This window comes from Oncorhynchus kisutch, linkage group LG9 (assembly GCF_002021735.2).
Source record: "Oncorhynchus kisutch isolate 150728-3 linkage group LG9, Okis_V2, whole genome shotgun sequence".
Taxonomy (NCBI): Eukaryota; Metazoa; Chordata; class Actinopteri; order Salmoniformes; family Salmonidae; genus Oncorhynchus; species Oncorhynchus kisutch.
Window position 1 is genome coordinate 10,022,956 of NC_034182.2, and position 142,590 is coordinate 10,165,545.

General features: G+C 45.1%; 2 protein-coding genes and 1 long non-coding RNA gene across 15 annotated transcripts; all 3 read right to left on the bottom strand.

The window, feature by feature from the left end:
* Positions 1–614: 614 nt before the first annotated feature.
* LOC109896301 (DENN domain-containing protein 5B-like) lies at positions 615–70,773 on the bottom strand. Of its 10 annotated transcripts, none has more exons than XM_031831838.1 (23): positions 70,393–70,773; positions 38,519–38,578; positions 33,975–34,084; positions 28,938–29,616; positions 23,635–23,822; positions 20,956–21,534; positions 18,105–18,336; positions 16,434–16,584; positions 16,075–16,168; positions 15,696–15,806; positions 13,302–13,433; positions 12,945–13,097; positions 11,434–11,515; positions 11,087–11,168; positions 10,794–10,922; positions 8,977–9,098; positions 8,041–8,186; positions 7,204–7,245; positions 6,151–6,457; positions 5,963–6,045; positions 4,372–4,498; positions 3,581–3,755; positions 615–3,376 (listed from the first exon to the last, which is right to left on the bottom strand). In XM_031831838.1, exons 1-23 carry the CDS (start codon positions 70,499–70,501, stop codon positions 3,193–3,195), a joined length of 4,077 nt encoding a protein of 1,358 aa, XP_031687698.1. In that variant the 5' UTR covers positions 70,502–70,773; the 3' UTR covers positions 615–3,192. The 10 variants fall into 10 exon arrangements, with proteins under 10 accessions (XP_031687698.1, XP_031687699.1, XP_031687701.1 ...); XM_031831839.1 differs by having other exon boundaries at positions 16,075–16,165; positions 70,393–70,772; XM_031831841.1 differs by lacking the exon at positions 38,519–38,578 and having other exon boundaries at positions 70,393–70,772.
* Positions 70,774–72,291: 1,518 nt separating this feature from the next.
* Positions 72,292–92,982, bottom strand: LOC109896727 (uncharacterized). 3 transcript variants are annotated; one of them, XR_002256139.2, is made up of 5 exons: positions 91,969–92,779; positions 74,889–80,115; positions 74,611–74,706; positions 74,084–74,229; positions 72,292–73,335 (listed from the first exon to the last, which is right to left on the bottom strand). XR_002256139.2 is itself a non-coding variant. In XM_020491047.2 (4 exons), the coding sequence occupies exons 2-4, from the start codon at positions 80,017–80,019 to the stop codon at positions 73,160–73,162; spliced, it is 5,403 nt and encodes a 1,800-aa protein (XP_020346636.1). In that variant the 5' UTR covers positions 80,020–80,115; positions 92,854–92,982; the 3' UTR covers positions 72,292–73,159. The 3 variants fall into 3 exon arrangements, 2 of the variants coding, with proteins under 2 accessions (XP_020346636.1, XP_020346635.1); XM_020491047.2 differs by lacking the exons at positions 74,084–74,229; positions 91,969–92,779 and adding an exon at positions 92,854–92,982; XM_020491046.2 differs by lacking the exon at positions 74,084–74,229.
* Positions 92,983–110,140: 17,158 nt separating this feature from the next.
* On the bottom strand, positions 110,141–115,726 carry LOC109896302 (uncharacterized). Of its 2 annotated transcripts, XR_004210993.1 has the most exons (3): positions 112,979–115,726; positions 112,075–112,203; positions 110,141–110,504 (listed from the first exon to the last, which is right to left on the bottom strand). It is a non-coding gene; the product is annotated as an uncharacterized LOC109896302 (long non-coding RNA). The 2 variants fall into 2 exon arrangements; XR_004210994.1 differs by having other exon boundaries at positions 110,973–115,726.
* Between the last annotated feature and the right edge of the window lie 26,864 nt (positions 115,727–142,590).

The window sequence follows — 142,590 nt, forward strand, 5'->3', positions numbered from 1 at the left end:
TGGCAGCATGTCTGTAGGTAGGCTACGTGTGGTACGTGGAGCACAGTAGATCGTTAGACTATTATTTTGAAGGAAAAAAACTGTAAATAATGCGTATTTTGAAATAAATAGTAAAAATGCAATAAACAAAAAATGAAGATGTTATTCAACTAGAAAATATTCGTAAAATAACAGTATGTACCATGTATTTAAAAATAATTGTTTTAGTAGTGAAACAGGAATCAGAAGTTGCTCAATGAGTAAAACGTTATATTGTTTACCATTGAATTCTCATGAGGATCAGATGTCATCTCCAACCATAGAGGTGATTCAGTATCACAATGGACATGTAGTTTTACCTGAGGGCTGGGCGCGCGCATGCGCGCACACACACACACACACACACACACAGTAAACAGTTTAACATATTGAGCAAATGTTTAATGAAGCGCATCATAAATATCAGAACAGAACAGAACAGTGATCATTGACTCTTATATGGACATAGGACTCCATTCACGACATGACCTCCTCCCACCGGACATACAGTTTACGTCTGCACTTGTGGGAAAGGAAAGGTTCAGTAGTAGCATTGCCTACCTGGTAACATTAGGACGGATATTCCACCGGGGGGGGGGGGGGGGGGGGGGGGGGGGGGGCACACAGGTTTATGTAACAAAGACAGAAATAAAGTACAGGACTGTTAAGAGAAAGTATACAGCCGAGTAGCAGAGCACACCGCATGAAGTAGCACTTTAGGAGGTGCAAAGAGGGACCCTATTCTCTCTCCACTAGACAGACACTTTTCTCACAGCAATGCACTAAAAACACCTATACACATGGTCGATCATCCTCCTACGTTTGTGGCTTCTTATACATACAACAGGTAGATAGGTTTGTTATTGTTGGAATCCGTGACACATAAGCCAGTAGGAACCTAGTCGCGGGACCAAACTGTGAATGTTACAGAAGGAAAGTCACAAGGATCAACATACAGAATGAAATGTCCAAATATTTCACAGGCGGCTCTTTGCCCCGGTCGCAAACAGTGTCTCAAAGTTTCTTGATCACTACCACAGTTTATAAGAATAAATACATCAAATCAGAACATTAAAAACAAATGCTCTGTCCTTTTCTGGGTTAATACTGGGGGAAAAACTAACCATAAGTACTGTGGTTGAAACACTGAGTTAAAATTGTGATTAGGAATCTGTCAGTTGTTTTCCCTTTTGGTTGGGTTCAAATCCATTGTCTGGTATTTTGATCACCCTTTTTTTAGTACACATGCATAAACGTCATATTTACACTCGTTGTTACAGAAATATAGGAACATGTTCATCAAGGTTGATTGAAAAAGTGGCAAGAGATCTATTTTAGATTGAAAAATACAACCAGCTAGAAATAGTCCCAGAAGGAGTTAACACTCACCAGAAAATAACCACTTATCATAGGAAGGTTTGAGGCATTTATGATAAATACATCATTAGGGGTCGTATGGTTAGGTTCTTATTGCAATTGTTTAATATTCCAGTGTATTTCACATGTATCACATTAAATAAGGGGCTGGAACATTTCAATACCACACAGAGTGATGCTTGTCAAGATTAGGAAACTGTCCTAAAATGTCAATTTGAGATCAAAAATCACACAGATCTGACAGACCACACACACACACAAACTGTGCATGACAGAAACCAGGATGAAATTGAATTCATTGACCATTACCATTCATTATATAAAAATAACAGGAGAACACATACACTGAGTGTACAAAACATTATCAACACCTGCTCTTTCCATGACATAGACTGACCAAGTGAATCCAGATGAAAGCTATGATCCCTTATTGATGTCACTTGTTAAATCCACTTCCATCAGTGTAGATAAAGGGGAGGAAACAGGTTAAACAATGATTTTTAAGCCTTGAGACATTTGAGATATGGATTATGTACGTGTGCCATTCAGAGGGTGAATGCGCGAGACAAAATATTTACAGTTCTTTGAAGGTATGGTAGCAGGTGCCAGGCGCTCTGGTTCGTGTCAAGAACTGCAATAACTGCTGGGTTTTTCCACGCTCAACAGTTTCCCATGTGTATCAAGAATGGTCCACCACCCAAAGGACATCCAGCCAACTTGACAACTGTGGGAAGCATTGGAGTCAACATGGGCCAGCATCCCTGTGGAACATTTCACGCCTTGTATAGTCCATGCACCGATGAATTCAGGCTGTTCTGAGGGCAAAAGGGGGAGGTGCCCTAAATCTCAATATTAGGAAGGTGTTCTTAATGGTTTTGGACACTCTGTACATACACAAGCACACACACAGTTTGAAATAGGGTCAGGTCAATGCCGGTAATTTGGTTGGAATGTCCACGCAACCCTAGAAAAGCCGCTGTCCTCCTAGGAAAGACCTATCCAATCCAGTGCAGTGGTTGTGTCCACCAAGATCTGCTAGCCAATCTCAAAGCAGAGCAAATGTTCAGTCCAACACAGTAGGTGAATCCAGTCCAACAGAGAAATGAGCCAACATCCAATCAAAAATCTGCGTTACACACAACTCAGTGTAGTGCTGAAAGCAGATGAATCCAGTTCTCCTTTCCTTTGTCATCTTCATCCAAATGATGAGGTTTCACCCACAGATATTCCCAGTGCAGAGACTATGGAGAGGCAGCAGGGGCAAACAGTCACCTTCTGTTTTGGTTTCCTTTTTCCTGGCTGACTATGACCCACAGGCATGCTTGCTAACGCTAGTTGAAGTTGGAGCAGGATCCAGCAGACAGAGAGATAGGATCTCCATCACACAGGCTAAGTGTCCATTGAAGAGCTACCTACAGTGGGCTACACACATCTAGCACATAGTGAAACATCCATGGGTTTTCTTTAAAAACGGTCCCTTCTTATTAAATATCAAAAAGGATATTTTTCAAAACCGCAAGCTATGTAATAATAATACTGCATCATCACTCAATGATCCAAAGCACAAGCTTCTGCTCTGCAGCAGTGGAATCGATTGCTTTGGTAGCGAACCATCTCGTCTCTTTACATAGTCCTCACTTCCTACTTCCTCCCTAGGAGGTGACTTTTCCCAGAGTGAATCAGCTGAAGCATGCCTCAACAACAACAACAGTGAAAGGGCAAAAGGGAACAGCGCAAGGGTTTGTGGGTAATGTAGTCACGGGCTGGGTGGTTTCCCAGCAGGCTGTGCGGTAGGGGTTAAAGGTCGATGCCCTTGACAAGCGAGGCCTCCAGGGTGATGGGGAAGTCGTGGAGGGTCTGCAGGACAGCGATGAGAGCGTTGACTGTGGTCCGGTCCCGCAGCAGAGCAGACTCCTCGTACATCCGCTGGATCACTGGACACTCCACCAACAGAGGGAGCCACTGAATCAGCAGACGATCTCTAGATAGATAGATAGGAGCGAGAGAGAGAGAAGATCAGTAGGAGTATGTTTGCTAAACAGCTGGTTCCATGTCACCAATGAGACTTTTCAGAAGTGTGATGTTGATTCCCAATACAGCCCTCTGGATGCTTTGTGCCAATAACAACTACAGCACAGTTCAGTAGCCCCACCTCTGTTTCACTGTGTGTGAGTGGCGCCCTCACCTGGCCCCCAGGCAGACAAGCAGCTGGAACTTGCCGTCCTTGCCAATGTTCCTGGGCGAGGAGTTGATGGCACTGACATAGTGACAGAGAGAGACACAGGTCAGGCCCAGGGGCTCAGCAGTCTCCTGCATGTCCCCCATCTGGTCTGCTGACTCCATGTAAGCCACCGCCTTCTCTGTATAGGAGGAGATATGTTAGGGAGGTGGGAGCAGAGGAGGAGAACAGGAGACATGGAGGTAAGGTCTACTGTAGAAGAACTTTGTAACAACTGCTAAAAAGAGCTTTATATATATATATATATACACACACACACATTTTTTGGATTGATTGATTTAGAGCTAAAAGAGTATGTCTAGTCTACAGGGGTTCACTCTTTCTCCCTCCGTTGTATTTGAACCTTTGATCTGTACAAGTAAAGTGCTCTATGGAAACCATCCTCTCCTCATATCCTTCATCATATCAGTCAAAAGCTGTGTTATGAATATTAATAAGAGGATGAAGCAGCTACCTGCAGGGTTACTTTGAGTATCAAAGGGACTTTTTAATGGACTACTTTATTTCCATTGGGGAAGTTCAGTATGCGATATCCCAGTTGTCACCACTAGAGGGAAGCCTATCACAAAGATCTATAATCCTACCATAAAGATGGACAGCGGGTGCACGTTCAGCACCTTCATAGAAGAAGAATAACCCCTCAATCCATCTCAATGCATCATACGGAGGGAGAAATGTGTGGTATTTCTAGGTCATTCCACTAGATGGAGGCAGCGGTGTGTAGGTAGGCCACTCACCCACAAAGTCCCAGACAAAGACGGTCTTCTGGAAGAGGCGGGCGGACTTGAAGCCATTGTGGAAGAACAGCTCCAGAGCCCCGACCAGACCGACCTCACCACACAGCAGGATGGTCAGACTGCCCCTCTGGAGAGAAGGAGGGAGGGAGCGTTTCAGATAGAGACCTATAGTATCATTTCATTAACCTTTGAGACTAAAAAAAGGTACCGTTTGTTGATGCGCAACAACAAACATGATGCAACACTACCTGTTTGAAGCACCAACTAGAGACAGTGAAACGTTCACTTAAAATCAACTCAACATTCCCTTTATTCTCCTCAACAGGTTAAGAAACACTGTTGTCATAATCCCCCCACAGAGTTAACCAGCCTGTGACAGTGTAGAGCATTTATACAGCACTATAAAGGCCTTTTCCCTCTGAAGGCCCTTTATTAGCTGCGGCTAATGCTATGCTATTCCTCCAGTTAAACTAATGTAGATGCTGAGTTAACGGCTCTCTCCAGGGGTTTAGACTGGTTTCAAGTTTTATTAGTCGGATATACGGGATACGCATGGTGTACATTGTCCAATGAAATGCTTACTTGCAGGGTCCTTCGACAACGCAACAACAATAAGAAATAGTACAAGATAAGAATACGAACATAAAGTAAATAGCAGTAAAATAGAATAAACATTTTAGCATAAGAATGATACAGGAAGGCACCATTTTTAGTATAATATTTCCATGTGTATTGGAGAAGGGGCAGATGGGGGGCCACTGTATAAATGTAGCAGTATAATAAGAGTCTGGTAGCAGCAGTTGTGATGATTGATTAAGTGCAGAGAAACAGAGCAGGTGGTCAGTCCACTTCAAGTGTTCAGCGGTCTGCTGTCTCATAGAGAGAAACTGTCTCTGAGCCTGTTGGTATCAGACCTCATGCTCTGATACCGTCTGCCTGACGGTAAGGGAGATAACAGCTCGTGGCTGGGGTGTGTGTGGTCTCTTTCTATCCTATTGCTGCTTCAATAGGGGTCTATTAGTGGCCTGGGCTCCACGCCAGCCATTTACCCATTTCCTATTACTGCATGAACTTCCTCAATAGAAACACCATTATACCAGAGCCATAAAACAGACTCACATAATGAACGCTGCCACCTCAGAGAGAGTGAGAGTGAGAGTGAGAGAGAGAGAGAGAGAGAGAGAGAGAGAGAGAGAGAGAGAGAGAGAGAGAGAGAGAGGGAGGGAGGGAGAAAAGCCGGAGGGGAGCACAGAGAGAGTAATTCTACAGAGAGAATAAGAGTATATTTAAAGAGAGAGTGTGCAGACAGGGGGTTGAGGGGATTGTTAAGCACTAGAATGAGTTCATCGTGTTTATAATGAAAGAGAAACAGCATCTGCTCTCTGTCCTGACATCCTTCCCAGACAGAGTACCTCAGAGAGACTATTAACCTGCCAGATGAGGAGAGTGCTGCAGCAGTCACAAACCTATTATACAGATCCTTCACTGTCTGAACTCAAATTAACAGATTTAATGGAGAACATGGAGCAGGTGCTTGTTTTTTTATTTTTATCTCAGTCGGTCTCGCACTTTCTCTCTCTACCACACATACCTCTTTCTCAGGCTTGTGGAAGTGCTTGCAGATGCTGTTCACTGCCTCGCCGATGGCCTCCTGGATTTGAGCTGAGGTGGGCTCTGTAACGGAAGAGCGAGAGGAGACAAAAAGTGAATATCTATAATTGTCAACAGTAAATCAGGTATTGGTTATGTTATCTCATGTCATGAAGGGGTGTTACTCACTGTATCCGCGTCCTCCCATCGAGGTGATGCTGACGCGTCTGGTCTGACCCGGCGAATGCTGCATGTCAGGCGTGCGACACCCTCTCCCAAAATCCTCATCGGCGTTGGGCAACGCCAGCTCACCAATCAGAACGCGCTCCAGACTGCCGTCGTCCACGCCTTTGCCAAGCCACCGCCCACACGGGAACTTGTAGGTGTGTCCTGTGATCTCGTTGCGGACCATGACACAGTCCACCAACCATTTAGCCAGCAGCCCAGAGTTATCATGACCCAACTGGACTGTAGTCAGCTTACCCAGATTTTGACACTATAGAGAGAGACAAGGGAGAGAAGAATCAGCATCAAGATGTCATTACATGTTTTTTTAATGTTAATTCACAATGATAATTCAGAAATAATTTGTTAACAACAGTATGACTGCTAATTCTATAACTATGCAGTGTCGTCCTCGATCAAATCTAGTCCTACTCATCTATCCAATTGATCAACTAAAAAAGTTGACATTAGACCAATGCACAGCCAATGACAGGTGAATAATCCTACAATATGCCCTTGAATGCCACTTAGGGGAAAGTTGCGTCCCCTTTCCAGACCTTTTAGTTGAAGGTGAGCTTGGTGCATTGAGTGATATGCATAACATCAGCACCATGTCAAGGAAATGTTCATGTAATGCTAAACTACACAAAGTGGCATTCAAGAACAAACACATACCCCTTCATAAATGTAGAACACCATGAATACCATATGACCAACAGATGGTACACAGACCAACCCATCGTTGACGAAGCCCTCAACCCAGAGAGAGAGAGAGCTGGGTCGTATTCATTAGGGCACACCGTAGCAAAATGTTTTGCAACGGATAACAGAAATAGGAGTGTTTGTTATTGGACAACTTCAGGTAGCCCCTCCCCCGTTTCAGTCAGTTTTCTTCCGTTTGGTTCCCAATGAATACGACCCTGGAGTCTATGGTACACAGTGAACATTGAGCCTGGGATGATACAAATGGGTCCGGTGGAGAGAAGGAGGGAAGGAGAGGGAGATGACGTTTCTAACCTTGAACATGGCGTCGATGTGAGTGTGTGGCCTGAAAGCAGACTGGGGAGATGAAGACATGTGTTAGGACATGATGGACAGCACGAGTGGGAATGGATGGACTTGGGATGCTGGTTTCTGGTAGACTACCCTTCACCAGGCTACAAACCAGGCACGTACCCAAACCACCACCATAGTAGCAAAGCTTCTCTAGAGAGATGATCCACAGAGCTATACTGAACAGTTAGCCATCCCCCAAACCACTCACAAAGAGCTACCACCCACCACTAGTGAACACGGCACCACTCAGAACGGTAGAGACTATGAAAAGGCTCAGTAGGTAGAATCATGCACTTCCTGAGAGGAAGCAGGTAGGAAAGAGGACAAACGGGAAGTCTGGGTCCATTCGCTCATTGTGCCTGGCAGCATCTCACAGTGTTAACTACTATTCAAGCATACTTCCAATATCTAGTGGAATATCAAGTGGAATCAGCTACAGGAACCCAACTTCTAACTCATCAACCCCGGCTTTGAGTGGAAGGTATCAGAGCAAATAGTCACACAAAGATGAATGAATGGATAAATGAACGAGTGAATGAGGAGATAGGGGATTAGTAGTAAGTATGGAATGGTAGAGAGCGAGTTAGACAGAGTCTTCTGCCTTATGAGACCATGCGTGAGTTCATGCCACAAAAAGGGAACAGCCACCCACTTCACCCCAGTGGGCAGCGAACAATGACTCATTGATGGTCTCAGCAAAACCATCAATCGATGCTGATATAACCTTGCTGCAGAACATCACAGAGACATGAGAGGAGGAGTAGGGGCCCTGGCTGTTGGATCATAGTTCAGACTCACATCGAAGGTCATCTCCAGGATGTTCTTGGTGATCTGCCTGACGCCCGAGTCACCCAGCTCACCCGACACACACACCCACGGGTTGGAGGTCGTCATGGCGTTGCTCAGCTTCTTGATGGGGATGATGACGGCGCGGTACGGGATCACTACAGGGACAAAAAAAAGTTGTACAGTCCCTCTCAGTGCAACACAGAAAGAATACATGTATTCATAGTTTTATCGTTAAATATAACGAGGGCAAACTAAATCAGGGAGATTTCAGTGGATTGCACTGCTTTAGAGTAATAATAAATGTATGAATTTTACTATAAAAAAATGATCACAGTTTTGCCTAACGGCAGGCAAGGGTTCCAGAGAAAGCTAACCCAGGGCTATTGGTGATGTGTGTGTGTGTGTGTGTGTGTGTGTGTGTGTGTGTGTGTGTGTGTGTGTGTGTGTGTGTGTGTGTGAGAGAGAGTGTGTGTAAAAGAGAGAAACTACTCTGGTGCTGGTTCAGTGCAAACTGCTATGTGAATAATGTAACCCTGCTTTCAATCTTTGATTACAAGCTCATAGCCTCATGCTTTATTCAGGTTAACACCATCTCTGCCATTGATCCAAGTTATATTCTTATCCATCTACATGAACCTCCATGGAAAACAGTGATAGGCCAAGGCAAGCACACCAGTTAAGACTCTCCAAAGCCTACCATCCATCCTCTCCGCAGTAGCGGAGTGGAAAGATTTGCTGTGGGTGACTTGTGGTAAGTTAAAGTGGTTGACTTCTAGTTAAGTTGTTTTAGCTAGTGTGCAGACTGATCGAGGTAATGGCACCGGTGAAATAGAATTAGTCAACCATCTTATGATGTGACTGTTTTCTGTATAGGATGAGGTAAATTAGTGGTTATATTATGGTCATATTGATGTTGAATTGTGGTTATGTTGAAGTCCTACTCACTGATGGTGGTGAAGACACTGGTGAAACAAAAGTAGTCGACAGTGTTGAGGGAGAGCAGGTGAAACAGGAACTGCTCCTTCTCCTCCTCACAGCGCAGGAAGGCATAGCGCTTATACAACTTCCTGGAAACACCACAACACACACTTAATACACATTAACCATGGCTTCGACACTGTCAATGTGAATAATATTGTGTGTGTGTGTGTGTGTGTGTGTGTGTGTGTGTGTGTGTGTGTGTGTGTACAGTTGAAGTCGGAAGTTTACATACACATTATCCAAATACATTAACTCAGTTTTTTTTTTACAATTCCTGACATTTAATCAGAGTAAAAAGTCCCTGTTTTAGGTCAGTTAGGATCACCACTTTATTTTAAGAATGTGAAATGTCAGAATAATAGTAGAGAGAATCATTTATTTCAGCTTTTATTTACATTCCCAGTGGGTCAGAAGTTTACATACACTCAATTAGTATTTGGTAGCATTGCTGTTAAATTGTTTAACTTGGGTCAAATGTTCCGGGTAGCCTTCCACAAGCTTCCCACAATAAGTTGGGTGAATTCCGGCCCATTCCTCCTGACAGAGCTGGTGTAACTGAGTCAGTTGTGTCGCACCTTGCGCGCACACGCTTTTTCAGTTCTGCCTACAAATGTTCTATGGGATTGAGGCCATTTTGCCACAACTTTGGAAGTATGTTTGGGGTCATTGCCCATTTGGAAGACCCATTTGTGACCAAGCTTTAACTTCCTGACTGATGTCTTGAGATGTGGCTTCATTATATCCACATAACTTTTCTTCCTCATGATGCCATCTATTTTGTGAAGTGCAACCGGTCCCTCCTGCAGCAAAGCACCCCCACAACATGATGCTGCCACCCCCGTGCTTCACGGCTGGGATGGTGTTCTTCAGCTTGCAAGCCACCCCTTTTCCTCCAAACATAACGATGGTCATTATGGCCAAACATTTCTATTTTTGTTTCATCAGACCAGAGGACATTTCTGCATACGATCTTTGTCCCCATGTGCAGTTGCAAACCGTAGTCTGGCTTTTTAAAGGCGGTTTTGGAGCAGTGGCTTCTTCCTTGCTGAGCGGCCTTTCAGGTTATGTCGATTTAGGACTCGTTTTACTGTGGATATAGATATTTGTACCTGTTTCCTCCAGCATCTTCACATGGTATGATTTGCACTTTTCGCACCAAAGTAAGTTCATCTCTAGGAGACAGAACACGTCTCCTTCCTGAGCAGTATGACGGCTGTGTGGTCCCATGGTGTTTATAGTTGCGTACTATTGTTTGTACAGATGAATGTGGTACCTTCAGGCGTTTGGAAATTGCTCCCAAGGATGAACCAGACTTGTGGAGGTCGACAATTTATTTTCTGAAGTCTTGGCTGATTTCTTTTGATTTTCCCATGATGTCAAGCAAAGAGGCACTGGGTTTGAAGGTAGGCCTTGAAATACATCCACAGGTACACCTCCAATTGACTCAAATGATGTCAATTAGCCTATCAGAAGGTTCTAAAGCCATGACATCATTTTCTGGAATTTTCCAAGCTGTTTAAATGCACAGTCAACTTAATGTATGTAAACTTCTGACCCACTGGAATTGTGATACAGTGAATTATAAGTGAAATAATCTGTCTGTAAACAATTGTTGGATAAATTACTTGTGCCATGCACAAAGTAGGAGTCCTTACCGAGTGGCCAAAACGAGAGTTTGTTAACAAGAAATTTGTGGGGTGGTTGAAAAACTAGTTTTAATGACTCCAACCTAAGTGTATGTACACTTCCGACTTCAACTGTATGTGTGTGAGCGTGCGTACTTGGTTAAGGCTTGGCGGGACAGCAGCTGTTTGAGGTGTTGGGAGAGTAGCTTCTTCTCCAGAGAAAGACGGATCCAGGCCCTCGCTCTGCCCACATCAGTCTTTATCTCCCCCATACTCTGGATGTGCCTGAGAAAGGGAGGTGTGGAGATGTGATAGAGAAGGTGAGGAGGTTAGAAATATAACAGCAAATAACAAAACAAATTGTTGACTCACATGGATTAATTTGTGAGATATTACCAACAACCTATGACACATCGTAATGTACAGGTACAGTGGTAGGTAATTCATACCTCATATCCTGTATGACGGACGCTCGCAGTGATGGCATCCCTATTGACGACTCAGACTTTCGTCTCTCTGGACCATTTGACACTGTGGGAGGGAGAAAGAAGCACACACACACACACACACACACACACATCTCAGCTTTGGCAGCGCTCCAATTTAAATTAAATATATCAAATGCCACTGGAGTGTGAAAGGTCTGTAGATTCATTTGAAAATGTAGTATTTCATTATTGGGTATGGATAGTGTGTGACTGAATGGATTGAGGGTAGGAGTGACATGTGTTTTATGTCAATGTTGTATATTAAGGTGTGTGTGTGTGTTTATATATGTGTATGTGGGTGTTCTTACCTGGTGACTCTGCCTGCTGCTGCTCCAGTTTCTCCTCTCTGGCCTGGTAGTGCAGAAGGTGGGACCACAGAGCTGACTTCCCCTACAGGGGTCACAGTCCAGAGGTTAGAGGTCAACCCACACACTTAACTTCTTTGGGCTAGGGGGCAGTATTCGGAAGTTTGGATGAATGAGGTGCCCAAAGTAAACTGCCTGTTACTCAGGCCCAGAAGCTAGGACATTTATATAATTGGGAGTATTAGATGGAAACTTTAGAGTATTTTCTAAAGCTGTTAAAATAATGTCTGTCAGTATAACAGAACTGATATGGCAGGCAAAAACCAGGGGACAATCCATCCAGATTTTTTTTCCCAGCTCACCCTTGTTTACTATGGCTGTCAATGGGAATATAAAAGGAAGTCCTCCCAGATTGCAGTTCCTAGGGCTTCCACTAGATGTCAACAGTCTTTAGAAAGAGTTTCAGGCTTGTTTTTTGAAAAACAAGTTAGAATTTATAGTTTTAGTAAGTGGCTCCCATTTTGGCTGTAGTGTTTGTTTCATATTCCAGTAAGTGCGCGTACTTCATTATTTATCTCCGGTAATGGTCTCTGGTATTCTCAGTCTTAAATTTGATTGTTTATTTACATATTAGGGTACCTGGGGATTGATTATTATCGTTGTTTGATATGTTTGGAAGAAGTTTATTGGTAATTTACAGGATTCATTTGTATGCATTTTTAACGAGGGAAACCAGTGGATTACTGAGTCTAGCGCGCCAATGAAATACTTTTCTGCGATATAAAGAAGGACTTCATCGAACAAAATGACCATTTGTTATGTAGCTGTGACCCTTGTGATTGCAACCAGGTGAAGATCTTCAAAGGTAAGTGATTTATTTTATCGCTATTTCTGACTTTCTCTGCTTGGTTGGAAAATATATGTAATGCTTTTGTGTGCGGGGCGCTGTCCTCAGATAATTGCATGGTGTGCTTTCGCCGTAAAGCCTTTTTGAAATCTGACAACGTGGCTGGATTAACAAGAAGCTTTTAAATGATGTATGACAATTGTATTTTCATGAATGTTTAATATTACGATTTCTATCATTTGAATTTCGCGCTCGACAATTTCACCGGATGTTGGCCAGGTGGGCCGATAGCGTCCCAATGATCCGTAAGAAGTTAATAGCCAATACACTCCCTATTACAGGAAACAATGCACTTCCAATAGCTAATACATTCACTAATAATACTAGACTATAGATAGAGGATTACCAGTCAATAAGCCTAATGAAATAGGGTCATATGGTTATTACTATAAGACCGGATTAACCAAAGTGCTGGTAAACTGACCTCTGACCTATAGCCAATAGCAGGTTCTTCCAAGTAGAGCACTGAGCACGAGGGTTTACATTGTAAAACGTAATGTCATCATTACGATAAAACCTGATTAGAGAGAGTGTGTGTGCATGTATGTGTGTGTTTCTGTTCAGTGCATGTGTATGCACATGTGTGTGTTTGTGTGTCTCTACAGACCTGTTTGACTTGTAGGCCGTGGCTCCATATCCTTTCCAGCAGGTCACAGAGGGAGGCGATGAGAGTGTTCTCCTCCAGACCTGTGATGTTGGCCTCCCCATGACCCAGCTCCACTGCCTCCCTGCCCATCTTCTCCACCAACATACGCTTAGTCTGGAGACAGGAGACACAGAAACTTGACTAACACAACATGACCCCTACACATAGGATACAAACAACCAGTTTGTAGACAGGAAACCAATCCCCTCATAACTACACCAAGCAACAGAAAATTGGACCAATATACATTCGAGACACATAGCAACTGCAACCACAACTTGACCAATACCACAATATATTTCACATGTACAGACTCACCTTCATGCGACACTCCTTGAGTAGTCCCTCTACAAACTTCCAGTTGGTCTGAGCGATGACGGCAGGTGAGAGGTCAGACAGCTTGGGCTGACGGAGGTTCTTCCCCAGGCTCCGAGCCTCCTGCATGTACTTCTGATGGAATCAGAGATGGAGCAACAGTCAGCTCTGTCTGTAAAACTCTACAGTCATGGCCAAAGGTTTTCAGAATGACACAAATATTATTTTCCACGAAGTTAGCTGCCTCAGTGTCTTTAGATATTTTTGTCAGATGTTACTATAGATTACTGAAGTATAATTACAATAATTTCATAAGTGTCAACGGTTTTATTGACAATTGCATGAAGTTGATGCAAAGAGTCAATATTTGCAGTGCTGACCCTTCTTTTTCAAGACCTCTGCAATCCGCCCTGGCATGCTGTCAACTAACTTCTGGGCCACATCCTGACTGATGGCAGCCAATTCTTGCATAATCAATGCTTGAAGTTTGTCAGAATTTGTGGGTTTTTGTTTGTCCACCCGCCTCTTGAGGAGTGACCACAAGTTCCCAATGGGATTAAGGTCTGGGGAGTTTCCTGGCCACGGACCCAAAATATCAATGTTTTGTTCCCCGAGCCACTTAGTTATCACTTTTGCCTTATGGCAAGGTGCTCCATCATGCTGGAAAAGGCATTGTTCGTCACCAAACTGTTCCTGGATGGTTGGGAGAAGTTGCTCTCGGAGGATGTGTTGGTACCATTCTTCATTTATGGCTGTGTTCTTAGGCAAATTGTGAGTGAGCCCACTCCCTTGGCTGAGAAGCAACCCCACACATGAATGGTCTCAGGATGCTTTACTGTTGGCATGACACAGGACTGATGGTAGCGCTCACCTTGTTTTTTTCCAGACAAGCCATCTTCCGGATGCCCCAAACAATCGGAAAGGAGATTCATCAGAGAAAATGACTTTACCCCAGTCCTCAGCAGTCCAATCCCTGTACCTTTTGCAGAATATCAGTCTGTCCCTGACGTTTTTCCTAGAGTGAAGTGGCTTCTTTGCTGCCCTTCTTGACACCAAGCCATCCTCCAAAAGTCTTCGCCTCACTGTGCGTGCCGATACACTCACACCTGCCTGCTGCCATTCCTGAGCAAGCTCTGTACTGGTGGTGGCCCGATCCCGCAGCTGAGTCAACTTTAGGAGACGGTCCTGGCGCTTGCTGGACTTTCCTGTGCGCCGCGAAGCCTTCTTCACAACAATGGAACTGCTCTCCGAGAAGTTCTTGATGATCTGATAAATGGTTGATTTAGGTGCAATCTTACTGGCAGCAATATCCTTGCATGTGAAGCCCTTTTTGTGTAAAGCAATGATGACGGCACGTGTATCCTTCCAGGTAACCATGGATGACAGAGGAAGAACAATGATTCCAAGCACCACCCTCCTTTTGAAGCTTCCAGTCTGTTATTCGATCTCAATCAGCATGACAGAGTGATCTCCAGCCTTGTCCTCGTCAACACTCACACCTGTGTTAAAGGGGGAATTACTGACATGATGTCAGCTGGTCCTTTTGTGGCAAGGCTGAAATGCAGTGGAAATGTTTTTGGGGGATTCAGTCCATTTGCATGGCAAAGAGGGACTTTGCAATTCATCTGATCACTCTTCATAACATTCCGGAGTATAGGCAAATTGCCATCATACAAACTGAGGCAGCAGACTTTGTGAAAATGCATATTTGTGTCATTCTCAAAACTTTTGGCCACGACTAATATTAACCATTACAGGTGGATGGAGGGACATTTCTCAGTTGGGTCCAACTGTAAGAGGTTGTGTAAAGGTAGAATTGAGGGCAGACATTGTGGTTTTTGTACAGTCTTGAATACCTTTTTGCAAACGTTGGGATGTGGCGGGGGGTTATGTGCTCATAGAGAAAACATGGCAAAGTAAAAAATTACATTTTCTGTTTACTTCTCCACAGAGAGTTGAGGCGCTGAGCCCATTTCAGTGACACACTCTGGTGAGTTCACTCTCGTTGACTTAAATTGGCCTGAATCTGAAATGATTCTGCCATCTTATCTGATTTTGTATAGTTACGATTCAGTAATTCCCTTCTCATCTCTCTCCTCCCCACAGAGATACAGAACTATAAAAGGGTAGGAAGAGGAGAGAGATGAGGGAAAACAAGATCCTCTGCAGAGCCATGACTTACTCTTTCAGTGCTGTCGACTTTAACCAATGTGACAGGTGCATGGGGGATCTATCAAACAGAGCCACTGTGTGTGAGTAAGCAGGGATTGTGTGTATGTGTGAAGCAGGACTGGAGTGGAGAAGTGGAGTGGGGGTCCTCTTGGGGGTAGGGGTAGATTTTGGGGGTAGAGGTAGTTTTTGGGGGTTAGTGGGAGGGTCCGTCACTCCTCCACATACCAGGCAGCACTCAGAGGCAGACTTTTTTGGTGGTTTGAGGGGCGGGGGAGACGCCTTGTCCCACTCCCAAAACGCCATGGAGTTCTGCAGGACTAGACACCCCTCTACCTGCTGAGAAGTGGTACGGCCCAACCCCAACGCACAGGACCCACAGAAAAGACAGGAACGAGAAAAGAAAGGAAAAGAAGCACCATGCACATGAACGCACAGGACATTCAAATAATAGAAACTAAAAAAACTAAGAGAAGTTAAAGAGAAAACAAGCTACAGAAACAAACATGACATCAGTTAAGACAAGGACGGACAGGCTTTGAAAACGGAAGAAGAACCAGAGGAAGAGGAGAGGATGAAGAGGGAGGACGGTGTGTCGTGTCCGTACCTCTTTGAGGTCGTTATCTAGAGTCAGGTGTTCTGTTTGTTGTCTGTGACGGTCTTTCCTACGCTGAGCCGTAGCAGTACGATTGGACCACCTGCTGACAGACATAACACTGTTAACCACATAAACATTTATATAGACTCTACTCAACTACATAATAAAAAATAAAAACATTCAGCAAAAACAACTAAAACAAAAAAAACTACATAATACAGATGGAAAATTGGTAATAAACACTTGTTAACTTGGACTACATCACCATAACACAACTGTAACGTGCTCAAACCATTTCCATTACCATTTTTTCCAAGAAACAATGGCCGTCATTGGTTGGCTCTTCGGTAATGCCATCATATACTCACTTGTTATTGGTGGGTCCGACTGAGAGCACGTCAGACTGCAGCTTGGGGAAGAAGCCCTGTTCATATTTGCCCTGTCCAATCTTCATATCCAACAGGTGGGGGTGGATGGCTGTGTGGTCGATCTTCATCAGCCGCTGTTCGATGGCCTGGGCTGGGCAGGGAGATCAAATCAACAGGGGGGATTTTGAGTAAGGCCTTCTTTTGGTATAACCACTACTTGAGAATACATTTAGTACAATGCTAGGACTAAACCTTTTGAGTTGACTTTGAATGAAAAGAGACACCCACACAAGCTCCCACTCTTGTGCTCCTCTAAACAAAGCTTGGCAGGTCATCAAAGCATAGTGTTTGTTCAATTCACTACAGGAAATGCTGTACTGCGGCCCTTTCCTCCTCCCCTCTCCCTCATTATCTATAAACACCCCGCTCTCTTCATCTCACAGCTTGCTCTTTCTTTCTCGGTCTTTCTGTTTGCTCTCCAAACCTACCTCCTTCTCTAACTGTTTCCTTTAATGGACACAAGGTAGAGAAAACAGACGCAGTACGACTCAACCCAAACCAACAAGGCATCCGTCAATTAACCTCTGCTCACGGGGATAAACAGCGCATCTGTTTGGCGAGGTAATTCTTTACATGGCTCGTATCAGATATTTTGGTTGTTGTCTAACAAAACCCTCCGAATGTATCTTCCAATCTCAGTCCTCATTGTTTGTCAGACAGGAGAGAGAGGAGCACCGGAGTGACTGAGGGAAATTAAGTAGAATAGAAGAGTTTCTTTTGTGTGTATAATTGGGGAACTGCACGCGCCACCACCTCTGAAAGAGCTCCCCCTGAACAATTAGGCTTTTACAGAACCCCTTCCATTAAAGTCTGCCAGGTCAGACCCTGCCAATTGACTCCACCTATACCTGTACCACGGACGTGAGCATGCACGCATGCACACACACACACGCACACACCCCCTATTCATTGTCTGTGAGAGTGTCTGGTCAGGTCTTTTTTTAATCTTAATTAGTACCCATTTGGCTTGCCCTCGTTAAGTCTCTGCTGCGTAGGCAAAAGGAAGTGAGGAAGCCAGACTCAGGACTGACTCAGTGGGGTAGGGGCGGCGGGAGTGTTTTGGGGAAGTACTTGTGTGTGTGCGTGTATGTGTGTGTGTGTGTGTGTGTGTGTGTGTGTGTGTGTGTGTGTGTGTGTGCGCGCGTGAGAGAGAATGAAAGAAAGAGAAATAGAGCATAGAAGAATGAGCTTTGTGGGGTGAGGCTTTCTTTGAGACAAAGACAAAAAGGCAGAATAGGCCAAGGGGAGCACCTGCTGACTGGAGAGAAGTCTGCTGTTTCCAATGAACACATGAAAGAGGTCAAGAAGGAGAAGAGGATGATGAGATGGAAAGTAATAGGATGGATGTGTAAAGCATCGTTGGTATGCCAGCCAGGCAGACAGACTGATAGAGACAGCAGTCATCCACAGCATGCTGATCAGACAGACGGCGCAGGAGAGGACATTCTAATTCAAGTCCAAACTTTCAATTAGTCCTTCTCCTTATTTCTCTGTTACCTACCAAAGACTCATCTTAAACGACTCTAGATTTGTCCTTCAATTCCACCTATCCGTCTCTGTCGATCCCCCCCCCCCCCCTCCCCACTCACTCCCTGCTCTCTTCTGACTCACCCGACTCCTTGAGGACGGTGCACCTCTGGTAGTTGGAGGATCGCAGACTTGGGGCTCTAACATTGTAAAGACGAGCTTTATCGATGCGTCCGTCGAACACGCGGAGCAGCGGCTCCTTCTCCTCCCATTGGGACATGATCTTGTTGTCGATGAAGGTGGCGAACATCTGGGTCTCGATGAAGTGGGACAGGAAGGGCAGGTAGGGCTCCGGCTGGTCAGACAGGAAGGATGCCTGGAGAGAGGGGAGATCTGTTAGTACAGACACAGATACATTGACATGCATGCACTTGCAGGGAAAGATATGAAGACAAATACTAGTAGGTAGGGAAAGCAACAAATGTAATTACAAAATGATATAGGTGCACACAGGGATGGACAGAAACTACAAAATACATTTACAAAATACCATAAAGATCAATGTATCAAAATAAACTACAAAATACTTGTCTTTTGAAAAGTATTTGATTAAAAATACATGTATTTTGAAATACATTTACTTACTATAACTGTGTTATGTTGTTGTTTATCTACCTTAGTTGAATGCACTGACTATAAGTCACTCCGGATAAGAGTGTCTGCTAAATGACCAAAATGTAAAAATGAACCAAAATGAACTGCAAAGCACACTGGGTATATTTATTGGCCTTGCTTCGGGGTGGAGATCCTTAAAATACTACTCAGCATGCTTTTTAATAGTTCATTAGTTCATAAACATGTATATTTAGTTCATTTAGAACGCGAGCTTATCACACCATAGTGACATCAAAGGTGGCCACAAAATCGTGAACAGCTATAAATAAAAAGGTATAGAAAAGTATTTTGTACTTTGAAAATACAAATTACAGCTCTGGAAGTATCTTGTTACAAAATACATTGCCTTCAGAAAGTATTCAGACTGTTAGGTTACAGCCTTATTCTCAAATGGATTAAATCATTTCCCCCCCATCAGTCTACACACAATACCCCATAATGACAAAGTCAAAACAGGTTTTTAGACATTTTTGCTAATATATATATTTTAACTGAAATATGACATTTACATAAATATTCAGACACTTTACTCAGTATTTTGTTGAAGCACTTTTGGCAGTGATTACAGCCTTGAGTCTTCTTGGGTATGACGCTACAACCTTGGCACACCTGTATTTGGTGAGTTTCTCCCATTCTTCTCTGCAGATCCTTTCAAGCTCTGTCAGGTTGGATGGGGAGCGTCACTGCACAGCTATTTTCAGGTCTCTCCAGAGATGTTAGATCGTGTTCAAGTCCGGGCTCTGGCTGGGCCACTCAAGGACATTCAGAGACTTGTCCTGAAGCCACTCCTGCGTTGTGTTGGCTGTGTGCTTAGGGTCATTGTCCTGTTGGAAGGTGAACCTTCTCCCCAGTCTGAGGTCCTGAGTGCTCTAGAGCAGGTTTTCATCAAGGATCTCTCTGTACTTTGCTGTGTTCATCTTTTCCTCAATCCTGACTAGTCTCCCAGTCCCTGCCACTGAAAAAGAAATCCCCACAGCATGATGCTGCCACCACCATGCTTCACCGTAGGTATGGTGCCAGGTAATCCCCACAGCATGATGCTGCCACCACCATGCTTCACCGTAGGTATGGTGCCAGGTTTCCTCCAGACGTAAGGCTTGGCTTTCAGGCCAAAGAGTTCAAAAACTCGAAGCGGGATGACGTGCCTTTTACTGAGGAGTGGCTTCCGTCTGGCCACTCTACCATAAAGGCCTGATTGGTAGAGTGCTGCAAAGATGGTTGTCCTTCTGGAAGGTTCTCCCATCTCCACAGAGGAACTCTAGAGCTCTGTCAGAGTGAGCATCGGGTTTTTGGTCACCTCCCTGACCAAGGCCCTTCTCCCCCGATTGCTCAGTTTGGCTGGACGGCCAGCTTTTGGAAAAGTCTTGGTGGTTCCAAACTTCTTCCATTTAAGAATGATGAGGCCACTTTGTTTTTGGGGACTTTCAATGCTACAGAATTGTTGTAGTACCCTTCCCCAGATCTGTGCTTCGACACGATCCTGTCTTGGAGCTCTACGGACATTTCTTCGACCTCATGGCTTGGTTTTTGCTCTGACATGCATTGTCAACTGTCAGACCTTATATAGAAAGGTGGGTGATTTTGAAAATCATTTCCAATCAATTTAATTTACCACATGTGAACTCCAATCAAGTTGTAGAAACATCTCAAGGATGATACATTGAGTCTCTAAGCAAAGGTCTGAATACTTATGTAAATAAGGTATCCGTTTTTCATGTTTAATGCATTTGCTAAAATTTCCCAAAACTTTTTTTGCATTATAATTATGGGGTATTGTGTGTAGATTGCTGAGGATGTGTATTTATTGAATCCATTTTAGAATAAGGCTGTAACGTAACATGGAAAAAGTCAAGGGGTCTGAATACTTTCCGGAGGCACTGAGTGTAGTTCAGCCCAGTGCAATACAATTAACTAAATACTCAGAAGTAATTGAACTACATATTTCAAATACAAATAACAGAAATACTGCCCAACTCTGGGTGCACAGCACGTAGCATAAACACACAGCAACCAACTCTGTTTTCTGTCTGCTTGCTGATATGAATGTATTTCCCCAGTGATTTTTTTGAAATGCAAACATTGTTATTGCCAATACCAAGTCTTAACAGCTCCAGCTGTGTTTGTCTTACTTATTTATCAAATGGAATATTTTCATAGTGGACGGGTTTCAGGAAAGAATTTAATCCAGCATCTCACAAACATGGTAATGCCCCAGTGGACTTCCACTATCACACAACACAGGCCTCAAACAGCCCGTTACATCAAGATAAACCGTGTGTGTGTGTGTGTGTGTACATGTCTCTGTGTGTCAACCCATCACCTTATCAAAGTTGTGCATCTGCTCTCGGTTGGTGAGCCAGGACTCCAGGTCCGGAGCGCTTTGGATGACGAAGGCCTCATAGTCCGCGAACATTGTGGTAAACCTGCTAGCGAACACCTCCCTCAGCTGTACATTCAGCTTAGCGTTCCTCAGCTCCTCCTCTTCGACTGTCGTCCTCCCCCCCTGGCCCTCTCCCTCACCCCCTACCCCCCTCAGGGCTTCCACACGGACCCCCGTTCTCTTAGCCAGAGCCTGGAGTCTTTCCAGAGTAGCGTTCCCTTGGAGAAGCTCCAACACAGCTAACTGCTCCCCGCCTAGGTTCCCATTCCTCCCATCGTCCTCTAGCTCCCTCAGGGCCTGTTGGCTCTTCAGACCAGGGTGACGGGTAGAGACGGACCCAGGGGTGGTGGTGGTGGTGGTGGGGACAGAGGTTGGAGGAGCGCCCCCCACTGGGGATATTCCATAGCGGAGGAGGACTTCACTGAGCTCCTGGATGAACTCTGGTTTGTTAGGGAACTGGGGGAAGTCCTCAGGCAGCTCGATGCAGTGGTTGTCAATGTCCACGAAGCACAGGTTAGCCTGTTAGGAGAGAGGGAGGTTTGGAATAAGATGAAAGATTATACAACAATTATAACAAAGCTATTGCTCAATGAATAGAAACTCAGAGAGAGGGGTGTGTTGGGGTTGAGGAATGGACATGCACAGATTGAGTATTGGGTAACTGGGTCAGTATGTGATTGACATGAAAAAGAGATTGTCAGTAATAAACCCAAATCTGACATAATTGAGTTACTGTGACAAACCACCAGCATTACGACATAAACCCTGTGCTCAAGGGTAGTGTGCCAGACAGAAACAAATACACATGCTTGCACACCAATCACAACCACAATTCACATAAAATCACACATACAAATTCAAACACACCTACCATCCCTGGTGTCTTACTCTAACAGACAAAGCAACACACTCAAAAACCAACCACAATGACAGCTTACAGTGGTAGAAACGGGGCTTACAGCCTTCTCTCCCCAAGCCCCAGTCTAATGTATTACACTGCCACTCCAGCTCTATAGCACTCCTCCATCTGAGACACACAGGGGAACAATGATACTGTACACACACACACACACACACAGTGTATACTTCCAGGCTCTACTGTCCCTGTGGGAGGATGACTAGGAGTTACTGTACACCTGAATACATGACATTAGCATTTACTGTCTGGCATCTGAAACGCTGGGTTTACTACCAATTGACTATAGTTTAATAACAGCATTTGCTAGGCTCCAGATGTGAATTTCAAAACTCAACATTTTCTTCTCCATGTATTTCTGGGTCCAGGTTTGACTCATGTGCATGGCTCTGTGAGGGCTGCATCAGCTGTCTGTGCACAGATCTGACCTGATGTGGATTGGCCTAACGGAGGTTTATTTAGGTAGCGGAGAAGACTGCAGGCCATCCGCCTGATTTAGGAGCTGCGGAAAAAGGAGCACGCACCCCGCTGGGTGATTGTACAGGCACACAATGTTTGGCCTAGTTTCGGTTAAAAGCCATGGGTTCCTCTCGCATTCAATAGAAAGGATGGAGGATCAAGAGGGACAAAATTACATGAAACTGTTGGCATTCATGAGTGTGTGCATGTGCATGTACTTGTTTGGTATTTTCTATGCAAACATGACTAATATGATTAGGAGACAAATTATTGTTCTGCCATTTGAAATGGAAATGAGATGAATTCTTTCTACAGAGCCAGGGTTAAAAAAGGCAAGTCATTCATTCATTCACATCCTCTCTCTTTGATCCTTCCCTTCTTTCCGTTTGCTTTCAGCTCCTCTTTCATCCCTCCATTTCATCCTCCTCACTTCAAAAGAATCAATCAGAAAATAGAGATTTTAAAATTAAAACCTTTGGCACCGTGTGATCTTTAGGGGAGGATCCGGAGGAACACAGGGGGGCAGAAAATTGGATTGTGAGGAGGCAGGAGCACCAGGGAACGTCGTCGGATGCCGCACTGACTCGGATAATTACCATGCATACGGAATGGGACAGATTAATGAGCGGTGGGGGTGGGAGGGAGGGAGAGCCCTGAAGCTGGGGATCTCTTTGGGACGTTCCAGACCATTAGGAGTCTTATCTCGTCCCCACACACACATGCTGTGCACCGAGGGTTCCATCGCTTTCACTGTCGGAGGAGGAGGCCGCTCAAGCTGGGAGGAGGGACGAGGGAGAGGGTATAGACACACACGATCCCAAAATCCACTAAGCCGTTCTAGAGAAATGTCCGTTTGAGTTCCTTCCACACAGGAGTAATCGGGGTCTACGCAAACACATTGGGCTGTGAGTGACAAAACCAATAGAAGTATCTCAGAGAGGTTTAGTGCTTTCCAACAAACTAAAATTAACTTCTAATAAACATTCCTCCACAATAATAGTCTGAAAGCGGCATTTTTCCACTTCCCGCTCAGTCTGAATAGAAGCCAGGTTGTCTGCCTGTGTGGGTGGGAGGCTCATTGTGCAGAGTCAGGGTTGGATGGCCTTGGACAGTGTGCATTCAGCAACAATGAGCCCTTACTGTAACTGCCTATTGTGTGGAGACACACACTTACAAATAAAAACAGACCCATTCGCAGTTGCATACACACACACACACACACTGACACACACAGTAGCCCATACCTCCTGTGGCAGCTCTAGTTTGGAGCGGTCGGTGCCCTCCTTGGACTGCAGGCCCATGAGGTAGGGCACGGGGGCATCCAGGAAATGCAGCAGTGAGGCGGGTAGGATGGGCACGTAGACATGCTGCCACTGGAACGGGAAGAGCAGGGTGGTGATGCCCTCCGCAACTGTCATCAACCGCTGGTAGTCTGGAGAGAGGTAGGGTGAGGGAAGGAAGGGGGGTAAGTTGGGAGGGGGAGAGGTGGTTGAAAATGAGGGGTGGAGTGAGTGATTGGGGGGGGGTAATAAAAAGGGAGATGTTAGAAAGAAGAAGAAGCAGAGAATCACTTTAAATCAACCAATCAAAATTTAATCTGGGGGCAATACGGGTGGAATTCTGTTTTGATGGATTCAATTTAAAATCACCATTCTCTGTGTGTGTGTGTGGGGGGGGGGGGGGGGGTTCGTGTGTGTTTGCCTGCAGTGTCTCCTGTTTCTGATTAAAGATTAGGACCAGTGATCTCAGCCTGGCTTTGCTATTGAGTTTAAGAGTTATAACATCAGATACGAATAAAATGATCAGACCATAAGCCTGACTGACCTCCATCATAAAACAGCAGCACGCTGCACCAATTTATCCACTCAACCCCTCTCCCTCCACCCTTTCCTCCATCCTTCACTCGCTTTCATGCTCACCGCTGCTCAGGCACAGCGGTTCTGTGTACTTTCATTCAAAATGCGTTACACTTTTCAAGGTCGACAAAGCATTAAACAAAGACCTAGCCAATTTACATTCTACAAGAGAACTAGGGGACCTGGCATGTTTATATTGCGTGTGTCTGAGAGTCTGTGTGTGTGTGTGTGTGTGTGTGCATCTACCTTTCCTCAAAGTCCGTCTGCAAGTGACCACTTTGTCACTCAGATATAAATACACACAGACCATCGCATGCGAATCACACACAGATGGACGCTCTCCTACAGACACATGGACAGACACTAATTTGCCCTCTCTCTATTCCCAAATCAACCCCCCCCCCGGAACACACATATAAGGACTCAGGTAATATATTCCAATACAGAGCATGGATCCAGACTGGCTACATCTTCTCTCTGTCCCTGAGACCATTGGTCGGTTACTGTGTATTAGACAGAGCAGCTGTAAGGCTCCAGATGCTCTTTCAGAGAGGTGACAACAGCTCGACTTTAGCATCTCCTCCTCTCGGTCTCATGTGTGACTAATCATACTAATAACACGCTAACACTAACGCTGTGGAGAGAGCACACCAGACCTGGCCATTAATCAGTGTGTGTGTGTGTGTGTGCACGCGCACACTGCAGGAGCACCTGTGTCCATTAGCCACTGTCGGCGACTCGAATTCTCAATTTTGAGGCCTGGCTTCAAACAAGTCATTAGGAACAGGACAGGGGTGCTGGCAGGCGCAACTGTAATGGACGTTATACATTTCAGACTGAAGAAGGGCATAACTCACCCCACCTGCCACCCTGCCTCCCGTGGAGATGACTCGTAGTGATGGAGCGAAGGAAGGGGGTCCGGTGTGAAAAGGTGTGTGTGTGGGGGGAGGGGCATCTGTAGGGGCTCCAACTTATAGGATATTTATGAGAAAACTAGAAGACGCACATGATAGATAGGCGTAACAATACCCCGATAAAAGACTTGCGCCACAGGACACGCAGAAAATGGAACGAGAGTCCTCCCGAAACCCTGTGAAGGTGTGGTTTGAGAATCACAGTCACGCATTGTATAAGATTGGATCTCGGATAAGAAAAGGGAGACAGAGAAATGAGATGAAGAACAACACACAGAGAAAGTATGGTAGCGAAAGAGCGAGACGGAGTGAGAAAGAGTGGGAGAAACCGAGAGAAAGACAGAACTAAAAAGAGAGTGTGAGAGTTGGTGAGTAAACTTGCGAGCTCAGCTGTGGTGCACTGCACACCCACACACTCGTACAATAACACACTGACCGTACACAAGCCAAACCCCTCACACTGCAATACTCAATTCTGTATGAGGGGAAACCTAGAAGAGCTGCAGATAACTTGGAACTTTTACATGGCTTTACTAAAGGAATGCATACAAAAGGAAACTACACAGCACACTAACACCCATGTATTTGTATAGCATTTGCCCTTCGGCTTCTAGTCTACCAAAGAAATGCTGGCAATAATTTTACCGGTAACTACTTCAAAGTGCTGCCAACAACCAAGGGGTCAATTGCTTGAACATGCCTTTTTGGCATTCCCTGTGGGAAACCAGTCTCTCTCTGAAATAAACCAAGCAATTAGAGCCACAACAAGGGAGATAAGAGCCCCCCCAAAAATGAGGATAACCCAGTTTATTACCAAATATACTCTCACAAGCCTCTGCGTGTCGAGGGTTTTTAACTTGACACCGCCTGCTCTGTGATGCAGCGACCGAAAGAGTGATTCTTATTAAAAGGATGGTTCATGGTACTTCACTCACGTCTCAGCAACTCTATCCCCACTTTCCTTCCCCTCTCATCCACGGTTATGATCGTATTATGTGAAGTTTATCCCTTTATTCAAAACGATTACGCTGCGTCTCGACAGACTTCATTAATACATAAGCCGTGATGATTTGACACCAGCTCTTCCTAATTTAATATTCAACCCGTCAGAAGTCAGACTCCAGTTTTCCCCAACACGAAAAACATCAAAGCACCCTGCAAAAGCTCATAGGGGGTGAGGGGGGGATAAGAGTGGGAAAAAAACAGAATAATATTATTCTCTCGCCCGATGTTGACCTCAGCTGAACTACGGTGGGGGGTGATTTCAGGCAGAGATGAGAGCGTTCAACTCTATTTTGCAGGGCCGTTAAACTTTCACAAGACCTTCCAATACTGCTTTCCAATGGAGGTTTACGTGTAAAATATTGTATATTATTGCTTGATAAATAGGGGAATGCATTGCATTGTCAACATCTGTCGGTCATTCTGCACCTGAACAACCCACTGTTCCTAGGCCGTCATTGAAAATAAGAATTTGTTCTTTAACTGACTTGCCTAGTTAAATAAATAAATACAAATGTTGATCACAATGCTTGCTGAGGCCAAGTGGAAAATGCGAACGGAAGAGACAAAGATCGGCATCTGTGTTTCAAAGCTGAACATATGACACGAGGCAACTCATAGTGAAACTGTCAGTCATTGGGACTGGTCCCTATCAGACACAGTCTCAGAAGGGAAGAGACAAGCCAATAATGGTAAACAGAAACCAGGTGCACTCCCAGCACAGAGAGAGGGGAGAAGGAGACATGGTGTAAAGTCCCCTCATTTTCATACGAACAGTATGCGTTTGAGCAACCACCAATGCAGCGATTTTTCTGCTATTGAAATCCTTGGGCGGGCCGCCTAAGTGTTTTTTCTGGTCGCCTAATTTTCAGGATGGAAAAGCGCTTTCAGTGTCGACTAAAACTAAAAGACTAAAACCAGATATAATGTATAGAAGAAGATAATGGGACCTGTTTATTTTGTATTCGTTATATAATCTTACAATCTTACAACTAACAATCACCAAAATAAAAGTCTGGGAGAATTGAAAGATCCCTAAAGAATTGATTTTAGCAGTATACATTTTAATATTATGTTTGAGCAAAAGAAAACAGCATTAACCATCACTAAATGCATAGAAATGCAGGAAATTTGCTTTAAAACCAAAAAAAAGTTCTCAGCTCTATGGTAGAATATGTTGAATCACAGGAAATGTGCTTTAAAACCGCAACCATTTCTCTCAACTGCATGTCAACTTGTGTAGAATTGCAGGAATTTTGTTTTTTTTATTACAAAAAATGCTTAGCTCCATGGAGAAATGTGTAGACTTGGAAGAAATTTGCTTAAAAATGCCAAAGTCTCTACACTGCCAAGACAGGGCCTCAAAAATTCGCTTTAAAACTGCGCCCCTGCCACACCCACCACCTAAACCCATTTTTGATCAAGAAAAAGACCCTGGAATGACTAAAATAGTGATTAATCATATTATTAATTACATCTCAGACCCATGCCCTCCACTGAGCTGCGGGATTGGACTAAACGCCTGCCTGCCACTTCCTTCCCAATGTGCCCTGGTCAAAGATAGTCCACAATATAGGGAATAGGGTGCATTGGGACCCATCCACAGAACATGTTACAGATGCAGTTTCCGTGCATCAACCCTTCCATGAAAGCGCCTCCAGGCAAATCAAGCACATCGTTTTTATTATAGAGGAATTAGAATGCCGTTTAGCAGCCGTGTCGCAGGGTAGGAGCTAAATGGGATGCCGCCAACGCTTCCCGGTGAAAAATGAGGAACATTAAAACGTTACAGGAATGTTTTTTTCATTCGGAATGAGAGGTTATTCACTCTGTTTCCGTCTGACAGTTGGTTTAATAAATTAAACATGGGAGATCATTTCTCATCAAAGGATAGACGACAGATGAGTGGAGATGGATGGGAGCGGAGGGGTGGATGAGGATGAGAGGAGTGGTAGGAGGCGGGAGAGGCCCGTCTCTGTCGTTTTCTCTCAAGCAGACAGAAATGGCATGGTGCTAGTAACAGTGGAGTCCCTTTGTTTGACTGCCATCAACTCAACTAATGAACTCCCATGCATTACAGATAATTACATTAGCGACATTAAACTCCATCAATTCTAAAACAAATCAAGAGCCACTTAGTGGAAACTCGCAACCCATTAATTCATTAGGCAAGACTACTTTCCATTACAAAGGACGCCAATGGACCAGAACCACGCAATCAAACATTCAACACACAAGAAGCTCTCTCAATGTCTCTTTCTCTGCAACAGTCTTCAGCCAATCAGATAATGGCATCCTGAAGTTTAGTCTACTGTATTCTACAGGGAAGTCTATGGCAAATACAGTCAGTCTTGGCCTGACGTCTACAGACTACTGTCTGGCTGTTGGTCCGTTGACTGACCATGCTTCCTAATCCTGCTGCTGTCCAGTCAGTCAACCTACATAGCTCCAGTCGCAGGGAGAGGAACGGCACTCTACCAGACCCAGATTACATTAGTCTAATCCTAAACTCATTTGGGCCAGGGAGTCAGGGGCAGGACCACAGATGACACCCCAGTAATGACACAGCCAGTCATGTTCCATTGGCTCCAGCTGAGGGGATGTGTTGAGGAATAGGGAGGAATGACTTATCCGAACCATCCCCCAACCTGGTATCAGTCATCACCATACCACCTGGCTGGAGAAGCAACCCCCACTCAACAACCTGCTGCCAAGGAATGTAGAGGCAGAGGAGTGTGTGTGTGTGTGTGTGTATGTATAATAAGCATCTCTTACCCTGTGAGTAGAGCAGAATCTGCATCTCAAGCAGGGTACAGTTGAACAGCTGCACCAGGTTCTCTACCCCCAGCAGAGTGAAGGTCTGGCCCAGAGGGAAGTCAGCCAGAGGCAGCTCCCCGGGCCCAGGACGCTGACACACGATGGGCTCGTACACCCCGTGGAACTTCAGCGAGCGCCCCGGGGGGGGCAGGGGCACCTCGTACAGGATGTTGTGCACGTAGCTTTCCAGGGGGAGGGGCGGGGGCGAGGCGGCTGTGACGGCCCGGTGCATCTGGGACAGGAAACGGCGGCAGGCGTGCATGAAGGGCATGGGCGTGATCAGACACAACGCCTTGGAGACGTAGAGGGTGTCCCGCGATGCGTCGTAGCCGCCGCACGCCGCCGACCGGCACGAGGAGGAAGATGGAGAATCTGCTTCGTCGAGGCTGCTAGCCAGAGAGTCCATGCTGGAGGAGGAAGAGGAGGAGGGGGTGGCGGAGGAAGGGTTCTCAGCCTGGTGCATCTGGTAGAGGGTCTGCATGGCCGAGCAGATCTGAGGCGACGTCACCTCCTCGTAGAAGGTGTGGACGAAGCCGTAGGTGCGAGAGCCGTCCTCCCGCGTGATCAGGAATGAGTGGAACTGGGGCTCGCGGCTGTCTGCCTGTGTCCTGAACGACAGGCCTTTGGGCATACAGAGCTACAGAGAGAAAGACAATAATGATGATTATTAATGTGGTATTAATAACTGAGATAGTTGACAGAACCAATATAGAGGCCTTACATATGAAACTACTGAGACTGCACGTACCAGACTATGTGTGTACCAGACTGTGTTGGTGTGTGTAAATCTACATTCATGTGTATGTGTGTCGCATCTCTAATCAAGTCAGCATAATCTGCTTTGATAGCAGCCCAGTCAGCAACACAGCAGCCAGCATGAAATAAAATATGGTTGATTATCATTATGTTGATTTGCAGAGCTGAGCTGAATACAAAAATGCATCATAACACACACACACACTAACCCATGTCGCTAACACAGATAAACAAGGAAACAGGCACAGCCCTGTAGTTGGCCAATGTTCTGTTCGGAATGGATTATAAGAGTGGTGAGTGAATCATGGTTTCAACTGATCACTACTGACAAGAGAATCACTCCCACACTACCTCAATCTGTCTGTTCTGTGTGGAAACCGAGAGGCAAATGAAAAACATCCGAAATGCTGCATTTTCTCCCCAGAAATGAGATTCTATACGCTCCCAAATCAAATCCTTCTCGCCCATTAAATATCATGAAAGCATATGGATCAAGGAGAAAATATTCCTCCATGGAAGGGAGGGGGTTGAAACCTGTTAAAGATGACAAAGGGATTCTAATATCCTTTTGCAACAATTGGGCCCCATCTGTGCTAATGAGCGACGGAGTTGGTCCCATTAACCTGCACATTTTCGATCTACTGAAGGTTGAAACCGTGGAAACATCAATATCAACAGGCAGTCATCAGTACAACTCTGCATGTTGGAGAACATTTCCCTAAACCAACACTGCTCTGAAACACATTATACAGTATCAACAACTCAACACTCTCTGACATGTTGCATACAAGTGACTCCGTAGCACAGCGGCTTCATCTAATCCCATTGACACACTTCCATTGAAGTCTCCCTCAAAACTCTCTTCCTGTTCTAACAAAGGGAGCAGAAACTGTTGACTGTTTACAGTAAAGGCTCCAGGCTTAAATGTCATCCCACCCTCCTGTCTACCGTAACTGTGTCTGGGGCCATCAACCTGGTCCTCAGCTCTGTTAGGCTCAAAATGACTTCCGATAGACATTTTGGAATTCCTAGCAGAACATTTCACAGTATTCTTGGATAATCCCAGGTAATGTTCCCATGGTGTTAAACTATCCCCTTATTCCGGCACGGACACAGGAATTGTGGGGGTTCTGGGTGAATGACGCACTGTTGATTATGAAGCAATAAGCTCAACAAACTGAAACACATACACATTCATACTCTCTCTCTCACACACACACACACACACACACACACACACACACACTCATGCATATCCTTGGCCATTCTCTCACACACACACAGCTCTCCTTATTCTCACACACACACTCATGCATATCCTTGGGCACTCTCTCACACACACAGCTCTCCTTATTCTCACACACATACTCATGCATATCCTTGGGCACTCTCTCACACACACAGCTCTCCTTATTCACACACACCTGACTCAGGGCCCGATTAACAAGAAAATCAAATTAGTGCCAACATCAGACAGACAGAGCGATGGACAGAGCGACGGACGGACCGACAGACGGAGAGATAAATAAATAGAGGGAGAGATCAAGGGAGAGATAAATAAATAAATAATAATCGAGGGGGGATTTATGAGAAAAGGATTGGGATGAGAGAAGCAATCATCAGAAGGGCTTTGTTGCTAGGCCCAAAGGGGCAGGAAGCATGATTACACTAAGGTCACCCTATGGGTAGAGAGAGTAGAGATGAGAGAGGAGGGGAATGAAGGGAGAGTGGGAAAGGGGATATGGATGGTGAGCGGGATGGAGATACTATAGATATGAATAAAGGGGGTTAGGTTGAGGCAAGCAGGGAGAGGGCTGAGATTCATAATGGTTCTGCTATCGAAGCCTTCATAGGTGCACTTCAGACCTGGACATGCTTGTTCCATTTCAGTCCTGGAACACACCGCACAATGGGCCATCGTTTCCATGCCGACGTAAGCGGAGAACCCGGTGTTAATAATTCATAGGTTCTGACGCCAGTGTGTGACGTAATGGCCAGCACCAACGGAAGAATAGTGACCTTGCATCACGAGAGGCAACGGTCAGCCGACACCCAGCGCTTCCTGAACCTCCTCTATAGGGACTTGAGGGACAGGTAACGAGGTCAGCTACCTCTACTGGGGCTCAATATGCTGGGCTAGGCAAACACACACACACACACCACAAACATATGATCCCTCAACCACATACACGTCAGTGGACCCAGATCATTGAGCGACAAGTCAGCGGGACCTTTGGCATTCCCTTCCATGACAGGCCTTGAGTGATTCAATACATGACTAACGTCGTCTTCTGGTTTGTCATTTCCTGCAGTGTGTGGGCTATTTAAGCAATCAGGCCCGAGGTGGTGTGGTATATGGCCAATATACCACGGCTGTAGGCTGTTCTTAGGCACGACGTTCTTAGGCACGATATATTGGCCATATATTACAAACCCCCGAGGAGACTTATTGTTATTATAAACTGGTTACCAATGTAAATAGAGCAGTAGAAATACATGTTTTGTCATGCCCGTGGTATACGGTCTGATATATCATGGCTTTTAGCCAAATCATAATTCAGGGCTCAAACCCAGTTTATAAAATCCAATAAAGCACAATTTCATCATCACCATCTTAACTTTTCCCTTTTTTCTCATGAATGCAGATATTTGACAATATAAAGCTTTGTCTTATCAGATATTCCCTCCACAAAAGTTACTTTCCACCCTGGCACGCTTCCCCTCCCCTCATCCCGTCAACACGAAACAACTCAATTTAAACTGCGCCTCCCGGGTGCAGTGGTTAAGGGCGCTGTACTGCAGCACCAGCTGTGCCACCAGAGACTCTGGGTTCGCGCCCAGGCTCTGTCGTAACCGGCCGCGACCGGGAGGTCCGTTGGGCGATGCACAATTGGCCTAGCGTCGTCCGGGTTAGGGAGGGTTTAGCGGGTAGGGATATCCTTGTCTCATCGCGCACCAGCGACTCCTGTGGCGGGCTGGGCGCAGTGCACGCTAACCAAGGTTGCCAGGTGCACGGTGTTTCCTACGACACATTGGTGCGGCTGGCTTTCGGGTTGGATGCGCGCTGTGTTAAGAAGCAGTGCGGCTTGGTTGGGTTGTGTATCGGAGGACGCATGAGCCCATGAGCCCGTACGGGAGTTGTAGCGATGAGACAAGATAGTAGCTACTAACAATTGGATATCACGAAATTGGGGAGAAAAAAGGGGTAAATTCCCCAAATATATATATATATTTTTTTTTAACCCAAACTGCAGCAAAGCAGCCAAAGTCCATGTAGCGCCTGCAACCCCCCCTGGGTAAATCCATAGAGACAGAAGGGATTTGGTGCCTTCGCCCCATTATCCAGGATACCCTCGAGAGAAGGCACCGCATTGTGTCTTAATCATGGGCCTCTCTACTCCAATGGTGTGTGTGTGTGCGTTGTTATTTCCTAAAGCATTGGTTGGAATAATCCTAGCATGCCCTTCCTTTCCCCTGTAAACAATCTAAAAGGCCTTTCAATGCCTAGTTGGGGTATTGTTAGTCAATAGCTCCCGTTTATCCTCTACCTGTTCCCCAATAAGGTCCCTCCATCCATTCCTTCCTCCAACCCAGTTTGGTTCACTGCTGCCCACTCATTAGATAGAATAGAGCCTGTTTATTGTCCTTCTACTCCCCTCATTCAGGGTTAAGTAGGTTACTTTCTAAATGTAATCCGTTATGGTTACTAGTTACCTGTCCAAAATTGTAATAAGTAAAGTAACTTTTGGATTACCCAAACTCAGTAATGTAATCTGATTACTTTCACTTTTGGATTACTTTCCCCTTAAGAGGCATTAGATGAAGACAAAAAGGATCCATCAAACACATGTAGTGTGTCATCATAGTGGTCTCTGACTGTGGTCAGACTTGCTCATGTGGAACAAACTAAAACACGTCCTGTTTTTCAATGCTGAATTGAACGTCACTGAGAAAACAGAAAAGTATCGATGTATTTTTTCACAAGCATCCTTTCTGAATTAAAAAGTAATCCAATAAGTAATCTAGTTTTTCAAAAGTATCTAATCTGATTACATTTTTTTTGCCAGTTACATAACTGATAGTTACAGTATAGTTACAGTTTTTCCGTAATCAGATTACATGTAACTGATTATAAGTTATCAGCTACCCCCCAAACCTGCCCTCATTTCTCCAATATGGTCCCTCCATCCATCCATTCACCACTCAGTTTGGCTCAGAGCTCAGCAATGGTTCACCCACCATGTTGACAGCATCCTGGTCGAAAGGGTTCCACTCAACATTCTCAGGGTAGTGGGCCAGGACTTTAGACTTAAACGTCCTCTTCAGGGGGCTCTGCTCAAAGTTCTCCCCTAGAGAGGGAGAGAGAAAGAGAGGTCAAGTCTCTGGACAACCAAGTTGACTAACTAAAGATATTGGTGTGTGTCAAAGTGTGTGTGTGTGTGTGTGTGTGTGTGCATAAGAGGGGGATCAAAGATCATCATAAGGGAATACAAGGAGGAAGAAAACAAGAATGAGCACAGCTGTATATTGCACAGCATTCTGGGATATCTCAGAATGCTGTCAACAGATGTGCTACGAAGCTTTCCACTTCCCCTTCCCACACACACACAACAATAAATATTTCCCTTTGCCGGCCTTTCTTGTTCTGGTTCCCCTCACTTTGCCAGCCTCATGTGTAAAACAGCAAGGTGTAGTGAACAACACATCTACATCATTAATCCCCAGCCTTTATGCTAGGCTGCTAAAAGCTTCAGTGCTTCAATGCTTTAATGGGGCAGCAGTGTGTCTAATGGAGTATAAGCAGGACCATGTTGGCTCATGTGTCAGACAGCTGCACTGACTACAACATCAGGTCCACTGAGCAAGGAGCAGCTGGGACCGTGTCATTAGCTTAGTTTAGCTAAGCAGTAATAAGATGTGTGCAATCGAGTCATATCCATTTCCTTCACTACTGTGTGCCTTCTCTGAAGCTTCCTAGCATGGAATCAGATGACCTAGTTACTACAGACATTGTCTCTCTGTTGGGGTTCAATACCAAAACTAACAAGCCATAATCATGATTGTCCAACTGTTGACTGTTGCTTCCAATCAACTCTGTTTACAAAGAAGTCTCAGTCGGCCATTAAATCTTAGTGCTAATCCAGGCACATTATTTATTTAACTGTGGGTGACTAGGTCTCCAATACTACAGCAACAAAAGGGAGACCAACCCCCACTGATTTCAGACAAGTGAAAAGAACCGTTAGATGGGCCGGGTCGTATCGATCATGATGACCGTTTCCGCGCCTTTTGATGATACGAGCGAGGTCAGAGGGTCGTGGAAGGATGAGGAGGACGGAGGGAGGAGCAGAGTGATTGTTTTAAATGTAACACAATGAGTGGTCTCCATGGCGAATGCAACTATCTCAGATCAATGTAATGTGTTTTGCAGAGATCGTAAGATGAATAGTCTATCACCATCAGTAAGAACGATTGGAAGGTTACAGTGTTTACAACACAAGATGTACATGTTGTTGATTTAGTTTGCTGTCGTAGTGGGACAATCTCGTGGACAGTTACCATTGCAATCTTCTTCTCCTATACTAGTAAACAAGGAAATGACATACACACACAAATGGTTCGTCTCCAGAGTGTGAGAGCTGTGTGGGGGAGGAATGATGCGAGATGGGGACACACTGCTGAGTTAATGTAAGGAGATGGAAGAGTAGAGATGTCAGACAAGCCTTAACCTGCACTGCTTTGGCGGATACTGATGGCTGACGTGAGCTAAGGCTTTGGTTAACGCTTTAGGCATTAGTGTTATTGTATCAGTGTGTGTGGGTGTGCGATAAGAGATGAATAATGCCTTGGGAAGTTGACATTTTGGCAGCGTTGGTGAACACTCTCCCACTCTGTCATGTAGAGACTAGAGAAAAAACAAAGGTTACAGCTGGATAACCTCAGTCCTCCCGCGGGATGTCTCTCTGTGTGTGTGTGTGTGTGTGTGTGTGTGTGTGTGTGTGTGTGTGTGTGTGTGTGTGTGTGTGTGTGTGTGTGTGTGTGTTAATCATTGAATTTCCAACACTAGACTTTCCAGATATCCTATGCTAAATGGATGGCATGTCTTTAGCATGTAAACACAACGCCAAGACGTTCATCTGCTGTTAAGCACTCTGCATCTGCTTTTCTCTCGAAATACACACACTATCCTGCCATCTCTTGCCTAGGTGACTTGTGTGTTGCAGTGCCAGTTGGCTAGCTCCTGGTTTCTGTGTCTGTGTGGAGGTGCAGTAATCTGAACTGGCAAATTAAGGATGACTAAACTCTCTTGAGGCCCTTAGCTGAGACAAACAGGAGTGGACAGGACAGAGAGGAGAGGGCCTAAGCCTCTTTCCTCTCTAATGACACTCTCTCTCTTACTCATTCTCTCCATCTTGCTTACTCACTCTGTCTCTCAAAGTTAAACTAGGACACACGTGAAATAAGGGAGAGAGAGAGAGAGAGAGAGAGAGAGAGAGGAGAAAGCCAAACATCCACTCTCAAAAACAACAGTGAGAGAAGAGAGAAATAGCCTGGTAAAACTCTTTCATAAGAGAAAGAGGATGAAGGTAAAAATAGCCCACTTCAGAGGAGAGTGACTGATTCAAATAACAAGCTCTGAGAATCTGACCCACATACAAATGACCGGGGAAGGGTCGACCGGAAGAGAGAGCGAGATATATATGGAAAGATAGATATGGAGAGAAGGAGGGTCTGAAAAAGGAGGGCGAGATGAAGGAAGAGGAGACACTATGCAAGTTAGTATGTGAAGGGAGATAGGGGACACTATGCAAGTTAGTATCTGAGGGGAGAGAGGAGACACTATGCAAGTTAGTATCTGAGGGGAGAGAGGAGACACTATGCAAGTTAGTATCTGAGGGGAGAGAGGGGACACTATGCAAGTTAGTATCTGAGGGGAGAGAGGGGACACTATGCAAGTTAGTATCTGAGGGGAGAGAGGGGACACTATGCAAGTTAGTATGTGAAGGGAGAGAGGGGACACTATGCAAGTTAGTATGTGAAGGGAGAGAGGGGACACTATGCAAGTTAGTATGTGAAGGGAGAGAGGGGACACTATGCAAGTTAGTATGTGAAGGGAGAGAGGGGACACTATGCAAGTTAGTATGTGAAGGGAGAGAGGGGACACTATGCAAGTTAGTATGTGAAGGGAGAGAGGGGACACTATGCAAGTTAGTATGTGAAGGGAGAGAGGGGACACTATGCAAGTTAGTATCTGAAAGGAGAGAGGGGACACTATGCAAGTTAGTATCTGAAGGGAGAGAGGGGACACTATGCAAGTTAGTATGTGAAGGGAGAGAGGGGACACTATGCAAGTTAGTATGTGAAGGGAGAGAGGGGACACTATGCAAGTTAGTATGTGAAGGGAGAGAGGGGACACTATGCAAGTTAGTATGTGAAGGGAGAGAGGGGACACTATGCAAGTTAGTATGTGAAGGGAGAGAGGGGACACTATGCAAGTTAGTATGTGAAGGGAGAGAGGGGACACTATGCAAGTTAGTATGTGAAGGGAGAGAGGGGACACTATGCAAGTTAGTATGTGAAGGGAGAGAGGGGACACTATGCAAGTTAGTATGTGAAGGGAGAGAGGGGACACTATGCAAGTTAGTATCTGAGGGGAGAGAGGGGACACTATGCAAGTTAGTATGTGAAGGGAGAGAGGGGACACTATGCAAGTTAGTATGTGAAGGGAGAGAGGGGACACTATGCAAGTTAGTATGTGAAGGGAGAGAGGGGACACTATGCAAGTTAGTATGTGAAGGGAGAGAGGGGACACTATGCAAGTTAGTATGTGAAGGGAGAGAGGGGACACTATGCAAGTTAGTATGTGAAGGGAGAGAGGGGACACTATGCAAGTTAGTATGTGAAGGGAGAGAGGGGACACTATGCAAGTTAGTATGTGAAGGGAGAGAGGGGACACTATGCAAGTTAGTATCTGAAAGGAGAGAGGGGACACTATGCAAGTTAGTATCTGAAGGGAGAGAGGGGACACTATGCAAGTTAGTATGTGAAGGGAGAGAGGGGACACTATGCAAGTTAGTATCTGAAGGGAGAGAGGGGACACTATGCAAGTTAGTATGTGAAGGGAGAGAGGGGACACTATGCAAGTTAGTATGTGAAGGGAGAGAGGGGACACTATGCAAGTTAGTATGTGAAGGGAGAGAGGGGACACTATGCAAGTTAGTATGTGAAGGGAGAGAGGGGACACTATGCAAGTTAGTATGTGAAGGGAGAGAGGGGACACTATGCAAGTTAGTATGTGAAGGGAGAGAGGGGACACTATGCAAGTTAGTATGTGAAGGGAGAGAGGGGACACTATGCAAGTTAGTATGTGAAGGGAGAGAGGGGACACTATGCAAGTTAGTATGTGAAGGGAGAGAGGGGACACTATGCAAGTTAGTATCTGAAGGGAGAGAGGGGACACTATGCAAGTTAGTATCTGAAGGGAGAGAGGGGACACTATGCAAGTTAGTATCTGAAGGGAGAGAGGGGACACTATGCAAGTTAGTATCTGAAAGGAGAGAGGGGACACTATGCAAGTTAGTATCTGAAGGGAGAGAGGGGACACTATGCAAGTTAGTATCTGAAGGGAGAGAGGGGACACTATGCAAGTTAGTATCTGAAGGGAGAGAGGGGACACTATGCAAGTTAGTATCTGAAGGGAGAGAGTGGACACTATGCAAGTTAGTATCTGAAAGGAGAGAGAGTTGTACACCCCTACATGGGATTCAGTTGGTGGAGTTTACCTGCGGCTGCTGTATCGGGGTCCCTGCCTTGGCGGTCAGCCTCTAGCCATTGGTACAAAGCTATGGTGGAGGCACATGCAGAAAAGGGACAGAGGAAACAAACAAAAAAACAGCCCATGTCAAAACAAACGCAAACAAAGCACACAAAAGCAAAATGAATCGATGATTAAAGCACGATGAATGAGACAAGCAGGAACATGAAACGTAAGTCTGACACATCAAACCAGAACATAGCAACATGGGAAATAAACATGGCAAGTCCCAATAGTCTCAAACAGCTTCCTTTCCTTCACGACCACTGATCCAACAACATTTGATAGGTATAAGCAATACATTATCAATCTATCCAGATCGTATATGTATCAGTGGTAGTGAAGGAGAAGAGACACACTGGAGAGGCAGGCGTGTGAGAGTACTGGGGACAGACAGAGTAAATGTATTAGCATGTTGCAGTGACAGTGTGACATGATGGCGCAGAGGGTGCAGTGGCTTATGGCTTATCGTTAGTTAGTGAGCAGCAGGCTGTCTGGCTGCAGGCTGCAGACTGGACCATGTCATTAGGATGACATTCCCTGGCAAAGTCAAAGCAGAAGCAGCCTGCCCAAACCCCGGACCTGTGGTGTAGCAGAACTCACAGCTTCAGCCAAGCACCACGATACATTTAGTTTCCTGTAGATTTCCTGACAGACTGACCAGGTGAATCCAGGCGAAAGATATGATCCTTTATTGATGTCACTTGTTAAATCCACTTCCATCCGTGTAGATGTAGTGAATTTAATGGCTTAAAAATCCTTCTTTAACCTTTGAGACAACTGAAACATGGATTGTGTATGTGTGCCATTCAGAGGGTGAGTGGGCAAGACAAAATATTTAAGTGACTTTGAACAGGGTATGGTAGTAGGTGCCAGGCGCACCGGTTTGTGTCAAGAACTGCAATGCTGCTGGATATTTCATGCTCAACAGTTTTCCCGTGTGTATCAAGAATGGTCCACCACCCAAAAAACATCCAGCCAACTTGACACAACTGTGGGAAGCATTAGAGTCAACATGGGCCAGCATCCCTGTGGAATGCCTTTGACCAGAGTGGAGCCACCGGTGTGTGTTTGTGCGTGTGTGTGTTGTCTCTCACTGAAGGGATCGGCCCTGAAAACCCGAGCTCTACAAACACACAAGCCCAGGAGACTGAAGGGTCAATATGGGGTCATTATGACACAGCGTCTCTCTCTCTCTCTGCCAGACTTTGATTATAGCACAGCAATACAGCAGCACATTGTGTCCGCTGGCCAGGTGTGTGTGTGCGGGGGCTGTGTAATGACAGACCCTGAGGTTAGCACTTTCTGAACCATACTCCTCCCTATTGTACAGCTTTATGACAGCAGCACAGGGCTCTGTCAAGTCATTACAGCGGTCACTATCATTACTCCAACCCTGACATGGAGATCACACACACACTACAGCATGTACGCATACAGGCAGGCACACGCCAACCGAATACCTCTAAATCTAGGTAATATAATGCCATAGCATTTATCACATTTGTAGGCTGCAATCTATGCACTTTCTATCTCTCCCTCCCTCTCCCCCTCTATGTCCTTGTCCTTCTCTGCTGCAGACACATTCTTTATCCCAGTCTCTATTTACAGAATAGTCTGCTTTGTATACAGCTTCAAATCTGTTGTTTTGATATGTCTGTTGTAACTGAACTGGAAGATGGTTTATATAGAATGATGCTGATGAACTGGGATAAGAGAAGATAAGAGTCCTCATGGGCACGCGCACACACACACTGTGAGAAACACACACACACACAGTGAGAAACACACACACAGTGAGAAACACACACACACACAGTGAGAAACACACACACACACTGTGAGAAACACACACACACACTGTGAGAAACACACACACACACTGTGAGAAACACACACACACACTGTGAGAAACACACACACAGTGAGAAACACACACACACACACACACACAGTGAGAAACACACACACACCAAAACACAAAGGGGAGGGCTGTCTGTAACTGATGGTGACCTTCAGGTGTGTATGTCTGCCAGGCCACTGTGTGTGTCAGTCAGCACCACACTGTGTGGTGTTACATGGGGCAGGGCTCATGGATACACACTCACAGAAACCTACACACATATACGCAGACAGAGATGCTCGCTCACGTGGATACGCTCACAGAAACCTACACACATATACGCAGACAGAGATGCACACTCACGTGGATACACACTCACAGAAACGTACACACATATACGCAGACAGAGATGCTCGCTCACGTGGATACACTCACAGAAACGTACACACATATACGCAGACAGAGATGCACGCTCACGTGGATACACACTCACAGAAACGTACACACATATACGCAGACAGAGATGCTCGCTCACGTGGATACACACTCACAGAAACACACACACATATGCAGACAGAGATGCACGCTCACGTGGATACACACTCAATGAAACGTACACACATATACGCAGACAGAGCGGCACGCTCACGTGGATACGCTCACAGAAACGTACACACATATACGCAGACAGAGATGCACGCTCACGTGGATACACACTCACAGAAACGTACACACATATACGCAGACAGAGATGCTCGCTCACGTGGATACGCTCACAGAAACGTACACACATATACGCAGACAGAGATGCTCGCTCACGTGGATACACACTCACAGAAACACACACACATATACGCAGACAGAGATGCTCGCTCACGTGGATACACACTCACAGAAACACACACACATATACGCAGACAGAGATGCACGCTCACGTGGATACGCTCACAGAAACGTGCGCAAACAAAATTGATCTGTTGTCCCCAATAAAAAGCTAGTTGTGAGTGATTGTAATGATTAGAAATGATATGAGGATCAATGTGCAGCGGTATTAAGCGGATTACCCATCGGGCTGGAATGGGTTACGGGGTCCTATTGGGATTCTACTGGGAGACCAGGCTCAATGAAAACCAATCCCAATTAGTTGACTGTTTTGTCGTTAGGCTGTTGTTCGACAGAGATTAAGCCGAGCAGTAACAAATATATGCTCCCATCTCAGTGAACTAATCCATTGCGGAGGCCTAGAAAAAGCCAATATGTTTGATCCAAAAATGTGGTAGGAGGCGCCACATGGAGGGTGTGACGTAAATGCGAAGCCTACAGAGGCATGCAGAGGGCAAATCAAGCTCATCGCCATGCGCCTCCAAAATGTTGTAACAATGTGGAGGGCTCTGTATAGCTCCACATGGACATGATTTGTTGACGGTAGGTGGGGGGCGGTACATCCTGTATAAACACAAACTCACGTCCTTGACAACAGCTCTGCAAAGCGCAAGAAGTATGAACGCCCTGACTTCTGCTGAGACCATAATCACCCTAAATTCTGCATGGCCAATGCAGACGTCAGATTGACCATGCGCCCAGATGCACAATGCACTTCTCTCTCCAGAATGCGCTCTCTCCTGCCAATGTGTGCATATCCACCGTTCCACAACTTCCTTGTGTGAATTGTTCGCATTTGATTGTCAGTGTATGTCAATTCCCCCATTACATATATCAACAGTCGTACATTTATTACATTTACATGTCATTTCTAATCTACAACGTTTGTTACTTTGGTTACAGTTTATTTCATTCCATTTACGAGTTTTGGTTATTTAGTCATTGTCTTGTTTGGAGCGCTCCTATCAATGTTGAGTAAGGATGTGCACACATAGAAGTAGGCCTATAGGCTACCTGGCCTGATTGTACATAGAAGTAGGCCTATAGGCTACCTGGCCTGATTGTACATAGAAGTAGGCCTATAGGCTACCTGGCCTGATTGTACATAGAAGTAGGCCTATAGGCTACCTGGCCTGATTGTACATAGAAGTAGGCCTATAGGCTACCTGGCCTGATTGTACATAGAAGTAGGCCTATAGGCTACCTGGCCTGATTGTACATAGAAGTAGGCCTATAGGCTACCTGGCCTGATTGTACATAGAAGTAGGCCTATAGGCTACCTGGCCTGCGCAGAAAAGAGATGTGCTCATTTTGGGATCTGATTGGATCTGATTGGCTTAACGCACCACCACTAACGACCTGTGGAGCTTCTCAGAGTAGTGTTTTCTTCACCTCAAACGGCAAGCAAACTAAGTCTGTTTTTTACATCCATTGAGATTTACAATAGTTCCTCAATGTATTTGAAACATCTTCCCAGCTCTCTCCCTTTCGATAACCACTCAGCGTGCGATTTATAGCATATTCATTTTTAATCCGGATATTTTCTACCTGCAGGCTGCAATGTTTTTATCTGTTGGCTTTAGGTAGGCTATTTTCACATAGTTGGCGAATGCAATAGAAGTTACTTTTTAGGTTTGTATCATTTTCATTTAGATTTAGATTTATTTTATTTTTATAAAACCACATGACAATGATTTTGAGATATCAAGACGTTATAAATTAAACTGTTTCATAAAAATGTGCATATGAAAACCATAACTGGCATGCAGATAGGAAGAAATGGTAAGATAAATTAGCATTCCACATGAGAAATGTTGCCAACTCCTTGTGTAGCCTATTACCAGCCATTAGGAGCCGGAGGAGAATAGTTGGGTCAGGTTAAGGTTTGCATATAGTTGATTTTAATAAAAAACACATAGGGTGTGTATATATGAAAAAATACACGTTTAAACATGTCAATCAATCGATTGGTCAAAAGAACAGACGGCTTTTGGTCGACCAATTTTTTTTTTTGTCTGGACAGCCCTAGCACACACATATATACAAACACGCTAGCAGATCAATATTGTGTGTGTGTGTGTCCTGTTGCTTCACGTGAGAAGTGGAACCGTGACCACAGTTAACAGGATTAAACACCACATGCAGATTCATTTAGACTCACACACCAGATAACAGCTCAGTCGTCCACTACACTGACAATAGTCACACACGCAGACAAACACAAATGAATTAACTGAGGAGAAAGCCTTAGAAACCTGTCCGTCTGTGACTGAAGCAAAAACACAAACAATCCCATAATCACACTCGACCTGCCATCACTCGCACGTACACTTACTCCTGGGAACGAAGAGCTTATTTTATTTCAAAATAGCAGCAACACTTATTCAACTTCACATCAACTACATGTTTTCACAGTTTAATTCCCCTCTTCATTTTCTTCTTCAAAGTCAGTGGGAGGAGAGCAGGGGCATCCCCTCTCATTCTCCCATAGTCCAGACAGTGTCTGGTTGCCATGTCAACCCCTAGAACAGGGAAAGCAAATAGCCCCAACAGAGCAGTCCCATTAAAAGTGAAGAGCAGCCGTCTAGATACATAGTACAACGCCAAGGCTACATTACCTCTGTGAGGAAAACCCTCCCAGCACACTGCCATACGGTCTGCTCATTCCAAAAAAAAAAAAATATTATACTTTTTTTTTTTAAATCAGGAGGCCACAGCTTGTGTGTGATGTCTTCATTTCTTGTTCTTTTTATACTTTTGGATTTTGTGTGTATAGTTATTGTATTGCTAGATATTGCTGCACTGTTGGAGCTAGAGGAATAAAATTTGCACCTGCGATAACATCTGCAAAATGGTGTACGCGACCAATAAACTTTGATTTTGATTTGGGCTTCTATATTGCACTCTATATCTCCCCTTCTTTCATTCTCTCTCTCTGTCATTCCCACCCTCTCTCTGTCTCTTGTTCTTTCTCTCTCGCGCTCTCCTTTGTTCTTCCACTCTCTCAGACACAAAGGACACAGTGCAGATTGAATCACACACCTGTTCACCAGTGTTTTCCCCTGTTGTTGTTTACGTTGAGCCACCTGGTTTTCCACTATACCTTCATGCCACGTGAAGTCACTGAAAGTTACATTTCTCTCTCTTTCTGTGCTCCTATTGCTCATAGAGAAATTGACACTTGGGACATGAAGTGAAGCTAGTTCAGCAAGCTAACCTCGCACAATGAGTAACCTTGCATTAGCATCAATACAATCCAATCACAATTCACATCTGCTTTATATAGACCGTAAGATAACCCCCCCCCCATTTCCCTCCATCCCCCAGTCTCTTACTGGTTATTATACTGTAGTGGTTGGCAGTCTATAGCTGTCTATAGCCATCTCTTTAATGTCAGGCAGCTCATCAACTGCTCTGATCCAGGGCTGGGCAGTGTTCATCAGATCTCACTATGGTCCATAAACCTGGGACATTTTGGATGGGAGACCATTACATCACAGCACAAGGCCTGTAAAACAATAACCGTAAAAGTGTATGCGTGTGTGTCTGTTGGGAATCTGCTACCTCAAAGAGCAACCAGCTGAGGAGGAAGATTGCTACTGTTAAATGAAGCGCACACACACAAACACACACGGAAAAGTGGAGGACAATAAGTGACAGTATGACCTTTGACACAGAGTAATAAGGAAAAAACCTGAGATTCATCATTGTGTTCCCCCTGCTGTCAGTGTGACAGGTCGACTGAAGTTCAGAGGTGGGAGGTCAAAGGGGCAGATAAAGACAGTGGATGTTCCACAACATTCCCGAGGACAGCCTGTGCTTTGTCTCTGCATAGCACACAACAGGGGGAGCTGTGCATGTATTATAAAATACAATCATGATAATCTACTACACTTTGATGTGTAGATGTGTAATTCAGGAGAACAAAAGAAAAGACATGGGATATAATACATTGAAATCCTACATCCATTTGAGCTCTGATCAGTCAACGCGAGGCACAATAAAACCTATAGGCCTATAAACCTGGGAATGTCTTAGAAATCACTTAGAAAAACATAAGTACTGCATGATGTGACTAATAAGTCACTAATAAAGGCATGCACTCTGGTGGTAAGGCTCTGGTGGTAAGGCTCTGGTGGTAAGGCTCTGGTGGTAAGGCTCTGGTGGTAAGGCTCTGATGGTAAGGCTCTGATGGTAAGGCTCTGATGGTAAGGCTCTGATGGTAAGGCTCTGATGGTAAGGCTCTGATGGTTGCACTACCAGCGGAGAGAGAGAGACAATTCCATTGCTGCTCTGCTTGTGTAGCAAGAAGGTTAGGAGATAGTTTATCAATGGAAATTGGAATTAAAATGTCAGAATTAAACATGAAATGAGAAAGAAAGGCTACAACGACCAAAAGCCAACAGGTAGGCTGCTATTTACACTATAATCTGAATGGAGTTGTTGTTATGTGTAGGATAACTGTAGAATGGTGAGAAGTCATTATGGCTAGCCTCAATTAGCCTAGTTAGATAGCTTCTCTCGATTTGATTCAGTCAAGACAGGTAGTACTCTGTAATCAGATGGGATGATAAATAACTAGCAAGAAGTTAGTCTAGCGTGAGTCAACAGAAGTTGCAGTCTCTCCCTCCATCCTGTGTGTTTCTCACACACGCACACACACACACACACACACACACACACACACACACACACACACACACGGGCCTCTACACCCTAACAGCTGCTCGCTCTTTGCCTTTTGAAACAGGACCTCTAACTCCCCTCACCATTTGTCCTCATTCAGAATATTCAAATTCCAGCATGAAGTGTTTAGAGAGTGATTATAGGGACACTAGAGCGCTTGGTACCGGGTCATTAACGTGGGCCGTTAGCCAGATTGGTAGGCTACCCATCAGCGCCATTCATTTGCGCAGTTTTGGATTGGGATTACCGTGACCAACGGTCACAGGGAATTTGTCTGTGGTCATGACTGCTGGTGCGGCGGTAATACGGTCACCGCAACAGCCCTAGTCAGAGCCAGACCCGAACATCTGACAGACAGAACGTGAGCCGACCACAGATCAAGGATTTGGATGGAGTAGTGCAGAGGAGCGCACACAGGTTACCATCTCAAACACTCTCACAACACTCATAAGTGACAACACCTTTAAAACAAGACAAGTAGCCTCCCTTATTCAGGCACTTCTGAAAGTGTCATTTTCACATCTATCTACCGGTAATTGTGATGAGATGAAATCCATTGACAGGTATGAAGTCATGGAACTCTATCCAATGTGCTCATGCATTTCATGGCCTATCAAAGGCGGCAAAAGCCATTCTCTCTCCAACACCCTCTCATTCCTTCTCTTCTCTTCCCTACCTACCTCTCTCTCTCTCCAACACCCTCTCATTCCTTCTCTTCCCTACCTACCTCTCTCTCTCCAAAACCCTCTCATTCCTTCTCTTTCCTACCTACCTCTCTCTCCAACACCCTCTCATTCCTTCTCTTTCCTACCTACCTCTCTGTCTCTCTCCCACTCTATTCCTTCCCTCCTCTTTCTCCCAACCTCTACCTCTCACATTGTCCCTCCATGACACACATCATAATTTGCGGTATTTATTTCCATCCATAAACAACTAAAGCCACACACACACGCACACACACACATATTCTCCCTCATTACGAGGGAGACCCCATCTCCCCCTTCAGCATCAGCACCCAAAACACTAGCCAATTACAGCAGCAATCAGCTCATCTATACAATCAGAAAGTCTCATTCACACCCATCACTATACACACACACACACAATGTAGCTCCAGACGGTGATGTATAATGCATGCGTTGTATTCAGCAGGCTGGGCTGCAGGGTGTTCATACGTGCTATACTGAGGGAGACTATAGTAGACAATACATGCAGCTGGGGATGGCAGCCACAGAGAATGACTGAGAGGCTTTGTTGCCATGACAGAGTTGGCGTCTGTTAGATGTGGCTGTAGCCAGTGTGTGTGTGTGTGTGTGTGTGTGTGTGTGTCTCTGTGTGGCTGTAGCCAGTGTGTGTGTGTGTCTGTCTCTGTGTGTACGGCAATGTCTGTATATGCATGCATGCATGCATGCATGCATGCATGCGTGTGTCATTGGGTTGAATCAGCTCTGTGGGATCGTAGCAGACAGGGTTGCTTTGTGGGTGGTTGACAACACAGTCTGTCCCGATCGTCACCCAGCCCTGACAGAGACGGGAGCCAGCACTATGAATGGATAGATGTGACATTCTGCAGTAGGGTCCATCATGACAGACAATCCCATTGGCTTCTAGACTTTAACTTTAAAAAGCATCTCCATATCGGAGTGTCTCCTGAATACATTATGCCACTATCCTCAGTGAATGAAGCCGGTGAAATGACAGAGTAGGAACAAAGAATTCAGAGGAAAATGAGACATGTACATGTTGTAAAATAAATAAAGAAAGCTTTAAGTCATGATTTACGACTAATACAATTGCAAGACTAATAAAATGGTATTATTACAGCTAGTAACATTTCATGATTTGGCAAACATTTTCCTTCCCAAGCTAGGAACAGTAGCTCAGTGTTAAAAGTTAGCTGTGCTACCTCCTGCAGTGCTGGCCCTGTTCCCATTGGCCCATTGGGTTTCTGAACACATTCCAGTATGCACCAGACCAGCACCTGTTCAGACTGGGCACTGGGCCTAGTCAGGATATACACACACACAAATACACACAGAGATACAAAGACAGGCGAATGAAGCCACACTTTCTCATACATGATCATGTACAATGCACATACAACTCTCCCCCCATAACCTCCAACCACAGTGCTGGACCCACCCAACCAAGACTGTCAGTGCTACAGTGCTGAACCCACCCAACCAAAACTGTCAGTGCTACAATGCTGAACCCACTCAACCAAGACTGTCAGTGCTACAGTGCTGAACCCACCCAACCAAGATAGTCAGTGCTACAGTGCTGAACCCACCCAACCAAGATAGTCAGTGCTACAGTGCTGAACCCACCCAACCAAGATAGTCAGTGCTACAGTACTGAACCCACCCAACCAAGATAGTCAGTGCTACAGTGCTGAACCCACTCAACCAAGATAGTCAGTGCTACAGTGCTGAACCCACCCAACCAAGATAGTCAGTGCTACAGTGCTGAACCCACTCAACCAAGATAGTCAGTGCTACAGTGCTGAACCCACCCAACCAAGATAGTCAGTGCTACAGTGAAACCAGCAATAGAGCAGCACCACATCTGTTTCCTGGCAACAAGATAAACGGGTAGAGGGCAGAGTCGCCACCTTGTAGTCTCTTAATTATCATGAATGATCTAAACATGAGGGGTCTTGATGTGTTTGGCCGGATGTGTGTGTGGGAGAGTGTGAGACGGAAGATCAGTGTGTGCATGAATACGTTGGTGTGAGTGTACATCTGCTTTCCGCTTGCTTGTTTGTCAGTGGCAGCGTGTGTGTGTTGTCACAATGGTCATGTGTCACAGCCCAGATTAGCCTGGCTCTGATGGCCCTATTCAGCCCTCTATTGATCTGAGTACGGTGCTGTCACCACTCTGTCATTCTCTCAGCCACTGCTTTGTCCCCTCTCTCCATGGGGGGGGGGGGGGGGGGGGGGGAGAAGAGAGGCAGGGAGGGAGGACAGGGGTAAAACAGAGGGAAAGAGAAATGCGAGCCCGGGTTAGTGGGAGGAGGGTGAGGAGAACGCGAGAGAAAAGAAAGGAAGGGGGGAAGGAGCTGGTGTGTGGATGACTCCTTTTTATTCAGGCACATGCACCACTCTCCCAGGGGTCCTTTATGAGCCAGGTTGAGTTATCCCAGCTTAGTGACTCACTGTAACATGATCCTATGACAGGTCAATTAGAAGGTGTTGCTGATCCCTATGCTTAATGTGGAGGTGTAGCTGAGGAAGTGAGTGAGTACAGGTGCAGCTTAATAAAACACTGTTTAGACTATAGGTATAACAATCATCACAAAACAAAGGAAAGAACAACCCATTAATCAACACAAGACGCATTTCTACACCCTGTAATAACTGACGGCTCTGAACAAAACAGAGGGGAAAATATGGCACACGTGTTTGTGATGTGGGATTTAGGAGGGGGAAAAGGAATCCGCAACAGATCTTTTATCCCTGCTAAGCTGGGTTCACCACAGTGGAACCTGTCCGACATTCTTTTTGCGTGACACAACGGCTTCATCAGCCCCGTTTGTTTAGGAGAGAGAGGGGAGGGGAGGGAGAGAAAGATGGAGCTTTAAAGTGTTGGAGAAAAGAAAAGAAAATGACGGTACAGGCTGTTTCAGGAGTGATAAACGGATATAAACAAAAGTAAAAGCCACTCCAGGAGGGGTTTAGTACTTCAGGGCAACATCACTGGAGTCTGAGACACACACAGGCAGTCCTGTGTTTGTCAGTGGTGCACTGGGGAGTGAACATGAAGCAGGAGATGGACAGAAAACGTCTACCCATCCTGGAAGTGGGACCTGATGAAAGGGGGAAACAGACTGACCTGTGGAGAAAGGGGCGGCTATTAGCTACCTGTCCTAATTATGATATGAGGGCAGGAGCAACATATAATTAAGCAATTGAATGAGGGCAGTAGTGACGGCTGTTTTCATGGTAGCAGTGCAATAACAAGGTGATGAAAACGATGACGATGATGACTGGCCTGAACTGACTCAAGTGTCCACCAAGCTGAGTGTATTCAGGTGGCCAGGTGTTCCTCTAGAAGAGTCATCTAGGTTCAGTAGGTTCATGTCGGGTTTATATAAAAAGCTCATGTAGGTTCATCCAAATGTTTATTTCCACAGGGGTAGAAGCCAGCTGCAGTAGAGTACAGCCTGACTGACCCAGCCTCCTGTCGAAAGACAGAGCGAGGTGAAAGGAGAGAGCCTGCCAGGAGGAGAGAACACTGAAGAGGGAGGGCGGAATTGTTGGACTGAGAAATACAGAGACCAAGCAAGTGAAATGGCAGTTGGAATGTGAAGGGGGGGAAAAAAAGAAAGAGGGAGCGAGAGAGCCTTAGAGGACGAGCACAGAGCAAAAGGAGACCCGAGTGAGGGAGTGTGTGGATGAAAATGTCAAAGAGAGGGATAGACGTAGGGAGAACAAAGGAGAGTGAGTGAAAGAGAGAGAGATAAAGAAGGAAGTGAGAAAACAGCTGTAGAGTTCAGTGTAGTGTACACTAGGGAGAAGTGCCAGCTCTCAAACCTCCAGGGGCAAACTCTGCCAGCCTGCCTGACGTTTCCACCATCCCAAAATAACCAGCCACAAACAGCCAGCCACATTCCATATAAACATTTCCCTTCCCTTCAGTTTATCTTTGTCATTATCTTGCCCACAAAAAGCCTAGCAATGCCATTCCTGCAAAATAAACAGTCTTTCTGTCAAAAAAATAGGATATACAGTATAATGGCAGACGGGAGGTTTTGATTCAAGTGTAAAGGATTGTTATATTTCTACACCAGTAATCACATGCTAGATTGTTCATGATCACTTTATTTAAATCAAATCAAATATATAACAGTGGTAAAACTGACGCTGGCAGCACATTTCAATTCCTCAGAGGCAGATTGGCCCTCGGCACTTGAGGAGAGGGAACTGTCATCAGTTAGAGGTGGGGGAGAAAAAGAGAGGGGGAGGAAGACCGAGAGAGTGCGGGGGGAGAGTGTAGAAGAGCGAGAGGAACTAAACATCCTTGGTTGGCCCTCAGACTAATTACGGTAGTATTACGGAGCCTTCTGTAGACTAGTTCCTCCCCACAGTGCTGTACACACTTCCATGCAGCATGACCATTTAAGAGCCTTCTGTAGCTTTTTAAGTGCCCCTATCAGCCCAACAAGAGCTGAGATCACACAAACAGGCACATTGAATGCCGGTGTTTGATCCATTCGTCTCTAAGAGCTGTCCGTAGTGTCAGTGAGGGCTCTGAAGAAAGGAAACTATTTCTTAAAATTACTATACTTGTGCATTGAGAAAATATGTGTTTTCTTTGAGTGGCTGTGTGCGCGTGAATGTGTGTGAATGTGTGTGAATGTGCGTGAATGTGCGTGAATGTGCGTGAATGTGTGTGAATGTGTGTGAATGTGCGTGAATGTGCGTGAATGTGTGTGTGCATAAAGGGTCAAACATGTTGCTGCCTCGATGCTTCCAAAAGGCAATCAACTGACAGCCAACATAAATGACCTAAATATAATTAGGCCTAGGCAGAGTGAGAATGGGACTGTAGTGGTGGAGGGGGTGGGGTCTCTCTCTACCGAACAACCCATCCACCCCTACGGCATAATATGTTTTGCTTAAAGGCCGTTGGTTACCATGGCAATCTGTTACGCATCCCGACGCTCTGTGAAGAGACTAATGGCCCTGGATGAAGTGAGGTTACATCATCTCGTTTCAACCCTATAAACGCATTTTAATTGCATCACCCCAATAGAAGCCCCATGGCCACCTCAGAGAGGGGTACCTGTATGTTGAGAGGAGTGGACACATGAGTTGATTGACAACCAAAAGACAATACTAAGGTAATTTCATGACAAAGGAGAGAGAGAGAGGGGTCACTTTTATTACAGAGAGTGAAAAAGGTATGAGTGAGAAAGGAGAGAGAGAGAGAGTGTGATTGAAATGCCCTTGATGAAGGAGGGAGGGTGAATATGGACAGTTGCATAAGGCCCTCCAGCCCTAGGCCTCATACTGTGGCCTTCAAATGGAAGAATGAAAAGTGAAGGGGAAAAGTGTAGAGATAGAGAGAGAGCGACAGAGAGAGAGAGAGAGAGGGAGAGAGAGAGAGAGAGAGAGAGAGAGAGAAGTGTGTGGGTGGTGGGTAGGGTCAAATCAAATCAAATTATATTTGTCACATGCGCCGAATACAACAGGTGTAGTAGACCTTACCGGGAAATGCTTACTTAATACAGAGAGAACAGTCTGACTAGGGTGGCTGGAGTCTTTGGCAATTTTTAGGGCGTTCCCTGGTATAGAGTTCCTGTATGGCAGGAAGCTTGGCCCCAGTGATGTACTGGGTCGTTCGCACTACCCTCTGTAGTGCCTTGCGGTCAGACGCCGAGCAGTTGCCATACCAGGCAGTGATGCAACCTGTCGGGATGCTCTCGATGGTGCAGCTATAGAACTTTCTGAGGACACATGCCAAATCTTTTCAGTCTCCTGAGGGGGAATAGGTTTTGTCGTGCCCTCTTCACAACTATCTTGGTGTGCTTGGACCATGTTAGTTTGTTGGTGATGTGGACACCAAGGAACTTGAACTCTCAACCTGCTCCACTGTTATTTGCCTCGAAGCGAGCATAGAAGTAGTTTAGCTTGTCTGGTAGGTTTGTGTCACTGGGCAGCTCTCGGCTGTGCTTCCCTTTGTAGTCTGTAAAGGTTTGCAAGCCCTGCCACATCCGACGAGCATCAGAGCTGGTGTAGTGGGATTTCTTACAAGCTTCCGGGTTAGAGTCCCGCTCCTTGAAAGCGGCAGCTCTAGCCTTTAGCTCAGAGCGGATGCTGCCTGTAATCCATGGCTTTTGGCTGGGGAATGTACGTATGGTCACAGTGAGGAATTCCGGAACATATTCCAGTCTGTGCTAACAAAGCAGTCCTGTAGCTTAGTATCTGCTTCATCTGACCACTTTTTTATTGATCTAGTGCTTCTTGATTTGATTTTTGCTTGTAATCGGGAAACAGGAAGATAGAAATATGGTCAGATTTGCCAAATGGAGGGCGAGGGAGAGCTTTGTATGCGTCTCTGTGTGTGGAGTATAGGTGGTCCAGAGTTCTTTTTCCTCTGGTTGCACATTTAACATGCTGATAGAAATTTGGTAAAACTGATTTAAGTTTCCCTGCATTAAAGGCCCTGAAGTACTAGGAGCGCCGCCTCTGGGTGAGCGTTTTCTTCTTTGCTAATGGTGGAATACAGCTCATTCAATGCTGTCTTAGTGCCAGCCTCTGACTGTGGTGGTATGTAAAACAGCTACAAAGAATAGAGATGAAAACTCTCTCAGTAGGTAGTGTGGTCTATAGCTTATCATGAGATACTCTACCTCAGGTGAGTAATAGCTTGAGACTTCCTTAGATATCGTGCACAAGCTGTTATTTACAAAAATACATAGATCGCCACACCTGGTCTTACCAGACGTTCTATCCTGCCGGTACATCCTATAACCATCCAGCTGTATGTTGATGTTGTCATCGTTCAGCCACGACTCCTTGAAGCATAAGATGTTACAGTTTTTTATGTCCCGTTGGTAGATTCATCTTCCGCATAACTCGGCAATTTTATTCTCCAAAGATTGTACGTTTGCTAGCAGAATGAGGGAAGAACGAGGAATGGGGGTTCATTCAATCATCAAACAAATTCTCAGAAGGCAAATCATGGGGATCGGGGCCTGATCACACAGATCACGGGGATCGGGGCCTGATCACACAGATCACGGGGATCGGGCCTGTTCCAGAGGAAGAAGTGCCTCCTTTCGCGTTGGGCTCGTCAGAAAAAAAGGATTCTGCTAGTCCGTGGTGAGGAATCGCAGTCCTGATGTCTTGAAGTTATTTTCGGTCATAAGAGACGGTAGCGGCAACATTATGTACAAAGTAAAATAATAAAATAAGTTACAAACAACGCAAATCAACGAACAAAAAAACACAATTGGCTGAATTCTTCTCCAGTGACATTTTAGGGTAAATAATTTGTTCACCCCTAAATGTTTATACAAACAGACAAAGAATCCCCTTGTTTAATGTCAACAGTCCACAACTATCTTGTGATGCTTACTGCTACAGATGGCCAGAGAGGAAACAGATCACTGAGCCCTAACGACACCTGAGCAACTGTGTGTGTGTGTGTCTCTCTCTAAGGCAACATGCAAATTAACAATCTGTGTGTTCATCTGTTGGCACAGATTGCAGCATCCTGCAACAAGCTGAAATAGCATGCCACTTTACATAGAGCAGCTCTCATAGACTGAGGCCTCAACAGTGGAATATAAAGACAACATCCACCATACAACTTGACTACAGATGGATAAGATGTGAAGGAAAGCTGAGAGAAGAAAAAGAGAAAATATATGAGAAAAGAGATTAAATAATGGTGGATGGATTAAGGCTTTCAGAAATCAGAACCGGAACCAGTTGTAATTCAGCACATCATCCTCCACGAGCCAGCACTACAAGCCACCATCACCATCCTTCACATCAGATAGAGCTGTAAGATAATACAGCTGGACTTCCCCCATCATAATGCCACTGACACCTTTCATCAATCACCATGGCGTGGAGCTCTGTGTTCACCAAGGCCCCATCAGATCTCATACAACAGTCCATCTGTCTCCATTACAAGCAGGTTGTGAAAACGCACATTGGTGACAAAAATGTACTTTATGTTATAAAATAAATTTGATTATTCCGTAACCTAATACATCCGATAATAAGCACCGAGCTCTGTTGATATAGCAGTGCCGGTTTCTCGTAAACAACTTTTGAGGATTTTACATTTAGTGGTCGACGCCTTCGAAGTTGTTTCCAAGGGTCGCAAAATGCTAAGCTGAATTAAATGTAAAAGGCTTTGAAAATAAAATGATTGGTATATTCTCAGTGCTCCGTTGACATTTCAAATAAAAAAAATAACAATTTCACAGAGTTAAGGTAACTTTCGTGAAAAATCTTTAGAATTAATATGAAACTTGTATATGAAAATACTACGTCTCCATCTTCCCTCTATATTGTTTTATGTCCTGTGGATTCAGAATTTTCTACCACTTTTTTCATCTAGCCTCCATTGATTAGTGCTTTTTAAAGTCAATTCGTTTTTGGTTCGCAAATTTTTTTTTCTTCTTCTGTTTCGATAATAAATTTAAAAAAAACATTAAATGCATTATTAAATAATGACAAAAATTAATGGAAATTCCAATGCTAAAAATTGTTCAATTGCAATACATTACAATCAACTGCCAAAACATTGGAAATATTCCATTGTCTCTGTCAGGTCCACATCGGGTAGACAGCAATCGAAAAATAGGATATTACTAAGAATGAATTAAATATTTTGTTTTTATTTAATAACTTGATTCTTTTTTATTCCATCATCATCTCATCTCTGCTCAGGCAGCAGCCAGCCAGCCAGCCAGCCAACATTCTCCCTGCTCCCCATACTTCACTGTCTAGTCATCCTATTTAGCTGGGCTAGCCTGCCTAAGCATGCTGCAGAGCTGCCCAACCATCATTTTTCTAGTTTTTCAAAGTAGCTAAGGCATATTTTCACGAACTGTCTCTATCCCTCTCTCTCGTCGTTGTGTTGTGTACTTTTCCTCTCTCATGCGGTCTGTGTGAATTTAACCTAATGTAGCAGGCGTACAAGTGTATCCATCTCTGTCATAGTAGTTAATACCACATTTCTGCGCTGAACTTGACTGAGTATATTTGCTTAAATGAAAACTACAATTCCCTTCAGCTCAGCATCCCACTCTCTCATGAATGATTTGATTTCTCCCTAGAGAAATGACGCGGTGTGCCCAGAAAAACCTGAATTCAAGTAATTGAACAGACGTCGGTCAAATGGTTGTTTAATCCCCCCCCCCGATCCATTGAGGGTCAAGGGTTGACTTGATCCATGTTACACAAGCACTACAATGAATACTATCAAAGGATAACAGACAGCACCACCCCTAACCCTAACGTATGGGAATAATCTATGTTCACTCTGAATAGTTCAGTACAGCCCTTTGTTATGGTCTACTGTAACATTCATCTTCATGTAACCTACAGCATATAACACATAAAAACAAGGCCATCACAAAGATTAACTGAAACACACATAAAATATACTTATTGACGTCACTGATGGAGTGCTAAGGTTTTGAAGGTCTACACCAGAAGGTATTGGTGGTAAGGAGGAAGGTATATAGCGGGTGAAACTAAGCTGTTCATGTTGAGTGCAGGGAACACGGTCGCATGTAGCAGTACTGATAAGGGGAGAAACCGTTGAAGGATCATATCACTTATCTCCCTGCCTAGCAAGAATGATGCCATGTTTAGAGATAAGGAGGAGACTCCATCCGAAGTGGGGTACGAATACCACCACGGGGGAAGCCAGGTCTGTGTCTGACTTACAGCTGTGTCGACCCTTTGGGAAGAATGCAACTTGGTTATTTACTTGGATAATTAAGAACCTAACACTACAGAGAACATGGACAGACTGCCGCTAGGTAGTCAGTCTGACGTTTACGGTCTTGATCAGCACAGATGCAACCAGGGTACCTAACGCATAGTGCCTTTTGTAACAAGCTCGGTCAGTGCGGCCAACAGATGGACACAAATTAGGCAAAGAGGAGCAGAGTTAGGTACAACAAAAGAGCTTATTTCCCTGGGTGGGGAAATTAGGCTTTCAGAGAACTTTACACTTTGTGTTTCATCCAGGACAACACACAATGACATTAGTGTTTGCCCTGATAAATGTTTAACAGCTGGAGGGAGATTACGCCCATCCACATATAAAGTAGCTACTACTGTTCATTCACAATCTCGACACTCCAATCCATTTTCATTTTAACAGCGGAGTATTACAGACTCCAGCCAATTCCCTCTCAATGGAGAGCAGGTGGTTCGGAGAGAGCCAAGAGCAGCGAGATATTTCAACTGAACTGAACGCAGAATGTCTCTGTCAGATTTTGTCCAGTACATTTGTCAGATAGGAAAATAACGAATCTTTCTAAAGTCTCGCAATTCATGGATTTAGGTCTATTACAAGATTAAACACATTTCTAAGAAGCAGGAGAAAAGAAACTGACCACATCCAACCCCTCCCTCCTACTTTCCTCTTCTCAATGGAAGCGCTCTCTCCAGTCCAACTCCTCAACACCAAACTAATCTATACTGTCACGGTATAGGAGCTTTTTTTATTTTGCTGAGGGTGTGTTACAGAAAAGAGCATTAGCAGCATAGAATCACAGTCCTCCAGCAGTGTGAATGTCTACATACCAAATGGCACTATTTCCAATAAAGTGCACTACTGTTGACCAAAGTCATATGGGCCCTGGTCAGAAGTGGTACAATATTTAGGGAATAGGGTGCCATTTGAGACAAGACCAATGTGAGTAAAAATAGAACCCAGTGACTGAGGTTAATCTGTGCTGCCAGACACTGCTACTGACTGACGGTTCACTACAGGATATATCAAACCAAGACTGGGACTTGCACGAAGACAAAAATCAAAAAGCTATTCCTCAATGTTATTTTTCATCACAAGCCTAGATGCTCTTTTAATCTCATGCTCTGCCCTTGCCCTCTTGTGCACTCTACCCGCCTCATTCTCTCACTTTCCATCTCCCCATCTTTCCCTCCCTCCCACCTCTCTTTTCCTCCCTCCCCATCTCTCTCTCCCCGTCGCTCCCCCCCATCTCTCCCTCCCCCCCATCTCTCTTTTCCTCCCTCCCTCCCTCCCTCCCTCCCTCCCATCTCCCACATATCTCTTTCTCTCTCACTCTCCCTCCCTCCCCCAAATCTCCCTCCCCATCTCTCCCCCCCCCCATCTCTCTCTCCCCCTCCCTCCCCATCTCTCTCCCTCCCTCCCCATCTCTCTCCCTCCCTCCCCATCTCTCTCTCTCCCTCCCCATCTCTCTCTCTCCCTCCCCATCTCTCTCTCTCCCTCCCCATCTCTCTCTCTCCCTCCCCATCTCTCTCTCTCCCTCCCCATCTCTCTCTCCCTCCCCATCTCTCTCTCCCTCCCCATCTCTCTCTCTCCCTCCCCATCTCTCTCTCTCCCTCCCCATCTCTCTCTCCCTCCCCATCTCTCTCTCTCCCTCCCCATCTCTCTCTCTCCCTCCCCATCTCTCTCTCTCCCTCCCCATCTCTCTCTCTCTCCCTCCCCATCTCTCTCTCTCTCCCTCCCCATCTCTCTCTCTCTCCCTCCCCATCTCTCTCTCTCTCCCTCCTCATCTCCCTCTCTCTCCCTCCCCATCTCTCTCTCTCTCCCTCCCCATCTCTCTCTCTCTCCCTCCCCATCTCTCTCTCTCTCCCTCCCCATCTCTCCCCATCTCTCTCTCCCTCCCCATCTCTCTCCATCTCTCTCTCCCTCCCCATCTCTCTCCCTCCCCATCTCTCTCTCCCTCCCCATCTCTCTCTCCCTCCCATCTCTCTCTCCCTCCCCATCTCTCTCTCCCTCCCATCTCTCTCTCCCTCCCCATCTCTCTCTCCCTCCCCATCTCTCTCTCCCTCCCCATCTCTCTCTCCCTCCCCATCTCTCTCTCCCTCCCCATCTCTCTCTCCCTCCCCATCTCTCTCTCCCTCCCCATCTCTCTCTCCCTCCCCATCTCTCTCTCCCTCCCCATCTCTCTCTCCCTCCCCATCTCTCCCACCAAGATTCCTACTATTTATCCTCATCATCAGACAATACAAACACCAATAAAATAGACCATCTGATTGAATTTCATTCAATGTAGACACTCACAAATTTGGAATGCTCAGTGCTTGCCACTTCATTGTACAGGTAGCCTACACAAGGACAATCCACCACATCACTACTGTCAGCAGATCATTAATTATATTTCCATGGAGCAGACAGCAGAGGTCTAATGTATGTTTTACATAGAAACAGAATGGCTAGAACAGACAGGGTTCTTTGTTAGCGCTAGTCCTGCATTGCCAGCCCATTGTCCCTCTCTGTGCCATCCTTTTCCATAATCGCCGCTCTGTATGAATCACCAGCATATGACGGGGAAGAGACAGTCCTAGCCAATGATTACCCACAGTCTTTATGACTGCCGTGACACCGCCCCCCGGAGATACTTATTACATGTCTTCATCATGGGGGTGTATCTGTAGGCCACTGAGGAGCCCTTAGAGAGAGCAGCAGAGGCTGTCAACATGAGACTTGTAGGGACAGCCTGGGGACTGTGTGTGTGCACGCGTGTGTCAATGTCCTGTGCAAGACACAGAGAGAGAGCGAGACAGAGAGAGGGAAAGAGAAACCGAGAGATCAATGTGTCCTATCTGATTGCGATCACATATTGTTTACCCAGCGTGTTCGTCACAGGGCACAGGTCGCTGGATGAGTTGGAGCTCGGTCAAAGAACAAAGTCAACATGACCGGCCAGCTAAGCATCACCAGACAGACATAAACACACCCACACTCTGTCGAAGGCACACATCATGTTGAAAGATCGAATCCCAGCAGCCACAACAGAGAAAGCCTTCCAAGTAATCCCTAGCAGACCATACTGTGAACCAATTAGATTTATATTCTGGGGGATGTCATGGCGAATAGATGTTCTGGAATGTTCTGAGGGCCTGCTTGTTTGTTGGAGGTTGTCGTTTTCCTACTGGACTTCTGGACTGGACAGCCAATGTGACTCGGCTTTAGTCTCCATCAAGACGTTGAATCAACTTTACTGTCAGCTACACTGGAGCCCTTCAAATATATTCACAAATTATCTCAAATGTATCTAAGTACATTTAAAACCGATATTAAAATAGAGATTCATACATGTTGACATTTCACGGATTCTAATAAAATGTAACGTTTTTCGAGTTAAACTGTAGTTGAGTGAATGATTACTGTGAGTATGAATGGAGTTCAGGCCATGAAACTGTGTGTATACTAATTTACAAAGGCTGACCTAATCAGATAAGAGGAAATTGTCTAGGATCAAATAGCAGGGTCAGGCCCAGAACAGAAGATGGACGAGGTGTGATTCTGACATCTGGCTAAACAAAGAGAGAAGCATGGACATTCCACAGGCTAAAGGAGGGAAACTCATTGGGGTTATAAAATGTGTAGTTGGGGAGGTGACACCTACAAGAGGGTGGTGACCAAAAGGAGGGAAGAGTATAAGATGCTTTGTGAACTTTCTAAATGTATGCACTCAGCTGACTGTCTCCTTGGTATTAAACACTTGAAACGTCTCTTGAGCTTTTGGTCTCAATTCCTTATTGCAAAGAGGTTGCAATAGCATTTTCCCTTTTAACACATGACATAAAAATGCTTGTTGGACAGATTCACAGATGAGAAAAGGGCTCGAAAACCACATCTGCCACACTAAGCCCACAGATATTGCATGTCTGTGAACATAACACACTCTAGCAATCTCTATAAAAACATGCTTCTCTTCTCATTCATCAACTTGTCTGGCTGGCACACAGAAATTATGTAAGAAATAATCCCTGACTGTCCAGTAGCATGGCCTTACACTTGCGATGGCCCTGTCGCAAGGCACCACCAGCACCCCTGTAGCCTACCACTCCCCTGGGCTGTAATCTATCATGGGAGACGGCCCTGGATGGCTGCCGTGGTGATGGCTATCGGGTGTTAGTTACGTAAGGAGATTTACAGCCGGCGCCCCTGATATAACAGTTATTATGAGGAGGAGGCTGGGTGCTGTTCTGCTGACGGTGTGACCCGTGTTGCTAGGGACGCTGGGCGGTGTAGTATTATTATCATCCTGTGATTGATGGAAATGAACCAGCGTGCATTAATTAGCTCTTCATCTGACAGGGACTTTCCCCCTCGCTTTCATCCAGAAGCATCTTTCTTCTTCTGCATTTCTATCTCTCTCTTGCCCTTCATAAATTCTCTCCACCTCTTCTCTGTTCTTCCTCATTTGATTCTCCCAAGAGATGACTTTCTCTTGCCTGTCTCCCTAAGTCCCCACCTCCCTTCACCGTCTGTAACCCTCTCATTCTTTCTCCCTATGGCATATCTATTCATCTCTCCCTATGGCATATCTATTTACCCTATGGTACTCCCGATCACGGACAGTTGTGATACAGCCCGGGATTGAACCAAGGTCTGTAGTGACGCCTCTGGCACTACGCTGCGCCATTCGGGAGCCTACATGTAGCGGGTAGGCTTTGCCTGGCTACCCAGACTCCTTTCTCCGTTCAAATGCTATGCCACGCTCACTGACGTTTGTTTTTGGTTATTACCATAGTCTGGATATTACCATACTCCCCAACCCTTCACCGAATATGAACACATTCGGGCCATCCGATTGGTCCCAGAAACCAATGGGTTGGGCCAGAGCCGGAACACACGGGGTGAAGCGGCGTTTTCGAAGTACAAAATTGGATTTGATACTTTGATTGGTTATAGACGATCCAATCGTTGACCAATTTGTTTTCACCACAAACCACGTCACCCAAACAACTTTAAATATGCCAGATTCAGACTAAAGTCTGTCGCGAGCGACAGAACAGATGAAGGATTTAGCATGAGGAGTCAGGCTAGGATAGGCTACCACTGATTGTCATATATTGTGGCTTAACTGACGTGGACTTGTATGTAACATACAACCAGGATTCTCATAGTTGAGCAGAGTGTACAGACTGACTCATTGTAGAAAACCACAGGAAGTCTCCAAGTGCTCTTGAGATTGACAATATAACAATGGCACTCTACAGTGTCTGTTCAAGTCCAGCTTCAATCCCTTCCAAAGGGGACATATTCCTAGAACAATCACAGCCATAGTGGCTTTTAAGAGCATACATGTCTTGTCCAACAAGAGAAGAGTGTCACACAACACTCCAGTCATTTGACTGTCAGATGAGGATTATTGAGGCATAGTTATTCCACTAGCCTCTTCTCCTCAAAGTGTAAAGCTACAATATTTGGTTACAGTGATTGACAGCATATTCCTGTGGCTCTCACTTCTATTATGGCAGTTCATTTGTTCCTAGTCAATAGGCTTCTCTGCCAGTACTGTTTGGACACAGATAGCGGCATAATAATAACTGATGGAAACAGAGAGAGTGAAATGTCAGATAGTGACATTTCCATATGCGGACCGCCTCACAAACATACAGTACCAGTCATTCAAGGATTTTTCTTTATTTTTTTTACTATTTTCTACATTGTAGAACCAAAAGCAGTGTTAAACAAAACAGAATATATTTTATATTTCTTCAAATAGCCACCATTTGCCTTGATGACAGCTTTGCACACACACTCTTGGCACTCTCAACCAGCTTAAAAAAATATTTAACCTTTATTTAACTAGGCAAGTCAGTTAAGAACAAATTCTTATTTTTAATGACAGCCTTGGAACAGTGGGTTAACTGCCTTGTTAAGGGGCAGAACAACAGATTTTTACCTTGTCGGCTCAGGGATTTGATCTAGCAACCTTTCAGTTACTGGTCCAGCGCTCTAACCAGTAGGCTACCTGCTGCCCCAGGTAGCCGAGGAATGATTTTCCAACAGTCTTGAAGGAGTTCCCACATATACTGAGCACTCAACCCAAACCATTGTCGTGGAAATCCTAACACAGGAACACTCAAAGTCAATCTTAAATGAATCATTGTCTATTTGTCAGCGCGCTGGAGAGGTTCCAACCAACACAATGCACCATAGTACACGCTGCACAATGCACCATAGTACACACGTCTGTCAGAAAACTCTTCGGGGCAGTTCCAACAGTTGTCTTTGCATTATTTAGCATAATTGATTCATCATTACCGTTCTGTTTCATTCATGTGACCGACCAATACTGTTTCATAACAGACAAACATAACATAACAGACCAACAGATGTGACAGACCAACTCCTCACGAGGCTTCTTTCTCTCTAAGCTGAGACCTCGAAACGGAGATATCTTTCATTCGTTCTCAAAACACGGTTGTTCGCTCTCAAAACAATGTCTGGGCGTACTGCCAAATTGCAGCTGCTGATAGGTGTGATTTGAACAGTCAACCACTTGCATGAACACAGACATCGGTTTACAGAACAGCACATGAAGAGAACACAAAAATGATTTACGAATATTATTAGTTATAAGAATAGGACAAACATTAAAATGTCCCTTAAACCATCTCAATTGGGTTGAGGTCGGGGGAATGTGGAGGCCAGGTCATCTGATGCACCTCTCCATCACTCTCCTTGGTCAAATAGCCCTTACACAGCCTGGAGGTGTGTTTTGGGTCATTGTCCTGTTGAAAAACAGATGATTGTCCCACTAAGCGCAAACCAGATGGGATGGTGTATCGCTGCAAAATGCTGTGGTGGCCATTCTGGTTAAGTGTGCCTTGAATTCTAAATAAATCACAGACAGTGTCACCAGCAAAGCACCATCACATCTACTCCTCCATGCTTCACGGTGGGAACCACACACGCAGAGATCCTCACAAAGATGTGGCGGTTGGAACCAAAAACCCTCAAATTTGGACTCCAGACCAAAAGACAGATTTCCAAAGGTTTAATGTCCATTGCTCGAGTTTCTTGGCCCAATCAAGTCTCTTATTATTATTTGTGTCCTTTAGTAGTGGTTTCTTTTCAGCAATTTGATCATGAAGGCCTGATTCATGCAGTCTCCTCTGAACAGTTGATATTGAGATGTGTCTGTTACTTGAACTCTGTGAAGCATTTATTTGGGCTGCAATTTCTGAGGCTGGTAACTCGAATGAACTTATCCTCTGCAGCAGAGGTAACTCTGGGTTTTCCTTTCCTGTGACGGTCTTCAAGAGAACCAGTTTCATCATAGCGCTTGATGGTTTGTGCGACCGCACTTGAATAAACTTTCAAAGTTCTTGAAATTTTCCAGATTGACTGACCTTCATGTCTTAAAGTAATGATGGCTGTCCTTTCTCTTGGCTTATTTAAGCTGTTCTTGCCATAATAAGGACTTGGTCTTTTACCAAATAGGGCTATCTTCTGTATACCACCCCTACCTTGGCAAAACACAACTGATCGGCTCCAACGCAATAAAGAAAGATATTCCTCAAAGTAACTTTTAACAAGGCACACCTGTTTGAAATGCGTTCCAGGTGACTACCTCATGAATCTGGTTGAGATAACGCCAAGAGTGTGCAAAGCTATCATCAAGGCGAAGGGTATGTTGATTTGTTTAACACGTTTTTTTGGTTACTACATGATTCCATATCTGTAATTTAATAGTTTTGATGACTTTACTATTATTCTACAATGTAGAAAATATTAAAAAAAGAAAGAAAAATGAGTAAGTGTGTCCAAACTTTTGACTGACCCTGTATGTTGTTTAACTTCCAGAGATGTAGAAACATAGTTTTTACCACAGGATGAAGACAGGTCCGCTCATACAAATAGCTGCGTTATATGGAACACCACAAACCTCAGAGGTATTAAACAGTAAACATGATCCGTAACAGACAAAAGGTGGCACTTCAAAAATAACCGAGGACAAAACACACATTACCTTCCGATCAACCTTCATGTCTTCACCTAGTACCCATTGTGGACTGAGTCATTTTAGTGTAGAAGAAAAAGACAAATTGGAAGAAAACGCGACAGAAAAGCAGCAACACAGTCAGTGTCACTCCAGAACAATCAATCTACAAAAGCTGTAAGAGAATCTGCTAGAAGCTTATAGCCACAGAAATGTGATTTCATCAATAGCCTACTAACACTGAACACCACTATCTAAACAAGGCTCCTAGGCCACCAGTATAAATAACGTTAAGCCTCTGGCTGGCCTTACCAAAACCAACAACTCCCTGTCCCATTTAGGCTGGGTTTCTGTACAGCACTCTGTGACATCGGCTGATGTAAAAAGGGCTTTATAAATACATTTTATTGATTGATTGATTGAAGACATTTTGGTTGAATGCATTCAGTTGTGCAACTGACTCGGTATCCCTTTCATTTCTTCGTCCCTCACCCACTACACCCCATTCTCCCACGTCTGCTGTTGCTGAGCCCAGGGAGAGAGGGAGCATATGGGAGACCGGGTCAAGGGTCAAATGGGGAGTGGTGTGAAATGGGGCGCACAGTCCTCAGTGATCAACTGCTCGTTTTGTGACTGGTCGTGGGGTATTTGTGTGATTGGAGGGGGGTTTGGTGCTACGGTGGCAACAGGCTCCCAGCAACAGCAGCCCCACCTATCGCCCACTCCTCCCTGAGGTTGGGTATCCATCAAGATCAGGTGGGTCGGTTACACCTTTTAACCTCTGACCTTTAAAACACTTGACAGGTCGACAGTGATCGATGTCGGTAACGATGGTGACAGTGTCCCTGACATGGATCTAATGAGCTTCTTGCCAGACTATGCTGTAAGGACAGAGTAGCCCGCGTTATACCAAACAAACAAATAGTTTTTTTCCAGTCTGCGTCTGGACTTTAGCGTCTGGACATTGTCACTGCTTTTTGGCATAAATGTTTTTAGTGTTGAAGCGTGGAGCACTGCTCAGTGTAGCCTGGAGGAGCTGTCTGAATGGATTAAACTAACAGGCTTAACACAGCCTACCGATAGACAGCTCTACCTCCTGCCTAGCTCACCGGCCTGGCTACAGATCACACTACTACACACAGGAGACGATGGCATAGAGAGATGGAGGAAATCGCTACACAGTGGAGAGAGAGAGACAGAGAGACAGAGAGAGGGGGGGAGTAGCAGGGGAGCGAGAGAGAGAGAGCGAGATAGATATATAGAGAAAGAAAGAGAGAAAGAAAAACTCATACGAGAGAGAGAGAGTGGGAAGAAGAAATAATTAAATGTGTGACCATTAAAAGCTATGGAGGACATTTAGCTTCCCCTCCTCTTTGTCTAGAGAAACCCCCTTGGTCACATGACCAGAGAACAGAAGGTGTTAGCCACAATGTTGACCTATTAATATGAATTAGCATAAGCGTTAGCCTATGGGTTTATGTTATCAGATTCCTACATGGCCATTAGCATATGTCAACAAGGGCATGCGTCAGCGCTGGCCTGTGTCATCATTAGCATATGCCAGTGTTGTATTAGCATTATCCAAGGGCTGCATTGTGCTGACTTCCAGACTGGCCCCTGGAGGACAGATGGCCAAGGCCAGCAGTAAAGCCCATCAAATCCCTTTGTGAGGCTCCTTCACTGGGCTTTCTGACACTCCCTGTCCCACCTCAGCCCAGTTTAGCTAGTCCCTACAGGCCTACATTCCGTTATCAATGTGTATGTCATTACACAAGAAACACGAGTACACTTGTACACCCCTGCTCTCCAGGGACACGTATAGAGTTCTAGAGACAGACACTAGTAAATATGTATTAGGCAACACAGTTTATGAATGGGGTTTAATTACTTAAGATTTCACTTAGACAACCTTTTTTCCTTCTTTTCTTAAACCTTTATTTAACTTGACAAGTCAGTTAAGAACAATGACGGCCTTCCGGGGAACAATGGGTTAACTGCCTTGTTCATGGGCAGAACAACAGATTTGTACCTTGTTAGCTCAGAGATTCGATCCAGCAACCTTTCGGTTACTGGCCCAACGCTCTAACCACTAGGCTACCTACCATCATCTTATAGGTAATAACAGGATAATACGCAGTGAATAGAAGTGGGAAGACACTTGCCCATGTGCAATTGAGTGTGACTGGGAGAAAGATTAGTGTAGGAGAGTTAGGATGACAGACAGGTGTGAGGAGTCTGAGGTATGAAAGAGCGAGACGGGGAGGAAGGATGAATGGACAGGGATAAAAGATAGGGGAGAAAGAGGAGGTCTGGGACCCTGGAGCAGATGGAGAGACTCTCCCCTTTCCTCACCCCTTCCAGAGACCGGATCGACTACAAATGAACATTCTCACCTGACGGAGTACATAGCATCATTGCAGGATTGCTTAAAGTAAGCCGAACCTAAACGTCTGTTGTTAATCTGTTGTTTACTGGTACAGGCTGTAAGTGTGTTTGTGATGTTTGTCGTTAAGACTACTTCATTTTATATTTATGGATGCTTTCCTGGATGCCTTTCCCATCAGTGGGGGGTTAGAGTGAGGGGTGCGAGGTGAGGAAGGGGTGAGGAGAGGGGAGGCTCACAAGGAAGGAGCACGGACCTAATAGCTCCCCCTCTACAGCTGGTGCCAACCCTGCCTCCCAGAATAGCACACACCCCTTCTCACTTTTCAGCACCCCCCCCCCCCGGACCACAATGCACCTGGTCCTAGAATACAGGGAATGAACAACACATTGGTGGCGGGCCTCTGTTAGAGTGGAACTATTTCTGTCGCTTTAGTCACCAGCCAGGATATATATAAACCACTTCAAGACTCTGACAAGTCAGTGAGTGAGACTTCTATTATAGTGCCTCCATTAAAGCGATACTTTGGGATTTTGGCAATGGAGCCTTTTATCTACCTCCCAAGAATCAGATGCACTTGTAACATGCTAGCTGTTCCCATAGACTTCCAGTCATTGTGCTAACGCTAGTTATCATTGGATCGCAAAAGTACCTCTTAACTTCCTTCATACTGGACACAGAGACACAACAATGGTATCCATGAGTTCATCTGACTATGGGATAGTAGATAAAGGGCTTCATAGCCAAAATCGCAAACTATCTCTTTAATTGGAGTGACACCCACTTCAACTCTCCTCCACTTTGGAAATGTTTCATCTCTGAAGGACAAGCATGGAGGTCAAAGCCAACGAAAAGTGTGGTACTACCATGCTCACTGAATGTAAACATACTACACACACCTAGGGAAATAGATGGCATCCACTGGGCAAGTTACCCCCCCCCACCCACACACACACACACACACACAGCAGCCACGCATGCATTCAAATCCAGAGGAAGTCTGGCCCGGGTGCCTAGAACAATGGGCCTGGGGAAACTGGCCTACTGCCGCACAAAGGGACTGGGAGGGGGATGGAAGGAGGGGAATCATAGCCACATTCATAGCCCAATATAAGAAAGGCCGAGCCTGAGCCTAATGTGGATCAGACCGAAACCAGCCCAGACCTAACCAGCCACTGTAAAACAGGATACAAGTCAGGCGTGGGCTGCTATAGCGACAGATAAGAAAGAAGAAGCCCATTGCGAGTGGCGACATGTTGATGTCAATGATATCCATCACGGCCATCTGAGGAGTGTCGTGGGGGAGGAGAGTGATGGGCGACCGAGCAGCCTGATCTGAATTGCATATTAATGTCAGTGTGGGATGTTCAGTTGTTCACTGGGGCAGATGACAAAGCCCTGGGGAGAGATTGGGATGCTGAGGAGGGGGAAAGAGGCGAGGGAGAGGGGGGAGAAGATAACAGTCTACAAATGGCTCCTGTAATGGATTCTACTAGACCTTTTCCCGCCGTGTCTGTGGATAAACAGAGCTACGTTAACGGACCACCACAACAGCACACGATCAACTACTAGAAGATCAACGGAGAAAATGTTGTAGCAGACTACCATACTCCTCAAACACACAACCTAATCACAGAGACGCGTAGACACACTGTACCATAATGCCCAAGTACAGGTATAGTACTTCCTGAGAGACTTCGCTGAGTAGTTGTAGTATGTAGGAATAAGAACAGTAAAGTTGACAGATGGTGGCGTCTCAACTAATGTCTGGAGACAGATTTGGCAAATCCCCTAAAGAAACTAAAACTCGGTCCCACAATGCTTTGTTAATCACCACACCAGACATACAGCCTCTGAATGATCTAAATCCACAGCAACACTGGCATCATCACTCTGTCCACTCTTCTACCGTATCACTCACCCAGTCTTTTCCTCTCCTTTCCTAACAGCTGATGGCTCAACTCCTCCGACTGTTAACTTGTGCCCCAGTTTCACACAGACACACAGGCAGATGCTCAGAGGGTTGGGGTGATCAGTGTGAGGGCAGCAGACAGGGAGGCATATGGGCTCAGTGTGGTGGATGCTCAGCAGTGTCACATCTGAGGATCAACGACGCGCCACAGCCTGAGAGCAACACACACACTGGCAACAAATGGTTCTGATGCAGACCTAACCACAAGCAGATAAAGAGAAACATGAACTTAATCACAGAGACAACACACACACACATTTATAGAGACGAGACAGGAACATCCCACAGTGTCATAAACTAATCCTCACAGAATCAAACGATTAGCCACAAAATAACACCCTGACAGCACTCTTTGACTGTCCTAACATCCTGCCCCCATAGAGAGGCTAAATGTGTCTGATTAAACACGCAACTAAAGGAATCCTGAATCCTCCCATTCTAGAGTCTTGTGCTTGGAAAGTACTAGAAGAGCTGTTTCCCGAAGGACAAAGGATTCAAATCAGAAGCAATCACAGCTCACTCACTTCAGGTAAGGCTGTTCCATGAACACACACACAGACCGTCAAGTATGCATATGCAACAACAGTATGACGCGACCACACGGGAACACGGTCTACTCATCCAACAGAACCACATGTGCAAAGCTCTCAATGTCAAAGAAAGCTCCCTTTCCTATAGAAGTATTATGTCACAGAGGAAAGGTTTATATTCACCAGGAGAATAAGAGTCTGAATCTGCCGGGTAATTCAATATGAACAGGCTGCAAACAAATTAAAAACATGCTGCAACACCAGAGCACTGCAATTTGGCAGTGTTCCAGTTGGCACCTGAACGCAGCCCAGTTGGCCCCTGAACGCAGCCCAGTGGGGGCTGGCTGAGGATCGATGGAGGGTCTCTACTTTGTGCTTAGGGGGCTGTGCACTTTGTTCAGTCACTGAAGCAAAACTGAAGGGGGTGACCCTGAAATCAATACTGGACCTGCATGGTTAACAGGGAGTACTGAGAGCTTGCAATCGCACTGAAAAAACACACAGCCTCACTAAACAGAGAAAGGAGTCCAAAGCTGATTGAACCTTGAACATGTGCAGATGTAGAATTTCAGCTCTTCTTGACTGAGGACGGGTTAATGGGGGTGTTTACTATTTTATTATTCAAATAACAATGATTATCCTTAGTAGCAGCCTTTGTAAACAAAAACATCATAAAAGCCTCCGATGTTCTGCACTGAAACACCAGCCTCATAAGAAGTGTTGGCATTTTATCGTTGAAATAATGACATTATAGCCATTGCTTTCTCACTCTCTCTTTAGTCCACACAATCAGCAAGGACAGGTCTGACAAACAAGTGAAGAAATGTCCCCAATACCTTTAACCCAGCTTACCAGAGACTACAATAATGTAAACAAGGTGAAGTCAGGCTGCAACTGTAGCCGTTGTCCTAATGTTGTTGTTTTTAAACACAGCACATCATTTATGATCTTCAGAGACTGTAAACTTTGTTCCAAATAAATGATATGCACTGATAATGTCACTAAGATTCATGTGTATTAGTTTAAATTGAAATAGTCCGTTTAAAGAAAAAACAGTTGTTTTGGTATAGTTACCTCATAGGGAAAAGGTTCATTTAAATAAGTAAGTAATCTTACCGGCTAATTCGTCCGGTTCCAGCCCAGTTTCGGTGTCTATACCGCATATCACAAAGTAGTGAGCGAAGCGGCAGGGCGCCGCTCCAGACGCCGCGTTGGTCCCACTCATCTTGGAACACAGATCAGCGTCCTCCCGTTCCTAGTACTCCAACCGAGACATTTACATAGCGATAATTAATCTGGTTTTAAAACTATCCTTTAGTCTTTGTAAATGGCAGAATAATAGTGCTCCGACGCAAGATTAAATGATTTTACTCTTCGTCAAATATATATTTAAATATCGAAGAGAACACTTGCTGGTTCTCGGTCGCACAGACAATACTGATCGAACCGAATGGGATGAGCTCGGAGTGTGTGAGTGCTTGCTTCCATGCCTCGCGAGGGTGGAGGCTCGACGCGTGGCAGGGCGGGACATTCAAATCAAATCTGATGCAAACATTAGGTGGATAATGTGCACTGTATGTTGTCTACATGTTAATCAATATTCTGCAAGCTATGTTTAATTTTCTCAGAATTGATTAAGGTTAATTCAATTATTTATAATGGACATTATCTCATGAGATGGGCCTAACATACAGTATTAAGCCTGTTATTTCCCCAATATTCCTATCCCATGCATCAAACACAATGGACTTCCTCAGGTTAATGACTGGCGAGGTGAGGTTAATGACCATGAGAGTTTTAGCACTGTGCTGGGAAGGGCCTTTTCCTCCACAGCCCAGTGCCTCCTCTGACACCTGTGCAGCTGAGATCAAAACACACACAGCTCATTTACAGCCAGTCAGAGGACAGTGTGATATTTTGACCCCTTGCTGAGAACCTGTCTTCCTGTCACAGAGTCTGAGAAATGAAAGGGGAGAACAGGGAGGAGAATAGAAGAGAAAGGCTACCATTACATTGGCTGAATACTGGCTGGATTTGAACCCTACGATCCCCCAGGCAAGGTGCACCATGTACAGAATCCTGTAGCCTATTAAGTAAAAAAAACTGGGGTTGAGGAAAATAGAAACAAAAGCTAGCTGACATCAAGTATGTAAGTTTAGGACTTTAACTCGTGAAGAGATATTTTATTATAAACTGGGTGGATTGAGCCCTGAATGTTGATGGGCTGACAGCCGTGTTATATCAGACCGTATATCACGGGTATGACAAAACAGTTATTTGTACTGCTCTAATTACTTTGGTAACGAGTTTATAATTGCAATAAGGCACCTCGGGTAGATGGCCAATTTCGTGGCTCCTGAATGGCGCAGCGGTCTAAGGCACTGCATCTCAGTGCTAGAGGCGTCACTACAGACACCCTGGTTCGAATCCATGCTCTATCACAACTGGCCGTGATTGGGAGTCCCATAGGGCGGTGCACAATTGGCCCAGGTTTGGTCAGTGTAGGCTGTCATTGTCAATAAGAATTTGTTATTACATGACTTGCCTAGTTAAATAAAGAATTTTTATTTTATATACCACAGCTAAGAGCTGTTCTTAGGCATGACACAACACGGGCCATATACCACACACCCTCATGCCTTATATATTCTATACATTCTCAACAGGCCTCCACCACCCTTGGTCCTTGTAGGCAGCAGTTTCCGCTTGGCTTTCTTCAATAAATGCACAATAAGTGTTGTGTAGAAACAGAAAACATGACTGAAGATTCTGTTATCTGTTCTGATCCACTCACCTATGTGAGTCTCTCAAGTCTCAACACATAGGAGAAGGGAGAAGCCTTGCACAAGCCAGTGACTGAAATGACAGGACCATTAACATTGTACTTTGCTTCCCTCTGGTGGCGTAACTGTGTGTGTCTCAAATGTGGTCTTTGGCTGGTGGTGAAGGGTAAATAATACTACAATTCTCTTCCTTGGATGCTGTGTAGTCTGAGAGGACAGGTAACAACAAAAACATATTTTCTGTATTTATATATTAGTTCAGTGCCATAACAACACAGTAAACATCAGAGGTAAACTAAAACAGTACAATATCAAAACGGACAAAAACTGACATATATTAAAAACAAAAATGGCATTTCGACCAATGTTTAAGACGAAGTATAAAACCAGTGACCTGTAAAGTACACACCATTCCGCAATAGCCAAAACATTAGCAGTAGTTGAATTTAACTACAAGCAACATCTACGGCCACAGAGATAAAGTGACAATGGCTTCAAATATAATTTGATGACGGATATCTGATTCATTTTATCCCCAGTGTAAAAAAAAAAAAAAAGTTACAATTGACACATTTCTTTGTGTATGAGACAGCAGAATCTCATAAAACAATAATCTCAGTCTGGTTTCTCCCCTTTAGCTTTGGTTCTGGCTGCAATAAAACAAATGGTCAATAAAAAAAGACTGTAAACAAACTTAATACAATGTACAATACCATCACTATGATGATTCAATCACTATGACGCTCTAACAATGTAGGCAAACAATACTATAAGAGTAACCGAACACCAATCACCCTTAGGTGTCAAGAGTAACAGTAACACATGGTATATAAAACATACGTCTGACGGTTTCAACCACAGCTAACCGAACCTATTATAGGGAGAGAAATCAGATGTCTGTTCATTTAAAAACAGATAAAGACATGTAGAAAAGTCAACTGCATAATGTAGCCTAAATATGGCTGTCTGGTAATGTTTCAAGTTTTTTTTAAAGAACAGCATATGAATAATGTCAGGTTTGAGGTAAAAGTATTGTCTTTGCCAGTTGCCATCAACTACTGTTCCCGTCTCGTGTATCCTGTCAGAGCCGACTGATATGCTTACAAATCTCCTGACCAACGCTCGTTCCATTCGCCCACAGGAGAGCTATGGTGACTGGCCATTGGCTCAACTCTTCTCACTTGGCTGGAGGATAAATGGTAACCACGATGGGGGCTTACATTCTGAGAGGAACCTGGATGGTGACCGTGAGGGAGGCTTGCATTCAGAGAGGTACCTAAGAGACAAGCATAAGAAAGCAGGTGATAAATATTCACATTAGCACTGTAGGAAGTAGCCATCCCCCAGCATGTGGCTTTCCAAGTGGAGATGAAGGATCAGTAAGGCAACTTTTCAGTTCAAAAGTCTATTCAATGAACACAGGATCCTGGGAACACTGCCTCAGCATATACTTAAAAACATGGCTAGAACATATTCCAACCCAGTCAACACAAGTCACACTTACATGGGTTTCAGTTACCCAACAAGTTGGTATTGATGTTCTCATCGATGAGGCTGATTTCTAATAAAAGGTTTTGTACACTCTGAACAAGTACATCAACATTTTCCACAAGCTCATTCTATACTTTATGGGTCGTAACCATTTGATTACAATCACTTTTTGACTGCACCCCTTTTGATTTGAATGAAACTTTCCATACATATTTGCCCATGGTAGAAGTGGTCAGAAAAGTGGCTTTTTTGACCCAAATGCCAAAACATTTAGGAGACAAAAGTGCTCAATGTTGACCGATTTTGCATATCCCATTCAGTGTATGCAAAAACTTTAAACTCTTTATTATTTACTTTTAACATCAATTATCAAAAAAATGTAAACTCTCGTTTTTTTTCTCTCCACTGTATCTTAAACCCTAATTTACATAATCTGAGGTGAATATGTTGTGACCACCATCGGTTGAGACACAGCATACTCTCGCCAATACTTTTTTGTAAGCTTTTAAATGATATCAAACTCAACCGTTTACCTTTCCAGTGATGAAGACATGGATGTACGGTAGGGTATGCAAAATCGTCAACTTTGGGCACCTCTATCTCCTGAATGTTTTGGCATTCTGGTCCAAAAAGTCACTTTCTCACATCTTCTACCATGGGCAAATATGTACGGGAAGTTCTGTTCAAATCAAAAGGGGGGTGGTCAAAATGTGATTGAAATCAAATGGAATTACCCTTATCAATTACATATGGTAATGAATTAAATCCCATTCTGTGAGAGTTTCAAAATACACCTGTCTGTCCACCCTTATCACTTTAACTCTCAATTTTACTTAGGTCATATTGAACCAGGCTCACAGGCCTGTGTACAATTGCATAATACACTTGAGTTCACTACCCAGCTCCTATAAATAACATAATACCCTTTCATCTAGATGATTCCCAATCAGAACACAACATGAAACGGTCTACGTCTGACACTTTTCTAAAAATAAAAATACATATTCAACTCTGTTTGAAATACTGGGAAATCATTGGTGCAATTGCAAAAGTAGCCTACCATGTGAGGCTGGCATAGCCTGCGATGTACCTTCAGTTTCATTGGGCCTCTTCCTCTGCTTCTCTGACCACTTGTAACCAACTCCAGTTTTTCTTGCTGTAACCAGAAGAACTTGTCAATAACTGGAAATCCAATCAAATGCATCTAAATATTGACTTGTCGTGTGTTATTCTGTGTGGTTGTTTTGAATTCCAATGCTAGCTATACATATTACACAAAAACTTTGAGGGAATACATGCCATTTTCTTTTGCCAATGGCTTGTGATTCGTGTACTTACCCGAGTCTTTTGGAGGTTCATGATGGAGAGACTTTGTCAAACGCTTTGCCTGAACAATGCTCTTCTTCATCAAAATGGGAGCAGGCTCCTGCATTTCCCACTTCCTTTTGAAGCTCTTTTCACATGCAGCGCTTGGTCCAGGCTTCAGCTCCCCTAGATCTTGCCGCTTCTCTTCCCTAAGAGGGGACTGTTCCTTCAGATTCTGGCAGTTCACAGAAGCATCTTCCTCTTCATCGTCAGAAGGCTGTGCATCTTCCGGATCTGTGTAAGACCTGTTGAACATTACGTGATTTTCATATTCACGGGGATTGAAGTAGTGCACGTTCATTGGATTCAAAAGAAAGCTGACATTCCGCTTGGGTTTCGGCAGAGAATCGACACGTTTTAGAATGGGTCGAATGATCCTGGTCTCCGAGCTGCACCTGGGACTGGCCTGTGGACCTTCCACTTCCTCTGGAGAACACCCTGATCGTCTACGAGTCCGGGGGGTTGGAGTCGGGACAAAGCTGCTCTCCCAATCTGAGAACACCTGCTGCCTCGCAGTAACTTTTGCCCCATAATGTCCATTGCCATGTTGCTGTGATATCCTAGCCGGATTAGAGCAAGCATGACTACCTGGGCTATAACCATTGGGACTGGCAGGCTTGATACAAGGTTTGGGCTTGTGTGCCACTCTTGCAGGTTTGTTTAGCATTTGTGATTCAGGTGAAGCACTGGGAGATGTCTTTTCTCTGTTCTCTCTCTCATTCCCATCCTTTGAAACCTCTGGAGTTCTTAGAAGCTTCAGAATTCTTGGCAGCTTTGGCTTGCGGGGCAGCGAGTCGCACTCACGCTCGCTTTTTGACAACTTTCCTGTCTCATTCCTATTCAACACCTTTGGAATCTTTGACAACATCTGTTGGGATGTCAAGTCGCTCTCTGCCTTACGTTTTAGTTTCTTGCACGAGTCAGGATTCTTAGAGACCATTACCCCTAAACTCAGAGGGTCTCCTCTATCCTCCACCCTCTTCTGCCTTGGTGGGGAACCTTTCCTGACAAGATGTTTGGGTAAGGACAGCTTTTTCAATCTGACTTTTAGGGGTTGAATTTTTTGCTTGTGTTTCACACCGTTCCTCTGCCTCTCTTTGACAACAGGAGACACTGACATTGCAGGGGAGTGGTGTCTGCTAGTTTTGTATGGGGTTTTAGTCTTTGGCTTTTTGGCGACTTCCTCAGTATGTGTTGAGGGTGAGCCATTTGTGGAAGGCTTTTTGTGGATGTTTAGGGAGAGTTTGAGAGGAACAGTGGTAGATGAGGATCCCAGCACATGGAGGGTTTTCACCCCAGGGCACGGCGGTGACTTCTTACTGCCTCTGTCGCTCTCGCTTTCCACCAACTGGCACTGGAACTCTTTGGAGTTCCTGCTTTCAGTTTTAGTTGAATTTCTCCTCTTCTGCGACGTCTTGTCCCTAGATTGACTGGCCTCACCCAGTTGTTCCATTGAAAGTCTCCCCTTCTTGCCTCTACTTTGATTGTCCTCACTCTCTTTCTCAGTTGAATGTCTCCTCTTCGGTGGCTTATTGTCCCTGGATTGACTGCCCTCACGCTCTTTCTCAGTTGATGATCCCCTCTTCTTGTCTTTGCATCGACTTTCATCCCTCTCAGTCAAATGTCTCCTCTTGTGTGACGCATGTGGCTTCTTGTCCCTGCGTTGATTATTCAAAGTTGCCTTCACCCCAGAGCTCTTAGGGGGTTGGGATGGTGACTGTCCTCTCTCTGCTCTCCCATGGCGTTTCTTGGGCTTTTGTCTGTCAGATGATGTTGGATGGAGGGTTTCCTCCTTTTCCATTTTTTCTTTTCCATTTTTCTTTGAGTTGCAGGTTTTGTATTGAGGGACAAAGTCAGCAACTTTGTCATACTTCTCTGCAGGTGAACCACAGTCCTCTACAGGTGAACACCACTTGTCTGCTATGATGTTAGCTCTTAACTTAGAGGGGTTTTCAAACGTGGGAATTGGTAATGTACTCGTCCTACAGTCTTGGTCCTTCTCTTGCGGCATTTCCCTATCCTCAGAACCAGGACTGACTTTACTTTGGGTAGTATGTTCTTGGGCTGACTCACAGGGTGCTTTGGCATCAGTTTCAGGCTCTGTCCTTTTAACATTAGAAGCATGAGCCTCAATCTGAGCATGTTGTTCATTAGGGTTCTCCTCTGTCTCCTGATCTGAATCCTCAATTGTATCTGACCAGAATAAAAAGTCAGTGATCGGTATGACACCTGTACATTGCTGCATTTCTCCCTCTGTCTTATTGTCACAGGATTGATTGTCATCACCCTCTTCTTCAGTTGATTGTATCTGCTTCTTGTCCCTGCATTGATTGTCCCCAGTCGCCTTCCCCCCAGAGTCCTTAGGGACCTCTTCTGTCTCCTGATCTGAATTGTCGCTTGTATCTAACAGGGTAAAGCATTGAGCGATTGTTAAGCATCTTGTACCTTGCTGCAGTCCTTTCTCCCTCTGACAACTGGTGCATAGGCCACTTTCAAACCCATTGTCAGTTTCAATAATACAAGGACAATAGCAGGACTTATCTAAGCTGCCACTTTCTATATTCTCTTGTTGCTTTGTCTTTGTCTCGTCTTTGTCTTCAGAGCATGGTTCATGGGACCCGAGTTGGAGGTCAGAGCCATTTTCGATCTGGCAAAACAGTCTCATGGCATCCTCAGATGTCAGGACGGTCAAATGCATTGGGGAAAGGGGGTCTGTGTCTGAGTCGGTTGTGAGGTCTGCATTTGTCGGGCAGTTTGTGTCTGTTGTGAGGTCTGCGCCTGGTGCCTCTGTTTCAGCAAGCAGTTTCACAGCATCCTCTGGTGTGAGGACGGTCAAAATCATTGGGGAAAGGGGTTCGGTCTCCAAGTCTGCATCTGTTGGGAGGTCTGTGTCTGTTGAGGAGTCTGCAACCATCATGAGGTCTATGTTTGTTGTGAGGTCTGAGCCTGTTGTTACAACAGGTTGTCGTGCAGGAAATTCCACAGTCTCCATCTTGCTGTGGAAGGTGTCATCCATTTTGACTCCCCCAACAACTTTGGAACTCTCCTCTGCTTTATCTGGTATGAACCAGAGAGACCAAGCTCTTCCAGATTCTTTGTCAATGTCATTCAGCTTCTCATTGACATTTAACCAGGATGACCTGTAACCCACTTGGGAAGAGCTGTCAACATGCGCTGGAATGGGAAACTTCTCGACCACTTCCTCCAGTGATATACCACTGACTGCAAAGAGAACCACTGCTTCCTCATCCTCTGCGGCCCAGGCAGACACATCTCGCATGATTTCCTTATCCCTTTTATCTTTTAAAGCTTCTACCAGGTTAGAGGTTTCCCCGCCCCAATACTGCTCCAATATGGCTTCTAGACAACCATCCTTTGCCTCTGTGATTGTTGCTGCATTCTCCCGATAAGTAACCAGTTGCTGCAGCGTACGTAACTTGAACTGAACTTCAGCAATTGTGGACAGAACAAGAGATCTCTCATCTGCGCCGTTGGAGCTAACTTCCACGATTGTCTGGGTACCTCCGTTGCGTACAATATCAGTTGCCTGAGGGATGGTGTGGACAAATGGTGAAGGTGAACTCTTGTCCGTCTGTGTGATGACCTGAAGGACCTCATCATTGTCCTCTCCAGTAGATGCCAGTGAACTTGTTGCAGATGCATCTACAGGCTTATCATACTCCATAAAACTCTCAACTTGAACCGGCTCATTTCGGACAGAGAGAGAACTTGCATCATCTTTAGCTCTTTCCCACAGGCTTTCCACTTGTTGTTCGTTGATGGACCAGGCCCGTAAAATCTTAAATGGCAGCTCATTGCCTGTATTCTCTGTCTCCATTGGCTCTGGGGACTGCTGTGGACCCATTGGAGGGACAATAGCCACAGGGGGCGGAGTGGTGGCGACTGCCGTCAGGGTCATGCACCTGGGGGTGGACTTAATCTCCAGCCGTATAGTGGAGTCCTCAGGACTAAACCTCTCAGGGGGCCTCGCCTGGTTGTCTTTGGTGTTACTATGTAGGTGCCTTTTGCCTCCTTGTAAAATATCCATCTTCTCTGTGCTGAATTGTTGTGCCTGGGAGGGGTCTTGTGTTGAGTTGTTCCCATTTATGGGTCCATTTTTAGATCTTAAAACACTGTGGAGCCAGTCCTGTATTTCATTGAGTGAGATCTTATGTTTATCAGGAGGTTTTTCCTGAAGTGTCTCAGTGAGAGGTTTGGGAGGAGAGGGAGCATATTGCTGGTCAGTGGTGACAGAGGTTTGGGAAGGAACACTAGGTCCTAGTATACCATGGCTGGCTGCTTTGGAATGGGCCCTCGAACGTCCACTAGACTGACCCCTGGAACCACCCCGAGAACGTCCACTAGACCGACCCCTGGAACCACCCTGAGAACGTCCACTAGACCGACCCCTGGAACCACCCCAAGAACATACACTAGAACCACCCCTAGAATTTCCACTGGAACCACCCCTAGAACGTCCCCTTGAGCATTCAGTAAAATATCCCCTTGAATGTACATTGCAATGTCCTCTAGCATGTCCATTGGAATGGGTGGGATCGAACATCTGCCATTTGCTTTCCAAGTAATGGAGATTGTTATGATTCACTCCACGACCAACCAGATAATCCTGGTCGGTGTTATGGTGATGGGAAATATCCTCATGCCCTCTTTCGACGTTGAGTGGGGGTAAAAAGTCATTGCTGGGGAAGTGGGGTTCATGGTTAGCCCACGTTTCTGTTCTCTCTCCACTGCAGTGTAAGGTTACATTAGGAGGTGCCTGTTCTCTCAAGGGTCCATAGAGATTGGGCCTATCCCTTATGTTCTGACTTCTGTGATGGTCCTGATGATACAGAGGAGGCGGCTGGGTCTCTTGTGTCCGATGTCCACGGAAGTCCATCTGAGAGTTTTGTTGATGGGAGTTGTAGTGGGCCCACACGGCAGCTTCATCCTCACGGTTCAGCCACTGGTGTTCCCCTGCCTGTTGGGTGAGGTACTGTCTTTCTCCAGCTGGGGGATCACCTTCCCAGTGAGCCATACTATGGCAGCTGTATCCGTCACCGTCGCTCCATTCTCTTGATCTGGCATTTTCACAAGCGTTATACATGTTGTGTCAGCTCTATCTGTCCCAGCACATTGAGCTGAGTAGCATTTCAAGCATTATGGGGCACCATCCTCAAAAGTTGAATTGAAGAGTTTAATTCTAGAGAGAAAAAAAAAGAGAGAGAAACAGTTGTGAAAACTCCAACCAACATGTTGATTTTTCTAACATACACTGCATCTCTGAAACATGTCTAGGACATGTGACTGCCAGTTCAGACATTATAGGTTGAAATTTAGAGAGCTGCGCACAATTCACAACCAACTGACACCATCAACATTGTACACACTCATATAGGAGGAGCCTGTGCCCCACAAATATCAGCCTGGGCAGGAGGAGAGTTCCACCTCAGGTCAAGTTGACCCTCCACATCTATTTGGTGTATAATATGGCATTGTTGATATCCAATGCCCTTTCTCAGGATTAAACCAAGGTAACTTGTCTCAGGCAAGTTAAAGTTGGTTTAATCAATATTATGACAATTGACCACACAACAACTGTCTCCAACCTTGAGGTGATGCAGAGATGCAACCTTGAACAGTGAACAGTTAACATAACAACAGAGGCTTCATTCCTAGCTATGTAGACAACTTCCCTCGAGTCACACCAGGTTTTAAGCTACTGGCCCATTGTTTTTTTTATTTGACCTTTATTTAACTAGGCAAGTCAGTTAAGGACAAATTCTTATTTACAATGAGTGTCTACCCCGGCCAAATCCGGATGACACTGGGCCAATTGTGCACCGCCTTATGCTACTCCCAATCACGGCCGGATGTGATGCAGCCCGGACTCGAACCAGGTACTGCAGTGATGCCTCTTGCACTGAGATGCAGTGTCTTTAGACCACTTCTCCACCCGGGAGCCCAATCTCAGGTTGGACCAGAGTGGAATACTACAGTTACGATTAATTAAGCCAGCTAAGTTCAATAAGCAACCAGATACAACTATTGATTTTCTGGTTTATAAAAAAAAAAAGCTAAACTTAGATATGGGTTTTCGTTTGTCGACCATGCCCATTTCAAGCGTAGCTTTCTAAAAAATAAAGTTAAATAATATTTAGGCAAGTTAGCTGTCGAACTCCTTTTTTCCTGCTTTGTAGTATAACCCTCTGGGCTGCACAGGAAAAAAATAATACATTCTAATCAAAGTTTATTGGTCACGTACACAGTTTAGATTGTTATAGCGGGTGCAGCGAAATGCTTGTTACTAGCTCCTAAGAATGCAGTAAAATGTCAAACAAGTATTTAAAAAACGACAACATAAAATCATGTTGTAATGAATCCAATTAACAACCCAAACAGGACTGTAAACAGCAGTCTAAATGTAATCTATATGTATATATACACTGGATGAATTTACACAAGATATAATAAGAATTCAATATTAGAGCGAGCTATGGCAAGAATACATTTTATTTGCCTTTTAGCAGATGCTCTTATCCAGAGAGACTTAGGGTTAACAGAAATTTGGGTTAACTGCCTTGCTCAAGGGACAGATTTTTCTCGGTGATTCAAACCAGCGACCTTTCAGTTACTGGCCCAACACTCTTGACTACCTGCTACCCCAGCATATAAATAAGTGCGTATTGTTGGATTCTAGCTTAAAATATACTTCTTGATGTTACCATATCTTATTGATTACTTTGGATGTATAAGGAAGGTTGGGGTCAATGAAGGGGGTAATAGGAACATGGTGTATGGAACGTTAATGAGTGAGACGAGTGCAGATAACATTTGTTACAGACTGTAAACTATTGTTGAATATCAACGCTCCTAAGGAGAACGGCAAAGGAAAACTATCTGGTTTTAGTCACTGATAAAGATAGGACAGGGAGGAGCGAGGAATTCGGCCCGAGGTCAAATAAACAGATGAAGTGAGAAGAAAGTATTTTCCCACACACATATCCTTCCACGCCCACAAAGGTTCTAGCATCAGGCAGGGCCATGATGACACCAGGGAGAAGAACCAATTAAGTTCCTGACTAGCAACAGAGATGTATTGGCTGTCTAGATGTGCAAGGAGTTGACTCCGCCTAGTAGGAGGGTATAAATACTTGCGCTTGTGTAATCATACCTGGTCTTTTGCAGCTGTTTGACCCAGTGGGTGATTAATCTTGCTTTGAGCTTTTTCTAGTCTGTTTGTTCAGAACCTAACAGTATAAACAGTGTAACTAAAAAATGATGTAAAGTGGTAGAGATGTTAGAATGAGCCATATCGAGAATTGATAGGTGAGAATTGCCTTTTAATTGAATGATTAGAATATTCCCCCCTGAAACATATAATTGTATGGAATTGATTAGAATGTATAAAATCATAATCAATAAATGTGTAGTCCTAGTCAGAATTAGGGTAAAACAATGTCTTTATGGTATTTTAAACACAGACTGTCTGAGCTTGGTGCCGACCTGACTAGAGATTTGGGAGAGAACGGGGAGTACGTCTCAAGGACAAGGTCACTATCTCTGTCGGCTGGGTAGTGAGACAGACAGTGTGTGCGTAGCAGCACGTGTGTGCGTATGTTTTTGTGTATGTGTGTGCGTATGCTTGTGTGAATGTGTGTACGTATGTGTGGGCGTGAGAAGTCAGTATAAAATTCATTATTTTGTATTCTTGACTTTAGAACGTCCCGTGAATAAACCTTTTTGACTATTTTAGCTGGGCCTCCATCTGTTTCATTCGACCAGGATCTTACACATTCTGAGAGTAATATAATTCAATTGGGTTATGTACCCGGAGAACATAATTATCTTATCAAGAATACCAGTATTTAAATACACAAGGTGAAACGGGAAGTGTCCAGTGGTTTAATGTATCTATAAAATGGGACAACAGCATTGGTTGTGTGTGTGTTAGTGTGTGTTTGATAGCGTGTGTGTTCTGTGTGAGTGAGCATCACTTGGTAGACTGTTAGTGATGGCTGCTCAATAGTCTGATAGCCTGGCGATAGGCCTGAAAAAAGGACATGATGGCGCATTTCCATTGAGGTTTTACCCCAGCGTTTTATCCAAAAGGCTCTAACTTTTCTCTATCCATCTACACAAGATGGCACCCGTGTCTCGCTGGGCCATGCCTCCAGTGAACCTGCTTTCCAGACAGCATTTACATAACAATGGCTAAATGAGAACATGGGTGTACACCTTCGAAGGTGAACACCTTCTCACAAAGCAACTGTCTTAATTATTTAGAGGTTGTTGATTCTTGTTGAAGTACTCACTCTCAGCCCTAACTATGGAAACACAATTTCCCTAGTATAACATCAGGATGTATACACTAGTGTAACACTGGTGTTACAGTAAAGAAAAACATTTAGAGGACAATAACATTAGTAGTCATAAGCAGGAAACACTGATTGGAACCGTGAGAGGGACTGACTGATGAGGGATGAGGTAATCCAGTGGTGTGGAGTCACAGGGGGTTAGGATGTAGAGGAGAAACTGGGTTTCCTGTCTAAGGTAGGTATAAAGGCCATCACCTCTGGAGAAGAGAACCTTGAGACTGACAGGCCAACCATTCTGCATATTCCATCATATTGTTCCACCATGCCATGCAGCCAGTAGGATGCATTTTTTAAAAACATAAATGACAAGATGGAACCGAAGAACATGGCTGATGTTTTACATTCTCCCAACCAATTGTACAATTTTGTAATTTTTTGGGGCGTTTTGTGGAACTTATTTTTTTAAACTGATTGTGTACATAATGTTGCTGCTACCGTCTAATATGACCAAAAATAACCATGTACTGGAAGAAACGTTTTCCTTTAACGAGTCCGACGAGAAGGATATCCTGCTTTAACTGGAACAGGCCCGGATCCACGCCTTTTGCATGAAGAAATGACGCCGGAAAAGGGAACGCAGCTCGGGGACCCTTCTAAGAAGCCGGAGGCGAGCGAGTAAACTCCCAATGCCTTACATTCTCCTTGCTAAAGTGCAATCGTTAGAAAATAACATTGATGACCTATTATTAAGACTATCCTACCAACGGGACATTAAAAACTGTAACATCCTATGTTTCATCAAGACGTGGCTGAACGAAGAAACTGACAATATAGAGCTGGCGGGATTTTCCATGCACGGGCAGAACAGAGATGTGACGTCTGGTAAGACGAGGGGTGGGGGTGTGAGTGTTTTTGTCAATAACAGCTGGTTCGCGATGTCTAATATTAAAGAAGTCTCGAGTTATTGCTCGCCTGAGGTAGAGCACCTTATGATAAGTTGTCGACCACACTATTCTCATCTATATTATTCGTAGCAGTCTATTTACCACAACAAAGCGAAGCTGGCACTAAGACCGCTCTCAACAAACTCTATAAAAGGCCATATGCAAAGAAGAAAATGCTCACACAGAAGCGGCGCTCCTAGTGGCCGGGGACTTAATGCAGGGAAACTTAAATCTGTTTTACCAAATTTTTACCAGCATGTCACATGTACAACCAGGGAAGAAAAATCCTAGACCACCTTTACTCCACACACAGAGATGCATACAAAGCTCTCCCCCGCACTCCATTTGGAAAATCTGACCACCATTATATCCTCCTGATTCCTGCTTACAAGCCAAAATTAAAGCAGGAAGTACTAGTGACTTGCTCAATACTGAAGAGGTCAGATGCGGATGCTACACTACAGGACTGTTTTGCTAGCACAGACTGGAATATGTCCCGGGATTCAGCCAATGGCATTGAGGAATACACCACATCAGTCATTGGCTTCATCAGTAAGTGCATAGATGACGTCATCCCCACAGTGACTGTACGTACATATCCCAACCAGAAGCCATGGATTACAGCAACATCCGCATCGAGCTAAAGGCTAGAGGAGAGGGAGAATAATCAAGACACTTATAAAAAATATAAAAAAAATCACACTATGTCCTCAGACGAACCATCAAACAAGCAAAGCGTCAATACAGGATTAAGATTGAATCCTACTATACCGGCTCTGACAATCGCCGGCTGTGGCAGGGCTTGAAAAACTATTACGGACTACAAAGGGAAACACAGACGCGAGCTGCCCAGTGACATGAGCCTACCAGACGAGCCAAATGCCTTTTATGCTCGCTTCGAGGCAAGCAACACTGAAGCATGCACGAGAGCACCAGCTGTTCTGGATGACTGTGTGATAACGCTCTCCGTATCCAATGTGAAAAAAACTTTTAAACAGGTCAACATTCACAAAGCCGCGGGGCCAGACAGATTATCAGGACGTGTACTCAAAGCATGGGCGGACCAACTGTCAAGTGTCTTCACTGACATTTTCAACCTCTCCCTGAGAGAGAGAGAGAAACGAGAGACCGTATCTTCATAAAGGGAGGGAGAGATAGAGGAAGGGACAGAAGAAAAAGGGAGGGAACCAGGCAAAAGAAAAGACAGAAAGAAAGAAAGAAAGAGAAGACAGACTTTCAGACAAAGGAAGAGAGGAAAGAAAGGACGGTTGGAATGAGTGTGTTCACCTGGCCATATGACAGTGTTTCCCTACAGTGTGCTTTTGTACCGAGGTACATCAGATCGTAGAAAGCCTAATACTGAGGCCTTTGCTGAGCTCTCACTGGAGCCAGGCTGCAGACACAAAGCAGCATGAGCTATACATTCATCCTCTCTGAGTGAGTGAGTGAGTGAGTGAGTGAGTGAGTGGAACAGGAGAAGAATACAGATTATAAATATTTATACGAACGAGCAGGAGTGAAAGACAACTACAGGAAAAGGAGAAAAAGAGAGACTTCATAAGGCACACCGGGCATGTTATCATCTTCCTAGCAGTCTCTCCCGCCAGTCGAGGCGCGGGCGAGCAGGTTTTCAGCTCGTGCTCCCCGTCGACTAGCCTTGGGGGGGGGCTGAGCTGCCATCCCGTCTCCCCCTCCTCGAGCTTCATCCTTATCCCTCTTGCTCTCCATCACCTCTACTCCCATCGCAAAGGGACGCTGGAAATAGCAGCACGTTGGCTGGATTTCTAAAGTTATGGTTCTTACACGATCTCTTAGAGTTAACGTTGGGTTCATGTTTTATGAAGAAGTAACAGTGACGTGTGCCAACTATAATGTTACTGTTACTGTTCTAAGTACTGAACATTAACTGTGTGGGCAGTTTTTTTTGCTCTTCTCTGTTTCCTCTTTTTATTTATTTTTCATCAGGTATCCCTCCATCCATGACTTATTTGAGTCAAAAACACATGTTCTAATTTCATTTGTGGGTAAAGAAATAGACATACAGTGCCTTGCGAAAGTATTCGGCCCCCTTGAACTTTGCGACCTTTTGCCACATTTCAGGCTTCAAACATAAAGATATAAAACTGTATTTTTTTGTGAAGAATCAACAACAAGTGGGACACAATCATGAAGTGGAACAACATTTATTGGATATTTCAAACTTTTTTAACAAATCAAAAACTGAAAAATTGGGCGTGCAAAATTATTCAGCCCCTTTACTTTCAGTGCAGCAAACTCTCTCCAGAAGTTCAGTGAGGATCTCTAAATGATCCAATGTTGACCTAAATTACTAATGATGATAGATACAATCCACCTGTGTGTAATCAAGTCTCCGTATAAATGCACCTGCACTGTGATAGTCTCAGAGGTCCGTTAAAAGCGCAGAGAGCATCATGAAGAACAAGGAACACACCAGGCAGGTCCGAGATACTGTTGTGAAGAAGTTTAAAGCCGGATTTGGATACAAAAAGATTTCCCAAGCTTTAAACATCCCAAGGAGCACTGTGCAAGCGATAATATTGAAATGGAAGGAGTATCAGACCACTGCAAATCTACCAAGACCTGGCCGTCCCTCTAAACTTTCAGCTCATACAAGGAGAAGACTGATCAGAGATGCAGCCAAGAGGCCCATGATCACTCTGGATGAACTGCAGAGATTTACAGCTGAGGTGGGAGACTCTGTCGTCGTTTAAAGTGTCGTTTAAAGTTTGCCACAAGCCACCTGGGAGACACACCAAACATGTGGAAGAAGGTGCTCTGGTCAGATGAAACCAAAATTGAACTTTTTGGCAACAATGCAAAACGTTATGTTTGGCGTAAAAGCAACACAGCTCATCACCCTGAACACACCATCCCCACTGTCAAACATGGTGGTGGCAGCATCATGGTTTGGGCCTGCTTTTCTTCAGCAGGGACAGGGAAGATGGTTAAAATTGATGGGAAGATGGATGGAGCCAAATACAGGACCATTCTGGAAGAAAACCTGATGGAGTCTGCAAAAGACCTGAGACTGGGACGGAGATTTGTCTTCCAGCAAGACAATGATCCAAAACATAAAGCAAAATCTACAATGGAATGGTTCAAAAATAAACATATCCAGGTGTTAGAATGGCCAAGTCAAAGTCCAGGCCTGAATCCAATCGAGAATCTGTGGAAAGAACTGAAAACTGCTGTTCACAAATGCTCTCCATCCAACCTCACTGAGCTCGAGCTGCTTTGCAAGGAGGAATGGGAAAAAATGTCAGTCTCTCGATGTGCAAAACTGATAGAGACATACCCCAAGCGACTTACAGCTGTAATCGCAGCAAAAGGTGGCGCTACAAAGTATTAACTTAAGGGGGCTGAATAATTTTGCACGGCCAATTTTTCCGTTTTTGAATTGTTAAAAAAGTTTGAAATATCCAATAACTGTCGTTCCACTTCATGATTGTGTCCCACTTGTTGTTGATTCTTCACAAAAAAATACAGTTTTATATCTTTAAGCTTGAAAACATGATTCCTGACATGCAAAACATTTTGGTACTATATCAATAATGGACTAATGAAACAAATACAATTTCCTTTAAGTGTATGAAGAAGACCACTATTATAATACTCAACAAAATGTGCTTAACATCCTTACTGGTGAAGTAATTAATAATAGTTGTAAATGTAGCGTGTTGGGTTCTGAGAATATGAAATATACTTATTCATGTCACTGAAGGAGAGAGGGAAATGGATCAGGGAATGCGATCACATGTGGCAAGCATTGATAAGTGGAGAGAGCCATGGATTAGTGATGAAGGGGGGTCAAGATCCGGTCAGGTCATGTTAAGGGAGAAATAGAATATAAAGTGTATGGCCCGTATCACCTCGTTACCTGCCAAGCAGTAGAGATAATGTTTGTTCAGATGGGTAGGAGAAGACTCAGCATAGGAGAAATGGTTAAATATCAGTGCTTGTGTGAAAATGCTTTTGTCTAAAGCAGCTGTATTGACTCTCTGGGAAGAATTAAACTTGGTTAAGATTTCATAGTGTCCGTTGAGTTATTTACTCTGAGAATTAGAACCTAACCAGGGGCAATGACATTAAAAACACCATCAAAATTTGAAGCATTATTATCCATATTCAGCAGTTGCTACATCAAACTTTGTATACAAAGAATGTATGATATATTGATTCTTGAATATAGATATAGATACAATATATATATAATATAGATACAATAATAGAATATAGATTCAATATATCAGATTATTGTTTCTTGAATATAGATACAATCTCCTCATGAGCTTAGTTCAGCTGTCGTACCCCATCAGAACCCAAAATACACGCTTGTTTTACGCGCCAAAGTCTATAAATAAACACTAAATACAGTGTCAACTCATCATTCAGGGTCGGTGGGGCAGACTTCAAGGCACACTTAAACAGCATGGCTACCACAGAATTCTGCAGCGATACACCATCCCACCTGGTTTGCTCTTAGTGGGACTGACTATCATTTGTTTGTCAACAGGACAATGACCCATCACAACTCCAGGCTGTGTAAGGGCAATTTGACCAAGGAGAGTGATGGAGTGCTGCATCAGATGAACTGGCCTCCACAATCACCCAACCTCAACCCAATTGAGATGGTTTGGGATGAGTTGGACTGCAGAGTGAAGGAAAAGCAGCCAACAAGTACTCAGCATATGTGGGAAATCCTTTAAAACGATTAGAAAAGCATTCCATGTGAAGCTGGTTGAGAGAATGCCAAGAGTACACATCAAGGCAAAGGGTGGCTACTTTGAAGATGTATTATTATTTGTTTAACACTTTTTTGGTTATTACATGATTCCATATCTGTTAAACAGTTTGAATTCTTCACTATTATTCTAAAATGTAGAAAATAGTAAAAAGAAAAGAAAAACCCTGGAATGAGTAGGTGTGTCCAAACTTGACTAGTACTGAATACAGTTGAAGTCGGAAGTTTACATACACTTAGGTTGGAGTAATTAAAACTCATTTTTCAACCACTCCACAAATGTAATGTGAACAAACTATAGTTTTAGCAAGTTAGTTAGGACATTTACATTGTGCATGACACAAGTCATTTTTCCAACAATTGTTTACACAGATAGATTATTTCACTGTATCACAATTCCAGTGGGTCAGAAGTTTACATACACAAAGTATGCTTTGGGTCATTGTCCATTTGGAAGACCCATTTGCGACCAAGCTTTAAATTCATGACTGATGTCTTACTTCAATATATCCACATCATTTTGCGTCCTTCCTTGCTTCCTTAAACTGAACAGAACTACACTCTCTTCTTCCATTGTCTTAAATATATTTACTGGTCTCATTGCAAAAGCTAAATCTTGGAGTAAACTGACGATAGCAAAGATTATAGCAAACAGCACAGAAACTGAATTTGTGCTCGCTAGCTCTGCCTATTCAGCTAATGTTGGAAGCCAATATAAAACAAACTATATTAAAATTACAAAAGGTTGCAGCATACGTTGTGTAAATGGTGAACTCATACAGCTGTCAACCCTTGTCATTGCAATCTGTTTCACATTTGCTAGCTGACTAGCAAATGAACAGGCAGTTAACCTGAACAGGCAGTTAACCCATTGTTCCTAGGCAGTCATTGAAAATAAGAATTTGTTCTTAACTGACTTGCCTAGTAAAATAAAGGTAAAATTTAAAAATAAAAAATATCTCAAAGACTAGTTGATAAAATGTTCATAAGAAATAAGTGAAATGCTAATGGAAATGTTTCACAATGATTTAATTAGGCAGAGCAGGCAACAGATGGCACACAGAGAGCAAAGCTGGGAACAGATGGGCAGGGACAGGGAGTCTCAGGTAAGTTTGTTGAGTCTTTGTTTGGCAACATTATGAAAGGTTATCTCTTTTTTAGACTTGTAAAATAGGGACATAATTGGAAAATGCCATGGATACTCCCACTCTTAACTTAAACAAATCTTAGTTCAGTCACCAGTTTAAGGCAATGGTGTTGCTGTTTTGATGAATTGTGTAGTTTTGGGTACTGGTAGTTAGGAGTACGGAAAACACCTTATTTATTTTCTAGGAGACAGACTGAGGCATTGAGGGTGATGAAAGGGAAAGAGCCAGGGAGAGAGACTTCAGAGTACAGTGTCACAGCCACGGCAGGACCAGGTGTCAACCTTGTTGCCAGCAGCACCAGTATAGGGGACAGTGGCACAGCATTGTCCGGTTACCTCAGTGATGGCACAAAACCATATCAGCCACATCCACAATTTAGGGGACTGCAAAATCTGGCTAACAGAGTGTTGACGTTTCAAGAGAGATGGTTTCACGATTTCCCCTGGCTACCTTATAATCCATCAACAAAAGGGTGTTGTGTTTACACTGTAGCAAAGGGTTTTCATGCCAGCCATCTTTTGGCCAAAGGGCAGATGCTGCCTTCATTAGTGCAGGATTTAGGAACTGGAGAAAAGCCATTGTAAAATTCACAGCACATCAAAACAGCCAAACCCACCGCCACTGTGTAACTGTAACAGCACACCAGCTAAACCCAATCCGTGTCCAGTTATCCAGCGCATGGGGTAAACAGCAGAAATGACAAAAGCTACCTTCCACTGTATGAGAAAGCAACAACATTGATTAAATCCATTGAGACACACTCAATATGTTTTGCTGGCAAAGCAGTGGATCACTATAGGGCAGCATTTTTTAAGTGTTGGATGGTGTGGAGGTTCAGTTTGGCGGCCGTTTTGACCAGGACAGTCTAAACGTCCTGCAAAAGTTGGAAAGAGTGCTTCTCACGGGGGAGTTGGATGAGTCTCTAGATCAGTACCCTGAGCTAAACATAGATTCTCTTTCAGTGCAGTTGCCTCTCTTTCGCAACAAATACCCCTGTAGCAGCAGTGGAGAGGCAGCAGAGGTCCTCAGGAGGCTTTCAGTGGAGGTGCGGGGGTTGGTTGACCAAGTTGAGGTGCTGATCAGAATTTTGTTTGTGGTGCCAGTGCCTTCATGGGAGGCTGAGAGGACTTTCAGTGCACTCCACAGGTTAAAGACTTGGCTAGGGGCCAGCATGGACCAAGAGAGACTGAACGTAGTTGTCTGTAATGTACATAAAGGCAGGATCGTCCCGAGGGAAAATATCTGCCAGCAATTTGTTGGATCCATTGAAACCTGCAAACATATGTTTGGTTCTTTTGTTCAGTAGTGTGTATAGCAGTGGTTCTCAACCTTTTTTGGGTACTGGAACCCCTGTGTATTTTGAGGCAAGGCGGGCAAAGTTTTTGAGTGGTCCTCAGGGTCCTCCACCCCCCTCTATTATATGTAAAGTTACTGGAATCCTTGTGCTGAATACGGTTTTTACACTTTTTTATTTATTTCACAGACCCCTTGCAATTACACCAGGGACCCCTAGGGGTAAAACTATACTTTTTTATATCATGGATGGTCAGTCCTTGAGTCCATAGCGCTATATATGAATTTTAGAGTGGTTACATTTCTCCAGCCCCAACCCTCAGCTTTTTACAGAAACAGTGTTAGGGATTCACATCGTTATTGTTTCTACTGCTGATTGCTGCCTTAAGATGTGTTACAAAGTGACGAGCAAACACATTTAAACGGTCCTCCATATTACTTGGATAACTCCTGGAGAATTAATAACTTTGCGTAACGTTAAATCCGATGATTTTGTTTCACAAATATAAACTACTGATCAACATAGACAGCATTGTTGTTCAATGTCAACCATTGGATTTTCCTAAGAGAATATAGACACAGGATACTTACAGAAAGCCTGCGCCGCTCCTCTCCTCACACATACCGGAGGTCAACGGTAAACATGCATTTTCCCAACCGAGATTTAGCAATCAACAACTACACTCTTCGTCTGTGGGGTTTATCAGCGGTTGGCATCCAACGTTATGGCGCATTACTGCCAAAAACACTCCTTTCTTCTGTTAGAAGTTCTTCAAATGTGTATCTGGTGGGTGAGCGAGCGTGGCTGGTTCGAGCAGATTCAAGTTCCACGCCCCCAGAGTTTTCTCCGCTCCTTCAACTTATTAACAATATTTTCTAACCCTTATTTTATTGAAGCAAATAACAAAAAACTAAAACCAATATTACAAGACAAATTATTAATGAACATAAATACGTTATAATTTCTCTGCGGTTTTAGGTTTTGTTCCTGCTATAATTTATACTTTTTTGTTCCTGCTATAATTTGACCGCTGAGCAAGCGCAAACAAATAGCCAGTTGTTTCGTTGTGTCATGTATTACTGCACCAATGCTTAGTAATATGGAAGGAATGATTATCTATAGATCGAAAACGTGACATTTTCTTGACTCTACAGATATTTAGAAAGCATATTCAATAGTGAAAATCCATTGACAACAACATGTTGACTCCGCAGGACATTGTCGAAAGGGAAACTAATACACATATTTGTCTCTAGACACGCGAGTGTGGTCCTACACTATCTACATATACATCGAATTCTGGAGTTGATCAATGTAAGATATGCTCACAGAAGGAAAATAAATAAGCGTAATGACAATTGTGTTAGACAACTGTACTGTGTGCTAGCTATTGTCCAAGTTGAACTAGAACCAGTCAAATCAGGATTTGAGGAAGGGGCGTATGAAACGTGACAATATATATTAGATAAGCTTACCAAGAAAACTCTGCAGAAAAGAGAATACTGATCCAAACTAGATGTTCCTTGCCGATATAAGCTAAAATAGAGGTGTCCAGAAAAGGTTTCCCCTGCGCAGGTCATTACTGAATAAACCCTGGGTGAATGCTTAACAGTTTTTTCGACTACAAGAACTCTTTTTTTTCTACAACACTGCAACCCATCAGTCTGAACGGCTTATGAACGACAGTTGTGGCTGCTTTGCGTGATGTATTGTTGTCTCTACCTTTATTGCCCTTTGTGCTGTTGTCTGTGCCCAATAATGTTTGTACCATGTTTTGTGCTGCTACCATGTTGTTGTCATGATGTGTTGCTACCATGCTGTGTTGTCATGTGTTTCTGCCTTGCTATGTTGTTGTCTTAGGTCTCTCTTTATGTAGGGTTGTGCTGTCTATCTTGTTGTGATGTGTGTTTTGTCCTATATTTATAAGTTATTTATTTTAAAAAAATAAAATAAAAAAAAATCATCCCAGCCCCAGTCCCCGCAGGAGGTCTTTTGCATTTTGGTAGGCCATCATTGTAATTAAGCATTTGTTCTTAACTAACTTGAACGAGTAAAAAAAAAAAAAATGTCTCTTCATACAAATGAATAGCAACACACCACACTGCCAGTTCATTCAACATTTCCATGAGGTTTAATACCAATCACAAAATGTACAAAAGAAACCAGTGTTCCTTGGAAGTTGGAGAAGGATCGAGACAGAGAGAAGCCACAGAGCAGGACAGTGCAAGGCGCTTACTTCACTCTCTCTCCCTGTTACAGGAAACAAATATGTAGGAGTGAAGGGCTTAAGTTTGTGTGTGAGACAGAGACTGCCTGATCAGCGGTCCTCTCCAGCAGGAAGTGCAGTGGTCAACCTCCTCCATTGTTTCGTGAAGGATCGTCGAAAACGCCTTTTAGATCACCTTCCCAACCTCTATCTTGTTCTATGGGTAATTATCCAATACATGTATTGTGAAATCTTAGAGTAGTAAACATAACCATTATTGGGTTCAAAGGAAGGCCCAACATAATATTATAATGACCCTCACACAATACACCTGCATTATGTGTGCATTACAGCTGGACAACTTTCTCATGGCTTCTGGAGGGAAATGCTGTAGGAATGCTCAACCGATGTCGATCATTCAGCTGACAGAAACTTTCAACCGGTTCTCCCCATGTGGGAGCTAATGTAATATAAATAGGTGCAGCTGCTAGGCTGAAGTAGCAAGGACATAAGTACATTGGCCAGAGGACGAGAAGGTGACACCCAGTACATTTGCTATTTCTGAGTAGGGTAACATTCCCAAGATTCCATTAAGCTAAACGAACATGAGTGCATTAGCCAAGGCCATAAGTACATTTATGACAGCTGGACAAGACGGCCTACAGGGAGGAGGTGACGGCCCTTGGAGTGTGGTGTCAGGAAAATAACCTCAAGCTCAATGTAAACAAAACAAAGGAGATGATCGTGGACATCAGGAAACAGCAGAGGGAGCAGCCCCCTATCTACATTGGCGGGACAGTAGTGGAGAGGGTGAAGAGTTGTAAGTTCCTCGGTGTACACATCACGGACAAACTGAAATGGTCCACCCACACAGACAGCATGGTGAAGAAGGTGCAGCAGCGCCTCTTCAACCTCAGGAGGTGTAGTGGAAAATCGGTTCAAATATGACAACCAAGATCTTTGTGAAAATCAATATAGACTTTTAATACAACAGTATCTTAAGCCGGAGCGGTCCGCGGAACACACACATTTTCAGAGCACTCGCTCTGACTTTTTATACACACAATCCATGAGTCCATCCTACTTCGTGCATCCTGCTTGTTCAGCCCAGTAACGCCCACATCTGCTTTCGGTCAGATTAAAAATGATGACAAGACCCTTCCTTTGACCTAAAGATAATATACAGTGCCTTGCGAAAGTATTCGGCCCCCTTGAACTTTGCGACCTTTTGCCACATTTCAGGCTTCAAACATAAAGATATAAAACTGTATTTTTTTGTGAAGAATCAACAGCAAGTGGGACACAATCATGAAGTGGAACGACATTTATTGGATATTTCAAACTTTTTTAACAATTCAAAAACGGAATAATTGGGCGTGCAAAATTATTCAGCCCCCTTAAGTTAATACTTTGTAGCGCCACCTTTTGCTGCGATTACAGCTGTTAGTCGCTTGGGGTATGTCTCTATCAGTTCTGCACATCGAGAGACTGAATTTTTTTCCCATTCCTCCTTGCAAAACAGCTCGAGCTCAGTGAGGTTGGATGGAGAGCATTTGTGAACAGCAGTTTTCAGTTCTTTCCACAGATTCTCGATTGGATTCAGGTCTGGACTTTGACTTGGCCATTCTAACACCTGGGTATGTTTATTTTTGAACCATTCCATTGTAGATTTTGCTTTATGTTTTGGATCATTGTCTTGTTGGAAGACAAATCTCCGTCCCAGTCTCAGGTCTTTTGCAGACTCCATCAGGTTTTCTTCCAGAATGGTCCTCTATTTGGCTCCATCCATCTTCCCATCAATTTTAACCATCTTCCCTGTCCCTGCTGAAGAAAAGCAGGCCCAAACCATGATGCTGCCACCACCATGTTTGACAGTGGGGATGGTGTGTTCAGAGTGATGAGCTGTGTTGCTTTTACGCCAAACATAACGTTTTGCATTGTTGCCAAAAAGTTCCATTTTGGTTTCATCTGACCAGAGCACCTTCTTCCACATGTTTGGTGTGTCTCCCAGGTGGCTTGTGGCAAACTTTAAACGACACTTTTTATGGATATCTTTAAGAAATGGCTTTCTTCTTGCCACTCTTCCATAAAGGCCAGATTTGTGCAATATACGACTGATTGTTGTCCTATGGACAGAGTCTCCCACCTCAGCTGTAGATCTCTGCAGTTCATCCAGAGTGATCATAGGCCTCTTGGCTGCATCTCTGATCAGTCTTCTCCTTGTATGAGCTGAAAGTTTAGAGGGACGGCCAGGTCTTGGTAGATTTGCAGTGGTCTGATACTCCTTCCATTTCAATATTATCGCTTGCACAGTGCTCCTTGGGATGTTTAAAGCTTGGGAAATCGTTTTGTATCCAAATCCGGCTTTAAACATCTTCACAGCAGTATCTCGGACCTGCCTGGTGTGTTCCTTGTTCTTCATGATGCTCTCTGCGCTTTTAACGGACCTCTGAGACTATCACAGTGCAGGTGCATTTATACGGAGACTTGATTACACACAGGTGGATTGTATTTATCATCATTAGTCATTTAGGTCAACATTGGATCATTCAGAGATCCTCACTGAACTTCTGGAGAGAGTTTGCTGCACTGAAAGTAAAGGGTCTGAATAATTTTGCTTAAATTTGGCTTGTCACCAAAAACATTCACAAACCTTTACAGATGCAAAATCGAGAGCATCCTGTCGAGCTGTATCACCGCCTGGTACGGCAGCTGCTCCGCCCATAACCAGAAGGCTCTTCAGAGGGTAGTGAGGTCTGCACAATGCATCACCGGGGGAAAACTACCTGCCCTCCAGGACATCTACAGGACATTTACGATGTCACAGGAATGCCAAAAAGATCATCAAGGACAACAACCATCCAAGCCACTGCCTGTTCACCCCACTATCATTGTGGGAGCTAAGCATTAAATATAAATAGGTGTAGTTGCCATGCTGAAGTAGCAAGGACATGCACATTAAGAGAAGATTACCAGCACGGATTCTGCTACTCTGTATTATAGTCTATATTGAATTCACAAGTTCTTGTAAGAGTGTTATATTTCTGAGACAATTTTCCACGACAACATCCAGAAGGCGAGGTCAGTAGAGGTGCATCAAAGCGTGGACCGAGAGACTGAAAAACAGCTTCTATCTCAAGGCCATCAGACTGTTATACAGCCATCACTAACATTGAGTGGCTCCTGCCAACATACTGACTCAACTCCAGCTACTTTAATAATGGAAAAATTGATGTAATCAATTTATCACTAGCCACTTTATATTATATAATGTTTACTTACCCTACATTACTCATCTCATATGTATATATTGTACGCTATACCATCTACTGTATCTTGCCACCTTGATGTAATTAAATGTATCACTGTTAGGAATATTATGAATAATGACTAAACAATATCTACATTTTAAATAGAACTATAACTAATGAAACTTATACTCTGTTTTATTATATCTGATTAAACAATATTCATTCATAAGGAAGGGATTGTGGAGCATGAAACAGGGGGTAATTAAATTAAATAAATACCATTCCAGCCAGGTTGGAGAGGACTGGAATTGTGGGTTTTTAAGTAAGCAAAAAGGGTCGTTAACCTATGGTTGAACCGACTCAACTTAGCTCTGGGATGTTTAGATAAGGCAGAGAGTGTTTTCCTGGGTTTTCCATTATCTGGAACTGTCTTCTAAATAGTGATGGATGAAGGTGAAGATTCCAGAAGTTAATCTAGATAAGTGTGTGTCTGGAGTGAGCGAGCTAGTGGGTTGGAATAAACTATTGAACCCGTTCTGTCCTTGTCGATAGGAGGAAGGAGAATAAATAACCTATGACATCATATTTTGTATATAAACTGTTGTTCTTGGTTTCATGGGAGCGCGCTCCGATAATAAATACTATTATCTCATTTTGATTAGACTAGTCTCTGTCTATTTTATGCAAATGAGAATCTTACAAATTCTCATAGAATAGACCAAGAGAATTCAATGAATGAAAACATATTGGAATTATGAAATTACATTAACAATCACTAGCCACTTTAAACAATGCCACTTTATATAATGTTCTCATACCCTACATTACTCATCTCATATGTATATACTGTACGCTATACCATCTACTGCATCTTGCCATCTTGATGTAATGTATCACGAGTGTCACGCCCTGGTCTTAGTATTCTGTGTTTTCTTATAACTGCCTTATTATTATTCGACCATGCTGGTCATTTATGAACATTTGAACATCTTGGCCATGTTCTGTTATAATCTCCACCCGGCACAGCCAGAAGAGGACTGGCCACCCCACATAGCCTGGTTCCTCTCTAGGTTTCTTCCTAGGTATTGGCCTTTCTAGGGAGTTTTTCCTAGCCACCGTGCTTCTACACCTGCATTGCTTGCTGTTTGGGGTTTTAGGCTGGGTTTCTGTACAGCACTTTGAGATATCAGCTGATGTATGAAGGGCTATATAAATAATAAATAAATTTGATTTGATTTGATGAGCCGCCAGAGTCTCCCGTCTGTCATGAGCCGCCAGAGTCAGCCAGGATCTTCCAGAGCCACCAGTCAGCCAGGATCCGCCAAAGCCACCAGTCAGCCAGGATCCGCCAAAGCCACCAGTCAGCCAGGATCCGCCAGAGCCGCCAGTCAGCCAGGATCCGCCAGAGGCGCCAGTCAGCCAGGATCCGCCAGAGCCGCCAGTCAGCCAGGATCGCCAGAGCCGCCAGTCAGCCAGGATCCGCCAGAGCCGCCAGTCAGCCAGGATCCGCCAAAGCCACCAGTCAGCCAGGATCCGCCAAAGCCGCCAGTCTGCCAGGATGCGACAGATCCGCCAGTCTGCCAGGATCCGCCAGTCTGCCAGGATCCGCCAGAGCCGCCAGTCTGCCAGGATCCGCCAGAGCAGGCAGTCTGCCAGGATCCGCCAGAGCCGCCAATCTGCCAGGATCCGCCAGAGCCGCCATTCAGCCAGGATCTGCCAGAGCCGTCAACCTGCCTGAGTTATCTCTTAGTCTTGGGCTACCTCTCAGTCCTGAGCTACCTATCAGTCCTGAGCTACCTCTCAGTCTTGAGCTACCCCTCAGTCTTGAGCTACCCCTCAGTCTTGAGCTACCCCTCAGTCTTGAGCTACCTCTCAGTCCCGAGCTACCCCTCAGTCCCGAGCTACCTCAGTCCCGAACTGTCCCTCAGTCCGGAGCTGCCCCTCAGTCCAGTGGGGCCCTTTGTTAAGGTTACTAGGCCAAGGTCGGCGGAGAGGGTCTCTACTCAAGGGACGCTAAGTAAGCGGACTAAGACTGTGTTGGAGTGGGGTCCACGTCCCGCGCCAGAGCCGCCACCGTGGACAGACGCCCACCCAGACCCTCCCCTATAGGTTTAGGTATGCGGCCGGGAGTCCGCACCTTTGGGGGGGGTGGTACTGTCACGCCCTGGTCTTAGTATTCTGTGTTTTCTTATGTTGGTTAGGCCAGGGTGTGACATGGGTGATTTATGTGTCTTGTTTTGTCTAGGGGTTTTGTAGTCTATGGGGTTGTGTTCAGTTGAGTGTACTAGGTAAGTTTATGGTTGCCTGGAGTGGTTCTCAATCAGAGGCAGGTGTTTATCGTTGTCTCTGATTGGGAACCATATTTAGGCAGCCATATTCTTTAGGTATCTTGTGGGTGATTGTTCCTGTCTCTGTGTTTTGCACCAGTTAGGACTGTTTCAGTTTTTCCACGTTTTCTTATTTTGTATAGTGTTCACGTTTTCATCTTCCATTAAAGATGTTTATAAATAACCACGCTGCATTTTGGTCCTCCTCTCCTTCCCAGGAAGAAAGCCACTACAACTAGCCACTTTAAACAATGCCACTTTATATGTTTTCATATCCTACATTACTCATCTCATATGTACAGTGGGGCAAAAAAGTATTTAGTCAGCCACCAATTGTGCAAGTTCTCCCACTTAAAAATATGAGAGAGGCCTGTAATTTTCATCGTAGGTACTGTGGTGGCAAATCGGCTCAAATATGACGCACTCAAGAACTTTGTAAAAATCAATAGGCTTTTAATATCAAGATATCTCAAGCCGGAGTGCTCCGCGGAACACACACCTTTCCAGAGCTCTCACTCTTCATTTTATACCCACACATACATCATCAGTTCATCCCCCAATGCAAATACAGTTACATCCCTCTTTCCTGTGGCCTGTGTTTAGACCCTGTAATTAACTCCATGTGTCCTTTTGTATGTGTCTTTCATCTCCTCTAGCTTTAGGGTGTCCAGCTGTTCTGGTGTCCATGTGTCACCTTCTCTTCATATGGTTGTCTAAGATCAAACAGACTTATGTGTCTCCCCTGTGATGTGATTGATGTCTGTAATCCATCAGTTGGTCATTTGGCAGACCCCCTCCTTTGTCTATCCCTCTGATCTTTGTATGTCCAGCTGGTCTAGGCTATGTTGGAGTGTACCTATGATGAAAATTACAGGCCTCTCTCATCTTTTTAAGTGGGAGAACTTGCACAATTGGTGGCTGACTAAATATTTTTTTGCCCCACTGTATATAATGTACTCTATACCATCTACTGCATCTTGCCTATGCCGTTCGGCCATCACTCATTTATATATTTTATGTACATATTCGTATTAATTCCTTTACACTTGTGTGCATAAGGTAGTTGTTGTGAAATTGTTAGGTTATATTACTTGTTAGATATTACTGCATGGTCGGAACTAGAAGCACAAGTATTTCGCTACACTTGCATTAACACCTGCTAACCATGTGTATGTGACAAATACATTTTATTTTATTTGACATACTAATGTCAGAAGGACACAGGAAAGAGGATGGTAGCAACACAACCAACAGGTGAAACATAAGCTTGCAATAAATGCATTATTTTTGTATGACATAAGGGGTCCCGCCACCATTATAACCTAACCGGAAGTAGATATGGGCGTTCTTGGGCGTGAACAAGCAAAGAACTCAGACTAAAAGATAATGGTGGCAGAAGGACTAAGGGGAGTATGTATGTACCCATATGCTGTATGTGTATAAGAGCAGAGCCAGTGCTCAGGAAGGTTGGTTGTTCCGCGGATCAGCACGGCTTTACTACTTTGTAGTAAAGTCTATATTGAATTCACAAGTTCTTGTTAGAGTGTTATATTTCTGAGGCAATATTCCACGACACCCATTAAGCAGCGAGTCAGAGGCTGAGCCTTCTCCGGTCTCTACTCCACCCCCTACGGGGCCTGAGATGGCAAAGCCTCCCACCATTAGCTCTGACAAATTGAAAACCCTAGTCATTGGTGACTTCATTACCCATATTATTAGACTTAAAACGAATCATCTAGAGATGATACACTGTTTACCAGGGGTCAGGGCTACCGACGTTAAGGATGTGCTGGCTAAAGCTAAAACTGAGTGTAGAGAGTATAGGGATATTGTTATCCACGTCGGCACCAACAATGTTCGGATGAAACACTCAGGTCACCAAGAGCAACATAGCTTCAGCGTGTAAATCAGCTAGAAAGATGCGTCGGCATCAAGTAATTGTCTCTGGCCCCCTCCCAGTTAGGGGGAGTGATGAGCTCTACAGCAGTCTCACAACTCAATCACTGGTTGAAAACTGTTTTCTGCCCCTCCCAAAAGATAGAATTTGTAGATAACGCACTTAATAATTGGCCCTCTTTCTGGGACTCACCCACAAACAGGACCAAGCCTGGCCTGTGTGGTGGAATATTGCCTCAGAAATATAACACTCTTACAAGAACTTGTGAATTCAATATAGACTTTAATACAGAGTAGTAAAGCCGTGCTGATCCGTGGAACAACCAACCGTCCTGAGCACTGGCTCTGCTTTTATAGCTTTACAGCCTCATATACAGCATATGTGTACATCCCATATGTAAATGAAATAACTCCCCTTGTCCTTTCGCCACCATTATCTTTTATTCCGAGTTCTTGCTTGTTCACGCCCAGTTACGCCCACATCTGCTTCAGGCTAGATTATAATGGTGGCGGGACCCCTTATGTCACACAAAAAAACATTTATTGTATACTTCATGTTTCAGGTTGGCCATTTTGCCACCATCCTCTCTCCACGTTCTCCTGTCATTAGTATGTCCGTATGCAACCAATGTAGTTATGGCCTCAGCTAATGTAAAATGGCAGGGCCAAACATCTCCTAATCAATAAACAAAAGATAGGAGTAAAAGATCCAGCCATATTCCATAGTGATATGCAAAAAACAACATAATACCAAAGGTAAAAATAGAAAAGAGATACAATACAACATGTAAAAGCCATGAGCATGTAGTACAGAGCCTGGCCTGAGGTTCTCAGTTATGTAGAATATAAAGAGAAAAATGCAATGAATATGATAGAAGTTCATGAAAATCAATACCATGCATATAGAGTTACAAAATAAAAGTGATATGACATCCTTCGAAAATAAAACACTTCAACATGATCCTCCCTCGCAGACACCTCTCTAAACAACAGTTTACAGCAGCACGGCGTTAATTACAACAGACTGTTACTGTTGCTGTTACTGTTGTCACAGTCCTTTCCTGGCCTGGTGCCAGCGTGGGGCCAATTCGGATGATATTTACACTATTCTCTTCAGTCCATTTAATACTCACCATTTCTACTATATATTCTTCACCTTCCTCTTGGTCATGTTTGTCCATGGTGATCAGCCAAGTGTCTTCTCCTTTAGTTATTGTCAAGTTGCATCCTTTCGAGTCCCAAACGACTTCTCCCAATGTCTGATGATGTGTCCATCCACAGAGTGCTATTTCTGGTGGAGATCTGATTCTCCTGATTGAGAGGGACCTCTGAACAGAAATGCTAACCTTATCATTCTCCTCGGGTTGTTCAGCAGGCTCCTCTCTTCTCTTTCTTTTTTCAACATATTGCTTGATTGTATGTGAGCTTGCTGTCCCTTCCCCCTTGTTTACTGTTGCTCTTGTCATGTCAATATCATTGTCCTTCTATTTTTCGAGCTTTAACAGACTGTTAACCTCTCTGGGATATGTGGGACGCTAGCGTCCCACCTGGTAAAAATCCAGGGAAAATGCAGAGTGTCAAATTCCTTTGACATCACACATGTAAGATACAAAATTAAAGCTACACGTGTTGAGAATCCAGCCAACATGTCAGATTTCAAAAAGGCTTTTCGGCGAAAGCAAACAGTTTACGGAGAGTAGCACCTCCGTAAACAAAGAGAGAAAACATATTTCAACCCTGCAGGCTCGACACAAAACACAGAAATAAAAATATAAATCATGCCTTACCTTTGACGAGCTTCTTCTGTTGGCACTCCAATATGTCCCATAAACATCACAAATGGTCCTTTTGTTCAATTAATTCCGTCAATATATATCCAAAATGTCCATATATTTGGCTCGTTTGATCCAGAAAAACACTGGTTCTAACTTGCGCAACGTGACTACAAAATATCTCAAAAATTACCTGTAAACTTTGCCAAAACATTTCAAACTACTTTTGTAATACAACTTTAGGTATTTTGTAAAGTAAATAATCGATCAAATTGAAGACGGGATGATCTGTGTTCAATACAGGAAGAAAACAAACTGACGCTACCTTTCTGGTCACGCGCCTCTAACAAACAGTACACTTGAAGTGACCCTAGTTTTGAACAGGGCTACTTCTTCATTACACAAAGGAAAAACTTCAACAAATTTCTAAAGACTGGTGACATCCAGTGGAAGCGGTAGGAACTGCAAGAAGGTCCCTTAGAAATCTGGATTCCCCCCAAAAATTGGAATGGTTTTTCCTCAGGGTTTCGCCTGCTACATAAGTACTGTTGTACTCACAGACATGATTCAAACAGTTTTAGAAACTTCAGAGTGTTTTCTATCCAAATCAGATCTGTCAGATCTGAAGAAATTGAGAGAATCATACCATCAGAGGTATGGTCACAACATGATAAAGATGTTGGGTTGGTGAAATCAGCAAGTCCTGCTAACCTCAAAGTAAAACCTGATGCTAAACCTCCTTGGAAAGCCCAAGATCGTATGGAGCCTGAAGCTGAAGAAGGGATACGTTCAACAATTGAAGGATTGCTCAAGGCAGGTGTATTGATAGAGATGCCAAGCCTTTGCAATGTACATGACTTAACTTCTTGGTGACAGCAGGCAGTATTTTCACGTCCAGATGAAAAGCATGCCCAAAGTAAACTCCCTGTTACTCAGGCCCAGAAGCTATGATATGCATATAATTGGTAGATTTGGATGGAAAACACTCTAAAGTTTCCGGAACTGTTAAAATAATGTCTGTGAGTATAACAGAACTGATATCACAGGCGAAAACCTGAGAAAAATCCATCCAGGAAGTGGAATTATTTTCATGTGGCTGTTTTTCAGCCTATGGAGAATCTTCCACTAGATCTCAACAGTCTTTAGACATGGTTTCAGGCTTTTATTTTGAAAAAGGACGAGTAAAAAGCCATTTTGGTCAGAGGACAGAGGAAGTATGCAGACCTGATTTGGACGCGCACCGTTTGTTATTTTTCCTTTCTATTGAAAACGGTATTGTCCGGTATAAATATTATTGACTATAAAGACAATAAACAACCTGAGGATTAATTATAAACATTGTTTGCCATGTTTCAACAAACTTTACCGGTACTTTTAGTATGTATTCGTCTACCTGTTGTGACCGCCTTGGAGCCATTGGATTACTGAACAAAACGCGGCAGAAGTTAATCTTTAAACTGATATATAACACTTGTATATTTTATGAATGCTTATTATTTTATGAATGCTGTGTATTTCTGTACATTGAATTTGGCGCTCTGCAATTTCACCGGATGTTGGCCAGGTGGGACGCTAGCGTCCCACATACCTGAGAGGTTAACTTTATTCAGTGCATTAAATCCTATTTAATACCTTTTTCCGTCTAATTCAGTTATTTATAATATCTGTACCTTATCTATTTTAAATTTATTCCTTTATATTATCCTATCCGATTGTTACTTATTGTTTTATTCCTAATTTATTCTATCTATTCTCAGCACTAGTTCCTATTTCACTGAGTTTCTCCCAACCCACTCTCTCTCTCTTTCTAGTTGCTGTGACCTTACACTCCGGTTCTTCCCTTCAGGCTATGTCTCCCTAGGGATTCTGTTGCTACAGAGTGCTTGATCAATCCCTTTTTTCTCCTATCGTCCTTCACGATGCTTTAATTCTCTTCTAGCAAATGCCATTATGAACTATGCCACAATACTATTCTCTATGTATTCGTTGCCCTATTTATTCTAAATAGCCTGGGTTTATTTCAACCATATAGTATAGCTTATGCCTGTCTGTTTTATCTCTCCACTACACACACCGGTATATACTACATGGGTCTTGTTTAATGTTTTATTTAACAATTTCTATGCATTCCAGAATAGTTACAGTATCTAATACACTATTATGTCAATGTCCTATCTTTACATAGTTATTTTTAATCAATACCTATTGATTCTATTCCCTCTTCCCAGTGAGCGCTAGATGTGCCCTTCTCAAATTACGCTCAATTAACTGTCACAGAGAGGCTTGCGCAATCCTTCGCTGGACCAGTAACACACACAATGTTCTTTCTTATTTAACTGCAGTCTTAGCTTACTCTCATACACTTCCGCTACACAGAGAAGCTTATGCTCATTAAGGCTTTTATTCACATTCACTCATACACATACTACGTTTTACCCAAAACGACCTATAGTTTTTAGCCTAGCCTGATACAATTCCGCAACCACAGGAAGAAGTTATTCTGTAGGATTTTGTGGTATGATGGGAATTCTGCCGAATCGGGTCCGAGAGTCCCATCATTCCCTATTCACCCGCCTAGTGCAGTCCTCTGTTCGTCAGAGCGGTATTCGCAAAGTGACCTACTAATTAAAAATCCCTGTTTAGCCAGACGGAGCGTTTTATTTGCAGGATTTATTTTGCAGTTGAACATCGCAAAATCGGGTCGACGTTTGACTGCGCCCTATCTATTCACCTAAGCGGACCCCCGTCTTGGGGAGGTATCGTGAATAATCTACCCAGAGCAGATCTTTTCTTAATTGTTAAAAGTGGTATTGTAGGTTTTTATTTGATTTGTGTTGACAATATATCCAGGTAGCCGCAGCCCCACACCAGGCCAGGCAGTCTAGCCAAAGAGAGCAAACAAACGCACCACTCAGACCACACAAAGTCCCCGGATGAATGCTCCGGTGAGAGGGGCAACCTGAATCACGCACCCAACACAAACCGCTTGATCAGGTTGAATGGGCTGTGTTAACGCACATCCCTAAACAGGTCCTGAAACAGTCGTGCCCGGCTGTCCAAACAGGCCACCCATGTGGGTTCGTTGAGCGGTCCGACCAGAGCAAGTGCAATCCCCCTCCACCAAACACCTGACACCAGCGAGGTCCACAAATTCCCACACACTTAGTCACCACAAATGCACATACAAATTATATTTAACAATCCCCCAAACCATGCATGCAGGTTATTGAATTCAAAAGCTCTTAACACTACTAGGTTCTTTTAGGAATTTGGAGAGACCCACGTGATACCTTTCCTGCTGAGACAGAACTCCCAAAGCAATTCGCACAAACATTCAACTATGTAAGAACAAGCTTACCTGCTAGCTGGGTGGCCACCCGTTTGAGAGGTTGCTCGGAAGAACTGCCGTCAGCCGAAGGCGTCACTTGTCCAATGGTCCCTTCGACTCCTGGCAAGCTCGCCAAAATATGTGGTGGAATATTGCCTCAAAAATATAACACTCTTACAAGAACTTGTGAATTCAATATAGACTAATACAGAGTAGTAAAGCCGTGCTGATCCGTGGAACAACCAACCTCTCTGCTTTTATAGCTTTACAGCCTCATATACAGCATATGGGTACACCTGTCTCTGCCCGGCCGGTTCCCCTCTCTCCACTGGGATTCTCTGCCTCTAACCCTATTACAGGGGCTGAGTCACTGGCTTACTGGTGCTCTCCTTGCCGTCCCTAGGATGGGTGCATCACTTGAGTGGGTTGAGTCACTGACGTGGTCTTCCTGCCTGGGTTGGCGCCCTCCCTTGAGTTGTGCCGTAGCGGAGATCTTTGTGGGCTATACTCGGCCTTGTCTCAGGATGGTAAGTTGGTGGTTGAAGATATCCCTCTAGTGGTGTGGGGGCTGTGCTTTGGCAAAGTGGGTGGGGTTATATACTACCTGTTTGGCCCTGTCCGGGGTGTCATTGGATGGGGCCACAGTGTCTCCTGACCCCTCCGGTCTCAGACTCCAGTATTTATGCTGCAGTAGTTTATGTGTCGGGGGGCTAGGTTCAGTCTGTTATATCTGGAATATTTCTCCTGTCTTATCCAGTGTCCTGTGTGAATTTAAGTATGCTCTCTCTAATTCTCTCTTTCTCTCTCTCGGAGGACCTGAGCCCTAGGCCCATGCCTCAGGACTACCTGGCATGATGACTCTTTGCTGTCCCCAGTCCACCTGGCCATGCTGCTGCTCCAGTTTCAACTGTTCTACCTGCGGCTATGGAACCCTGACCTGTTCACCGGACGTGCTACCTGTCCCAGACCTGTTGTTTTCAACTCTCTAGAGACAGCAGGAGAGGTAGAGATACTATCGATGATTGGCTATGAAAAGCCAACTGACATTTACTCCTGAGGTGCTGACCTGTTGCACCCTCGACAACTACTGTGATTATTATTATTTGACCATGCTGGTCATTTATGAACATTTTAACATCTTGGCCATGTTCTAGGCAGGGTTTCTGTACAGCACTTTGAGATATCAGCTGATGGAAGAAGGGCTATATAAATACGGTTGATTTGATTTGATTATGGGCTTAAGGGAAGCCACTACATAATCGTATAATTTTCCTCAGACGTACACCTGCATTATGTGTGTATGTCTATTATTTTTGTACCATTTGCTATGGTCACGCCACCAATAAAATCTATGCCTTAGAGTATGTGTCAATAAGAGGAGGGGAAACCAAGTAAAGATGGGCGTAGACAGACTAGAAGTAAGATTAGGAAACAGTGTCAGAATGCCAAAAGATGGTGGTGATTTACATAGAGTGGAGTGACTATGTATGATGTGTCAAATTATAACTGTATATAAAGAGATCTCAGAGTCTGGGACCGGCAGTTGCTCCATGGACCACTCGGCTTATGTACAGTGGGGCAAAAAAGTATCAAATCATTCTACGTGTTCTGGAAAATTCAGAGGCATATTTGGATGATGTGGTAGTATTGAGTGAAATTGCCCAAGCAACGGTGAAGTACCTAGGAAAGGTGGTGGATACTCTTGGTTTTACAGGCTGATCAAGATGTTCGACTTGAGGGCCACCATAATGTATTTTAACACTAGGCCTACTTAATATGCATGTATTTGACAATGTCTGTAACTTATGTATGTCGCTGTGGGTGTTTGTCTTTATTTTTCATTATTTGAACTGCAGTAGCCTAAGTCTGTCAACGTAATGTGTAGTTTTATGGAACTATATCTGGGGTTTGGTGTCTAATTAAATCTGTAAAAATTAAGATTGTGTACTGTTATTTTGAACCTTGTGGGGGGTGGTGTGCTACACAGGGTTCTTTTGATCACCTAAAGGAAGGGGGGAGAGTTTGGGTCCCCCCCTGGAAGTCAGGCCCCCTAGATATGGTGCCTTCATAAAGTATTCACACGCCTTTACTTGTTCCACATTTTTGTTACAGCCTAATTTTTTTAATTGAGTCACTGGCCGACACGTAATACCCCATGTCAAAGTGGAATTATGTTTTTAGAAATGTAACAAATGAAAAGCTAAAATGTCTTGCATCTAAGTAGTGAACCCCTTGCATGGTAAGCCCAAATAAGTTCAGTAGTAATGATGTGCTTAAGTTACACTAAACAAACATATAAGCGCAACATGTAAAGTGTTCCCATGTTTCATGACCTGACAAACAAAAAAAACAGTTCAATATGCACAAAAAGTGTATTTTTCTTGAGTACAAATTGGTTAACATCCCTGTCAGTGAGCATTTCTCCTTTGCAAAGATAATCCATCCACCTGACAGGTATGGCATATCAACAAGCTGATTAAACCGCATGATCATTACACAGGTACAACTTGTGCTGGGGATAAAATGACACTTTAAAATGTGCAGTTGTCACATCACAATGCCACAAATGTCTCAAGTTGAGGGAGTGTGCAATTTAGCATGCTGACTGCAGAATTGTCCACCAGAGCTATTGCCAGATACAGTGGGGCAAAAAATTATTTAGTCAGCCACCAATTGTGCAAGTTCTCCCACTTAAAAAGATGAGGCCTGTAATTTTCATCATAGGTACACTTCAACTATAACAGACAAAATGAGAAGAAAAATCCAGAAAATCACATTGTAGGAGTTTTAATGAATTTATTTGCAAATTAATTCATCAATTAATTTGCAAATTATGGCAAATTCTCTCTCATCTTTTTAAGTGGGAGAACTTGCACAATTGGTGGCTGACTAAATACGTTTTTGCCCCACTGTATTTTGAATTCACAAGCTCCGGTGTCTAAGAGATATTTTTAAGAAGTATTTCCACGACAGTTCCCACTCCCCATACCACACCTACTCTGGGCCTATCTACTTTACTCTGGGTGTGTGTGTCTGAGAGAGAGATCAGTGTGTATCAGTCCAGACCAGCGTGTCAAATCTACGGCCTGTGGCCCAGATCCATCCCGTGAGCCCCTTCAAACAGTACCGCAGGAGGTTTGAATGTAAAAAATAATAATAAACATTCGGTGGAAAAACTAATTTGACATTTAAAATGACTAAAGCCAAATCAAAACTGTAGAAATGATATTGAACCTACATTTATAGTCTCTTCAGTCTCTCCAGTTTGCTTACAGTCATCGAAACAAAATCTAGACAGTGTAGGTGAAAAACTCATGACCATTGTTGATTTTCCAGTATCCAGACTGTTCTCCCAGATGTATTGAGACAGATAAAAGGCTGAGCTCAGGTGAATGGACAAAGAGCTAGATAAACAAACATTGGACATATACAAACAGGACGTTAGCAGAATCCCTGGGTGTACAGACTGGGTCAACATGTAGTTAATCACTAGACATGTTAAAAACAGAACATAGGCAGAAAATGAGTACCTTAGTTAATAAATATAGGCACCAAAGCCATGTATCTGTAATAAGAACCTATGTTTGTACTAATCAAGTATTATTAGAAAAGCACTTATACTAGGAAAGTATATATGCAATAAATGTATTATTTTCTGTATTAACACTACAGCGCTGTCACCAATTTATTCTAAACTGAAGCAGATGTGGGCGTTATTAACAAGCAAGAATTGGGACAGGAAGAAAATATTGGCGTAAGGCCAAGGGGAGTTAACCATCTACATAGAAGGGAGTGACTGTGTGTGTTATCTGAAGATGGAAACCTATAAAGCCAGAGGTCTGTAACAAGACAAGTCAGTTCTTCCATGGAGTTGCTCGGCTCTGTTATAAAGTATTTTTGAATTCAAAAGTTCCGGTATCTGAGAAATATTTCATTCAATATTTCCACAACAACAGTCAGGGAGCATAGAACATTCCAAAAGTGTTTTAAAAACAATTTATTTGCAAATGTTGATGGCGAGGAAATACAGTCAATTTTAAGACCTCGGTGGAGAACGAATGCGGCCCATAGGGCAAAATGTATTTGGCACCTCTGGTCCAGACCGTCACTCAATATCGAATTCCACTAAAAAGAGGAAATACACATTTTCCAAATGGACCTTTTCAACTGCATAATATGGAAGGGTTTGAGGTCTGGGGTTAGAGGTCATCATGAGACCTGAGTGACAGGGCAGTGATCAGCCTCATTTAGGAAGAGGGTTTGGAACATGTGGTCGTAGAAGCAGGCCCGGGCGCAGTCTGGACTGAAGTTCACCTCCAGGATCTGAAGCTTCATCACACGTTCACCTGATCCAGGAACAGATCATAGAAGGTAGATCATACACTGGATGTTATTAGCAGGGCTTAATAATGGATGACATTTAAATGGAACATATTAAATAATAGAACTAAAATGAGGTTTATGAGAAATTAAGAAATACAAACTCAGTGTGAGAAATTTGATTAGGAATATGGGCTTTAGTATACAATGGTCTACACTGGTAATACTCTGTAATGGTATCACTATTGATTCATAGATGAATAGTGCCATTATACCCATCCCCTGGGGGAAACTATCACTACAGGAAACTCCCAATAAGATATATAGCAGTTTTCCTACACACTGAAGTGTTCGCAGATTAGAGAAACTAAACCTCTGTCGGAATCTGTGTTATATATCACTAATCACCTGTTAAACCATCCAATCTACCTCTGACAGATTTGAGAGCGTAACACATGCTATTTAGCAGACACATTTATCCGATGCGTGCATACCTTTTAACGCATGGGTGACCCCAGCAAAGTTGGAACCCATAGCCCTTGGCATTCCAAGCGCCATGCTCTACCAACTGAGCCACACAGGACCACATTTGAAATAACAGAAGACAACTAACCAACAGCACTCTCACCCTCCTAGCCTGTTGGGTCGTACATTTTTTATGTCCACAAAATGTTATACAGCTGCTGCTGGTCCTCCGCTGCTCCCCCTCCTGAGATTAGGAGTCATCATCATAAAATAGAACTAGGTGACCTTTTTGAAGCTAAGGCCGATAGCTGTAATCAGCTATAGACACATTCAAATGAGAGTTTACTCTGACCCAGAGGGTGGAGATGTTTTGACCAGTGTCGAAGCAATTGGAGAGCGAATAGAGATAAGATGATTATGTAATGAGTGGTTTGTCCTTCAGTAGATTGGTACAGACCTTCAGAGGGACGTGTGTCTCTCCACATGCACGTGTGAGTCTATTAAACCTTTTAAAATATAAAAGCGTGTTTGCTTTATCCTGTTATCCAGCATTTTCCACACCTTGAAAAAATGTATTATTCTCAACAAGACCAGTAGCCATACATGAGTTTTAGGTCTGTAAATATAGGGACAAAATACAGAGTAACAACCTAATGCATACACACGTGTTACTGTTTTATTCATCTGCTGCTGGTCCTCCACTGCTCCCCCTCCTTTCCTTACAACGGCAGTACCATCTATCACAGTTGCCATGTATACGCCATGGCAACAGGAGGACAGCTGGTCTGACCTTGAACTAGCCTCAGCTAGATTAAGCTAGATTAAGTCACATGCACCGACCTCACCGTGAAATGCTTACTTACAAGGCCTCATTTATCAATCGAGCGTAGGCACAAATCTGTGTGTAAACCATGAGTGGGATGGGAACGTGGACAATAACAGTTAGCCTATCTATTGTTTCTGAGACTGTAGCCAGTTCAAGGCCAGACTAGCTCTCCTCCTGTTCTCACAGTGTATACAGTTAGCCCATCTTGTGAATGTGTGAGGAACGTAGAGCTCTCACACATACACACGCGGGGAGGTACACAAAACGTACACGCCAACATATGCTGTAATACACCCAGGCCTCACCTTTGTCCCCAGTGCCCCACTTGAGCATTGGGTCTACAGCGTAGATGGCCTGGGAGGAGGGGTAGGCACACAAACCGCAGGGGGGCCGGCTGCCTGGAAGAGTGCGGCAAATGCCTTGAACACCTCCCTCTGAGAGAGAGGAGAGAAGGGGGAGAGGTAAAACGTGAGAAGGGGGTAGAGAGAGAAATAAACAAAGGGAGGAGGTAGGCAGAGAAAGATGAGAGGGAGAGGTGGAGATAAGGGATAGAGGGACAGAGATAGAGGATGGGAGTAGAGAGAGAACAATAACAACTGTATTATGTACAGTGTTGGGGGTGTCGGGGTAGGTTCCTTGTTCCTTGTCAAATCATTGGCTTATTGGTGAAAACAGCAGTCAGGCAATATTTTCTTTAAGTAAACATATCAAACCTTTATTAATGCAATTGCAGACAGATGTTAGCAATAGAAACACAGCATGTATGTCTCAGAGTACGTTCTGCAACCAACCAAAGGGCACAGCTGATTATATACATGTGATCACTCCCAAGTGGTGTGATCACCTACCTCAATGTATATGTGCAGTAATAAGCTGAGGTAACCTAGTACAGTAGCTTCTCTGAATTAATTAGCATTGTCCCCTGTCACACAAGATCAAAATGTCAAAACCAGACTCTTTATCTAGTTTCTCTTTATCTAGTTTCAGTCTGACTCACACCCGGCCTGCAAGCACACTCGTGCACCATTAGGGCTTAACACTAAAGACTAATATAGATAGCTTGTGCAAAGTATAGTGGCAGAGTTCACAAACATAGCAACAGTACAATAGTGAGACAAGAATAGGAATCTTAAGGTCCCCTTAATCAATAATGGGGAGGGTCTTTGGGACCCTACCACCCTACAGGGGTAACAATTATAGGATACGGACCTGGAGAACCTGAGTTTAATTCGGTAGGCCCATTGTGTAATGACCGGAAATATCTGGTGTAGGGTAGGTTTCATAAGGATAGGTCCCGAGTAGAGGTTTTCCTCTGTGACATCGAGATAAATATCTGGTGTAGGGTAGGTTTCATAAGGATAGGTCCCAAGTGGGTGTGTGATTCTCTGCGAGATCCATGGGTGTCATTACAGTGTCGGGTAGGGTCCATGAAGGATAGGTCCCTAGTGGGGGAATTCCCTTGCAAGATCTGTAAGAGAGACAAAAGTCCCAGCCACAATGGCCATGAAGTCAGAGGTGTGTTTGGGTGTATGAATGTTTGGACAACCATAGTCTGTAGTAACAGTAGCAGGAAAGAGAGAAGGTGGTTCAAGGATAAAAGGTGACTAAATTACTAATAGGCTACACTGTTATTACTTAACGCCATTGTGTGGTGACGCCGTGCTAATAAGAACTGAAATGGTTTCTAGAGGCTAGGATACTCCTGGGGAGGGAGGAGTAGAAAAGGAAAATGTTACCATAGCCTTAGAGGCACAAAAAAAGCATATGATCAAAACTAAGAACCAAATAAATGTTTGGGAAAATGTACTAAATTGGAAAAAATTGGTACACATTTTCCAGTAGATGGAAATTTTTAAACCAGGCAAGAGTGTAAGGATGAAATCGTAATGTGGAACACTGAGATCAGGGAACGGTCCAAACCACAATACAGGCATCTGTCATATATACATATATTCATATACATAGCTCATATATCAAGCACATATATTATGCATCATTTAAGTGGCCTTAGTGCCCTCAGGCTGCTTTAGAGCCTGCTTGTGACCATAGGATTAAAACCTGCACAACACACCCCATGACTGAGACACAAGACTGCTGTTGCACAAAACATGGTTCCCCATTGTCACAAGGATACTAACCGCACAAACAGTTATCTAATCCGCCTGACTCAAGTCATTGCACGCACCCCTGTCAAAACAGGAAGCACCCTAGCCCCAGCCATAAACTGCCAGACTCCACCTACATTATTCTGTGTATACATTCTGCTGTAAACTCTGGCAAAGCACCCTTTTCAGCTGACTCCTTACTGAGTCATATGACTAGGTCCGTGCACGCTTTACTGCCGGACAAGATATCTTTGACTCAATAAACTGCCTTTTTGTTACTACTAAAATCCACTCTGTCCAGCGTCCATGATTTGGTCTCACTCTCCAGTATTTGAACACCAACACATCCTAATCACAGCATTTTATCAGCAGCGGATAAAACTAGAAAAAAAAAAAAGAAAGATCTGCACGGTAAAATGGAGCAGGCAGAAGACAAGAGTTCTAGCAACTAGTGAGTTTTTGTAAGATGAGAGTTCTAGAAGCCAGTGAGTTAAAAAACAAAATGGAAAAATCACAGTTTGAATTACATGTAGTAGCAGTATCAATTCGGAGAGAGGTTGGTTTATGCCCTATAAGGGGGAACCATGAAAGGCTATGTGGAAATAGGAAAGCAAGTATTAATCATTTTGGTGACGTGTGTTATCAATAATAGTGATAGTTGAGGCAATACGGGAAAAATACATTAAAAGTCATCCATCTCCAGTAATAAATTCGCAAACGCTACGGTTTCGGTTCTAATACAAGGTTTTAAGTGCCATGACCAATTAATGATTATCCGGGGAAGTGGGTAGCGCTACCTTGGAAAATGGTTAATAGAAGGTATGTATTATAGATGGGAGTGCATTGATAGAATTTGCACTTCTGCTTTGGTGGCAGGTTTGAACCCTGTGATCAAAACGATACTTGCAGGGGTATTGGGATTTAATTCAAGAGGATGTTTTTGAGAGTGGAATATAACTCACTTCAGCAGACGTGTGAGGGGTAATAGGGCCATAGGGAAAAATCACTAACTATAGTTTCAATGGCCAAGATAAACCAATGTAGTGGAGGGAGAAAGCGTAGGGAGACAGAGTCCTGTTTTAGGTGTGGGGCTATTTGGTCATTGGAAAAGGGAGTGTAAAGTTGGTATGGAGCCTGCTATAATCGGAATTTTTTTTGCCAGGTAAGCGTTTGCATCGTTTTCAAAAGGGCCACAACAAATCCTCGAGAGTAGCAGGAGAGGAAATGTCACATATCGTTGTATAGCCTCGGTTCGATCGATAGTAGTTCATAGAGATTACAGTTTCTATGTGAAGGAAGACGTATGAGATCATGTCTTACCTAACTTTTTAGTAGAGGCCAGGGATCAAATATTGTGGATTCCTTACGATGAGAAATTGGCAACATTTTCCACAGGGAAACATATTTTAGATGTAAGGATTGGAGAGAAGGAGGAGTGCCTAAAGTGGAGTATATATACTTGTGGTGGTGGAAACATGTTTTTGTCTGAATACAGTGACCCATTGGGAAGAATTAACCTTGGTTAAGGTTCTCTAGTGTCCGTGAGTTATTTACTCTGAAAAATTAGAACCTAACAGAAGTAATATAAGCCGAGCTGGTCCATAAAGTAACTCCCTTTCCAGCCTTGGAACACACTTTTTAAACAGGTTTCATCCTTGTATCACACACATAGTAACTCCTCTTTATGTTAATGATTCATTCACTCTGGCATTTAGCCACCGTTAGCTTTTTGGTTTCACATTAGGGCATAGCAATAGTACAAAAATAAACAGACATGCCCATTCTCAGGACAGGTGCATGTCTAATGGTGCCTAATGGCCTAGACACACACTGTTTGTTTATCCCATGTGTAACTCTGTGTTGTTGTTTTTGTCGCACAGCTTTGCTTTATCTTGGCCAGGACGCAGTCGTAAATGGGAACTTGTTCTCAACTGGCCTACCTGGTTAAATAAAAAATATTAAATTAAACACACATATAGAGTGCACTTATCTTGCTGAATACTATGAAATGTTTAATGGGCACATAAGTACTGGAACATTTCCAATAATACACATGGGAAACTGTTGTTAGGTTCTAATTCTCAGAGTAAATAACTCAACGGACACTATGAAAGCTGAACCAAGTTTAATTCTTCCCAGAGAGTCAATACAGCTGCTTTAGACAAAACATGTTTCCACCACCGCAAGTATATATACTCCAATTTAGGCACTCCTCCTTCTCTCCAATCCTTACATCTATTATGGTTCGACAGGAAGATGAAGTAATAGGGTAATAAAAACCATTTCTCCCTTAACCTCTCTAGGTGTAATGCGTCTGTGTGTAGCTGTTGTAGATGAGTCAGGTGCAGGACAGCAGATATGAGTAATGTACGCAATTTTACTCGAAAAATAATCACAATACACGTCAATAAATCCAAGGCCACAATAACGGACCGCAACACAATAAACAATCACTCAAACAAACAAACATGGGGGAACAGAGGGTTAAATATTGAACAAGTAGTTGGCGTCCTACCTGGCCAACATCTGGTGAAATTGCAGAGCGCCAAATTCAAAAACAGAAATACTCATAATAAAATTCATAAAACATACAAGTGTTATACATCGGCTTAAAGATTAACTTCTTGTTAATCCAACCGTTGTGTCAGATTTCAAAAAGGCTTTACGGCGAAAGCATACCATGCGATTATCTGAGGACAGCGCCCAGCACACACAACATTACAAACAGTTACCAGCCAAGTAGAGGAGTAACAAAAGTCAGAAATGGCGCTAAAATTAATCACTTACCTTTGATGATCTTCATATGGTTGCAATCACAAGACTCTCAGTTACCCAATAAATGTTAGTTTTGTTCGATAAAGTCCCTCTTTATATCCAAAAAACGTTTTGTTGGCTAGTTTTTTTCAGTAATCCAATGGTTCCAAGGCAGTCACAACAGGCAGACGAAACATTTTAAAAAGTATCAGTAAAGTTCATAGAAACATGTCAAACAATGTTTATAATCAATCCTCAGGTTGTTTTTAGTCATAATAATCAATATTTCACCCGGACAATAGTCAATATAAAACAAAACAAGAAAGGAGCACTCTCGGTCGCGCACAGTTAACAGGTCTGGGGACTTTCCACTATCCACTCACTAAGAGAGGTGTTACTCTAATTTTTCAGAATAGAGGTCTGAAACAATTTCGAAAGACTGTTGACATCTAGTGGATCCATAGGAAGTGCAATCTGAGCCCTAAGTCATGGGATACTGTATAGGCTCTCTCTAATTCTCTCTTTCTCTCTTTCTTTCTCTCTCTCTCTCGGAGGACCTGAGCCTTAGGACCATGCCTCAGGACTACCTGGCATGATGACTCCTTGCTGTCCCCAGTCCACCTGGCCATGCTGCTGCTCCAGTTTCAACTGTTCTGCCTGCGGCTATGGAATCCTGACCTGTTCACTGGACGTGCTACCTGTCCCAGACCTGCTGTTTTCAACTCTCTAGAGACAGCAGGAGTGGTAGAGATACTCTTAATAATCGCCTATGAAAAGCCAACTGACATTTACTCCTGAGGTGCTTACTTGCTGCACCCTCGACAACTACTGTGATTATTATTATTTGACCATGCTGGTCATTTATGAACATTTTAACATCTTGGCCATGTTCTTTTATAATCTCCACCCGGCACAGCCAGAAGAGGACTGGCCAACCCTCATAGCCTGGTTCCTCTCTAGGTTTCTTCCTAGGTTTTGGCCTTTCTAGGGAGTTTTTCTAGCCACCGTGCTTCTACACCTGCATTGCATGCTGTTTGAGGTTTTAGACTGGGTTTCTGTACAGCACTTTGAGATACAGTGCCTTGCGAAAGTATTCGGCCCCCTTGAACTTTGCGACCTTTTGCCACATTTCAGGCTTCAAACATAAAGATAGAAAACTGTATTTTTTGTGAAGAATCAACAACAAGTGGGACACAATCATGAAGTGGAACGACATTTATTGGATATTTCAAACTTTTTTGACAAATCAAAAACTGAAAAATTGGGCGTGCAAAATTATTCAGCCCCCTTAAGTTAATACTTTGTAGCGCCACCTTTTGCTGCGATTACAGCTGTAAGTCGCTTGGGGTATGTCTCTATCAGTTTTGCACATCGAGAGACCGACATTTTTTCCCATTCCTCCTTGCAAAACAGCTCGAGCTCAGTGAGGTTGGATGGAAAGCATTTGTGAACAGCAGTTTTCAGTTCTTTCCACAGATTCTCGATTGGATTCAGGTCTGGACTTTGACTTGGCCATTCTAACACCTGGATATGTTTATTTTTGAACCATTCCATTGTAGATTTTGATTTATGTTTTGGATCATTGTCTTGTTGGAAGACAAATCTCCGTCCCAGTCTCAGGTCTTTTGCAGACTCCATCAGGTTTTCTTCCAGAATGGTCCTGTATTTGGCTCCATCCATCTTCCCATCAATTTTAACCATCTTCCCTGTCCCTGCTGAAGAAAAGCAGGCCCAAACTATGATGCTGCCACCACCATGTTTGACAGTGGGGATGGTGTTCAGGGTGATGAGCTGTGTTGCTTTTACGCCAAACATAACGTTTTGCATTGTTGCCAAAAAGTTCAATTTTGGTTTCATCTGACCAGAGCACCTTCTTCCACATGTTTGGTGTGTCTCCCAGGTGGCTTGTGGCAAACTTTAAACGACACTTTTTATGGATATCTTTAAGAAATGGCTTTCTTCTTGCCACTCTTCCATAAAGGCCAGATTTGTGCAATAAACGACTGATTGTTGTCCTATGGACAGAGTCTCCCACCTCAGCTGTAGATCTCTGCAGTTCATCCAGAGTGATCATGGGCCTCTTGGCTGCATCTCTGATCAGTCTTCTCCTTGTATGAGCTGAAAGTTTAGAGGGACGGCCAGGTCTTGGTAGATTTGCAGTGGTCTGATACTCATTCCATTTCAATATTATCGCTTGCACAGTGCTCCTTGGGATGTTTAAAGCTTGGGAAATCTTTTTGTATCCAAATCCGGCTTTAAACTTCTTCACAACAGTATCTCGGACCTGCCTGCTGTGTTCCTTGTTCTTCATGATGCTCTCTGCGCTTTTAACGGACCTCTGAGACTATCACAGTGCAGGTGCATTTATACGGAGACTTGATTACACACAGGTGGATTGTATTTATCATCATTAGTCATTTAGGTCAACATTGGATCATTCAGAGATCCTCACTGAACTTCTGGAGAGAGTTTGCTGTACTGAAAGTAAAGGGGCTGAATAAATTTGCACGCCCAATTTTTCAGTTTTTGATTTGTTAAAAAAGTTTGAAATATCCAATAAATGTCGTTCCACTTAATGATTGTGTCCCACTTGTTGTTGATTCTTCACAAAAAAATACAGTTTTATATCTTTATGTTTGAAGCCTGAAATGTGGCAAAAGGTCGCAAAGTTCAAGGGGGCCGAATACTTTCGCAAGGCACTGTATCAGCTGATGTACGAAGGGCTATATAAATACATTTGATTTGATTTAGGCAGTCAGTGGAAAACTACAAACATAAAAAAATCCCACTTCCTGGATGGATTTTTCTCAGGTTTTTGCCTGCCATATCAGTTCTGTTATACTCACAGACATTATTTTAACAGTTTTGGAAACTGTAGAGTGTTTTCTATCCACATTACATGCATATCCTAGCTTCTGGGCCTGAGTAACAGGCAGTTTACTTTGGGCACGATTTTCATATGGAGGTGAAAAGTGTCCCCTACCCTAGTGAGGTTAAGCGGATCTGACCTAATGTCATCCCGTTGGCCTGATGGGGAGGTTTATGACCCCCATAAAAACCTTTCCCCTTTGTCCTCTCTCTACTCTAAAGATGTGACTATTGAAAATCCCTTCGCTAAAATGGAGAGTCTGGTAACATCAAAAGGTGGGAAACCATATTTCGGTAATCGAACCAGTTGAAAATATGCGTTGGTACTTAATGAATATGATGTCAGATCAGTTGGTGTCTGAGACATTATTACTGATGATAGGATGACAAACTGTATCTTGGAAAGTCTACACATTCTAGTTGTCAGATTCACATGGAATTGTTGTGCAATTTAAATGTTTAAATATGAACCTATTTGTGAAAAGATGAAATGTAATTTTAGCTCCTAAATGAGTGTAATGGCGTTCTTCGTTTGTTGAAAGAGAGGACCGAAATGCAGCGTGGTGGTTACTCATGTCTTTAATGAAGAAAGTGACGATACATGAAATAACTTAATAAATACAAAAACAACAAACGGAACGTGAAACCTAATACAGCCTATCTGGTGAACACTACACAGAGACAGGAACAATCACCCACGAAAGACAAAGCGAAACTCAGGCTACCTAAATACGGTTCCCAATCAGAGGCAACGAGAAGCACCTGACTCTGATCAAGAACCGCCTCAGGCAGCCAAGCCTAACTAGACACACCCCTAAACCAAGCAATCCCAAATCCTATAAAACCCCAATACGAAAACCAACACGTAAACCCATGTCACACCCTGGCCTGACCAAAATATATAACGAAAACACAAAACACTAAGACCAAGGCGTGACAGAACCCCCCCCCCCCCCCCCCCCCCCAAGGTGCGGACTCCCGGACGCACCTCAAAACCATAGGGAGGGTCCGGGTGGGCGTCTGTCATTGGTGGCGGCTCCGGCTCGGGACGTGGACCCCACTTCATTAATGTCCTAGTTCCTCCCCTTCGCGTCCTGGGATAATCCACCCTCGCCGCCGACCATGGCCTAATAGTCCTCACCCAGAACCCCACAGAACTAAGGAGCAGCTCGTGACTGAGGGGCATCTCGGGACTGAGGGACAGCTCGGGACTGAGGGGCAGCTCGGGACTGAGGGGCAGCTCTGGACTGAGGGGCAGCTCGGGACTGAGGCAGCTCGGGACTGAGGGGCAGCTCGGGACTGAGGGGCAGCCCGGAACTGAGGGGCAGCCCGGAACTGAGGGGCAGCCCGGAACTGAGGGGCAGCCCAGAACTGAGGGGAAGCCCAGTACTGAGAGGAAGCCCAGTACTGAGAGGAAGCCCAGTAATGAGAGGAAGCCCAGTACTGAGATGAAGCTCAGGTAGGTAGTAGGCTCCGGTAGATCCTGGCTGGCTGGCGGATCTGGAAGATTCAGGTTGACTAGCAGATCTGGAAGATTCTGGTTGACTAGCAGATCTGGAAGATTCTGGTTGACTGGCGGATCTAGCTGCTCTATGCAGACTGACAGCTCTGACTGCTCCATGCAGGCTGCAAGCTCCTTGCAGACTGGCAGCTCTTTGCAGACTGACAGCTCTGACTGCTCCATGCAGACTGGCACCTCCTAGCAGACTGGCAGCTCCTTGCAGACTGGCAGCTCCTTGCAGACTGACAGCTCCTTGCAGAATTGGCAGCTCCTTGCAGACTGGCAGCTCCTTGCAGACTGACAGCTCTGGCTGCTTCATGCAGACTGACAGCTCCTTGCAGACTGGCAGCTCATTGCAGACTGACAGCTCCTTGCAGACTGACAGCTCCTTGCAGACTGGCAGCTCCTTGCAGGCTGACAGCTCCTTGCAGACTGGCAGCTCCTTGCAGACTGGCAGCTCCTTGCAGACTGGCAGCTCCTTGCAGACTGACAGCTCTGACTGCTCCATGCAGGCTGACAGCTCCTTGCAGACTGGCATCTCCTTGCAGACTGGCAGCTCCTTGCAGACTGGCAGCTCCTTGCAGACTGACAGCTCCCTGCAGACTGGCAGCTCCTTGCAGATTGGCAGCTCCTTGCAGACTGACAGCTCCCTGCAGACTGGCAGCTCCTTGCAGACTGGCAGCTCCTTGCAGACTGACAGCTCCCTGCAGACTGGCAGCTCCTTGCAGACTGGCAGCTCCTTGCAGACTGACAGCTCCTTGCAGACTGGCACCTCCTTGCAGACTGGCACCTCCTTGCAGACTGACAGCTCCTTGCAGACTGGCAGCTCCTTGCAGGCTGACAGCTCCTTGCAGACTGGCAGCTCCTTGCAGACTGGCAGCTCCTTGCAGACTGGCAGCTCCTTGCAGACTAACAGCTCTGACTGCTCCATGCAGGCTGACAGCTCCTTGCAGACTGGCACCTCCTTGCAGACTGGCAGCTCCTTGCAGACTGGCAGCTCCTTGCAGACTGACAGCTCCTTGCAGAATTGGCAGCTCCTTGCAGACTGGCAGCTCCTTGCAGACTGACAGCTCTGGCTGCTTCATGCAGACTGACAGCTCCTTGCAGACTGGCAGCTCATTGCAGACTGACAGCTCCTTGCAGACTGACAGCTCCTTGCAGACTGGCAGCTCCTTGCAGGCTGACAGCTCCTTGCAGACTGGCAGCTCCTTGCAGACTGGCAGCTCCTTGCAGACTGGCAGCTCCTTGCAGACTGACAGCTCTGACTGCTCCATGCAGGCTGACAGCTCCTTGCAGACTGGCATCTCCTTGCAGACTGGCAGCTCCTTGCAGACTGGCAGCTCCTTGCAGACTGACAGCTCCCTGCAGACTGGCAGCTCCTTGCAGACTGGCAGCTCCTTGCAGACTGACAGCTCCCTGCAGACTGGCAGCTCCTTGCAGACTGGCAGCTCCTTGCAGACTGACAGCTCCTTGCAGACTGGCACCTCCTTGCAGACTGGCACCTCCTTGCAGACTGGCAGCTCCTTGCAGACTGGCAGCTCCTTGCAGACTGGCAGCTCCTTGCAGACTGACAGCTCCTTGCAGACTGGCAGCTCCTTGCAGACTGACAGCTCTGGCTGCTTCATGCAGACTGACAGCTCCTTGCAGACTGGCAGCTCATTGCAGACTGACAGCTCCTTGCAGACTGACAGCTCCTTGCAGACTGGCAGCTCCTTGCAGGCTGACAGCTCCTTGCAGACTGGCAGCTCCTTGCAGACTGGCAGCTCCTTGCAGACTGGCAGCTCCTTGCAGACTGACAGCTCTGACTGCTCCATGCAGGCTGACAGCTCCTTGCAGACTGGCATCTCCTTGCAGACTGGCAGCTCCTTGCAGACTGGCAGCTCCTTGCAGACTGACAGCTCCCTGCAGACTGGCAGCTCCTTGCAGACTGGCAGCTCCTTGCAGACTGACAGCTCCCTGCAGACTGACAGCTCCTTGCAGACTGGCACCTCCTTGCAGACTGGCACCTCCTTGCAGACTGGCAGATCCTTGCAGACTGGCAGCTCCTTGCAGACTGGCAGCTCCTTGCAGACTGACAGCTCCTTGCAGACTGGCAGCTCCTTGCAGACTGGCAGCTCCTTGCAGACTGACAGCTCTGGCTGCTTCATGCAGACTGACAGCTCCTTGCAGACTGGCAGCTCCTTGCAGACTGACAGCTCCTTGCAGAGTGACAGCTCCTTGCAGACTGGCAGCTCCTTGCAGTCTGACAGCTCCTTGCAGACTGGCAGCTCCTTGCAGACTGGCAGCTCCTTGCAGACTGGCAGCTCCTTGCAGACTGACAGCACCCTGCAGACTGGCAGCTCTTTGCAGACTGGCAGCTCCCTGCAGACTGGCAGCTCCTTGCAGACTGACAGCTCCTTGCAGACTGACAGCTCCTTGCAGACTGACAGCTCCCTGCAGACTGGCAGCTCCTTGCAGACTGGCAGCTCCTTGCAGACTGGCAGCTCCTTGCAGACTGACAGCTCTGGCTGCTTCATGCAGGCTGACAGCTCCTTGCAGACTGGCAGCTCTGACTGCTCCATGCAGGCTGACAGCTCCTTGCAGACTGACAGCTCCTTGCAGACTGGCAGCTCCTTGCAGACTGGCAGCTCCTTGCAGACTGGCAGCTCTGGCTGCTTCATGCAGACTGACAGCTCTGACTGCTCCATGCAGGCTGACAGCACCTTGCAGACTGGCAGCTCCTTGCAGACTGACAGCTCTGACTGCTCCATGCAGGCTGACAGCTCCTTGCAGACTGACAGCTCCTTGCAGACTGGCAGCACCCTGCAGACTGGCAGCTCAGGCTGCTTCAAACAGGCAGGAGGCTCCGGCAGCGCAGGAGAGGAGGAAAACGGGAGGGAAGGAAGGCTCTGGCTGTGCTGAACAGGCGGGAGACTCCGACAGAGCAGGAGAGGCGAGGCGCACTATAGGCCTGATGCGTGGTGCGGGCACTGGTGATACTGGAGCGAGGACACGCACAGGAAGCCTGGTGCGGGGAGCTGCTACCGGAGGACTGGTGTGTGGAGGTGGCTCTGGATAGACCGGACCGTGCAGGCGCACTGGAGCTCTTGAGCACCGAGCCTGCCCAAGCTTACCTGGCTCGATGACCACTCTAGCCCGGCCAATACGAAGGGCTGGTATGAACCGTACCGGGCTATGCACCCGCACTGGAGACAACGTGCGCTCACTAGTATAACACGGTGCCTGCCCGGTCTCTTTAGCCCCCCGGTAAGCACAGGGAGTTTGCGCAGGTCTCCTACCTGGCATAGCCATACTTCCTGTAAGCCCCCCCCCAATAATTTTTTGGGGTTGCTTCTCGGGCTTCCTTGCCAACCGTGTTCCCTCGTATCGTCGGCTCCTATCTCATGCTGCCTCTGCTTCCTCCTTGGGGCGGCGATATTCACCAGGCTGAGCCCAGGGTCCTCTTCCGTCTAATATCATCTCCCAAGACCAGAAGTCCTTATAATCAAATCAAATCAAATCAAATTTATTTATATAGCCCTTCGTACATCAGCTGATATCTCAAAGTGCTGTACAGAAACCCAGCCTAAAACCCCAAACAGCAAGCAATGCAGGTGTAGAAGCACGGTGGCTAGGAAAAACTCCCTAGAAAGGCCAATACCTAGGAAGAAACCTAGAGAGGAACCAGGCTATGTGGGGTGGCCAGTCCTCTTCTGGCTGTGCCGGGTGGAGATTATAACAGAACATGGCCAAGATGTTCAAATGTTCATAAATGACCAGCATGGTCGAATAATAATAAGGCAGAACAGTTGAAACTGGAGCAGCAGCACAGTCAGGTGGAAGTTGAAACTGGAGCAGCAGCATGGCCAGGTGGACTGGGGACAGCAAGGAGTCATCATGTCAGGTAGTCCTGGGGCATGGTCCTAGGGCTCAGGTCAGTTGAAACTGGAACAGCAGCATGGCCAGGTGGACTGGGGACAGCAAGGAGTCATCATGTCAGGTAGTCCTGGGGCATGGTCCTAGGGCTCAGGTCCTCCGAGAGAGAGAATGAAAGAGAGAAGGAGAGAATTAGAGAACGCACACTTAGATTCACACAGGACACCGAATAGGACAGGAGAAGTACTCCAGATATAACAAACTGACCCCAGCCCCCCGACACATAAACTACTGCAGCATAAATACTGGAGGCTGAGACAGGAGGGGTCAGGAAACACTGTGGCCCCATCCGAGGACACCCCCGGACAGGGCCAAACAGGAAGGATATAACCCCACCCACTTTGCCAAAGCACAGCCCCCACACCACTAGAGGGATATCTTCAACCACCAACTTACCATCCTGAGACAAGGCTGAGTATAGCCCACAAAGATCTCCGCCACGGCACAACCCAAGGGGGGGGCGCCAACCCAGACAGGATGACCACAACAGTGAATCAACCCACTCAGGTGACGCACCCCCTCCAGGGACGGCATGAGAGAGCCCCAGCAAGCCAGTGACTCAGCCCCTGTAATAGGGTTAGAGGCAGAGAATCCCAGTGGAAAGAGGGGAACCAGCCAGGCAGAGACAGCAAGGGCGGTTCGTTGCTCCAGAGCCTTTCCGTTCACCTTCCCACTCCTGGGCCAGACTACACTCAATCATATGACCCACTGAAGAGATGAGTCTTCAGTAAAGACTTAAAGGTTGAGACCGAGTTTGCGTCTCTGACATGGGTAGGCAGACCGTTCCATAAAAATTGAGCTCTATAGGAGAAAGCCCTGCCTCCAGCTGTTTGCTTAGAAATTCTAGGGACAATTAGGAGGCCTGCGTCTTGTGACCGTAGCGTACGTGTAGGTATGTACGGCATGACCAAATCAGAGAGATAGGTAGGAGCAAGCCCATGTAATATGTTATATCTACCCATGTTATATCGCTGCTCCTCACGATTAACAGGGAGAGTTAGCTCAGGTCTGACTCCTGACTCTGTCACTCTCTCCCTGAGCCCCCCCCCAATACATTTTTGGGGCTGCTTTTCGGGTTTCCTTGCCAACCGTGTTCCCTCGTATCGTCGGCTTTTATCTCCGGCTGCCTCTGCTCTCCTCAGTGCCTCCACCTGTTCCCATGGGAGGCGATCTCTTCCAGCCAGTATCTCCTCCCAAGTGTAACAACCTTTGCCATCCAATACGTCTTCCCATGTCCATTCCTCCTTTCGCTTTTCCTGCGGTCGCTGCCTGTAACCACGCCGCTCGGTCCGTGTGTGGTGGGTGATTCTGTAACGGCGTTCTTCGTTTGTTGAAAGAGAGGACCGAAATGCAGCGTGGTGGTTACTCATGTCTTTAATGAAGAAAGTGACGATACATGAAATAACTTAATAAATACAAAAACAACAAACGGAACGTGAAACCTAATACAGCCTATCTGGTGAACACTACACAGAGACAGGAACAATCCCCCACGAAAGACAAAGCGAAACTCAGGCTACCTCAATACGGTTCCCAATCAGAGGCAACGAGAAGCACCTGACTCTGATCAAGAACCGCCTCAGGCAGCCTTGCCTAACTAGACACACCCCTAAACCAAGCAATCCCAAATCCTATAAAACCCCAACACGAAAACCAACACGTAAACCCATGTCACACCCTGGCCTGACCAAAATATATAACGAAAACACAAAACACTAAGACCAAGGCGTGACAGAACCCCCCCCCCCCCCCAAGGTGCGGACTCCCGGACGCACCTCAAAACCATAGGGAGGGTCCGGGTGGGCATCTGTCATTGGTGGCATGGACCCCACTTCATTAATGTCCTAGTTCCTCCCCTTCGCGTCCTGGGATAATCCACCCTCGCCGCCGACCATGGCCTAATAGTCCTCACCCAGAACCCCACAGAACTAAGGAGCAGCTCGTGACTGAGGGGCATCTCGGGACTGAGGGACAGCTCGGGACTGAGGGGCAGCTCGGGACTGAGGGGCAGCTCTGGACTGAGGGGCAGCTCGGGACTGAGGGGCAGCTCGGGACTGAGGGGCAGCTCGGGACTGAGGCAGCTCGGGACTGAGGCAGCTCGGGACTGAGGGGCAGCTCGGAACTGAGGGGCAGCCCGGAACTGAGGGGCAGCCCGGAACTGAGGGGCAGCCCGGAACTGAGGGGCAGCCCGGAACTGAGGGGAAGCCCAGTACTGAGAGGAAGCCCAGTACTGAGAGGAAGCCCAGTACTGAGAGGAAGCCCAGTACTGAGATGAAGCTCAGGTAGGTAGTAGGCTCTGGTAGATCCTGGCTGGCTGGCGGATCTGGAAGATTCAGGTTGACTAGCAGATCTGGAAGATTCTGGTTGACTAGCAGATCTGGAAGATTCTGGTTGACTGGCGGATCTAGCTGCTCTATGCAGACTGACAGCTCTGACTGCTCCATGCAGGCTGACAGCTCCTTGCAGACTGGCAGCTCTTTGCAGACTGACAGCTCTGACTGCTCCATGCAGGCTGACAGCTCCTTGCAGACTGGCACCTCCTTGCAGACTGGCACCTCCTTGCAGACTGGCAGCTCCTTGCAGACTGGCAGCTCCTTGCAGACTGACAGCTCCTTGCAGACTGGCAGCTCCTTGCAGACTGGCAGCTCCTTGCAGACTGACAGCTCTGGCTGCTTCATGCAGACTGACAGCTCCTTGCAGACTGGCAGCTCCTTGCAGACTGACAGCTCCTTGCAGACTGACAGCTCCTTGCAGACTGGCAGCTCCTTGCAGACTGGCAGCTCCTTGCAGACTGACAGCTCTGAATGCTCCATGCAGGCTGACAGCTCCTTGCAGACTGACAGCTCCTTGCAGACTGGCAGCTCCTTGCGGACTGGCAGCTCCTTGCAGACTGGCAGCTCCTTGCAGACTGACAGCTCCCTGCAGACTGGTAGCTCCTTGCAGACTGGCAGCTCCTTGCAGACTGACAGCTCCCTGCAGACTGGCAGCTCCTTGCAGACTGGCAGCTCCTTGCAGACTGACAGCTCCTTGCAGACTGGCACCTCCTTGCAGACTGGCAGCTCCTTGCAGACTGGCAGCTCCTTGCAGACTGACAGCTCCTTGCAGACTGGCAGCTCCTTGCAGACTGGCAGCTCCTTGCAGACTGACAGCTCTGGCTGCTTCATGCAGACTGACAGCTCCTTGCAGACTGGCAGCTCCTTGCAGACTGACAGCTCCTTGCAGAGTGACAGCTCCTTGCAGACTGGCAGCTCCTTGCAGGCTGGCAGCTCCTTGCAGACTGACAGCTCTGACTGCTCCATGCAGGCTGACAGCTCCTTGCAGACTGGCAGCTCCTTGCAGACTGGCAGATCCTTGCAGACTGACAGCTCCCTGCAGACTGGCAGCTCCTTGCAGACTGGCAGCTCCTTGCAGACTGACAGCTCCCTGCAGACTGGCAGCTCCTTGCAGACTGACAGCTCCTTGCAGACTGACAGCTCCCTGCAGACTGGCAGCTCTGACTGCTTCATGCAGACTGACAGCTCTGACTGCTCCATGCAGGCTGACAGCTCCTTGCAGACTGGCACCTCCTTGCAGACTGGCAGCTCCTTGCAGACTGGCAGCTACTTGCAGACTGGCAGCTCCTTGCAGACTGACAGCTCCTTGCAGACTGGCAGCTCCTTGCAGACTGGCAGCTCCTTGCAGACTGACAGCTCTGGCTGCTTCATGCAGACTGACAGCTCCTTGCAGACTGGCAGCTCCTTGCAGACTGACAGCTCCTTGCAGACTGGCAGCTCCTTGCAGACTGGCAGCTCCTTGCAGACTGGCAGCTCCTTGCAGACTGACAGCTCTGACTGCTCCATGCAGGCTGACAGCTCCTTGCAGACTGACAGCTCCTTGCAGACTGGCAGCTCCTTGCAGACTGGCAGCTCCTTGCAGACTGGCAGCTCCTTGCAGACTGACAGCTCCCTGCAGACTGGCAGCTCCTTGCAGACTGGCAGCTCCTTGCAGACTGACAGCTCCCTGCAGACTGGCAGCTCCTTGCAGACTGGCAGCTCCTTGCAGACTGACAGCTCCTTGCAGACTGGCACCTCCTTGCAGACTGGCACCTCCTTGCAGACCGGCAGCTCCTTGCAGACTGGCAGCTCCTTACAGACTGGCAGCTCCTTGCAGACTGACAGCTCCTTGCAGACTGGCAGCTCCTTGCAGACTGGCAGCTCCTTGCAGACTGACAGCTCCTTGCAGAGTGACAGCTCCTTGCAGACTGGCAGCTCCTTGCAGGCTGACAGCTCCTTGAAGACTGGCACCTCCTTGCAGACTGGCAGCTCCTTGCAGACTGGCAGCTCCTTGCAGACTGGCAGCTCCTTGCAGACTGACAGCTCCCTGCAGACTGGCAGCTCTGACTGCTCCATGCAGGCTGACAGCTCCTTGCAGACTGACAGCTCCTTGCAGACTGGCAGCTCCTTGCAGACTGGCAGCTCCTTGCAGACTGGCAGCTCCTTGCAGACTGGCACCTCCTTGCAGACTGACAGCTCCCTGCAGACTGGCAGCTCTGACTGCTTCATGCAGACTGACAGCTCTGACTGCTCCATGCAGGCTGACAGCACCCTGCAGACTGGCAGCTCTTTGCAGACTGGCAGCTCCCTGCAGACTGGCAGCTCCTTGCAGACTGACAGCTCCTTGCAGACTGACAGCTCCTTGCAGACTGACAGCTCCCTGCAGACTGGCAGCTCCTTGCAGACTGGCAGCTCCTTGCAGACTGGCAGCTCCTTGCAGACTGACAGCTCTGGCTGCTTCATGCAGGCTGACAGCTCCTTGCAGACTGGCAGCTCCTTGCAGACTGACAGCTCTGACTGCTCCATGCAGGCTAACAGCTCCTTGCAGACTGACAGCTCCTTGCAGACTGGCAGCTCCTTGCAGACTGGCAGCTCCTTGCAGACTGGCAGCTCTGGCTGCTTCATGCAGACTGACAGCTCTGACTGCTCCATGCAGGCTGACAGCACCTTGCAGACTGGCAGCTCCTTGCAGACTGACAGCTCTGACTGCTCCATGCAGGCTGACAGCTCCTTGCAGACTGACAGCTCCTTGCAGACTGGCAGCACCCTGCAGACTGACAGCTCAGGCTGCTTCAAACAGGCAGGAGGCTCCGGCAGCGCAGGAGAGGAGGAAAACGCTGGCTGCGCTGAACAGGCGGGAGACTCCGACAGCGCAGGAGGGAAGGAAGGCTCTGGCTGTGCTGAACAGGCGGGAGACTCCGACAGAGCAGGAGAGGCGAGGCGCACTGTAGGCCTGATGCGTGGTGCGGGCACTGGTGATACTGGAGCGAGGACACGCACAGGAAGCCTGGTGCGGGGAGCTGCTACCGGAGGACTGGTGTGTGGAGGTGGCACAGGATGTGCAAGGCTAGGGATGTGCACAGGAGGCCTGGTGCGTGAGGCTGGCACCAACTTCACCAGCCGAATAACACGCACCTCAGGACGAGTATGGAGCGCTAACTCAGGTGCCATCAAATCCCCGACACGATCCGTCGGACGAATATGATATCTATAGCACCAAGCTAGCAACTCCCTCATTACTCTCCACTCCACTTTCCCCATTAACTCCTTCACAGTCTCTGCTTCGCTCACCTCCAACACCAGCTCTGGTTCTGGTCTCCTCCTTGGCTCCTCACGATAAACAAGGAGAGTTGGCTCAGGTCCATCTCCTGACTCAGCCACTCTCCCTCTGAGCCCCCCCCCAATACATTTCTTGGGGTGACTCTCAGGTTTCGCTCTGCGCCGCCGTGTCTGTTTCTCCAACTCCATTCGCCTATAGCCTTCTTCGCACTGATCTAGCGAATCCCATGCGGGCTCCTGCACTCTCTCTGGGTCGGCCGCCCACCTGTCGATTTCTTCCCACGTCGTATAATCCATGCCATTGCTGTCCATAACGTCCTCCTTTCGCTGCTCCTGCTGTCGCTGCCTTTAACCACGCCGCTCGGTCCGTGTGTGGTGGGTGATTCTGTAACGACGTTCTTCGTTTGTTGAAAGAGAGGACCGAAATGCAGCGTGGTGGTTAATCATGATCTTTAATGAAACTAATGACGGAACGATACATGAACTAACTTATAAATACAAAAACAACAAACGGAACGTGAAACCTAATACAGCCTATCTGGTGACACAACACAGAGACAGGAACAATCACCCACGAAATACAAAGCGAAACTTAGGCTACCTAAATACGGTTCCCAATCAGAGGCAACGAGAATCACCTGACACTGATCGAGAACCGCCTCAGGCAGCCCAGCTAATGCTACACCCCTACTCAGCCGCATTCCCAATGCCTACAAAACCCTAATACGAAACACAACAAAATAAACCCATGTCACACCCTGGCCTGACCAAATATATAACGAAAACACAAAATACTATGACCAAGGCGTGACAGAACCCCCCCCCCCCCCCCAAGGTGCGGACTCCCGGACGCACCTCAAAACCATAGGGAGGGTCTGGGTGGGTGTCTGTCCATGGTGGCGGCTCCGGCTCGGGACGTGGACCCCACTCCATTAATGTCATAGTTCCTCCCCTTCGCGTCCTGGGATAATCCACCCTCGCCCCGACCATGGCCTAATAGTCCTCACCCAGAACCCCACTGGACTGAGGGGCAGCTCGTGGCTGAGGGGCAGCTCGGGACTGAGGGGCAGCTCGGGACTGAGGGGCAGCCCGGGACTGAGGGGAAGCCCGGGACTGAGGGGAAACCCAGTACTGAGGGGAACCCCAGTACTGAGAGGAAGCCCAGTACTGAGATGAAGCTCAGGCAGGTAGTTGGCTCCGGCAGATCCTGGCTGGCTGGCGGATCTGGAAGATCATGGCTGACTGGCAGATCTGGAAGAATCTAGTTGACTGGCAGATCTGGAAGAATCTGGTTGACTGGCAGATCTGGAAGATCATGGCTGACTGGCAGATCTGGAAGAATCTGGTTGACTGGCAGATCTGGAAGAATCTGGTTGACTGGCAGATCTGGTTGCTCCATGCAAACTGGCAGCTCTGGCTGCTCCATGCAGACTGGCAGCTCTATGCAGACTGACAGCTCTGGCTGCTCCATGCAAACTGGCAGCTCTGGCTGCTCCATGCAGACTGGCAGCTCTATGCAGACTGACAGCTCTGGCTGCTCCATGCAGGCTGACAGCTCTGGCTGCTCCATGCAGGCTGACAGCTCTGGTTGCTCCATGCAGGCTGACAGCTCTGGCTGCTCCATGCAGGCTGACAGCTCTGGCTGCTCCATGCAGGCTGACAGCTCTGGCTGCTCCATGCAGGCTGACAGCTCTGGCTGCGCTGAACAGGCGGGAGACTCCGGCAGCGCTGTAGAGGAGGAAGGCTCTGGCTGCGCTAAACAGGCGGGAGGCTCCGGCAGCGCAGGAGAGGAGAAAGGCTCTGGCTGCGCTAAATAGGCGGGAGACTCCAGCAGCGCAGGAGAGGAGGAAAGCGCTGGCTGCGCTGAACAGGCGGGAGGCTCCGGCAGCGCAGGAGAGGAGAAAGGCTCTGGCTGCGCTAAACAGGCGGGAGACTCCAGCAGCGCAGGAGAGGAGGAAAGCGCTGGCTGTGCTGAACAGGCGAGGCGCACTGAAGGCCTGGTGCGTGGTGCTGGAACTGGTGGTACTGAACCGAGGACACGCACAGGAAGCCTGGTGCGGGGAGCTGCTACCGGAGGACTGGAGTGTGGAGGTGGCACAGGATGGGCTAGACCGTGAAGGCGTACTGGAGATCTTGAGAGCAGTGCTGGCACAGGACGTGCAAGGCTAGGGATGTGCACAGGAGGCCTGGTGCGTGAGGCTGGCACCAACTTCACCAGCCGACTAACACGCACCTCAGGACGAGTATGGAGCGCTAACCCAGGTGCCATCAAATCCCCAACACGTTCCGTCGGGCGAATTCCATGCAAAAAGCACCAACACAGCAACTCCCTCATTTCTCTCTCCTCCAATTTCCCCATTAACTCCTTCACAGTCTCTGTTTCGCTCACCTCCAACACCGGCTCTGGTTCTGGTCTCCTCCTTGGCTCCTCACGATAAACAGGGAGAGTTGGCTCAGGTCTGACTCCTGACTCTGCCACACTCTCCCTGAGCCCCCCGCCCAATACATTTTTGGGGCTGCTTTTCGGGTTTCCTTGCCAACCGTGTTCCCTCGTATCGTCGGTTCTTATCTCCGGCTGCCTCTGCTCTCCTAAGTGCCTCCACCTGTTCCCATGGGAGGCGATCTCTTCCGGCCAGTATCTCCTCCCAAGTGTAACAACCTTTGCCATCCAATACGTCTTCCCATGTCCATTCCTCCTTTCGCTTTTCCTGCTGTCGCTGCCTGTTACCACGCCGCTCGGTCCGTGTGTGGTGGGTGATTCTGTAACGGCGTTCGTCTGTTGAAGGAGAGTCGGACCGAAATGCAGCGTGGTGGTTACTCATGTCTTTTAATGAAGAAAAGCGATACATGAAATAACTATATATATATATATATAAACAAAACAACAAACGGAACGCGAAAACCTGTCACAGCCTATCTGGTGAAACTACACAGAGACAGGAACAATCACCCAACAAACACACAGTGAAACCCAGGCTACCTAAATATGGTTCCCAATCAGAGACAATGTGAATCACCTGACTCTGATTGAGAACCGCCTCAGGCAGCCCAGCCTATGCTACACCCCTACTCAGCAGCAATCCCAATGCCTACAAAACCCCAATACGAAACACAACAAAATAAACCCATGTCACACCCTGGCCTGACCAAATATATAGCGAAAACACAAAATACTATGACCAAGGCATGACAAATGCTGAGCAAATAACCAATATTTTTTGTAAGGGGTGCGTAACTGGTGGTAGTGAAGTCAGACGCAGGAGAGCAGAACCAGGTAATAGCCGGAGCAGTTTAATACAAAACCAACAGCATAAAGAAAACAACCATCATGGGTACAAAACCCGACGCGCACCAGTAACCAATGTGCAGAAGTACTTGCAAACAATTCCACACAAAGACATGGGGGGAACAGAGGGTTAAATACACAACACTAACTGAGGGAAATGAAAACCAGGTGTGTAGGAAAACAAGACAAAACAAATGGAAAATTAAAAGTGGATGACTGTCACGCCCTGGTCTAAGTATTTTGTGTTTTTCTTCATGTATTGGGTCAGGCCAGGGTGTGGCATGGGTTTTTTGTATTGTGGTGTGTTTTGTCTTGGGGTTTTGGTGTGTATGTATTGGGATTGTAGCTAGTGGGGTTATCTAGCAAAGTCTATGGCTGTCTGGAGTGGTTCTCAATCAGAGGCAGGTGTTTATCGTTGTCTCTGATTGGGAACCATATTTAGGCAGCCATATTCTTTGAGTTTGTCGTGGGTGATTGTCCTTAGTGTCCTCTATGTTAGTTAGCACCAGTATAGGCTGTTTCGGTTTTCGTTACGTTCTTTGTTTTGTAGTGTTTGTGTTTATTCGTGTTGTACGTTGTTCATTAAACATGGATCGCAATCTACACGCTGCAGTTTGGTCCGACTCTCCTAGAAAACCGTAACAATGACGATGGTTAGACCACCGGTGACCCGAGCGCCGCCCGAAAAAGGAGAGGAACTGAGTTCAGTGGAAGTCGTGACAATTTTGGTTATGTTTTGGTTTTCAAACAACTAATTAACCGACATCTGTTCAATTACTTGAATTATATTTGTATATTTTTGTGATCTCGATGTGCAGTTTATGTAGAGATAAATCAGATGAAGCCTGTCCTGTGCGATGTAGTAGGGAGTTGTAGTTTCAAACTTGTTCGGTTTGTGTGGAGCAGACACAGAGAACACACCATCCAGAGGGATAGAAAGCAATTGCTTCGCAGGCCTGAAAATAGAGTATGTGATCTGATAGCTGGTATTCAGCAGTCATAAATATATACCTTATTTACTTTGAAGAACTACTAAAATAGTGATGGGGAAAATCACTACACAGTGGAGAGAGGAAAAACTCATCAGCGACATAGAGTGGGAAGAAGGAAGAATTCACTGTGTACTCTGCTATGGAGGACATTTAGCTTCCTCTCTCCTTCGTCTGGAGAAACCCCCTTGGTCACATGACCAGAGAACAGAAGGTATTAGCCACAATGTTTACCTATTAATAGGAATTAGCATAAGTGTAGCCTATGGGTTTATGTTATCAGATTCCTACATGGCCATTAGCATATGTCAACAAGGGCATGCGTCAGCGCTGGCCTGTGTCATGATTAGTATACATCAGTATTTGTTATGGGATTTGTTTTATCAATAATGACTAAATGAGGTATACGGCACTATAACTGGCAATAATTCTACCCTGTCTTGTAGTGTTAAATAATGTTTGTTCATTAGGAAGGGGTTATATGGCATGTACCTAGGAAGAAAGGAATGTATGCGGTATAAAGAGAACTTAGAGGAGCATATGTTGGAACCGATCTGGATGTAAATCTGTGGAGATAAGAGAGGACAGTGAGAGCTCCTCCAGAGCCTGGAACTGTCAGCTGAGGGGTTATAAACTGTGGTGAGACTCATAAGAAAATCCCTATGTTGGTGTGTATGTATGTGCGTAGGTTAGGATGGTATAAAGGGAATGTATTTGTGAAAACTTGAGAGCTCGCGCAAATACATTTGGATCTGATCAATTGTGAGCTGGGAATTCTGTCTGTTTTATTTAAGACCATAACTTTACAACCTCTGGGTATCAGACAGATAAACATAAATTGGAATCTATGAACATTGATTACAAAATTACTTAACAGTATTATATTGTCATTATCCAAGGGCTGCAATGTGTTGAATTCCAGACTAGACCCTGGAGGACAGATGGGCAAGGACAGCAGTAAAGCCCATCAAATCCCTTTGTGAGGCTCCTTCACTGGGCTTTCTGACACTCCCTGTCCCACCTCAGCCCAGATTAGCTAGTCCCTACAGGCCTACATTCCGTTATCAATGTGTAGGTCATTACACAAGAAACACTAGTACACTTTTAGCCTCCTGCACTCAAGGGTCATTGCCGATCCATTTGTTTTGTCTTGTTTTCACCTGGTTTTCATTCCCTCATTACGTGTTGTGTATTTAACCCTCTGTTCCCCCCATGTCTTTGTGAGGTATTGTTTGTTTGTAAGTGCTTGTGCACATGTTGACTGGTGCGCGTCGGGTTTTATACCCATGTCATTATTTTCTTGATGCCGTTGGTTTTTATATTAAACTGCTCCGGCTATTACCAAGTTCTGCTCTCCTGCGTCTGACTTCCCTGCCACCAGTTACGCATCCCTTACAGTCATGTATAGATTTCTAGATACAGACACAAGAAAATCTGTGCTGTATTAGACAATACAGTTTATGAATGGGTTTGAATTACTTGTAAGATTTCAGTACCCCAACCTTAATCCGTCAGTGTCAAATATGGCATACATGATCCTATAGGTAATAACAGGATAATATGCAGTGAATAGAAGTGGGAAGACACTTGTCCATGTGCAATTGAGTGTGACTGGGAGAAAGATTAGTGTGGGAGAGTTAGGATGACAGACAGGTGTGAGGAGTCTGAGGTATGAAAGAGGGAGACGGGGAGGAAGGATGAATGGACAGGGATAAAAGATAGGGGAGAAAGAGGAGGTCTGGGACCCTGGAGCAGATGGAGAGACTCTCCCCTTTCCACACCCCTTCCAAAGAGACCGGATCGACTACAAATGAACATTCTCACCTGACGGAGTACATAGCATCATTGCAGGATTGCTTACAGTAAGCCGAACCTAAACATCTGTTGTTAATCTGTTGTTTACTGGTACAGGCTGTATCTTAAGTGTGTTTGTGATGTTTGTCGGTAAGACTACTTCATTTTATATTTATGGATGCTTTCCTGGATGTCTTTCCCATCAGTGGGGGGTTAGAGTGAGGGTTGTGAGGTGAGGAAGGGGTGAGGAGAGGGGAGGCTCACAAGGATGGAACTGACCTAATAGCTTTCCCTCTACAGCTGGTGCCTCCCAGAATAGCACACACCCTTTCTCACTTTTCAGCTCCACACACACACACCCACCGGACCACAATGCACCTGGTCCTAGAATACAGGGAATGAACAACACATTGGTGGCGGGCCTCTGTTAGAGTGGAACTATTTCTGTCGCTTTAGTCACCAGCCAGGATATATGTAAAACAGCTTCAAGAGACTGATGAGTGAGTCAGTGAGTGAGACTCCTATTATAGTGCCACCATTAAAGGGATACTTCAGGATTTTGGCAATGGAGCCTTTTAACTGCTTCCCAAGAGTCAGATTAATTTTTAGCATGCTAGCTGTTCCCATAGACTTCCAGCCATTGCGCTAATGCTAGTTAGCATTGGCTCGCGAAACTTCCTTGGTACTGGACACAGAGAAATAAAAATGGTATCCATGAGTTCATCCGACTCTGCGATAGTAGCTTTTGGCTTCATTGCCAAAATCCCGAACTATCCCTTTAATTGAAGTGACACACACTTCAACTGTTCTCTACTTTGGAAATGTTTAATCTCTGAAGGACGAACATTGAGGTCAAAGCCAACGATAGGTGCGGTACTACCATGCTCACTGAAAGAACAAATACTGAACACACACACCCACCTAGGGAGATAGATGGCATCCCCTGGGAAAGTGAACCCCCCAGTTTTGGGAAAACTGGAAAAAAACGTATGTGTTATGGCTTTCACACCCTGCTATAATGTGAATAAAGAGTTACTTGTCTAATAGAACAGAGACCTGCTGGAATGGGCCCTGTTAAAACATGTTGCAGTCGCACTGAAAAATACTGACTTACTGTACACATACACTTCCCCAAACATACTCACTAATATGCAGCAACCCTTTTCTCTTCCCATACTATGACTTTATACTTCACAAAGCCTAATTGCACTTAAACTTAATCACACTAAAGCAATTATTTACAATCAGTAAATATGGCTAATTAAGCAGCCCATATATATCGCAGCACTTTTTAGACTAGCACAGGAAAGCAACACCACAGATGAAAGGGGAAACTAGTGATCATCAAACCTGAGTTAGCAGTACTGCATACTGATGCCACACACTCACTGTATACACTACTGCTACTGTCTATCATCTATTCTGTTGCTTAGTCACTTTATCTCTACCTATATAAACATAGCTAGCTCAGTTACCTCGTACCCCTGCACATCGACTCGGCTACACAGCTGATGCCCCCATGGCCGTTTCAATAACACGGTACCTCATTACCTCAGCCTCGAACTCAGGTCCTGTATGTACCTAACTGACCCGCTCTGCACATTCATCGCCATTTACCCGTTGTTGTCTTAGCTCTCCTGATCAACACCTGTGATTGCTTTATGCCTCTCTCTAATGCCAATATGCCTTGTCTACTGCTGTCTTGGCAAGGTTTATTGTTTTGTTTCACTGTAGAGCCCTCAGTCCCACTCAAAATGCCTTAGATAGCTCTTTCAACCCACCTCACACACATGCGGAGACCTTACCTAGGTTAACTGATGCCACCAGAGACGAAACCTCTCTTCATCAATCAACGCATAGGCTTACCTCCACTGTACTCACATCCTACCATAAACGTTGTCAGTACATTATGCTTTGAATCTATTCTACCACGCCAAGAAATCTGCTCCATTTATTCTCTGTCTCCAATGCACTAGACGACCAGTTCTTATAGCCTTTAGCCGTACCATTAACCTACTCCTCCTCTGTTCCTCTGGTGATGTAGAGGTTAACCCAGGCCCTGTAGCCCCCAATTCCACTCCTATTTCCCTGGCCTATCATTTGTTGACTTCTTTGTCCGTAAAAGCCTTGGTTTCATGCATGTTAACAGAAGCCTCCTCCCTAAGTGTGCTAAAGCAGTGGGGGAAAAAAGACACTCCGCCAACCCTGATGTCCTAGCCGTGTCTGAATGCTGGCTTAGGAAAGTCACCAAAAGTTCTGAAATTCCCATCCCCAACTACAACATTTTTCGCCAACATAGAACTGCCAAAGGGGGTGGAGTTGCAATCTACTGCAGAGACAGCCTGCAGAGTTCTGTCATGCTATCCAGGCCTTTCTAATCGATCTGGCCCGGGTATCCTGGAATGATTTTGACCTGATTATTCTTTAAAAGTGCTTTCCTCACCATCTTAAATAAGCATGCCCCATTCAACAAATATAGAACTAAGAACAGATATGGCTTTTGGTTCACCTGACTGCCCTTGACCAGCACAAAAACACCCTGTGTTTTTCAGGGTAGTTAGGAACCAATATACACAGGCAGTTTTAAAAAGCTAGCCTTTGCTTTCCTAACAGAAATTTTCATCCTGTAGCACAAACTCCAAAAAGTTCTGGGACACTGTAAAGTCCATGGAGAATAAGAGCACCTCCTCCCAGCTGCCCACTGCACTGAGGCTAGGAAACACTGTCACCACTGATAGATCTACAATAATCAAGAATTTCAATAAGCATTTTTCTATGGCTGGCCATGCTTTACACCTGGCTACCCCTACCCCGTTAAAAATCTCTGCACCCCCCACAGCAACTTGCCAAGCCTCCCCATTTCTCCTTCACCCAAATCCAGACAGCTGATGTTCTGAAAGAGCTGCAAAATCTGGACCCCTACAAATCAGCTGGGCTAGACAATCTGAGCCCTCTTTTTCTAAAATTAGCCGCCACAATTGTTGCAATCCCTATTACTAGCCCGTTCAACCTCTTTCATATCGTCTGAGATCCCCAAAGACTGGAAAGCTGCCGCGATTATCCCCCTCTTCAAAGGGGGAGACACTCCAGACCCAAACTCTTATAGACCTGTATCTATCCTACCCTGCCTTTCTAAGGTCTTCGAAAGGTCAGTTAACAAACAGATCACCGACCATTTCGAATCCCACCGTACCTTCTCCGATATGCAATATGGTTGCACCTCAGCCACGCTCAAGGTCCTAAATGATATCATAACCGCCATCGATAAAAGACAGTACTGTGAAGTTGTCTTCCTCGACCTGGCCAAGGATTTTGACTCTGTCAATCACCACATTCTTATCAGCAGACTCAACAGCATTGGTTTCTCAAATGACTGCCTCGCCTGGTTCACCAACTACTTCTCAGACAGAGTTCAATGTGTCAAATTGGAGGGCCTGTTGTCCGGACCTCTGGCAGTCTTTATGGGGGTGCCACAGGGTTCAATTCTCGGGCCGACTATTTTCTCTGCATACATCAATGATGTCGCTCTTGCTGCTGGTGGTTCTCTGATCCACCTCTATGCAGACACCATTCTGTATACTTCTGGCCCTTCTTTGGACTCTAACCTCCAGACGAGATTGCTCTTAAATGCAAGTAAAACTAAATGCATGCTCTTCAACCAATCGCTGCCCGCCCAGCATCACAACTCTGGAAGGTTCTGACTTAGAATATGTGGACAACTGCAAATACCTAGATGTCTGGTTAAGACTGTGAACTCTCCTTCCAGAATCACATTAAGCATCTCCAATCCAAAATTAAATCTAGAATCGGCTTCATATTTCATATTTCTACCGATCCTTGACTTCGGCGATGATCATTTACAAAATAGCCTCCAACACGCTACTCAACAAATTCGATGCAGTCTATCAGTGGCATCCGTTTTGTCACCAAAGCCCATATACTTCCCACCACTGCAACCTGTATGCTCTCATTGTCTGGCCCTCGCTTCATATTCATCACCAGACCCACTGCCTCCAGGTCATCTATAAGTATCTGCTAGGTAAAGCCCTACCTTATCTCAGCTCACTGGTCACCATAACAGCACCCACACATAGCACGCGCTCCAGCAGGTATATTTCACTGGTCACTCCCAAAGACAATTCCTCCTTTAGCTGCCTTTCCTTCCAGTTTTCTGCTGCCACTGACTGGAACGAATTGCAAAAATCACTGAAGCTGGAGACTCATATCTCCCTCACTAACATTAAGCATCAGCTCTCAGAGCAGCTTACAGATCATTGGACTTGTATATAGCCCATCTGTAAATAGCCCCTCCAACAACCTCATCCCCATATTGTTTTTTTTTTTTTTTTGCTCCTTTGCACCCCAGTATCTCTACTTGCACATTCATCTTCTGCACATCTAACACTCCAGTGTTTAATTGCTAAATTGTAATAATTTCCCCACTATGGCCTATTTATTGCCTTACCTCTCTAATCTTACTTCATTTGCACACACTATACAGAGGGGCAAAAAAAGTATTTAGTCAGCCACCAATTGTGCAAGTTCTCCCACTTAAAAAGATGAGAGAGGCCTGTAATTTTCATCATAGGTACACTTCAACTATGACAGTGAAAGTCACTCAGTAAAATACATGAGTAAAAAACTAAAAGTATTTGGTTCTAAATATACTTAAGCATCAAAAGTAAATATAATTGCTGAAATATACTTAAGTATCAAAAATAAAAGTATAAATCATTTCAAATTCCTTATAATAAGCAATGTAGACGGCACCATTTTCTTGTTTTTAAAGTGTATGGATAGCCAAGGTAACACTTAAACACTCAGACACCTTTTACAAACGATGCATTTGTATTTAGTTTGTCTGCCAGATCAGCCACGTGTTCTCTTGATAAGTGTGTGAATTTGTCCATTTTACTATCCTGCTAAGCATTCATCATGTAACTAGTACTTTTGGGTGTCGGGGAAAATGTATGGAGTAGAAAGTACATTATTGTCTTTAGGAATATAGTGAAGTAAAAGTAAAATTTGTCAAAAATGTAAAAAGTAAAGTACAGATACCCCAAAAATTATTTAAGTTGTACTTTAAAGTATTTTTACTTAAGTACTTCACACCACTGCAGTGATAGTCAATTTCCATCTACTACTTCTGAGTTGGAAAGCATACACTGCCACCTAGAGTGTGTTGTTTGAACAGGTTGCTCTATAAAGCCAAGGTTGACAATTTACTTCTACCTGCAGTTATGGAATGTTTCCTCACAAGTATAATTAGTATATATTTTTTTTTTTAACCTTTATTTAACTAGGCAAGTCAGTTAAGAACAAATTCTTATTTTCAATGACGGCCTAGGAACAGTGGATTAACTGCCTGTTCAGGGGCAGAACGACAGATTTTGTACCTTGTCAGCTCGGGGATTTGAACTTGAAACCTTTCGGTTACTAGTCCAATGCTCTAACCACTAGGCTACTCTGCCGCCCCTGCCGATCATCTCTTAATCCATAGGGTTAAGGAATGGTGGAAGTCCTCGATGCCGCTGCCCATGCTGACATAGCCGTTTGGGCACTAGAGTCCTCTATCTATCTCTATGGAATGAACAACAACAGGACCAGACAGTACCAACTGGGGTGTATTCATTACTCTGATTATTTTGCAAAACGTTTAGTGTTGCAAAACGTTTACTCCAAACTAAAAATATTTTACAACATAAACAAGAGTTTCTTATTGGACAAATTTAAGTAGGCTCCTCCCTTTTTGTTCCATTGGCTGTTTGGTTCTTAAACGGTAAACGTTTTCGTTAGTGCTAAGTAAATAACCGAAATGTCCATTATTTTTTGTTTATTAAACAACTAATTAACCTACGTCTGTTCAATTATTTAAATTCCATTTTGTGTGTGTGTGTGTGTGTGTGTGTGTGTGTGTGTGTGTGTGTGTGGGGGGGGGGGGGGGGGCCTTGATGACAGCTTTGCAAACTCTTGGCATTCTCTCAACCAGCCTCATGAGGTAGTCACCTGGAATGCTTT

Bases quoted from the DNA above. Each gene is read 5' to 3' on its own strand.
- LOC109896301 (XM_031831838.1), bottom strand. From the start codon at position 70,501: ATGAGTGGGACCAACGCGGCGTCTGGAGCGGCGCCCTGCCGCTTCGCT. The intron at 3,756-4,371 runs GTGAGTGGCCTA...CCTCCTATACAG, and splicing joins CTTTGTCTGGGACTTTGTGG to AGAAGGCGGTGGCTTACATG. The intron at 3,377-3,580 runs GTGAGGGCGCCA...CTATCTATCTAG, and splicing joins CTTGTCTGCCTGGGGGCCAG to AGATCGTCTGCTGATTCAGT.
- LOC109896727 (XM_020491047.2), bottom strand. From the start codon at position 80,019: ATGTATAACGCTTGTGAAAATGCCAGATCAAGAGAATGGAGCGACGGT. The intron at 74,707-74,888 runs GTAAGTACACGA...TTCTGGTTACAG, and splicing joins TGAACCTCCAAAAGACTCGG to CAAGAAAAACTGGAGTTGGT. The intron at 73,336-74,610 runs GTAGGCTACTTT...CTTGTCTCTTAG, and splicing joins GGCTATGCCAGCCTCACATG to GTACCTCTCTGAATGCAAGC.